This window comes from Hibiscus syriacus, unplaced genomic scaffold, assembly GCF_006381635.1.
Source record: "Hibiscus syriacus cultivar Baekdansim isolate YM2019G1 unplaced genomic scaffold, ASM638163v2 tig00110584_pilon, whole genome shotgun sequence".
NCBI lineage: Eukaryota > Viridiplantae > Streptophyta > Magnoliopsida > Malvales > Malvaceae > Hibiscus > Hibiscus syriacus.
Window position 1 is genome coordinate 2733110 of NW_024062792.1, and position 144179 is coordinate 2877288.

Genomic DNA, 144179 nt, shown 5'->3' on the forward strand with positions numbered 1-144179 from the left:
AATTTGACAAAACGGACTTCGGAAACGGATTCGGGACGTCGAAAACTATCAGAATAGGTATACTCGGAAAAGATTTACGGTCGTTTAAGGGTGGGTCAAAGCCATTTTAAGTTTTGGTCAAAGGAAGTCAACGATCAACGGTCACGGTCAACGGTCAACAGTCGGGTCGGGACAGTAGGGTCGGGTCAGACCGGTTAAATCGGTTCAGACCGATCAAACCGGTCGAAACCGGTCAAACCGGTCAGAACCGGTTGAAAACTGGTCAAACCGGTTTCCAACCCTCCACTCTCCCTGTGGCGGCGCATGCGGCGCGTGAGGCCTCCTCCGGGGGTCTAAAAATTTTGGAAAAATTTCTAAAAATTATTTTAAGCGATTTCGAGATACTTACAAAGATCGGTTCAAATTTTTGAACGGCGGAGAGCTCGATTTCAACTCAGCCGAATCTTTAACTGCTCCACCTCCTCACGCGCCGCCGTCAACGGCGAACAAGGTTGACACCGGAAGACTCGAAACGACACAAGGAACACGATGGTGCAGGAGGTTTCGAAAACTGATCAACGATCGGAGATGAATTTAAGATTTTCCCAGCGGTGGTGCTAAAAAATCGTCGATACTTTAACTCGACATTCACAGCGTTTGGCAGCGTTTCACTAAAATTGGTTTATTGGGCTTTGTTCACGAGTCAAATATGAACACGATGGTGGTTTCAATTTGACGATCGGATGTCAAACGGCGTCGGGATCAGACTTGCAAGAAGGGGTAGAGGAGGAATTTTGTTTACAAAAGTTTTTTTTTTTAAAGAAATGCAGTGAATGTATAAACCACATATCCTGCCTACACTCTTTGGCTAAATTCAGGGTTAGTCCCTTAATTTCCTTACTTCTAAATGGCCTAAAATTTTGTTCCGATTAAATCCTCAATTTTGCCAATTACTTAATTACTAATTTTTTTTCCAAAATTACATCCAATGAAATCACTCTATGATGTAATGACTGTGATAGGGAAGCGGTGGCAAATTGATGAACGTTGCTCTTGTTGAAGAATCAAACCTAGAAAAGATCTAAGACTCGATGAAGAATAATAAGGGATGAAGGGGAAGGTGGTGGCAATAGGGTTCTTTAGGGTTTCTTTTTGGTGCTGGAAACAAGATAAGAAATAAGATAAAACAAGATAAAGAAAAGATAAAGGAATTGCAAATAAAATAAGATAACCAAGAAATCAAAAGACCTCCCTTATGAAGGTGAACGATAAAGATGATTGATGACGTGGATGGATATGTGGAAAATCGATGGATAATGTCCTATCGGCCCTCCTAGTCGCAATGAAAAGGTAAACACGCTAATATGGCTCTAACCAACCCTCCTAGTCGCGATGAAAAGGCAAATTGGAGTGTGAAGATTAATCTCCCTCACAAGAACTTGAAAGAACTCAAGGAGAAGAAGCTTCGAACGCACAAGGCAATCAACACTTGCAAAAGCGAACTCTCGTTGTATTATTAATCAAAGAAATCTTCTTTTCCAATGCTTGGAAGAGTGGATCATTTGGAAGAGTTATTACTTCTTCCTTTGATGTGAGCCTTGTGATGCATGTATCATCCTCCATTTCTTCAAAAAGATTCAACCTCCAATCTGAACATTAAAGGGAAACATTAGAATCGTTTAAGATTCATTCACATTATACTTACCGAATAGATATGCTTTGAATCTTCGAGACTTTATTCTTCTAATAGGTTCGAGTAGAAACATTAGTCCAAAGAAGCATGTATTATGGAATCTGGTGCATGTATCATTCCCCCACTCCTCAAAAGGATTCATCCTCGAATCTGAAAATCCAAGAGAAAGAGACTTAGATGTGTGAAGGAAAACTGTGAAACATTACCAGGATCAATGTGATGGTCTTTATGTGTTTAGTAGAGGTTTCTTCTTTTAGGAACTGATTTCTTGTAGTCTTGAAATCTTCTTTTGCATACAAGTCTGTAATATGATGTTTAGGTTGAAATTCAACGTGGTGTCGACCACTGTTTGCTTTCTCTGATTCTCCAGATATTTTCTCCATGCTTTATGTGTTTTAGTAGAGGTTTCTTCTTTGTAGGAACTGATTTCTTGTAGTCTTGAAATCTTCTTTTGCATACAAGTCTTGTAATATGATGTTTAGGTTGAAATTCAACGTGGTGTCGACCACTGTTTGCTTTCTCTATGATTTCTCCAGATAATTTCTCCATGGTTTTATTCGTGTGTGGTGAGAATGAGTGTTTAAAAACCATGTAAACTGGTTTGTTAAAGTAATCCATTAAGTCTCCTAAGTGTGGTTTATGAATTAATAATTCTCGGCAGGAGATTTGTGGATTGTAGAACCTGTTTAATTGGCAAGAAAACTCATATACAAGATAAAGCTCATTAAAAGCACTTTTAAAAGTATGGTAGAAATATCATAAATATTCGAGTTATCGTGATATAAATCTTTGATATGTTCAATTCCCGTAATAGTAGTATGAGTTTGATAGGTAAGAGTATACCTTCATGGTAGTGTATCGTCTACTATGTTTTACTTACCTCGGTATGTTACGCACTTAAAGGAGTTGTGTTTAGTATGGATGACAACTTCACGGGCCTTACCTTGTAAGAAGGAGAAGAAGTATGTTACAATGTCATTAAAATGAGTAATAAAATACTTACCTTTGGACTCCCATAAATCATGAATCTTCATTGATATGGTATAGTGATTAGGGCTTTCAGGTGGTAACCCGTCAGGAGGGTCACCTAATATTATTCGACAACTCTTGGCTATGGAAGATGGTGTGGGCAAGTCTCGTGTTGCTTTTACTATTTCATCATTTACATGGATTTTCTGTGCACGAACTATAAAGCTTGTAGAGTTGTTCAAATCATGTTTCATCATTAAGATGGCGTCACGACTAAGGCTTTCCTGGATGTAGCCTTTTTGTAATAAATCCAACTCTTTGGTTTCTTCGAGATTGTATGTTTGACGAGGTATGATGGGACCTTGAATTAGATTGGTTTGGTGTTGTTTTCCTCTTTTCAGTGGTAGTTCGTTAGGTAGATCACCTAACACTTCTCGAAAATCCTGTAAAAGAGATGAAAACACACTAGGAAAATCCTTGTTAATGTTAGAAATCGAAACAATTGATTCCCTAAAGTGAACAAGGATGCAAGGCTATTTGTAAAGAAGGTTCTCTCTTAATTCTTTTGTGCTCACACATAGATTTTGAGTCACTCTTTTCTTCTCACATTTAGGTTCACTCACCTCCCATGGTCATTATTTTTGGCTTTTATAACTAGTGACCTTTTGCTTTTGCCTCTTTCTCAACTTTTTCTTTTTTTGCTTTCCGTACTTCCTCACAAATTATCATTTGTTCTTTAGGGACTGAAAGTGTGTCATTCTTTGCTGGTCGTTCTTTCTCCTTGTCAGGTTTGTCATCTCTTGGATTTTTTAGCGAAGATGGAGTAGAAGATGAGGAAGGATTTGAGGGATTACCTTGGTAAGAGGATGAAGTACCTTGGTAATGTTCACTGAATCAAGATCTCCTTTAGATTTGTGCTTCGATTGTCATTGCTTTCTTTAGTGCGTCTTCAAGGTTTTTGTACCCTTGTAGATAAAAAAGATCAATGATGTTTGAGTTTAAGCTGATGATGAATCTTGACACGGTGATGTGTCGGTAGGAATAGCTTTCTCATGGTTTATTTGAGGTCGGTCCAAGAAGTGATTGATGGAATTCAGAAGTTCTGGATCTTTTTCCTTGTTTGCATCCACCAAGTTCGAGCATATCCTTCGAATTGTGTGGTGATGAGGTGAACTTGTTGACTTGGGGGCAGTCATGGTAGGCAACATGAGATCAACTTTTCCTTCCCATTCGATGTACCTGTCTGGATCATTGTCTCCTTTGAAAGACGGGATCGTGAACTTTGGTTTTGCAAAGAGTTTGGGTGCTTGAAAACGTGGTTGTTCTCGCCAGGGTACCAAAATTTCAACATTGTTTGGTCTTGGATTCTGGTTTGGTAGATCCAGTTGTGGTTTTTGTCGTTCTCTCACAATTTCATCAAATCTTTCAACTTGATTTGTGAGTCGGGTAAGTGTGGCTAAGATAGCCGTAAGTGTCTTGTTGTTATTGTTGCCCATCCTGAAATCATAACTCAAAAGAAAATTTTAAAGTAAAATAAAAATAAAAGGAAGAAAATTCAACAAAGCAAGAAACCTCACAAGTCACTCCAAGAAAGTAACACAACGAGAGGCAAGTAAGTCGATCTTGTACTCTTTAAAACTCACTTTACCAAGTAGTCTTCCAAAGTTCATATCGGAGTTTGATTACTAGCAAAGGCGATAAGAAAAAACTTAAAAGTTCTAAGAGGCCAAACAAGGGTTAGACTCCAAGAGAACAAGAATGCAAAGAAGGAAGAATTATGCAAACTCTTTAGTCCTACTAACACAAGAAAGATAATGTGTTAGATAATGCACAAGAACAATAAAAAGAAAAAACAAAAGAACTTAAAGCACTAAGAGTCAAAGGAAAAAAAAAGAACCAACCCAGAAACCTGGAAAACGCTGGATCAACTTGAGCAACGTTTTTGAGGGGGTTACAGGTGTCCAACAATTTTGGGAAACTTCTTGAATGTCTTTCGATACGTCAAGAAACCACCTGTAAAATTTCAGAACCAAATACTTTCAGTAGTATCCATTGGACTCTGTTGAACGGTGAGTCCTCAAACAATCTGTTTTTCTTGATCACTTTGTTCGAAGGTGTTATTGATCTCCAAATATTCTGATTTTTTGTGTAAATGATATTCAATATATAAAGTTTCAATATGGAAATTTTCACCACAAAATTATTCCTGTAGAATTTTCAAGAAATTTGACAATATCCTAGACCGAATCTACCGATGAAACTTGAAGAACGTATTTGAAGGCTCTAATAAACTCCGATTTGGGTGAATTTCGGACTGGAGATTTATATTAAGATGACTATGATATATGGAGAAAATCATCCCTAAATACCTTCATTTGCATTTTTTTTTGAAATTTTGACTTTTTTATTTTTTTTTGCCTTTTTTTGTTTTTTTTTTGAAAAAAATAGCAAACTAACAAGAAGGATTTGAATCTAAATTAAAATTAAATATAAAGAACCTGAAATGATGAATCTTTTGTGAACTACCTCCATTGGGGTACCTTGACGGTTTTGTGTGCAAGAACAAACAAGATTGCTTGCTTCTTTCCAAGAGTCGGCCCAAATCTTATACCAATTGATAGGGAAGCGGTGGCGGATTGATGAACGTTGCTCTTGTTGAAGAATCAAACCTAGAAAAGATCTAAGACTCGATGAAGAACAATAAGGGATGAATGGGGAAGGTGGCGGCAATAGATAGGGTTCTTTAGGGTTTCTTTTTGGTGCTGGAAACAAGATAAGAAATAAGATTAAAACAAGATAAAGAAAATATAAAGGAATTGCAAATAAAATAAGATAACCAAGAAATCAAAAGATCTCCCTTATGAAGGTGAACGGTAAATATGATTGATGACGTGGATGGATATGTGGAAAATCGATGGATAATGTCCTATCGAGCCCTCCTAGTCGCAATGAAAAGGCAAACACGATAATATGGCTCTAACCAACCCTCCTAGTCGCGATGAAAAGGCAAATTGGAGTGTGAAGATTAATCTCCCTCACAAGAACTTGAAAGAACTCAAGGAGAAGAAGCTTCGAAGGCACAAGGCAATCAGCACTTGCAAAAGCGAACTCTCGTTATATTATTAATCAAAGAAATCTTCTTTTCCAATGCTTGGACGAGTGGATCATTTGGAAGAGTTATTACTTCTTCCTTTGATGTGAGCCTTGTGATGCATGTATCATCCTCCCTTTCTTCAAAAAGATTCGACCTCCAATCTGAAACATTAAAGGGAGCAACATTAGAATCGTTTAATGATTCATTCACATTATACTTACCGAATAGATATGCTTTAAATCTTCGAGACTTTGTTCTTCTAATAGGTTCGAGTAGAAACATTAGTCCAAAGAAGCATGTATTATGGAATCTGGTGCATGTATCAGACTGGCTATTTATGTTTGCAATATTACAGTGCCAGTGGCAACATTTTTCATGGGTGTCATGTGTATATATTGTATGCAAATGGATTGCTTATATAGAATATGATATATATATTTAGTATTATGAGGCATTAAATGTAATTTAGTTTGATTATTTGTCAATCTACAATATATATATATATATATATGTGTGTGTGTATATATATAATTTACGAAATACAATCACAACAAACGAATGTATGTCATCTTCATTTACGACGGGGGCTTCAATGACACGCAATGTAAGCCATACATGTGTGTCATTAATTAATGACACACAAATATGTGTCATCTTTATTTATGACAGGGGCTTCAATGACGTTCAATGCGTGTCATAAATGAGCGTCATAAATGTGTGTCATAGATACGCGTCATATATTCATGACACACACTTTTGCGTGTCATCTAAGATTAATGTCGGTGGCTTCAACGATAGGCATTTGTGTGTCATCCGCGCCCATAGATGACGCACAATACACGTCATTAAAGGGGTTTTTTTCTAGTAGTGTCTCCATGGTACATAAACTCTGATCCAGCTAGTCCATATGTTGCTGGGACAAACTGACGTGCCTCATATTGTCTAAGTGCCAGAAGCAGAGAATATCCAACTCCACCCCATAGTCCAAGTAAGGTCATAATATTAGAATCCCCACACCAGAAAAGAATGTCACTAAGGAATAACCAGAGGCTCTCTAAGGAAATATCCCGGTCCTAAAGATGCGTGAAGACCTTCATCCATTTTTCCTTCGAGGTGCCTTCATGCCATTTCAAAGTGATGAATTCACATAAAGGTGAATAAGTGGTAATGAATCGGCGATAGGTAACCCCGTTAGTTTTCCAAAAATAGATGTGAATCTAGACTTGAAGAAGCTGAGCACACCCAATGAACCTTCCTCCGCCAGTTTTTCTGCAGTGGTTGAGAAAGCGGAAGGTCTCAGATAGGATTGCAGGTACTGGATTTACTCTCCTTGGGAGTTGTTAAAATAGCTCTACCACAGCTGCATCGATGTATCACAAAGTCTTTGGGAATATAATCAAGCCATACAGACCCAGGGTGAAGAGATCTATTGTATTCCACTCATCGGGATGGTTCTTCATCAGTTACTTGATATGAAGCCAAGAAATTCCTTCCCCGCTGCCTTTACATCGAGCCTGGTCATTTACCTATTTTTCGTCAACCCCACCAGTGCATTCTTGAAAGGCTGGCTTTTGATGTGTTTAATGTAAGCTCGCTCCAATCTGATATTTTCATAGTGCAACAGTATAGTGTACTCTTCAATGGTGGGCACCATGTCTTCCTGGTTAAAAGTGAAGCAGCTGTATTTTGGGTTCCATAATTGAACCAAGGCTCTGATTAAGGGCTCATCAGTCTTGACATGAAGTAAAAGTGCAATGTCACTGTACCGCTGGATGAACTTCTATTTCTAGTCACTCTTCCACCTGTCCCAGATTTCTGAAGCTCTTGCACATCGTTCTACTTTAGGCTGATAGAGGCGTAGCTAACCAGCTCTGACACATAGCTTCCTTGAAGACTATCTCCCTTTTCCTTCTGAGTCTTCTCGGACCATAGTCGTACCTCGGCGTTTTTATCTCTTGTATTACAATACCTTTGTCTATTAATTCAGATTATTTTGTGTGTAACAAACACCTTTTTAGGGATTAATAGCCTCTTGTTATGATGTAAATGCTAAAAAAACAAACACAAAGGCAAAAAGTTAGTAAAATGAAATTAAAAAAATAAATAAATGATGAAAGAAAGAACGAAAGGTAAAGGACAAACAAACATCATGGTTAGGGTAAAAATATCCTAGGTTTTGAAATGGGGTTTTGGGGTAGGCTCTAATTCTCCATAGTCTCACAGTTTAGGTTCTAAAAAGTGTACCCGAGTTCTCCTTGTCGGTGCCCCTTTGGGCTTGCCAGACCCTTAGTCCTAAACCCATCACAGGCTTGTGTGGACCAAGTTAAACTCAAGAGGACACATTCCCTTATGTCTGTGTGGTGAATAAATTCACACAAAGACATAAGGTATATGAATCCCGAATGATACTTTCTAGGCCTGTGTGGTGAATAAATTCATACGAAGGCATCATTTTCATCCCCACCTAAATAGGGTTTGGAGTTCGAGTTTAGAGACTTAAATGAAAAACAAGTTTGGAAGGATGAAATCATTAGAAAACAGTTAGTACAACTATTTACTCGAAAATATAATCAAAAGTAAGCAATAAGGATCGAAATGTTACCTTAAAATTTAAATTTACCCTTTTCGTTAAAAAAAAATTGAAAATTACCTTAGCCTGACTCACTTACCACTCCCCAGCAGAGTCACCAAGCTGTCGTAACCGCCTTTCGGGTGGGCCCAGAATTAGGCTTCGACTTGGATTAAATGGATTAGAGTCGCCACCGATCATTTATTTTAAGAATAAAATGGATTGATCGGATACCTTATTTCTTACCTGATCTGCGTATTACCAAAGATGTGTCGGATCCGAGAGTCATTTACAGTCAACGAAGGGTTAGCACCCTTGAACTGCCCTTTCGGTACCACGTAATTTCCAATTGTCTTTAATTAAGAAAGTTGTAAATTTAAATTAAAAGGTAAAATAACGATCCAAAACTTATCACTGTTTGATTTAAAAAGGAACGCTTAAGAAATCAAGAAATGTGTTAAATAAAAAGGAAATAAAAACAAACAAAATACAAAAATAATTGAAATAATGAAGATAAAATGAAAGAGTAAGAAAGATAAAGGAAAAACGTAAAGATAACAGGTAAATAAAACAAACAAAATGAAAAAAAGAAATAAATATAAAAAAATAAGTAAATAAAATAAATAAATAAATAAAATAAACAAAACGAAACGAAACGAAAATAAAAGAATAAAAAAATGAAGACAATAAAAAAATGAAATAAAACATAGGAAATCCTAGTAAAAAAGAATATGTACATAATAAATAAAAACAATAAGAAAAAAAAGATGAATAAATAAAATATACAAAATAATAAAAGTAATACATGTACATATATAAAAATGATATAAACGAAATATATATAATAAAGTAAAATAATAAAAACAATTAGTAATATAAATAAATAAGTAAATAGGGAGAAAAAATGTGTAAAATAAATAAATGAAAAAAAGATATAATTATGTATATATAATAATGGATTAAATCGAATAAAATAAAAGTTGGATGGCTAAATTAAGGAGAATTCGGGGTAAAAAATAGAATTTAAGGTCAAAATTCAAGGATTGAAATGACGAGGGGCCAAAAATGGGATTACTCCCTTTTAAATCGAAAACACACAGGTCTAGGGGATCCATCGATTCGTCGCGCAGGTCATAATCGGGTTGGCGGGTCGACTATTTAGGTTAATTTTTTAAAAACAAATTCTCATATTCTCATTTTACAAACTGAAGTCCCCATCTCTCTTTCAAATGCTTTCGCCTGTTCTTCAAAAAATGAAGAACACGACCGGATTCTTCAAGAACCCAGAACTCGACCACCATGAGCCGCCTCGCCGCCGCCGTTCATCGGCGGGAAAAAAATTTATTTAAAAAAAACAATTTTTGAAAGCTTTTCAAAACCCCCTTTGTAAAAATCAAAAACTTTTTAAAAACATAATGGGCCTCGAGGTAGATCTAGGTTCGAAGATCTCGACCAATACCCCCTGTTCATCGGTGTTACCCTCGTCTTCGGTTATTCGAGCCAAATATCAAAAAAGAACAACATGCACATGTGAGAAACGAACGAATCAAGGTAAAAAAATGCTACCATTTTTTTCCTTTTTGAATCGTTTATAATGGCCTTGGATGCTTTTGCAATACTCTTGCGTTTTTTGTGCCTAATATTCTCTCTGAAAATCGTGTGTGTTGATTTATTTATAGTACAAATAATGCTATTTTTAGACCCATTTCGAGTCCTAATAGAACTCTAATATTGATTTGTTGCTTTGGTTGTTGTTGTCCCATACATGCACGCCGGTTGGAGGCCGAGAAAGGTGTGATTGTTGCGTGAGAAGTGGTCGTGCAAAGTGAGGACTAGCGAGGAGTCCTCGGCTGGAAGCAAGGGATGCAGCGCTAGGGTTTCAACAACCCTAACTGATGCAGGTCAGCAAATTCGGGTCACGGGTAGCAGCTCCAATGGACCACGTGGGGTTTGGGTCTGGTGTGTTGGGCCACGCATGTGAACTTGCTTGTATTTGGGACACCACTTGGGCCTGAAAAATAGAATGTAAATAAATAATAATAAATATAGATGAATATATTATGTAATATGATTTATAATATAAATATATATTATATAATATAATATAATAACATTGAAGTACGAAATTGAGTGTCTTCAAATATTATCCTTTAATAAGAGCTCAATATTCATTAGATTCCAGCAGCAATACGAGACTGTGTGCATTCAGCAATAGAAACGGACACAAATGTCACTTTAGAAGCATTGAAACAACAATTTTAATTCACATGATAAGTAAAAAGATAAAAATGGGAACCACAGATCGCACATGCATCCTCCGATGATTCAACAGTTTCTAAACTCAAAGTTCATCGACTTATAAAAACTAAATACTAGTAATCTATCAATGTTATACTTGAATCCTCAATTAAAAAAATCTCTGCTAAAAACTGAAGCAACCAACAACAGTTTCTTATTCAAACAACAAGTACCATCAGGAATACCTTTTCAGCAATTTGTATTTTAATAAAGTAAAAAAATATGAACAATAAACCATCATGGCAGACTCATATTTCCAGGTATAATTATTTGATTATTTTATTAATTAAAAAGGTAGTCCTCTCAAGATGTATAGATAAATTGAAGAAATATTTTTTGTTAATTTGAATAAAAGTCATCAATACACGTGGCATTAAGTCATTGGCAATTTGGCAACATATAAAGGGCAGTTTATTTATACATCTTTAGAAATCAATAAAATCATGTACTAATTATCGAAATGTGGATATTTTAGCTGGAAATATGAGTTTTTCATGATGATTCATTGCTCATTTATATAGTTATATATATTTACTTTATTGACATACAAATTGCAGAAAAGATATTCCTAATGATATTTGTTGTTTGAATGAGAGACTACTATTGCCTCAGTTCCTAATAATGATTTTTTTTTTAATTGAGGATTCAAGTATATTGTTGGCAGGTTACTGGTATTTAGTTTTTTTTTTTTTTGGTATTAAGTCATAAACTTGTCTAGAAATCGTTGAGTCATTAGATGATGTATGTGTAATATGTAGTTCAGATTTTTATCATTTGCTTATCATGTGTGTGACATCTATGTCAGCCTCTACTGTCAATGATGTTATTGTCTAATGCACACAATCTCGCATTGCTGCTGAAATCTAATGAATATTGAGCTCTTATTAAAAGATAATATTGTGTTTCATTTCTTCATTAATTGTTTGTTTCTCTCGTTAAATATACCTAGATCTTGATGCTTAACACCATGAGGTTAAAGATTTTAATAGCCTTGCTCTCAATTAACTTGATAAATACATTTTCTTAATAAAAATTTCAGATTGCACCGAGAAGCTTATGATTAAACTATCGTACTTCTAACAGATAAGTGAAGAAGAAGAACAAAGAAGATGAAGCAAAAATATAGAATAATGTTCAATAAAAAGAAAACATATATGAATGATAAACGAAAATATTTTTCTTTTTCGGGAACCAACAAGCTTGTGAACCAGCTCACTATTATTAGAACAATTCGCTGTTAGTAGCTCATGGAATCACTTCATTGAAGAAGTTAAGAAGATTGATAAGAATGCAGATGAAGCAAAAATCTTGATAAGAATGTAGCTAAGCTTTCATTCCACAAAATTAGTACCAACAATTAAAAATTGACGGTTGAATAACAAAGCCAAATTACTCTAATGGATGTCTACCCATTTTTTCTCCGTTAAAACATCTCTGCCTTATCCTTTTTCGTCGACAATAAACTAAAGGCAAAAATCCCTAGAGAAGGGTGAAAGAGGTGATTAGTCGGCAGGTAGAAAAGTAAAAGTTGGGGCATACAAAGGGACACAAAAAGGGGTAGGAGATTCTTATTTGATTAACATCAAGACCATTTAAAACTTTATAGAATCATATTCTAACATATATTGACTTATTTTATTCACATGGAAACATTTGTAAACATATTTAAGCATACCAAACATAATTAACACTCATTTAAACACCATACCATCAATTTAAGAGATTTCATCATGTTCTTAATGCAACTCTTATCCAAATCCATTTTAATGAACGATAAATCATGCGATCATATCTCAATGATTATAGTAGGCTATATGAAACATGTCTCTTATTTAAACAAGTATATATGCAAAATATTGCGTATAAAGAGAAATTTAAAAAGAATTAGAATGCTCGAACTTTTCTTATATTAACCGTATGATCATTTCTCATTTTTAGGTTATTCTTATCAATTAAACTTAACTGCATTGGAGGTGTTTTAAGAAACATGAGGGTTTGTGATTTGCTTGATACATCGACATTGTTGTGCTATATGATTTGTTGAGGTTATGTATGAGCTATCCATAGGTGGTGAAAAGTTTGTTAGGTTGTTTCATGAGTTGGTAATTTGTTGTAAAGGAACTTTGTACAGCTGTTCCATCTAGTAGCTCCTATAAAAGGATATTACTGTGCAAATGCTGAATAAATGAGAGATACTTCATTATTGGGTTTTTCCTCAGTCTATAAGTTTTTCAGAACATGGTATCAGCCGCTCTTGCTCCAGGCCTGTGTGCCATTTCCTTGTTAGTTGTTATCATTTCTCTTCGTGGGGTTCTCTTCCGTTGTATTCATGACCAGACGAGGAGATCCTTCTCCAGATTCTAGTGTCAACGGGTCTGAATATTTTTTCTTTGGAGGAAAAGTCTTCACCAACCAAAAAATCATCATTGTCCTTGATGATTATAACTACCTTTTGTGGAAGCAACAGGTCTTGCTTGTTGTTCGGAGTCATTGCCTGGAGAAACTCCTAACCGATGCAGTTAAACTGTCGCCTAAAATGGTGGAAGGAGAAGATGGGCCCTTGAGGGAGAACAAATAATTTGAGGTCTTCATGGAACATGATGGTGCGTTGGCCTCTTGGTTACTCTCCACTATAAGTCTGTCGCTTCTTCCTCAGTTGGTTGACGTTGAGATTGCTTTTGAGATCTGAAAAATTGTAATCGTGTTCGTTGCCAGCAAGTCTACAACTACTCCTATGAATCTCCACTACCCGTTGAAGACAATCACGAAGGGAGACCTTGGGATTCGGTCAGATATTTCTCAAGTGAAAAAAAATATGCAATGCCCTTGTTGCTTGTGGGTGCCCTATTTCAGAGTTTAAACGTATTGCTACCATTCTCAATAGCTTGCCTATTGAATATTGTCAATTCATTGCTGTCATTACAGTAATTTGTGAGCCATTTACAATTGAATGTGTAGTCTCAATGCTGGTTGATACCGAGATACAACAAAAAAAAAAAACATTGAGCAGTTCGTTAATCTACACATAAGTGCTATTGTTGCCCAAGTTTCTACTATCTATCAGAGTTTTGGTTCTTCTGGTGGACGATCAGGAAAGTCTCAGATGTCTTCAGGTGGTCAGGGCCGCTGTCATAATAGGGTACAATGTCAACTTTATGGTAAAACTGAGCATTGGGTAGATCAGTGTTGGTACCGTTTGATCAAACTTTCCATGATGTCTCAGCTTCAGTAGATAAATCGAAGCCTGATTCTGCTAATGTTAGCCACATCAATAACAACAATAGTCATGGATGTGGTTGTTGTGGTTCTAATATGACTCAGGGTCATGGTCATTATAGTTCCAATGATGTTGGTGCTTTTACTACATGATGTATAGACTCTGGGGCTATTTATCACGTCACAGATGATGAAGGTGAACTTGCTGATAGTTCCGAGTATGTTGGACTTGGTAAGTTGATAGTCGGTAATGGTAAAACATTATCCATTACTAGAGTCGGTCATACCTGTTTAAATACTACCTTTCGGTCGTTGAAATTGTCGAATATGCTTTATGTTCATTGTATTACCAAGAATCTTGTATCCGTTTCTAAGCTTGCTCGTGATAACCATGTTTTCCTGGAATTTCATGCTCATAGCTTCTTTGTTCGATATAAAGACACGAGGAATGTTTTTGCTGCGTGGGAAGGAAGTTGATGGTTTATACGAGTTCAATACATGCATGAACAATGAAGACTCAAAATTAAATGTATATGGCTAGTGGAGGTGCTGTTGATTATGGTGCATGGCATGACCACCTGGGTCATCCTGTTGGATCATAAACTTGATCCATTATGGGAGCCTAAACCCACACCCAAACTAATTTTATGTCATTGCTTACATCAATTAGTTGAAGATGTCATTGCTTACATCAATTCAGTTAGGTGAGAGTTAGGTATGTCTCATCTTTTGAATGGTTTAAATTAGTTTATTTGTTTGGTGTAGGAATATTATTAAGTAGTATAAATACCCCTCCCCATTTTCGTTTAGGCATCAAGAAAAATTAAGAGCTTCTAAGTGAGTGAAGAAGCAAAGTCTTATGAGAGTGAGTTGTAGTATCTTGCTTTTGAGTGAGAGTGTTCTTGTAATATTTGTTTGTGTTTCAATAAAAAATGTTTGTGTGAGTGTTTCATTTCCAACAAAGTGGTATCAAAGCGAGTTGGAAAGATCGAAGGTCTGGACAAGAGGAATCCGCCGCCGCCAGAATTTTCCCAATCTAAGTTCTGATGCCACGCACCGCCGGAAGACTGCTGCCAGAAAATCGAGTTGACTCACCGAGTTGAGCCGAGTCAGCTGAGTTGGAGCCCCTTGACTTAGTTGTCGAAGTCCTTCCCAAGGTTTTTCGGCATTCCATATTCATCCATGCAATCAGATTTTGCAAATTCTCATAATATTGAGAGATATGACAAATTGTATGAAACCATTCCAAGTTCCGACACTCAACAACAACAACTACGAAAACTGGAGTATAAAAATGAAGGCACTTCTTGGATCACAAGATATGTGGGATATCATAGAGAAAGACTATAACGAGCTTGCGAATGATGCTTTTGCTACTCTTACACCAGATCAAAAGACAACTTTAAAGGATTCAAGAAAGAGAGACAAGAAGGCTCTCTACCTCATCTATCAAGCATTAGATGATGATGACTTTGAAAAGATTTCGAGTGCAAGCTCTAGTAAGGAAGCATGGGAGAAGCTGTAAACCTCTTATAAAGGATCCGAGAAAGTGAAGAATGTTTGTCTTCAAACATTAAGAGGCGAATTTGAAACCTTACACATGAAAGCATCTGAGTCTATTTTAGATTATTTCTCAAGAGTAGTAGCTATTTCTAATCAAATAAAAAAATGGTGAAAAGTTAGAAGATGTGAGGATAATATAGAAGATACTCCATTCGTTGGATCCCAAATTTGAGCACATCATCGTAACGATTGAAAAAACTAAAGACTTGGAAGAAATGACGATTGACCAACTCAAATGATCATTATAAGCATACGAAGAGAAGTATAAAAAGAAGCATGGGTTTACTGAGCAACTCCTCAAGCTTCAACTCAAGTATATGCATGAAAGCCAACACAATGATAGAAAACAAGGTGGCCTAGGCAGAGGTAAAGGGCATGGACGTGGTGGAAGTCGTGGTTGGACGAGGTGGAAGTCGCGGTCGTGGACGAGGCAGGAATTACAACAATAACAATAACTATGAGAAAGGAGAAAACTCAACACGAGGTCATGGATGAATTAATCCGAACTCAAAGTATGACAAATCTTAAGTCCAATGTTATAATTGTCAGAAGTTTGGGCATTATGCTTCAGAATATAGAGCTCTCAGCAACAAAATTGAGGAAAAGGCCAACTATGTGGAGGAAAAGACAGATGGCAAAAAAACTCTTCTTCTAGCACGAAAGGAAACTGATGGTGGCCAAGCAAAATCCTGGTATCTTGACAGTGGTGCAAGCAATCATATGTGTGGAAGGAAAGACATGTTCGTGGAGCTATACGAGTCAGTAAGCGAAAATGTTTCGTTTGGAGATGATTCCACAATAGCAGTGAAAGGGAGAGGTAACATCCTTATCCGTTTGAAAGATGGGAGACATCAATTTATTTCAAATGTCTACTATGTGCCCACTATGAAAAGTAACATCTTAAGTTTAGGGAAACTGGTAGAGAAAGGTTATGATATTCATATGAAGAATTATAATCTTTCTATAAAAGATGATAATAATAACTTCATTGCTAAAGTGATGATGTCAAAGAATAGAATGTTCTTGATCAATATACAAAATGATGTTGCAAAGTGCCCGAAAGCTTGCTACAAAGATGCATCATGTCTTTGGCATCTTCGATTTAGGCATCTCAATTTTGGAGGTCTAGAGTTGTTATCTAAGAAGGAGATGGTGAAGGGACTACCTCGCATCAACCATTCTGACCAGCTTTGTGAATGGTGTCTAGTCGTGAAACAATTCAGGAAAAGCTTTCCAAAGGAGTCAGAGACAAGAGCCAAAAAGCCACTTGAGCTCATCCATACCGATGTGTGTGGACCGATCAAGCCAAACTCTCTCGGTAACAGTAACTATTTTCTTCTCTTCATTGACAATTTTTCAAGAAAAACCTGGGTATATTTCTTGAAACAGAAGTATAAAGTTTTCGAAGTCTTCAAGAAGTTCAAAGCAGTAGTGGTTAGAGAAAGCGGTAGAAAGATCAAAGCCATGAGATCCGACTGAGGTAGAGAATTTACTTCCAGGGAGTTTCAAGATTTATGTGAAGCAAATGGAATTCGTCGACCAATGATTGTTCCTAGATCCCCCTAGCAAAATGGCGTGGTAAAAAAATAGAACAATCCTCGACATGGCACGAAACATGCTCAAAAGCAAGAAATTATCCAAGGAATTTTGGGCAGAAGCAGTAGCTTGTGCAGTCTACTTGTCAAACCGATCTCCAATAATAAGTGTATGGGAAAAACACCACAAGAGGCATGGAGTGGAAGAAAGCCTGTAATTTTCCACTTGAGAATCTTTGGAAGTATAGCCCATGTTCACATACCAGACGAGAGAAGAACGAAGCTTGATGATAAAAGAGAGTTTTATCTTCATCGTCTATGATGCTAATTTGAAAGGTTATAAGTTGTACAATCCAAACAACAAAAATATTGTGATTAGTCGATATGTGGTCTTCAATAAAGAAGGAGAATGGGATTTTAACTCTCATGCATATGACCTAAATTTCTTTCCTCAGTTTGAAGAAGATTAACAGACAATGAGGGAATAACTAGGTGAACCTCAACAAGAGCTTGAAACTCCACCCACTTCACCAACATCAACCACTCAAGTGGGAGTCAAAGTGAAAGAGTTGTACAACATACAAGAAGCCTTAAAGATCTATATAAAGTAGCTGAATGACAAGATAATATTACATTATTTTGTCTGTTTGTCGATTGTGAACCAGTGAGCTTTCAATAAGCAGTACAAGAAAAGCAATGGAGAGATGCGATGGACGAAGAAATCAAGGCCATCGAGAAGAATGCCACATGGGAAATTACCTCACTTCCCAAGGGACATAAGGCGATAGGTATCAAATGGGTGTACAAAACAAAGCAAAATGCCAAATGAGAGATTAAAAGGCACAAGGCGAGGCTAGTTGCTAAAGGCTATAGTCAAAAGGATGAAATTGACTATGATGAGGTATTTGCTCATGTTGCTCAATTAGAGACTATCAGATTAATCATTTCTTTGGCAGCTCAAAATAAGTGGAAGATACAATAGATGGATGTAAAGTCTGCCTTTCTAAATGGAGTTGTTAAAGAGGAAGTCTACATTCAGCAACCATCAGGCTACGAATTCAAAGGGCACGAAGACAAGGTGTTGAAGTTAAAGAAGGATCTTTACAGGCTAAAACAAGTAACAAGGGCATGAAATAGCTGAATCGATAAGTATTTCCAAGATAATGGCTTCAACAAATATCCCTACGAGCACGCTCTATATATCAAGATCAAATATTGAGATATTTTGATTGTGTGCCTCTACGTGGACAATTTGATCTTCAACGGAAGCACCCCAATCATGTTTAATGAATTCAAGGATGTAATGATGAAAGAATTCGAGATGACAGACATGGGGCTCATGGCGTACTACCTTGGTATTGAAGTTAAGCAATAAAAGGATGAAATTTTCATTTCACAGGAAAATTTTGCAAAGAAGATCCTGAAGAAGTTCAAGATGGAGAACTGTAAGACAATAAGCACACCAAAAGAATATGGGATTAAGATGTCCAAACATGAAGAAGGCGAAAGTGTAGATCCAACATTCTTCAAACGTTTTGTGGGAAGTCTACACTATCTAACTTACACGAGGCCTAATATTCTTCACACGGTTAGATTGGTTAGTCGCTACATGAAATCTCCAACAACCACCCATTTTAAAGCCGCAAAGAGAATTCTTCACTATCTGAAAGGTACAATTGACTTTGGCTTCTTCTATTTAGTTTCTAATGATTACAAGCTTGTTGGATATAGCGACAGTGATTGGGGTGGAGACATAGATAATCGAATGAGCACTACTGGATTTGTAATTTTCATGGGAGATACTGCTTTCACATGGATGTGAAAGAAACAACCGATTGTCACATTGTCCATTTGTGAAGTGGAATATGTTGCTGCTACATCATGCGTTTGTCATGCAATTTGGCTTATAAATCTATTGAAGGAGATAAGTTTGATACAAGAAGAGCCTACCAAGGTTTGTGTCGACAACAAGTCAGCCATTGCCTTAGCAAAGAATCCAGTATTCCATGATCGAAGAAAGCACATCGATATTCGCTGCCACCATACAAGTGAGTGAGTTGCAAGAAATGATGTGAAAGTTGAATACATGAAGTCACAAGATCAAGTTGTCGAAATTTTTACCAAGCCACTAAGAAGTAAAGACTTCATAAGATTAAGGAACTTACTTGGGGTCACAAGATCAAGTTTAAGGGGGTGTTGGATCATAAACTTGATCCATTATGAGAGCATAAACCCACACCTAAACTAATTTGATGACATTGCTTACATCAATTAGGTGAAGATGTTATTGCTTACATCAATTTAGTTAGGTGAGAGTTAGGTATGTCTCATCTTTTTAATGGTTTAGATTAGTTTATTTGTGTGATATAGGATTGTTCTTAAGTAGTATAAATACTCCTCCCCATTTTAGTTTAAGCATCAAGAAAAATTAACAGTTTCTAAATGAGTGAAGAAGCAAAGTCTTATAAGAGTGAGTTGTAGTATCTTGTTTTTGAGTGAGGGTGTTCTTGTAATATTTGTTTGAGTTTCAATAAAAGTTGTTTGTGATTGTTTCATTTCCAATATATCCTTCATATTCTATTTTACATAAATTAAATGCTAATTGTACTGATCTTCATTTGAAGAATCTTAATAAACCGAGTCTTCATTATATTGTGCATGTTAATTGGGAAAAAGCCATTCCTTGCCCTTCCCTCGCTCCAATACGGTCTATACAATACTTTTCCAGTTAGTGTACACTTATTTATGGGGCTCTGCGCATATCTTTTCCAAGGGTTTGAAATATTATTTGTCTTTTGTAGATGCCTTCTCACAGTATATTATCTCCTAAAGAACAAAAACAAGGTTCTTGGTGTATTTCATTTATATAAACAAATGATCTATAAACAGTTTGATGTGAACATTTTGGTTATTTAAAGTGACTGGGGTGGAGAGTTTTTTCCTTTGACTAAGGTCTTTTCACAAGCAGACATACAACATCGAGTGACTTGCCCCTACACATCTCAGCATAACAGTTTTGTTCAGCGAAAACACCGACACATTATTGAAATGACTCTCACCTTACTTGCTCAAGCATCTTTACCCTATAGGTTCTGGTCCTATGTTGTTGAAATAGTTGTGTACCTCATTAATCGCCTTCCAACTGATGTGCTACAAGGATGTTCACCCTTTGAAAAACTTTTTGCCAAGAATCCAACCTATCATCATCTTCGAGTATTTGGTTGCTTGTGTTTTTCTCATACTTGACCTTTCGAGTCTCATAAACTTCATTTTCGATTAAAGCCTTATGTTTTTCTCGGTTACAACTTGCAACATCGAGGTTACCTTTACTTAGCCTCAGGTGGCATGATTTATATTTCTTGTCACATTGTCTTTGATGAGTGTGTTTCCTTATACCAATAAAGACATGAATCCTGTAGACGTGCGTGTGACAGAAAATGTGAGCTCTTCCTTACAAATGATAGCTTGAGCATTGCTAGTTTTTAGGGGTTGTTCTGTCCCTCAGAGTTTAGACCAAGCTGGTAATTATGCTTAAACCTAGTCGTCTTCTACTCTATATCAACCTCTCATGTGAACAAAAATCATCTTAGTGTCGATTATGGTTTTGGGTCCATATTTTCCACATATATGGGTGCCACATACTCAGCACTAGTTCATTTGGGCATTCATATGAATGACTTACAAGCAGAAGGTCAAGTTCCTTCACCCTTATAAGTGACCCATGTGGGTGACACATCACCCCATGATGTTATAGGAGATGATGTCAGTCAACCCTCTAATATTGTTATAAATCAACACCCCATGATGACCAGAGGAAAAATGAGAGTGCTTAAACCCAAGGTTTTTTCATCATACACCTTTTTGTTTGTTGATGAAGTTGAACCCATGACACTCTCACAAGCCCTTCAAGGTTCTAAATGGAGGCAAGTTGTGTTTAATGAATACAATGGCCTGCTAAAAAACGAAACCTGACAGGTTGTACCTCTCCCACCTAATCGTGTGCCCATCGAATGCAAATGGTTATTCAAACTTAAACGCAATGTTGACGTATCTGTGGCAAGTCTTTATATTCTTGCTTATTTTTTCTTGTCTTGAGCGTGTCTAACTTAACATATATATTCTAGAATTTGCTTGTGGATACATATTGAGAAAAAAATTAGGATTTGATGCTTTAAAATGATAGGGGCAATTAGGATTAACCCATTTCTCATACATTAAAAATTTGCCTACCCATTTATTTTACATTAGTTAGCCACTTTGAGCCATTTTACTTTTCTTTGTTTTACTATACATTAAACTAGAAACCTTTGATTTTATCTCTCTTTTGCTACATTTTTCGAGACAATAGAACAAATTTTCCACGAAAAAGAATGTTCGAGAAAAAAAAATTCTCAAGAAAGAAAAAAGAAAAATGTGATCGAAAAGAAAAGAACTGAAAAAGGGAAAATGTGAAGAAAAAGAAAAAAAGGTTGAAGTATAGATGTTGAAATTCTTTTGATTGATTGAGTTTTATTTGATATTATTTTGTGGATCTGATCTTATGATCATCTCTTGCTTTACTATTAAGCCTATATTTTTGTCTTTTATCATACTCTTACCTAAGCCCCGTTACAACCCTTAAAAGACTCTTTGATTTTATAATCAGATTCATATATAATGGTTGAGATTTGATTCACTTACAAGCCTATGGTAATATTGTGTTATGTTCTAACTTTGAGGGTTGATTATACCCTAAACACCTTGAGAGTATTGAGTGAATCCATGCGAGAGTGTTAAATCTTGTTGCATTTGAAATTGATGAATTAATGAAATATTCTGATTTTCCATAAATTTATCATATTCATGCTATTATACTTTATTGTAATTTTGATTCATATATTTAATGTGATTTGACTTTGTTGGTATTCTGAGATCTGAAACGAGATGATGGAAGGTAAATAGAAAAGTTAGTATGTTGAACTGAGGTATGCTTGAGGACAAGCATTGAATAAGTGATGGATAGTTTGATAAGTGTTTAATATTGCATATATTTGTTGTTATTTACTCTTTATTTTCGATTGAATATTACTGATTTATCTTTATTTTGGGTTTATTTTGTATAGGAGCTTCATTGTATTAATTAGCTAAAAATTTATTGATTTTGACGGACCAATCAACATCTTCTAGAAGACGAGCGAAATTATCTTAAATATTTAATTTGAAATTTATATGGGACGAGGTTATCCATAAGATGAAGTAGAATTCAACCAGAACTACAAGCTTAAATATTTATTTTTATTTTTTGTGATAAATCTTGTTGATTTAGTATTTTTAGTTTGATTATTTTATTATTATTTTAATTAAGAATTAGTTATTTTATATATTTAGAACTTCTAGTAGGATTTTTAGTTTGCTTATTTTATTTACAAATAATTATTTTATTTACATAAAACTCTTAGGTTATAAATACCCATAGGTTTAGCAGATGAAAGACAAATTGAAATTTATTTTTCTTCGTTAATTATTAAAGTTCTAATTTTCTTTCATCTCCACTTTTATTTCTTTATTTTCTTTCATTATTTTCTTTTCATAATGCTAAGCATGATCCAATCCATGCTTAGATAAACTTCACTTAGTTAAAGGTTTTGCGAAACTCAATTTTAACTGTGAGAATTAAGTCTTGATCTTCATACCTTCAAATATTCTTTGATTCTATAGAAACTAGGTGTGACAATCGACCATTCCCTTAAAATTTATTACATCTTAAACTCAAAAGGTGAACGTTGATTTGAAGACAATTTTGCTTGAAGTTTGGAAGTTGGATCGATTAGTCGTAATTCGACTTCCTCTTAATAAACTTAGTCGCGGCCCGTTAAGGCGGTGAGACACTATAATTCGAGTAGGAATTTTCCAAAACTTAAAACTATTTTAGATCTAATGGCGGTAGACGTGGCTAGACAAACAAAGACCGAATTTCGGAGATAGACTTAAAATTTTTGTTAAATGGAGAGAAGACTTAGATGCAGGGTTGGGCCGTGTTGACTATATTCGACATACATCATGAAGGGAAAATTTTATTTTGATGATCAATCGAAATTGAGGCTAAGCAAAACCTAAGACTGTATCATCTCCATTAATTCTTCTACTTTATTTATTTTATTTATTTTTTCATTATTTTCATTTATTATTTAGTTTTATTATTTTATTACCTTCATTATTTCAAAACCTCATTTTATTTTTACTGTTAAAATCGAATGATCGAAATAAGAAAATTATTTAGACTTCCTTAGTCTATGTAGATCAACCTCTACTTCTCTATACTATTTTATTTATTTATTTATTTGAGATTATAGTATTTATTTATTTGACAATTTCGATGCTCGTCAGCTATCTAAGTGGTACATTGCATTATGGTCTTATATTTTGTGCTGATAACTCGCCATGCAAGGTGGTTTACTTCACTTATGCTGATTGTGCAAGCAATGCTGATAGCCGTCGCTCTATCTTTGGTTCCTGTGTATTCCTTGACAATGATATGATCTTGTGGAGCTTCAAGAAACAGAAAATTATTGCTCGTTCAATCACCGAGGCTGAGTTTCGCAGCATAGCCGATGTGGTCTTTGAAGTAGTGTGGCTCAAGACACTATTAAATGATTTAGGTGAACTTATGGGGGAGGCACATGTGACTTGGTGTGAGAACACCAACGCCGTGACAGTGAGCGTCAATCATGTATTCCATGCCCGAACAAAGCATGTTGAACTTGACATGTGCTTTGTTTGGGAGAAGGTGGTGAATAAGGAACCATCTATTAATCATGTACCAGCTCACCAGATTGCAGATGACATGACCAAACCATTAATCAAGTCTTTCTTTATTTTGTTTCGTCAAAGGGTTCGTGTTGTGAGCAGTGAAGACCTGGAAGAGTAGGAAGAATGCTGAGGCTGTGTGAATTGTTCATAGGCGGTGAAAAATTATTAGGTTGTTTCATGAGTTGGTAATTTGTTATAAAGGAATGTAGTACAGTTGTCTCATCTAATAACTCCTATAAAAGGATATTATTGTGCTGAATAAATGAGAGGCACTTTCTTATCGGATTTTTCCTCAATTTATAAGTTTTTCATAACATGATGGTATGCAGCTGGGACTACTTAAATAGTATCAGTTCGTATTTTTGAATTTTGAGTAGTGATATTTTGTTAAGATCTTCAAGGCATAGAATGTAATTTGTATCGTGGGGATGTTGGAATCTCAACATACTTTAATAAAATTAACATGAATGAGCGAAACAAATTTGAGCAGAATGCCATGTTTCTCTCTAATATAATAAAGGATAACAATAAAAGACCTTTTTTTCTTTCAAAAAAAGTATGTTTTTATATATTTGGCCGACTCATTCGTACTACGTATTACTTTTGAGATATAAAAAATGAAATTTCAATATAATATTTTCTTGTTGTGTGTGGTATTAATGGTTTAGCCTCTTTCTTTTTGGTGGTCAATGCATTGAGGATTCTCAAAACGTGCAACCCTCTATTCTTATCTTACACGTAGTGCTTTCTTTCAATTTCAGAAAATCTAGAAGGTGATTGTGATCTTCAAATAAAATATGTTTGATTTTTCCATAAAATTCGCTAAGGAGGATAAAAACAATACAAGTTAGCATTTTTTTTTTGGGATTAAACCTCTTTATATAGATTGAATATTATGTCGGTCTTTTAAGTATTTATAATTTTGTCTCTCATCAAAATATAAATACAACTTATGATATCTACACTTTATTTTCATGCCACTTTAATATCTATGACTAGGGTTGTAAATGAGACGAGACAGATCGTGAGCTAATCTAGCTTGACTCGGTCATAGCTCGATAATACTCGACTCAAATGGATTCAAACACGACTTGAGTTTTTAACGAGCCGAGACAAGTTACTTGATAATCAACTTAAAAAGCTTGCTAGCAACTCAAAAAATAATATATTAATATTATATTTTAAAAAATAAATTATTAGTAATAATATTTTTGTGTTGATTTTTTATTTATAAAAATACAGTATAATGTTTTCATGTATTTAAGGTTCAACTTCAAGCTTGTGTTTGAGCTTCAACCAAGTTAAGTTTGAGAAAAAAAATCGATTTCAACCTTTTTCGAGCTTCAATTCATGGTTTCGAGTTTGAGTCGAGTTTGAAAATTTTAGGCTCGTGAGCTTTCGGGTCGAGTCAAGCTCTATTTTAAAATTTTCGAGTCGAATCGAACTCAACAATACTCAAATTTGACTCGGCTTGTTTACAACCTACCTATGACACATATACTATAATTTTTCATTTAATTTTATGTCATAAAGTACGATAATATTATACATATGTGCCCAAAAATATTGATTTTAGTGCATCATTTTTTTCATATTTATATGTGCTCACAATCACTCCAAATAAGTTGCGTTTGAGTTATGATAAATTTAGTTTATCAATGTATCGTCATCGTTATATCTATTTCTATGATAGTGTTGATGGTGTTTATTGAAAATAATTGTGTTTGTTTGTATCTATGAATTTATTATTCATAGATGGTTTATGCTCTTTGATGGTTTTAATGGAAATAATTGGTTGATGTGATTGGTTTATTCTAATTTTATAGATTGTTTTTTTAAGATATATTTTTATTTTATTTATTTTTATTCTATTGAATAAAATTAATTATTATTAGTTAGAAAACTACTCTCTTTACCAACTATTAGTTGGTTTAGTAAACGAGAAATTATATTTTTAAGCAATGTTAGAAGTTTGAATCTTGGTGATTGTAAATGGACAGAACCATCTTAGACATTTTTTGGGCCCTGAGCGAAAACTCAAAAATTTTCCTTTATAAGATGAAAGTATATTCCAAATTTAATATTACATAAATAAATCATAGAAAAATAATTAAATTTTATGAAAAAAACATTATTTTTATTGTTTTATTAAGAAAATACCTTAAATACAACTAAGAGAGAAGAAATATAAAAAATTGAATGTGTGTATGATACATAGCTTGATTGTGAATGATAAATAAATAAAAATAATTTTATATTATTTTATTATTAGATTGAGATTGAAGAAGACTAAAAATTAAGGAATATTTGATAAATGGAAGATTAAAATTAAAAGAGAGAAAAATATGATTAAATTTAATTCAAAATTGAATGAACTAATAAGAGAATGGAAAATAGGGTAAAAACTAAAAATTTATGAAATTATAAAAATTATGGGTCCTAATTATAAATATAAAAAATAGGGGTATGAATTATAAATAAAAAATGGGGGGGGGGGTTGAGCGGTTGCTCAGGGTGATCCCCTTAGAATCAGTCTATAAATGAAGCAAATTGAGTTGATAGCGACACTCCCATGATGAGTCTCTACAAAATCTGATCTAGATTAATCAATCCATACATTATATCGATCATAGTTAATTAATTTATATTTTGATGAGTAAATTTGATATAAAATAAAGTAGTAATAATTTTACAAAAGAAATTATACCAAACGTAATATCCTAAAGTATGAAATATGAATGTTGACATCTAAATTCTTCCACTATTTTCAAATTACAATTTTTTTTATATAAAAATTATTTTTCTCTTAATATTTTTTGGTCAAGTCATTAACTATCTATAATTGGGTTGCACTAATTTAACAGTAAGATTACCCAAGTTCCATACTTGAAGCTTTGAGCTTTGCACGTTTCTAACTTGAAACACACTTTTGAGGCCAACCACTATCCATTGATCTACCCAACTATCTATATAATAATGCATATTCTCAAATGTGTTCTTCTTCATATCCCAAACAACATGAGATTGAAGGTTACATTTCTGCTTTTGCTTTTGGTTGTTCCACTTGCCTTTGCAAAGCTAAGGGTTGGTTTTTACGGGCCAACTTGTCCAAATGCCGAATCCATTGTTCAAGCAGCTGTTCGACGACGTTTCAATCTAGATAAATCCATCACCGCTGCCTTGCTTCGCATGCATTTCCATGACTGTTTCGTTAGGGTAAGCTTTCTTCTTTTTAAAAACATTTAATTTAATTGTGTAAATGAACTGGGCTTCATCGATTAAAGTTGTATTTATGTTCGTTTGTTTAATTTTAAAGGTGTAAAAAGAAATAAAAGGAGATGGAAAACTGAAAAACACTTTATAAATGAGTCATAAACCAGTCAATAAACAAGGTTTTTCGTAATTATCAACGAACTGAACTTACCTATGTTCGTGTTCATTTATTTATTAAATAAACACACATCTTTCTATAATTAAATTTTCTTTATACTCATTTATTTAGCTTAATAATTTAACATAAACAAACTTTAAATAAATATCTTATTGATAACTATGTTCCTCTAAAAACAATTCCTAGCTCAGAGGTTATAAATTATAATTCTTTTGATATTTTATAACGATTACGATACTCTACTTTTATGTAGGGTTGTGATGCCTCGATTCTCATAGACTCAACCAGAAAAAAGCCATCGGAGAAAGACGCTGGGCCAAACTTGACGGTACGAGGATTCGAGCTCATAGACGATGCAAAGAGAGCTGTTGAAGCCACTTTCCCTTCAAGAGTCTCTTGTGCAGATATCATAGCATTAGCAACCCGAGACGCCGTACTCCTCTAGGGAGGACCATTTTATCTCGTCCCAACGGGACGACGAGATGGGTCTCGTCTCAAATCCCGACGAAGTAAACTTACCGATCCCAACACTCTCGGTTTCTCAGGCTTTCCAAAGTTTCAGGGCTAAAAACTTGACAATGGATGACATGGTCACACTATTGGGAGCACACACAGTTGGTGTCGCTCATTGTTCCTTCTTCTTAGATCGGATTATAAGATCCGATCCCACAATGGATCCTAATCTGCGTAAGAAGCTAAATGATATATGTGGTGCGGCCAATGGTTCGAATCCTGACCCCACGGCATTTCTCGACCAGGGGACACCTTTAACGGTTGACAACGAGTTCTTCAAGCAGATTGGTTCGAGGAGAGGGGTGATGCAGATCGATCAAGCGTTGGCCAACGATCCATTATCGAGAGGTATCGTTTCGGGTTTCACGGCGAATACGAGTCTATTTAGAACCAGGTTCGCTGAGGCAATGGTGAAGATGGGAGAAATTCAGGTTCTTGAAGGAGCAGCTGGGGAAATTAGAAGAAATTGCAGAGTTTTTAATCCCACACGACGGGGCAGAGCCAGAGGCTTCTAAATTGCTTGGATTTTGCTTGAAAGTCGTCCCCGTTTGACATGATTACTTCGTTTTGAATCTATTGATGGTACTTTTAAACTAAATAAACCAAATCCATATTTAAGTGTTCTTACAAGAGAAATATATAACTTGGAAATATTTTGTTTGAGTTTCACTGTGTTTTTTAAGGGTTTTGTTTTGTAACCTTGCATGCCAATACGATATTTGTAACACGCCTAAGTAATGAAATTGATTGTTCCAGTCAAAGTGTTAGTAAGATTATTTTTTGATAGGATTGATTTTAGGGTAAAGTTAAAAAATATTATTAAATTATCTCTTAATGATATTTTTGGATGCTAGAATTTTTAAAAATTATAAAATTAATTTTGTTTTAAAATGAATACTGCATTACACTCGGTAATCACATTTGATTAATTGGTCAAACTGCTCATCTTTGTTCCATCATATTTCTTTAAATCATGGGTTTTAGACCCACTACGAATTTTATTTTAATACTTTTTCAATATTTTTAAGTAATGATTTTAATAATAAAATATAAAATTTGTAAAAGCTCATAATTTATCTTTAAATTATATTTTTAGTTGTTATTTTAATTTTTCTATATATTAAGGTGATTCAAACCAACCAATCTAACAAATAGGTATGAGACCTTTTTATGTTTCAAAATATAATGCGTACACAATCATGTTTTTCTCTTGCAGAGATGATGTATTTCAGCTAATGCTCAGCTGAGGCAAGGCTCTCAGGAAATATCCTTCAGCTTCTAAGATAAGTCAGCCATGGACTAAGGTATGAAATTTTCAAATTATTATATATTTTATATATTTTTTATTTTTGTATTTATAATTTATAATTTATTTTTTTCTTCCTTAAAATTGTATAAATTCATTTTCTTTTAAAATTTTAGAAATTCGTTTGTCTTAATATGATCCTGCGTCTGTCCCTAGGCAAACTTTAATCACAAAGCTTCATTTGAATATAGAGTTGCTCATTTTCAAACCACATTTTCATGTGACCCTGGAAAGGATTGCTTTAGTATCAATGCTTGAGGTTACAACTCATTTTTTTCTCTCTTAAATTGAACAAAACAAAAATGAACAAAGAGAGTGAATACAAATTTATACCCACAGCAGCTGAAATTTATTCAAATTTATACCCACTGCAGCTGAAATTTATTCAAATTTACACCTTAATCTCATGAAAATCTGTGTGATAGAGTGAAGGGCCATCTCCACCGATAATTTCAGGGAAGAATATATGTTATTAAAACCTTCTACTTCAAGAATTTTAGGACGTTCAGAGTAGTAAGCTTCTTCTTCCAATTTGGTACCGAAAACGGATATGGAAGTTTCACAAAAAATATCAAAGGGAATGTTCCTTTATAAACTAAACTCATACATGCACACTTTGATCTTTGATTTCCAAGAGGAGCAGTGCCAACTTCTGAAGCATTCTTAAGACATGGGTTTTTAATACAAGGAGGTTGCAAAACTGTTAGCCTTCTCTACTCCGAATTAAAGCAATGATTGTTATCTTTAGAAGTTTTAGATTCGAGCATGATTTTTGTAAAACTATTTGAGCGTTCATTGTCAAATGATAGAAAATTATTTGAACACATTGTAATTGCCTCATACTAATAAAAAATAATATTTTTTTGGATAAACTATATTGTTGGTCACTTTTATTTTTGACATGTCTTATTTCGGTCACTAATTTTGAAAAAATTAACGTTTTAGTCACTTACATTATCAGTTCAAAGCATTTTGGTCACTAAAATATTTACTTTCGTCATATTGATGAAGTGGAACTCTAGTAAAAAGAGCTAACTTTTAACTTAGCTTCCTGGATTTTAGATAAAATATTAATTTAACCATAAAATTTAAATAAAATAATAATTTAACCCTTAAACTTTAAATAAAATATTAATTTGACCCTTGAATATGTTAAAGTTGTAGCTATTTAAATAGTTAGTTCTTTTCTGTTTAGAGTTTGTTATAGGAGGTTAGCAAGTTATCTTGGTTGTATATATATGAATGTTTGCTATAAGGTTTATATGATGAAATACATAAAATATTTTTTCAACATGGTATCATTGAGAGGGTTCTTTCCTGTGAAGTTTCTTTGGTTTTGTGGCTTGTAGTTTTTCCCAAGCTTTTTTGGGCTTCATTATGTGTTACTCAGTGGCCAAATATTGTTTGGCATTCAGCCTAGTTGGTTAGTGTCGTAACCGGCTTTCGTCCGGGCACGAAATATTAAAATTTGGCGGGGAAATTAATATTAATAAATAATTTTGAAAATAATTTGTGAGTCGCCATCGGCCTTTTTGGATCAGGTAGGTCGAATACCTAAAAATTATTTTTTAAAAGAGTTTTAAGAAAACATCAATTAAAAAATTGAACTGATCTGCGTTTTATAACCAAAAATTCATCCTTTTTAATAATAAAAAGGGATTCGTGGTCGGTTACGTTTAGGGAAGGATTAGCACCCCTACAACGCCCAAAATTGGTACTTTTTAATTATAAATTGTCTCTATTATTAAAAATTTAAAAATTCAAAAATATATTTAATTTATAATCTTATAATTTCAAAATTGTAAAAAAAATATTTATTTAAAAATATCCGAAAAGAACTTCTAGGTGCCTTAAGACAGTTCTTTTTCTTTGATATTGATAAATATTAGTTTTAAATAATATTATTTAATTTTTAATTTTAAAATATCAGAATAGGACATCCAGTTGTATTAAGACTGTCCTTTTCTTCGATATTAAAAATAAATATTTAAAAATAATATTTATTATATATTTAAAAAATATTTAACAATAAAAATACAAATACTGCTAAAATAATATATTTAAAAATAATAAGATAAATGAAGACATATAAAATAATTGATTAAATTACAATAAAAATAATATTAAAAATCTAATTCATAATTAATCAAAACTATAGGGATTAAATATGTTATTTCTTTATTTTATTTATTTAGTGACTAAAATAAAATCATCTAAAATTCGGATATTAGACTTAAATAAATTAAAAATATAAACTAGGGATTAAAATATTATTTATTGAAATTAATGGTTCAAATCTGTAATTTATCCTAAATTTATTTTAATAAAAAGGACTAAAATGAATAAAATTAAAATTCAAAGACTGAATTAAAATTATTATAAATTCAGTTTAGTGACCAAAATGTAAAGTTTACAAATATGAAGGACTGCGGAAGGGATTTAACTATTTTGTAATTACGCGAATAGCCCTTCCCGAAACGACGTCGTTCGGGAAGGACTATATAAGTCCAAATCGGCTGGCCCTTCGGGCCAGCCATTTCATTTTTTCTTTCTTTTTTTTTTTCTTTCTCTCAAACAGAGAGAAGAACTCTCTGTCTTCTCTCTAAACTGAGAGAAGTTCAGTCGGCCGGCAGCCGTTAGCCGGCGTTCATCCGCCGTCAACCACCGCCGCCGGCCACCGTATTCGGTGGCCGGAAAAATTTTTTTTATATCTAAATGTAGATCGGACCGTCCTAATGACGGTCCCGATACTTTTTTCCGTTAAATGACTCCCAATCGGAGCAGATCTACAAATATACCTTCGGTTTTTTCGGTTCTCCGGCGATGTTCAGCGTTTCCGGCGACGGTCAAGGTTTCCTTGGTAAGCTTCTCCCCTCTCTTCTTCTTTTGTTTTGCTCTGTTGGGATCGTTGGTAGTTTTATATCTCTCTATTTTCCTTTTTTTTTTTTTTTTTGGTTCAGTCTCTGTCTCTTCTTGCTGTCTCTCTCCCTTTTTTTTTCAGGTGGGTGGTGGCTTTTATAGCCACCACCGGTGTTTGTCTTGGACCGGTCCGAAGAGGGGGCTTCGGTGAGTCACCGGACTACCAGTGGTGACTCACCCCGTAGCCTTGGCGTGGACGGCCGGTGTTCTAGCTTCTGGAGTCTTCGGCTGGGACGTTGCAGCGGCGGAGGCGGTGAGGGTTTCTGGAAGCAGCAGCAGCGGCGGCCGCGTGGCCCTAGGGTATCATACCCTAGGGTTTGTGCTGTATGAGTGTGGACCGTTGGATCGTGCCAGATCCAACGGCTGTGATGAGGCGGCTGAGGATGATTAGGGTTAGGAAACCCTAACTGGAAACCTAAACATTTAGGGTTTCTAGTTAGTTTTGGACCGGTTCTGGTTGGTTTGTAACTGGACCGGTCCAGTTGTAATTGGGCCTGTAAATATTATTATGTATTTAATATATTATAAATTAATAATAATAATAATAATAATAATAATAATATTAATAATAATAATAATAATAATAATAATAATATTAATAATAATAATATGGATAAAAAATTAATATCTTCAGCTGCCCCTCTTTGCTCATTATTGTGTTAACAAGAATAGGGCAAAGATGAAAAGATAATAAAATTTTTTATCCATTTGACTTTACTTTGATCATAATGGAGATATTGAGTAAATTCTTCTCTCTCTCCAAATAAGTTCTTCTTATTATGAACTTTCTGCTGGGGATGATGATGACCTCCTTTCTGTGATAGAGTCATTCAAAAGGTTGAATAAGCTCTTGATGAGTTCTTCTCATTATGAACTTCTTCTTCCTTCTTCAGATGACGAGTTCTTCTCATTATGAACTCTTCCTCTGGAAAAGAATGATCCATCAAGTGATGAATTCAAGCAAAAGGTTGAACAAGTTCTTCTCATTATGAACTTCTTCTTCCTTCTTCAGATGAGTTCTTCTCATTATGAACTTTCTCTGGAAAAGAATGATCCATCAAGTGATGAATTCAAGCAAAAGGTTGAACAAGTTCTTCTCATTATGAACTTCTTCTTCCTTCTTCAGATGAGTTCTTCTCATTATGAACTTTCTCTGGAAAAGAATGATCCATCAAGTGATGAATTCAAGCAACATGTTGAACAAGTTCTTCTCATTATGAACTTCTTCTTCCTTCTTCAGATGAGTTCTTCTCATTATGAACTTTCTCTGGAAAAGAATGATCCATCAAGTGATGAATTCAAGCAACAGGTTGAACAAGTTCTTCTCATTATGAACTTCTTCTTCCTTCTTCAGATGAGTTCTTCTTATTATGAACTCTACCTTGCAATGTTAATCTTTCAAATGATAGATTTGAATCTTTGCTAAAATCTTTGAAATTCCTGTTAAAAATTCAACAAGAATAAAAATGAATGAAAATGCATCTATTTTTGTAAACACCTAAAATATGATGCATGAATGTTAAGTTATTTGATTTCAGATTGGTGAACTGAATATTTCTTCAGTTGTAGAAACCCAATAAATCTTTCTTCTTCGAATCAAAGAATCTATCATCTTTGACAAATGTAGATGTAGATATAATGTCACAGAACCTCTCGAGAATAAAACTCAATAGTATAGGCTCTTGAAAAGCTTGTATTCAGGCAACATGTTAATCCTGATAGCAAATCATCTGATTATGAAGTAATCTTTCAGGATGATTTCACAGATATCGATAGTTCTTCTAATACCGAGAAATCTTGAATTCTGATTCTGATGAGGAGAATAAACTGTTATACTTGACAAAAATGGGATTCTCAAAGGCTGAAACTTCAAATAGCTTTCTTTCGGTAAAAGATGGGAAGCCATTACGTGATGATCCCAGTTACAAGCAAAGGCGAAACTTGTGCTATGATTTTTGGGAAAGGAATAAGCAAAAGAAGCTTGAAAAGAAACTTCTTAATGAAGAAGATCATGCAGTTCATCTTTTAATTCTAATGATTGGTTCTGTAGTTCTTACCAAAACAGATCAGATAACTCAAAGAACACTTCCAGAAGATGCTATTTTGTCTAATCAGATCAGATAACTCAAAGAACACTTCCAGAAGATGCTATTCTGTCTAATCAGATCAGATAACTCAAAGAACACTTCCAGAAGATGCTATTGGCAAATTCATCTTCTAAATTCACTGATTGGTTCTGTTAAACCAGATCAGATAACTCAAAGAACACTTCCAGAAGATGCTATTCTGTCTAATCAGATCAGATAACTCAAAGAACACTTCCAGAAGATGCTATTTTGTCTAATCAGATCAGATAACTCAAAGAACACTTCCAGAAGATGCTATTGGCAAATTCATCTTCTAAATTCATTGATTGGTTCTGTTAAACCAGATCAGATAACTCAAAGAACACTTCCAGAAGATGCTATTCTGTCTAATCAGATCAGATAACTCAAAGAACACTTCCAGAAGATGCTATTGGCAAATTCATCTTTCATTTAATGTTTGGACTGGGATATCACAGTACTTATTCGATATAAAGCCAGAATTTGTAGATTCGAAGCATTTCCATGCTGCTACACTAAAAAAGGTTATATTCATAATCTGCCAACAGAGTTTCTCTTATCATGCTTCATTCATGTGCTGATGCTTTTTCATTGACAAAGAATGATGGCTTTCATGGGATCCAAAAACAAAGTTGAACTGTTTATAAACATGTACAGGAAGTTCCAAATTGACAAAAAGGATCTGTAAGGCTTTTGAAGCTTATGACAATGAGCCACCTTCGAGTGTCCAGAAGTATGTTCTTGATGAGTGCTGAAAATGGAATCTAGTATGGGTTGGAAAGAATAAAGTTACTCCACTTGAACCTGATGAGGTGGAAATGCTTCTAGGTTTCCTTAAAAATCATATACAAGGATCTGTATAGAAACATGTTTCCTAGTGATATCAATGTCTTGTTTCTTTTTGCTGGAATCAGTAATGCAAAGATCATCTTCTACTGTTTTGAAAACAGATGTGCAAGAACTGAATGGTGATCGGTTGGAGCAATTGATGAGTAGATTTGACGGATTCGACCTTGTTGTCGGTTATATCTAGCATAACACCCTTATTGTTCAAAATGGTGATGATTTGCTTATTTTGTATTCCATGTATTTAAAAGTATTAACATAAAGTGATATTCAGAAATCTTTAATTTATTTCAAAATTATGTTAATTCAATAGAAAAGAATAAATTGAATTTCCAAAAATAAATTAAATCTCAAATAAATTGAACTTGAAATAGATATAATTGTATTCAAAGTTATGGCAAGCATAAGAATAATAAAAATTCAAATGTCTCAACAAATTATAAGCATAAGTATTTCTAAATTAATCAAGTTGACACAACTTAGAGTAATGATGTAAGCCTTTGTCTGGAAGATCTCAATCGTTGTCAAAATGCTTGTAGATGTGAAGCTTCTTCCAAACCATCAAAATCTTAAGAGAGTTCAATTGCCAGATGCCTAATATCAACCTACATTTGAGCCGCCTTTTCAGGTTTTCAACTCAAATCCTTCCTTTGGTTACAAGATGCCCTTTGTGGGTTTTCACCTTGACCCCTCTTTTTTCTTTTTTTTTTTTTTTTTTTTCTTTTCTTTTTTTTTTTCTTTTTCTTTTCTTTTTTTTTTTTTTTTCTTCAAGCATAATATTTCTTGACAGAATCTGAGTTTATTGGATTTTTCAGAATTTTTCCATCCATTTCTGCCAAGATCAATGCTCCTCCGGAAAAGGCCTTTTTCACAACGTATGGCCCTTCCCAATTAGGCATCCATTTCCCACGGAAATCTTTATGTATAGGCAAGATCTTTTTTAGTACTAGATCACCCTCTTGGAATTCTCTTGGATGTACTTTCTTATCATGAGACTTCATCATCCGTTTTTGATACATCTGTCCATGGCAAATAGCTTTCAATCTTTTCTCCTCAATAAGGTTCAATTGATCAACCCTAGCTTGGATCCATTCAGATTCATCCAGTTTTATTTCTCTCAATATTCGGAGCGATGGAATCTCAACTTCAATTGGTAAGACTGCTTCCATCCCGTAGACTAAAGAAAACGGTGTTGCCCCAGTAGATGTTCGAACAGTAGTTCGGTATGCATATAGAGCAAAAGGTAACTTCTCGTGCCAATCTTTGTAGGTTTCAGTAGTCTTTGTAATGATTTTCTTGATATTCTTATTTGCTGCTTCAACTGCCCCATTCATCTTTGGACGATATGCCACTGAATTTGCATGTTTGATCTTGAACTGTGTACAAAGTTCGGTCATCATTTTGTTGTTCAGGTTCAGAGCATTATCTGTAATGATCCTCTCTGGTAGGCCATATCGGCAAACTATCTCTTTCTTTATGAATTTGCAGACTGTGGACCTCTTAATATTGGAATATGAAGCAGCTTCAACCCATTTGGTAAAATAATCAATTGCCACAAGAATGAAGCAATGTCCATTCGATGCTTTTGGTGTGATTGCCCCAATGACATCTATTCCCCACATAGAAAATGGCCAGGGTGCTGTCATTACATGTAAAGGAGATGGGGGTACATGAATCTTGTCTGCATATATCTGGCATTTATGACATTTCCTTGCATAATCAATGCAATCTGTGTACATGGTAGCCCAATAGTATCCATATCTCATTATTTTTCTGGCCATAGAAAGACCATTTGCATGTGTTCCACATATTCCACTGTGTACTTCTTCAATGACATTTCGAGCTTCGCTGGTATTTAAACATCTCAACAGCATTTGATCACTGCTTCTTCTATACATAATCTCTCCATCAAGAAAATATCCAGCAGCCATTCTTCTCAAGGTTCTTTTATCAATTTCCGATGAATTTGGTGGATAACTTTGATTTTTGATATATTGCAGGATATCATGATACCATGGTTTACCATCTACCTCTTCTTCCACACTATAACAATGTGCAGGAATTTCATATACTTGCATTTTGATTGGCATCATATCAACTTTCTTAGTTGCCTGAAACATAGCAGCTAATGTAGCCAAAGCATCTGCCATTTGATTTTCTTCTCGAGGGAGATAATTGAATGTAACTTTCTCAAATTCTTTCACTAATTCGAGGGTAAAATTTCGGTATTCCAACAATTTAGGATCTTTTGTTTCCCATTCTCCTCGCAATTGATACACTACTAACGATGAATCTCCATATATCTTGAGACATTTGATTTTTCTTTCTATAGCTGCTTTTAATCCCATGACACAAGCTTCATATTCCGCCATGTTATTGGTGCAAAAGAACTCCAGTCTACTTGTAAATGGATAATAAACATTATCAGGAGAAATTAACACTGCCCCGATTCCTCGTCCCAAAGCATTAGATGCTCCGTCAAAGTAAAGCTTCCAAGTTGCGAATGCATCATTTGTTTTGACTTCTTCATTCATGGATATGCATAACAGATCTTCATCGGGAAAATTAAAGTTCAAAGGCTGATAATCATTTGATGCACGACTGGCCAGGAAATCAGCTATGATACTTCCTTTTATCGCTTTTTGGTTGACATATACAATATCAAACTCAGATAATAACATCTGCCATCTAGCCATTCTGCCTGTCAAAGCTGGTGATTCCATTAAGAACTTCAAAGGATCAAGTTTTGATATCAACCAAGTAGTATGGTATAACATATATTGTCTGAGTCTTCGAGTAGTCCACACCAAAGCACAACATAATTTTTGTATTGGTGGATATCGAACTTCACAATCAGTAAATTTCTTGCTCAGATAATAAATAGCTTTTTCTTTCCTTCCTGATTCATCATGCTGTCCTAGTACACATCCCATCGAATTTTCGAAGACCGTCAAATAGAGAATTAATGGTCTATCAGGCATTGGTGATACTAAAATTGGGGCATTGGATAAATATTTCTTAATAATATCCAAAGTTTCTTGACATTCTTCATTCCAGACTTCAGGATTATTCTTTCGAAGTAATTTGAACACTGGATCACATTTGTCAGTCAATTGAGAAATGAACCGAGATATATAATTTAATCTCCCCAAAAAGCCTCTAACTTCTTTTTTTGTATTGGGTGGTGGAAGATCTTGAATTGCTTTGACTTTATCTGGATCAATCTCGATTCCTTTTTTGCTGACTACAAATCCCAAAAGCTTCCCGGAAGTTACCCCAAAAGTGCATTTTGCGGGGTTGAGCTTTAATTGATACTTCCTCAATCTCTGGAAAAGCTTCCTCAGATTTTGAATATGTTCTTCTTCCGTTCTGGATTTGGCAATCATGTCATCTACATATACTTCAATCTCTTTGTGCATCATGTCATGAAACAAAGTTACCATGGCTCTTTGATATGTTGCCCCTGCATTTTTCAATCCAAATGGCATCACTTTATAACAGAATGTGCCCCACATGGTTATAAATGTCGTCTTTTCCATGTCTTCAGGATTCATTTTTATCTGATTATATCCTGAAAAGCCATCCATAAATGAAAACCATGCATGTCCTGCAGTATTGTCCACCAATGTGTCTATGTGGGGTAAGGGAAAGCTATCTTTCGGGCTAGCTTTGTTGAGATCTCTGTAATCCACGCACATTCGAACTTTCCCATTCTTTTTTGGTACGGGAACAATGTTGGCTACCCATTCTGGGTATTTAGCTGCCTGTAGGAAACCTGCATTGATCTGTTTCATCACTTCTTCTTTGATTTGCAACAACATTTCTGGCCTCATTCGTCTGAGCTTTTGTTGGATTGGTTTATATTCCGGATTGATTGGAAGCTTGTGTATCACTATATCTGTGCTCAAACCGGGCATATCTTGATAAGACCATGCAAAGATATCTTTGAACTCTTGAAGGAGATTTATCAATTCTTGCTTTATCTGGATTGTCAGAGTAGTGCCAATTTTCACCTCTTTTATTTCTTTATCTGTTCCCAAATTCACAGTCTTAACCTCTTCTTTGTGGGGTAGAATTTGTTTGTCTTCTTTTTCTACCAATCTTAATAGTTCAGTAGGAACATCACATTCTAGTTCATCTTCACAACCATTGATTTCTTCCAGACATATAGGCTGCTCTAAATTTATCACTGGATTAAATCTAGGAATAAACATGCTATTAACACGGTGACACCTGCAAATTTAAGTCGGAACATTTCCGAAAGAATATAGTAAATTTATGAAATGTAAAAATGTAATAAAATGTAAAGAATGATTGCCATCTGAAAATTTTAAAGAAAGTTCCTTATATTTAACATAATTTCTTTTACAAGATAATAAAAAGTTTTCATATTTTTGAGCTAAACATAAAGATTAGTTCTGAATATTACTCTGCATTAATATTAAAGACTATAGGAAGATCTTCAGTGGTCCAATTGGTGAGTGTTTCTCCAGGAAGACATGGTCGAATCATATCCAAGTACTTGCCAGTCTTGTTGTTATTCGTGATCATGTTGATAAATAATCCATTCATAGCTTCTTCAACTATATCTTGATCTTTCGTCAACTTTTCTTCTTTAAAGGCTTCAACAAGCTGCTGTTCCACATTAATTGTTCCCCCTGATCTGAATGTTGTCCTCAACTGTGGGAAAGACATGTATTTCCAAAAGATTTCTCCTCCTTTCAATTTTGCCTTTCTGTCTTCACATCTTCTTTTCATCTCTTTGTTCTTTTGCTGAAGATTGGGCTTAAACCCCAGCCCAAAACGGTCTTTTTTCATCTTTATACTGATAGGAACTGAAATCCCTTGAAGATTCTTTCCTAGACCTCTCCCAGTTTTAGCTCCGATGCCTAAAGTTTGTTGTATTGTCATCTTGGTGCAATCAGACAATCTGGGATATGGAACTTTCCTTCCTTCTGCAACAAAGGTTGTATTTACAAATTCAAGAGCTCGAAAAGAGCATTCAAGAGCTTCATCATTGGTGTCGATATATGGAACATTGCTTGTTATAGACGCAATGATTTCTTCTTCAGCATTAACGCATATTAGTTGTCCATCAACAACAAATTTCAATTTCTGATGTAATGAAGAAGGAACGGCTCCTGCTGAGTGAATCCATGGCCTCCCTAATAGACAATTATATGTGGGGTGGATGTCCATCACCACAAAGTCAATATTGTACACGACTGGGCCAATTAATAACGGTATTTCCATTTTCCCAAGCACTTCTTTTTTAGTACCATCAAATGCTCGTACCACATTCTGATAACTCTTCATGTGTGATTGATCCAGAAGCATTCTTTGAAGTGTAACTAGAGGCATCAAATTGAGGGCAGACCCATTGTCAATCAATACTCCTGGCAACACATGACCATGACAATGTGTCGTGATGTTTAAAGCTTTTACTGACCCCATTCCGCCTTCTGGTATTTCATCATCTGTGAAGGTTATGTAATTGTCGGCGGCTATATGTCCCACAATTCTGTCAAGTTTATTGAGGGATATATCTTCGGGGATAAATGTCTGATTGAGGATTTTCATCAAAGCATTCCTATGCGCTTCTGAATTCATCAAAAGATCAAGAATAGAAATTCTCGCCTGTTGTTTGTGTAGTTGTTCAACCACACTATACTCACTATGTTTCAAGAACTTCAAAAATTCTTGAGCTTGCTTTTCTGTAACAGGTTCATTGAATGCTGGAAGGGATTCATCTTCAAATACCTTCTGAGGTATTGCCACAGCTTTTCCTTTTGCTTTCACTAGTTCTGAAGCATTGGATGTCTCGGGAGAGTAACATCTCCCACTTCTTGTAAAGAAACCGACCTCGCTCACTGCTTCAGACGTCGATGTGGTACTCAGACTTTGTATTTTCTCTTCTGTTTTTTCTAAAGAAACAGGTCCTCCTACCATTGAAACATTAGTAGTATAATTCCAAGGTACCCTGCGGGTATCTTTATATGGAAATGGTAGAGGAGTGGTGATAACTACTTTCGGCTTTATTGTTGCATGAATCGCCGTAGATGATTTCACATTAATGATCACAGGATCATTTATTCTTTGACTTGGTTTAGAATCCTCTGATGAGCAAACAACATCTTCTTTTTTTTCGGGTTCTTCTTCAAAGAATTCTATTTCTCTATTGTTCATCAATTTCTGCACCAAATCCCTAAACTCAGGACATAGTTGAATTTTATGCCCTTTCTCCTGATGATATTCACAATAATTCTTGCCTTCATTCTGCTTTGGCCTGAATTTTTGTGGAATTATACTGGCTAAAGAAAGCTGTTGGAATATCCAAACAAACGGAGATTTAATTTCAGAAATGTCAGTCTTTGCTTTCTTTCTGTTCTCTTCCTGAATTGCATTCACGTTTTTATCTCCATGATTTGGCAATGGATGACTTGATGCGGATGGTGTATTAAATTCCAACTTCCCAGTGTTGATCAAATTTTGAACCACCCTTTTGAAAGCTAGACAGTTTTCAATAGAATGTCCTGTAATTCCTTCATGGTAAATACAGTGTGCCTTTGTATCATACCAAGGAGGGAATGGTGGTTGCATGGGAACCAAAGGGTAGGGCCGTATAACATCTGCTTTTAACAGCGAATCATAGATCTCTGCATATGATACTGGTAAAGGTGTAAAAGATAACCTTTCATTTTCTTTTCGAGATCCTCTGGACTCTGCTCGATTAGTGTTTGTTTCCTCTTTCTTAACCCTTGGCTGGGTTATTGTAACACTTTTCGATGAATCTTTGTTGTAAGAATTGGCATTGTTGACCTCATTCTCCTTTTTCCGGTATGTAGGTCTTTTGGAACTAGACCCATCATTCGATTCAATCTTGCCACTTTTCAAAACATTTTCAATTAATTCTCCAGAAATGACCAAATCTGCAAAATTTCTGGTTGCATTCCCCATTAGATGATTTAAATAAGGGGCCTTCAATGTATGGACAAACATTACTGTGGCCTCTTTTTCTGACAAAGGTGGTTGAACTTGGGCTGCAGTGTCACGCCATCTCTGGGCATACTGTCTGAATGTTTCATTATTCTTTTTCTCCAAATTCTGGAGAGTCCATCTATCAGGGACCATGTCTGTCACATGGCGGTACTGCTCTAGAAATGCTTTAGCCAAATCTTTCCAAGATCTAATATTGGCTTTGGTCAATTGAGTATACCATTTTAAAGCCGGTCCTGTCAAACTATCCTGAAAGCAGTGAATTAACAATTTCTCGTCCTTTACATATCCTGCCATTCGTCGACAAAACATAGTGATGTGAGATGAAGGGCATGTAGTACCGTTATATTTATCAAATTCGGGAGCTTTGAACTTGATAGGGAGGATTAGGTCTGGAACTAAACTCAACTCACTAGCATCAAATCCATAGAATGATTCAGTTATTTCCACGGATTTCATTCGTTCTTCTAAGCTCTTGATCTGTCTGGTCAGCTCTTCATTTACTTTTTGTTTCTCATTCAGTTCATTTAAATCTGGGATCAACTGATCAGTATTAAGATCCCCTACTTTCACATCTGATATAAGCGGATTTTTGCTTGAAGATGCTGGATCCACTTGTTGATCTTCATGTGGTTTAGCTTCTTGTAATGCAGATGTACGAGCATTGATTTGTATAGGGGTAATACCAGAGTGATAAATTGGTTCTGGTGAAAAACCTAGAGGATATATGGGTTCTTGGTCGAAAGATACAGGATTTTCATGCATTTTTCCACTGATAGCCTGCCTTTTAAACATGTCCTCTATCTTCTTCATCATACTGTCTTGTGAATTTGCAATGCTGGCTTCAATTTTTTCCAACTTCATTCTCATTTCTTCTTGTTCTTTATGATGCTGTTCTTCAATACGCTGTATTTTATCCTCCATAATTCTCTTAGTAGCTTGTCTAGTACCGTAGTGATGTAGTATTTCTCTTTTGGCCAGAGTAACTGCGATTGAAAAATCTCTTAATATTATTTTTTCAAATTTTAATTAATGAATTTTAACTTAATAAATAAAATAATTCATAGCGAAAATTATGAAATGAATGATGAATGTATGCAAAATGTATGTATGCAAAAAGATATTGATCCCAAAAAGTTAACTGTCATAGAACAACTTTCATCGGCATACAAAAGTTTCTTTATAATAGTTCAGAACTACAGATAAGGCGTAGCTTTCCTATTAAGCTCTATAATTTCTTTCATTAACCATGACACCTTCTTTCCACACTTAGAAACTGGATCAACGTGATGCTCAATTATTTCGGCTTCAACAGCTAGTTCCCCAACATATCTGGCAACCTCGCTCATTTGTACCATGGCCTCGAACACCATATTGCTTCTTTCTTCACTTCTTTCGACATAGAACTCAGTTGACTTTTGCCATTGTTCATTCGTTCCTTCAAGAGTTTGCTCTAACTCAGTGATTCTGACTTGGCAATTGTGCAGAATTTTTTCAAGATCTCTAATGCGTCTTCGCAATGAAGCATTTTCCTCATTACTTTCCTTGAGATCATTAGGTCCTAGACGAACCTTTTCTTGAAACAATGATTCTTCCAGTTGCAAAATGTAAGCATTAAACTCTGAGTTTTTGTTTCTAGACTGATCCAAATCCTCTTCAAGTTTTGTTCGTGCTTCTTGCGTTCTTTGATTAAGCTTCTGGATTTGAACATCTTTGTTTCTGCATCTTTGCATCCAATTGCTAGCCACCTCTTGCTCTACCTCAAGTCTGGTATTGAAATTTTTTCTTTCTAACTCCCATTTTTCTTTTTCAACATTGGATTCTTCCATCTTTTGGCCTCTGACTTCAAGTTCAGCAATCAATTGGTTTATCTCAGATTCAAATCCCTTGAACATGCTATTTTTCTCGCCTTCAAATTTAACAAAGATGTCATTCTTCATCTCTTCTAAATCTTTGGCTCGATCTCTTTCTCTTTGTATTTCATTCATGATCTCGCGGTGCTCAGCCTTGTGCTTTATAATTCGCTCTCGTCTGTCGACCTCAAAATCTTCCATTTTTTGCTTTCCTTTTTCCAGGCTTTTGAGTAAACGGCTATTCTTTCCTTTCAAATCTTCGACTCGTCTTTTCTCGATATTCAATTCTCTGGTCATCTGTACCGTCGATTGGCTGGGTCCTGATGCTTTTCGGGATTTATATAACTCCTGATAATCTTTCTGTAAGGCTCTGTACTCATCCTCACCTTTTTCTTTATCTTTTCTCAACATTGCACATTGTGATGAATGAAAGTCAATGTCAACCCCCAACATAGCTTTATCTTGTCTCATTTGCTCTAACTCTTTCGACCAGCCATCTCTTTCTGCTTCAAACTCAGCTCTCAGGATTTCAATTTCTGATGGAACCACCTTGATGCGATCTTCCATAGAGATATCCTCATTTTGATCTGGTAGAGGAATATTTTCGTTTTTTCTGACAGATCTCCAATCTTCATAATCAGGAGTTAGCATTTCTTTTTGCTGCTTTAGCTCGAATACAAAAAGTTGTTTTCCAAGCTGTAACGGCTTCCATGATATTTCTTTTATAATTTTTGCTGTGAAATGCGAACTCAGATGACTGTAATCCAGCAGTGACAGGTACAAATTGACGACCTTCATACTGTCTTATAACCAGAAGTGGTGCATATCCAATTCCTCCCCATAATCCGAGCAACATTATCCAGTTGTAATCACCACATTTGTAAATGAATTCCCTTTGTATTTGCCACGGGGCTCGCCAAACAACGTCATTGCTTTGCAGATTTCGAAAGGCATTAATCCACATATCTTTCTTAATTTCTTTCGACCATTCCTGCTCCAGAAATTCTTTTAATGGTGAGTAATCCGTATTAAAGCGTCGGTATGAAACCTTTTCTGTCTTCCAGAAATGACTACGGATCCAAACATATAACAACTAAGTACACCCTGAGAATCGTCCACCTCCTATCCTTCGGCAAGCATTTAACGATCTGAAGGTCTCTGCTAGGATTGCAGAAACAGGATTAATCTTCTTCGGTAGCTGTTCAAACAAGTCTACCACTGCAGCTTCAATATATCCCAATACTTTTGGGAATATGACCATACCATATATACCCAGAGCAAATAAATCGAATCGTACTTTAATATCTGGATGGCTCTGAATAAGTTCTCTGATGTTGGTCCAAGCAATGCCTTCGCTTTCGCCTTTTTGTTTGGTACGGGATGCTACCCATTCTTCTCGTACCCCGGCAATTTTTTGCTAATTTAACTCGGAAGGGTTGAGTTTTAATTGACTTTGAATAGATTCGATTTTCCAAAGTCCCATCTATATGTAGCAAAGTTGTGTACTCTTCAATAGTAGGGACCAAGTCCTCTTTATTGAAAGTGAAGCAATTGTACCCTGGATTCCAGAATTGAACTAGGGCTCGGAGTAATTCATCATCAACTTCTACATAGAGCAGATATGGGATGTCTCCGTAAGTCTGATAAAACTGCAATTTTTTGTTTGAATCCCAACTTTCCCAAATGCTTCGCAAATCTTGCATATCATTTCTTTTTAGTGAAACTGAAGCATAACTGGCCAAGTCAGATACATAATCATCCTGCAGACTATCTCCTTCTTGTCTTTGTAAATCTTCAGCCCACTGTCTTACTTCTGAGTTTAGAATTACTTGACTTGAACCCTTTTTATCCATAGATGAAGGTTTTCCAATGAGACTATTAACACAAGGATCAATGTCTTTTATCCTGTATGATGCTATGCAAACAGAAAAATAAAGAACACACAAAAAGAAAATAAGTTAGTTTAAAGGATAATAACATTTATTTAATTTAAACATGCTTTTCTAAATAATTTAAATAAACATGTAAAATAAATTAACAGGAAAGACATAATTCATTTCTCCTGTGTGTACACCTATTTTGGACAAAATTTCGGCATGACTTCTGATTGGAAGAGTTTCTAAGGTTTTTTTATATGCAGGGTTTCAGAACTAGGAGTAAAGGTACCCGAATTGTCCTTGTTAGTGCCCCCTTGGGTTGCTAACCCTCAATCCTAGTCCATTACAGACTAAAGTGAATCGAGTTCAATTCGAGGGGATACATTTCTCTATGCCTGACACGGAGAATAAATTCTCACGAAGACAGAGAGCATATGAACCCCGAAAGTTACTTGCTAGGTCTGACACGGAGAATAAATTCTCACGAAGACGTTGCTTTCACTTTCACTTAAAAGGGACAACTCAATTATAGAGCTTTATGTTATGCAATGCAAGTGTTGTGTGTGAGGAGAAAAAATAAAAATAAATACTGAAATAAAATACTTGCAAATAAAACATATAAATATTATAAAAATAATAAATAAAAAAAATTTGAAAAGAAAGAATTAAAAATTAAATATATAAATTTTTAATTTTTAACTAATAGAGACAATTTATAATTAATTTTTAAAAGTTTGACCATTCCCCAGCGGAGTCGCCAAGCTGTCGTAACCGGCTTTCGTCCGGGCACGAAATATTAAAATTTGGCGGGGAAATTAATATTAATAAATAATTTTGAAAATAATTTGTGAGTCGCCATCGGCCTTTTTGGATCAGGTAGGTCGAATACCTAAAAATTATTTTTTAAAAGAGTTTTAAGAAAACATCAATTAAAAAATTGAACTGATCTGCGTTTTATAACCAAAAATTCATCCTTTTTAATAATAAAAAGGGATTCGTGGTCGGTTACGTTTAGGGAAGGATTAGCACCCCTACAACGCCCAAAATTGGTACTTTTTAATTATAAATTGTCTCTATTATTAAAAATTTAAAAATTCAAAAATATATTTAATTTATAATCTTATAATTTCAAAATTGTAAAAAAAATATTTATTTAAAAATATCCGAAAAGAACTTCTAGGTGCCTTAAGACAGTTCTTTTTCTTTGATATTGATAAATATTAGTTTTAAATAATATTATTTAATTTTTAATTTTAAAATATCAGAATAGGACATCCAGTTGTATTAAGACTGTCCTTTTCTTCGATATTAAAAATAAATATTTAAAAATAATATTTATTATATATTTAAAAAATATTTAACAATAAAAATACAAATACTACTAAAATAATATATTTAAAAATAATAAGATAAATGAAGACATATAAAATAATTGATTAAATTAAAATAAAAATAATATTAAAAATCTAATTCATAATTAATCAAAACTATAGGGATTAAATATGTTATTTCTTTATTTTATTTATTTAGTGACTAAAATAAAATCATCTAAAATTCGGATATTAGACTTAAATAAATTAAAAATATAAACTAGGGATTAAAATATTATTTATTGAAATTAATGGTTCAAATCTGTAATTTATCCTAAATTTATTTTAATAAAAAGGACTAAAATGAATAAAATTAAAATTCAAAGACTGAATTAAAATTATTATAAATTCAGTTTAGTGACCAAAATGTAAAGTTTACAAATATGAAGGACTGCGGAAGGGATTTAACTATTTTGTAATTACGCGAATAGCCCTTCCCGAAACGACGTCGTTCGGGAAGGACTATATAAGTCCAAATCGGCTGGCCCTTCGGGCCAGCCATTTCATTTTTTCTTTCTTTTTTTTTTTTCTTTCTCTCAAACAGAGAGAAGAACTCTCTGTCTTCTCTCTAAACTGAGAGAAGTTCAGTCGGCCGGCAGCCGTTAGCCGGCGTTCATCCGCCGTCAACCACCGCCGCCGGCCACCGTATTCGGTGGCCGGAAAAAATTTTTTTATATCTAAATGTAGATCGGACCGTCCTAATGACGGTCCCGATACTTTTTTCCGTTAAATGACTCCCAATCGGAGCAGATCTACAAATATACCTTCGGTTTTTTCGGTTCTCCGGCGATGTTCAGCGTTTCCGGCGACGGTCAAGGTTTCCTTGGTAAGCTTCTCCCCTCTCTTCTTCTTTTTGTTTTTGCTCTGTTGGGATCGTTGGTAGTTTTATATCTCTCTATTTTCCCTTTTTTTTTTTTTTTTTGGTTCAGTCTCTGTCTCTTCTTGCTGTCTCTCTCCCTTTTTTTTTCAGGTGGGTGGTGGCTTTTATAGCCACCACCGGTGTTCGTCTTGGACCGGTCCGAAGAGGGGGCTTCGGTGAGTCACCGGACTACCAGTGGTGACTCACCCCGTAGCCTTGGCGTGGACGGCCGGTGTTCTAGCTTCTGGAGTCTTCGGCTGGGACGTGGCAGCGGCGGAGGCGGTGAGGGTTTCTGGAAGCAGCAGCAGCGGCGGCCGCGTGGCCCTAGGGTATCATACCCTAGGGTTTGTGCTGGATGAGTGTGGACCGTTGGATCGTGCCAGATCCAACGGCTGTGATGAGGCGGCTGAGGATGATTAGGGTTAGGAAACCCTAACTGGAAACCTAAACATTTAGGGTTTCTAGTTAGTTTTGGACCGGTTCTGGTTGGTTTGTAACTGGACCGGTCCAGTTGTAATTGGGCCTGTAAATATTATTATGTATTTAATATATTTAATATAAATTAATAATAATAATAATAATAATAATAATAATAATAATATTAATAATAATAATAATAATAATAATAATAATATTAATAATAATAATATGGATAAAAAATTAATATCTTCAGCTAGTTTGCCCAATTTTGTTTTTCATTTATTCCTTTATCCTGTTCATCGCTTTTCTTTCTAGCGATGGTGAATTCACCACTCAATTTCAATCATCCTTTATTTCTACATCCTTCAGATGCCCCAGGAGGTCTTCTGATTTGTCATCAACTTAGTGTAATAAAAAATTATTGCATTTGGAGTTGTTCAATGCGAATAATGTTATTGGCTAAGAACAAGTCGGGATTTGTCAATGGCAGTTTTTGCCAAGACGATTATGAGTTGGAATTGCGTTGCAGTGGGAGTGTTGCAATGTGATTGTCTTATCTTGGATTCTAAACTCAGTTAGTAAAGAACTCTCTGCTGGGATAGTATTCGAGTCTCTGGCTCCATTTTCTGCTTGCGAATGTGTGGTGTCTCAGTAGAACTTGAAGCATCTTGTTTAACATAAGCTATTTCAGTTCTTGATGGGACTGAATGTGATGTATTGGACTATTTGAAGCCAGGGAGCGTCGAAGGTTTTTGTAGCCAAGAGGAGCATCGAGTATGCCGATTGAAAAAATCATTATAAAACCTAAAACAAGTATCGAGAGAGTGGAACTTGAAGTTGACTGAAACGCTTGTGACTACTGGATATGAACAAAGTATGTATGATTACTCTTTGTTTACCAAAAAGAAAGGCAAAGAGGTAGTGATAATGCTTGTGTATGTTGATGACCTCTTCATTACTGGAAATAATGGTGATATGATTGAGGAATTGAAACTATTTTTGCACCAACACTTTAAGATGATGGACTTGGGAGATTTAAAGTTCTTTCTTGGGTTGGAAATTTTAAGGTTAAAGGAAAGGATTTTAATCAACCAACGTAAGTCTGCACTAGAGCTAATCGAAAGTCTTGGATTAAGTGGAGCTAAGCTAGCATCTACTCCCCTGGATCAAAACTGCAAAATTACTACAACAGAGTATGATGAAGGAACAAGGTAGAACAGTGATGATGAGTTGATTCATAATAAAACAGTTTTTCAAAGACTTATTGGATGCCTTATATACTTGACGCGCCTGATATAACTTACTCAGCTCATCACCCGAGTCAGTTTATGTAGTGGTCGAAGAGGTCTCATCTCGAAGCAGCCCTCAGAGTTGTGAGGTAAATTAAGAGGAAACCAGAGTAAGGCATCTTGATGGATAGTACAAGTTGTAAATTGCGCGTTTATTGCGATTTAGACTGGGCATCCTGTCCAAAAAGAAGGAATTCTGTAACAGGTTTTTGTATTAAAATTGGAAACTCTTTGATTTTTTTGAAGTCAGAAAAATAGAATATTGTTGCAAGATCGTCTGCAGAAGAAAAGTCTCGAAGCATGACAATCACTACTACAGAAATCATTTGGTTGGAAGGTCACTTAGCTGAATTGGGCTTTGTCAGTAGGGAGCCTCTGCAATTGTCTTGCGACAACAAAGTTGTCTTACAAATTGCAGCTAACCTTGTTTTTCATGAGCACACTAAACACATAGAAATCGATTACCACTTCATCAGGGAGAAGATTCAAGCTGGTCTCATTAAAACCACACATGTTTCTTCTGCAAATCAATTAACAGATATTATGACCAAGCCTTTGAATATTGGTTAGCATGATTATTTGGTGTCCAAGATAGGGGTTCGTGATATTTTCCACCCTCCAATTTGAGGGGGAGTGTTAAATTTGTAGCTCTTTAGTTAGTTCTTTTCTGTTTAGAGTTTGTTATAAGAGGTTAGCTAGTTATCTTGGTTGTACATATGTGAATGTTTGCTGTAAGGTTTTATGATGAAATATATGAAATATATTTTCAACAGAAACTAGTTGAAGTCCCTGTCATTGGCTGTCATTCATCATCACCGTCAATCATCATCGATTTCATCATCAGTCTACGTTGCCCATTAAATTGAAAAATTTCCAATTCAATCCTTTAGAGTCGCAAATTAAACGATGTACTGTTGTGGTGCCATTCAAATTCCCACACGAATTCGACCAAGAAGACTTGACATCCAATCATAACCTACAATTGGAAGACGTGGAAACCAATGTTTATCAATTGCATGTGCTGCTTTGGTACTGTTGTCGTTGTGGTTATTAACTTACTGTTAGTTTTACGATGTAGATAGAAAATTTTGTATTGTAAACCGATTTTATCAATATTCCCCCCTAAGTATTGATATTTTCAAATTTTAAAAGAGAAGGAAAACTTTAAAAGTATCAAACTTTTTCACATATTTCGATACATAGGGAAAAGTATAGAGTATTTATAAATAACATAACCAGTTTAGGGAAAGTAAAGGCCAGAATCAGAGAAGAGAAGAAAGTAAAAATTGAAGAACAAAATTGGAATTGCAATTTGAAGAATAGAGAGTTACGTTCGTGAAACCCTAGTTTGCATTTTTTTCAATTAATGAATTTGGATTTAGGGATTAGGGTTTAATTTATAGGGAAAATATGTAATATAGTGGATCGATTATTGTTATAGGTTAAATGAATGGAAAATAATTGAGATTATTAAAACAAGTAGAATGCAACATTACAAGTTGAATGGAAATGATGTAAGGCTCTTCTGATGCCTTAACAATTGATTGTGGATCTAGGAAGGAAGCAAACAACCTGCACAAGTGAATGGCTCAAAAAGAGATGGTTAAGGGTGGTAAACGTATGGCTGATTAGGTGGGTTGTTTAAATGAGAGATGGAAGCGGAAGATGATTGAAATGGCTAGGGTTACGGTTATGAAACAAAGGGATGGAAGTGAGGATAGTATCTTGAAGAAGTCTCAAAGAAGAACCAGTGCTATAGAGAGCAAAGACCCGAACTTTATATTGCTTCTTCAAGGGGTGGTATTAAGTACTTTGACCCACTAGTTATATGAACTAGGAACCAGAAGTATCAAGGTGAAAAGAAAGGGGTTGACGCCACAAGTAATAAATACTTGATAAGTCGATAAAAGTCACCAGGACTTAAGGAAGAGAATAATCTCACTTATATTAATAAAAAAGGTATGCTTACAAATGAAATAGGAAAGCCTATTTATAGTTTTTGAAGGGACTTGGCCGAATAGGTACATGTTGGTTCGGCCAGCCCTTGTACCTTCCTAAAATGACATGATTTAAACGCTAAAAGAGATGATGGTTCGGCCCTTGATGGAGGGAAATGATCCTTGGCCGAATAACACTTGTATCCCTTCACTTTGGTGCCAAATGGGAGAGAAGATGATGCTTGGCCGAATTGTTAAATGGCTCTTCATCTTGGCGCCTAAATGAACCACATGCAAGGCACATGGGGCTGATCATATGCAAAGCACATGGGTATTCTAGGGAGCCTTGTGGTGCAGCCCTTTGCATGGGATGATGGCTGGTCATGTGTTCCCTTCTTAGGCGTGTATGTGTCTCCTCCAAGCTAGCTTGAGTGTGGAGCTAGCTAGCAAGCATGGGTTGTTTTGTGAACAAGTTTCCTAGCCAAATCCTTATGAGCTTCATAACAGCACATTCAGCTATATTCAGCTACCATTGATATCATTTTTGACAACTCAGCTCCAAATAGTTCAACTAACTGAGTTCAACTAGCCTTGAGCTCCTCTAGCTGAATTGAGCTTTCCTTAATGTTCCATGAGCTGCCTTGTCCTTTGTGAGCTGTTTGTGAGCTTTATAGGATGTCCAAATCATCCACCAAGCTACCTCAACGTTCATCACACTCCATTGTACCTATATGTGCAAGGAAATAAGCTAAGTTCGTGATATTGAGCTAAGACGAGCTAAATACCTTGCTGCCATGTAAGAATATGGTAATGTGAGCTATGATTGAAGGTCATGAGCTAAATATATCATCTCATAATATGTGTAAGATAATGCATGAAGCTTAAGAGTTAATATGAATGCATATGATCTATTAAAATGAATTATAATGATGCTGCCTTGATGTATATAATGTAATCATGCTTAATATGATTATAAAACTATCCTAATATGCTTAAATATCAATGTGCATGTTGTGTTCATACTAAGTTATTCTTTAACTATTAAAACATTATATAACATAACATAGGAGGGTCTTAAGTTATTAAATGAATCAAAAGCTTCAAGACACTTAGTTAGGAGAACTTCCCTGAATTGTTTGGCCCTTGACCTAGTAATGGGACCTTGTGGCATGACTTCCGGATCTGGGGTAGGCACGACCATATCAAGAAAATATTAGGTTGTAGATAATATTGTAGGTCGTACATAATTGGTGACTATAATGATCAGTTATTGCTTTAATCGGTTATGAAAAACAATTACATTTATAATTACATAACTGTTTATTACTACATATATTACTCAAATCTATATTTTAATTAATGAAAAGAAAGAAGAAGAAAATGACGTCAAGGGTACAAAAAACGTGGGAAGAGAAAACGAATGACATGTCAATTTTTGTTTGTGAAGAAGATGACTTCGAAGATCAAGAGACTACTAAGACAGAAGGAAGGCCGAAGCAATCAATGCCTTCATATATGTACTTTTAGTAAGTAACCATGTATTTGTCTAAAACTTGTTTGAATGGTGTTTATTGATTAAAAGTATTTTAGATGTTTATATTGATGACAAATTTGAAATGTTTACAGTGTGAGTAAATATCGATGATTGAAGGGAATTTTAGATAGAAAGGTTTGTTATGTCTGTAAGTATATAGAGAATGGGATTGTAAACATTATCGATAAGGAAACGTTGATTGCAGGTGAGGAAAAAAGCATCTGTAAAATGGAAGTTGATGACCGAAGAGGAGAAAGAACCTTATGTTAAATTGTCGAAGAAACAAAAAGAAGTATATAATACATGGAGTAGTACACATGAAAAGAAGGTATTTCTTGTGCTTTCATGATTAAATAAAATTGTAACTTTTTTATAAAGGTTGTGTAGAACATAACATAACATTTTTATTTTTTAATAAATGTAGGAAGTCTCAAACAAGATGTAGCTCGATAAGATTGCATGAATTGATGGAAGAGTTGAAAGGAAAGAAAAACTAAATGTTGTTAAAGAAATAGAATTTGAGACTTTGATTGAAATAACAGAACGACCAATTCGTAGAGAGTTGTTTCAGGAGTTGATAGAGAATTTTGATATATGAAACTGTAGAATTAGGTTCAGTGGATATTCATTTCCTCTAGGATTTAGGAATTTGTAGCGGTGTTGGGGCTAAAAATGAAGGGACTTGTGCCGAAGAAGTAATTGGGAGGGAGGATTGGAAAAACTTAACATGATATATAACATAAAGACTAAGGTTACATTTGCTGATCCCGAGGGAGAGATAAAAAGCGATTATTATGGTGGGATTAACTAAAGGTGAGAGTGTTTTTGTACATAGCTAGAATATTTCTTTTTCCAACGGGTGATACATGTCCAAGCAAGGACATTTTGAAGTTGTTGTGTGATGAAAGGATGAACGGTAAACTAAATTGGATGAAATTTGTTGCGGACAAATTGATAGATGTAATAGTTAACTTTCAGAAGCTCGAAAAGAACACATACCTAAAAGGTTGCATTGCAATATTAAAGGTAAATGAGTATTAAAGATGTATTATGTTATAATACTTATTTAAACAAACTAAATTGTAGTGAAAAAAATGACTAAGTTCATTTTGAATGTAGGTTGTATTGTTTGATTTTTGGTCGAATTCTTTAAGTGTGCCGACTGCAAAAAAAAAAAAAAGGGGGATGCCATGCATTCTTGCAAGGAAGATATGGTTTGATTTATGACAAAGTTGAAATTAGAAAGACCCAAAAGGAAAGAAAATGTAATAAAAGTCAGATTATGTTATTAAGCATTGAACAACTTCGTTTAATATTGTAATTTAATTTTGAAGGTTCCTCTCGTGCAGAAAGATTCTGATAAAGGGACTTGTACGAATGAAACGGTGATGGAGAAACTTGAATTATTTATGTTTGAGTTGATGCAAATTAAACGAATTGTTTTTGAGGTTTGTGAAAGACAAATCAGAATCGATGAAGCGATTGATACCCTCAAGTTTGATGGAAATGAGTTAGAGGGAAAAAAACTAATGCATAATTGGATAGAGTGGTGTATGAAGTTGATAAAATGAGGGGTGAAATAAAAGAGATGAAGTGTTGTGTTGGTGAACTTGAAAAAAATTTATTCAATGGGGTTGATTAACTGAGAAAGGGTTTAGTGGTGAATGAAATAGTGAATTGAGGGTAGAAATGAATGAGATTAAGAGTTTTTTTTGGATCATTTGAAAAAAAAATTATGATATGGAAAAAACAGTAAATGAACCATCAAAAGGCCATCAGATTGTTGAGGTGTCTGCTTCTGAATTTAGGACACATAATATATGCATTGATAATGAATTTGGTTTTGATTGTGCTACACCGCTGAAAAAACAAAAGATAAGATGAATAGTAATACATGCAATTGCTATTGTTTCTTTTATTGTTGTGACTAATATAAATTAAACTTTGTAGGTTGTAGGATCTGTGAGAAAGGTTAGTGGCAAGTAATTGTTATTAGAGTGGAAAAATGAAAAAATCGTTAGAAACTAAAATGATCCGTAAAAAGGTTATGTTGAAACATGAATTGTTAGTGGCAAGCAATTATGGATTAATATTTTTTTGCTACATAAATGGAAATAATATTCGTGCACTTAATTATTTTTATTGTTGATGAATATTTGTATTCATAATTTTAATTTCTAATGTCACAGGTTAAAGTACCAATAGGGATTTAGAATACATAATAAGCATATTGTGATTACATTTGGAATAATGACTTGTCAAAGAGGTAAGTATTATATACTGGATTCAAGTTGAATTAAGTTATGATTTGTCTAAATATAACTAAACATACTTTTGACTCGGCAACGTCATTGTCCAATTTGGCATGCAACACATAACTGTACAGGACAGGAACACATTAAAACTGAATGAATGAGTTGTCGTAGGGGTTAATTGAGAACAATATGTTATAAATTTTGAATTTTGTGTAAATTGATATTGATATGCAAATTAGTAATAATTTTTTAATTAACTCTGTTAAGTTACTGATATGGTCGAGTGGACTGTGGTGTGGGTATCTCATAAAAGTTCATGGTCATAAAAAATTGCATTATTTCCTTCCAACATATCGGTAAGTTTAATTGGTAAATTTATATATAAAATGAAGTGTTATGGATGGTAAATTAGTAATGATTTGGAAAAGGAATTGCAGCTCATGCTTTTAAGTAAGAAAGTAGTTTATAAGCATATTGCATAAGTTTATGGTCCCATGTTAAATGGCTATACAAAAGTTACTGAATGTGATATGGTAAGAATAATTAGTTTTTATTTGTTAAATTTCATGTATTAAAAAGAAAATTCTTTTTTCTTAAATAATGTATGACATGTAATTGTGCAGATCATGTGTCTAATGAATGACAGTGCAAGCCATTAATATTTGTTGGTGTTGGATTTGATTTTGGAGGAAGCAAAGGTACATGACACTTTTACTACGTCAAAGGAAAAAAAAAGAGTCAAGGACGCGAGAAAATTGGAGATTAACTTGTTGAAAAATGTTATTTATTTTGCATATTCTATTTAAGTTAAAGGTGGTGATCTAAGTTTAAAAATTTTATTGCAACTAAAATCATTAGAAAAAGGTTTTACTCTTTCAGTTTTTAAGGAGACATTTGGGATGCCTAAGATACCATTAAAATAATTGAAATTGATGGTGGAGAGACCAAAAGCGCAATCAAATGAATATTAATTTGACAATTTTAATCTTTATTTGTCTAATACTTGTGACAGTGGTATGAATCATATTTGACAACATAGTAGTGGTAGTGGTATTGTGTGGTGCGGGGCTTGTGAGCTCAGCGTTCATAATATGTTTTTGTTCGTAGGTTACAGGTCACATGAAGTACGATGGAACAATGATATCATCGAAGAAGTCTCAGCAAAGTACCATAATACAATGATGATGACTTAGTGGACATGTAGAGGTCATGATTTAAAATAAGCCGACTTGTAATATTTTAATTATTTATTGTTTATCAAGTTTTTAAATTGGGGTCCCACTTTTGTAAATAGTTGTGGTTTTATACCTTGTGCTAATATTTGACTAGTTCTTATTTTGTGCTATAATTTGTGTTTAAATACTCTTTGATTGTTCATTATTATTGCTTATTTGGGCATTTCTACTTGTTTTCAATGCAGGACCCTGAATTCTAGAAATTACGCTTAAAAGACGAAGTTCTGCACCTATTTCATTTTTCCATAATCAAGAGCAACCTAGTGGGCATGAAACTGGGCATGACAGCGCTGACATGGAATCCAGTCAACATCTTCTAGAAGGTCTAGTCAACATTTCCATGGCGGCAACAGACTTAGCCACAAATTCAGACATTCAATTTGGAATTATCTTTATTTTTTTAATTTTATTTGGATAATTTTAGGATTTATCTTGAATTATTTCAAATGTAATTTTCTAGAGGTTTAGAGACTATAAATACCCCCTTGGGTTAAGCCTTAGAGAGCATCCCAGTTATTCCAAACATTTCTAGTTACTTGTTCTTTTTCTTTTTATAGTTTTATAAAATTCTTCTTCTTCTTTTTATTTCGCTCTTATTTTATTTTCAAGTTATTTTCTTTTAAAAATGCTGAGTATGATTTCTATCATGCTTAGCTATGTTTTTCATAGCCAAAGGTTGAAGCGATGTGTAACACCCCAAAATTAAATTAAAAGAGAGTTGAGGACCAAATTCCAATTTTTTAAAAGTTTACAACTCGATTTTGGAACCTATGAGAAGTTCATGGACTTAACCCTAAATTATCCCATTTTTTGGTTCGTGAAAAATAAAAGTTTCAGAAATCCCCTCGTGTTCGTGTTTCATCTCCAAAACCCTAAACCAAACAAACCCATCCTCAAGCCTTCGATCGTCGATTCACCCATCTCCAACTAGTTGTAAACAACACCAACGCCACTAGCAGCTCTGGTATCCTCTCGTAACCCAACCATGTCCATTTGCTCATTGAAATCGACCATCGTTTGGCATGTTTCAAGATATCAGTCGTTAGAAACCCATCATCGCTACTCTGTCTCTGCTCGTCGGTGAGCAACACCAACCCCTAGGTGAAGCACCATCAAAGCCCGATCAAAACCCACCCACTAGATCTCGATTTTTCATGAATTTCGGTCACCTCGGACATTGGTTCACTTCACCGCCACTTCAGCTAATCTCCCTGCATCTTCTCGGTCAAGACCTAATCGATGGGTCGAGTTATCGCAATCGATTTCCCTCCATCGCCGGCGTGGGTAAGTCTCAGATGTTTCCATTTATTTTGGCTTGGTTTGGTTGAAGTTTGGTTGGAAAGGATGTGTAACTACTCGTGGAGTAATTGGCCGACCGCCTTGAGGTCGTCGTCGCTGTCACGCGTAGCCGTTCGAGAGTGGGGCTCGTCTCCCAACTATGATTTTTTCTGATAGGACCAGCCCAAACCGGCCAACCCGGTCTGAACCGGGTCTGTTTGACCTGACCTATTAACTTTGACCCGACCCGTTGACTTTGAACCACCCCGTTGACTGTTGATCGGTCTGACCATTGACTTTGACCAAAAATATCAAATTTTCAGAAAAGTCATATTTTATGTTTTTCGACATCCTGAGTCCGAATCCGAAGTCCGTTTTGCCAAATTCGTATTCGGTAACAATGTACCATCATCAAATAAGCTCATACTAGTTAACATCGCCTTCAAATTAGTAGTCGCTCTACGACTCAAAGCATCAACAACAATATTAGCTTTTCCAGGATGATACTTAATATTGAAATCATAGTCTTTCAAAAAATCCAACCATCGACACTATATCTAATTCAGATCCTTTTGAGTCAACATATATTTCTGACTTTTATTATTTGTAAAAATATAACCCTTCTCCTCGTAAAGATAGTGCCTCTAGATTTCTAGAGAAAAGCCCATTGCGACGAACTCGAGATCATGTGTAGGGTAATTACACTCATGTGGTTTCAACTGATGAGACACATAGGCTACTACTATACAATCCTGCATCATAACATAGCCCAAACTAGTATATGAAGCATAATTATAAATCATATAATCTTTCCAAGACTCGGGTTGGGTCAAAATTGGTGCCTAAGTTAGAACAAATTTTAACTGTTAGAAACTAAACTATTGAGCTTCACCTCAGAAAAAAGACACATTTTCCTCAAAAGTTTCATCAAAAGAGTTGCAATCAAAGAAAACCCCTCAACAAGCATCCAACAATAACCCACCAAACCTAGAAAACTACGAACCTTAGCCACATTCTTAGGTTGTTTCTAGTTCATAATAATGTCAATATTTTTCGGATACACAAAAATAACCTTAGCATAAATAATGTGACCCAAGAACATCACTTCTCTAAGCCATAATTCACACTTACTGAACTTCGCATAAAGTTGTTTTTCCTTCAAAGTATATAAAACAACCATCAAATGGTCATCCTGCTCTATCTCAAATTTTGAGTAAATCATGATATCATCGATAAATACAACAATGAACTAATATAAATACAGTTGGAATACCTAATTTATCATATCAATGAAAGCAACAGGGGCATTAGTCAACCTGAATTGCATCACTAAGAACTTATAATGCTCATATTGAGTACGAAAGGTTATCTTTAGAACATTAGAATCTTTCAACTTAAGCTGATAATAATTGGACTGAAGATCAATCTTAGAGAAAACAATTTTACCACAGAACTAATCAAATAGACCATCGATGCATGGCAATGGGTATTTGCTCTTAATTGTCAGCTTATTTAGGTTTTAGTAATCGATGCACAAATGCAAGGTACCATATTTGTTTTTAATAAAGAGCATGGGATCTCCCAAAGGGGAGGTACAAGGCTGAATAATTCCACGATCCAATAACTCCTGTAACTGAACCTTGAGATCCCTCAATTCCTTAGGTATCAAGCGATAAGGACCATGGACACCGGTGCAATACTTGGATAGAGTTCAATTCCAAACTCTACTTATCTCTCAGGTGGTACACATGGTAACTCTTCCAGAAATACCTCTAGAAAGTCTCTCACGATACTGATCTATTCAATTCCAGAAGTAGACTACCTTGAATCAATAATATAAGCAAGGTACGCTATGACACCCTTCCGGATCACACTATCATCTGCCAAGGCTAATATAACATTAGACATATAACCCTTATGCTTATCGATCAAGAAAATCTCCCTATTATCAGAAATCTTCAAAATTTCTTTCTTGGTTCATAGTTCAAATTGACCCGATGTTCTTTCAACCAATTAGTACCAAAAATAATATCAAAATCATCTAGAGAAAGTTCCATAAGGTTTGTATGAAAAGTCTCTCCACAGAGCTCAAGAGGAAAATTACGGTAGATTTCATCATCCACTACGAATTGACCGATAGGAGACTGAACAGTAATAGGATAGCTAGTCGGCTTGATAAGAATGTAAAGGTTATGAGCTACAACACTCGTAATATATGAATGGTAGACCCTCCATCAAGCAACGTAAAATAATGAACATAATGAATGATAAAAGTACCTGATATGATGTCTGGATCATCTCATTCCTTATGACGTCTCGTAGTACAAACAATAGTAGGTTATATAGACTAATACCTCACAGAACCTCTAACTGGGGCTAATCGCCCATACCTGAAGAACTAGTACATGACCAATTGAGACAATCAACTCTGACTATGAACCCTCGGAGTCTGAGATGATCCCTGAGAACGAGCAGGAGTTTTGATAAGTCATAGTAAGCTATGAATAATCTCTCAGAAAGTGCTTAATGGATCCACACCTGAAACATGCTCCTAACTTCTTGAGGCACTCCCCATCATGCTGCATACTACAAAAAGTACAAGTAGGAATAACCAGTTGTACAAAAGAAATAGCCTTACTCCCAAACTGACCAGAAGAAGCAACATGTATAGACCCAGAATCAAACCTCAATGTATCATCTTTCAAGTGTTTTCAAAGACGAGCAAAAGAACCAAAAGGACCCTTAAAACCTGATTGCTTTATTTTTCGATTGTAATGCTCTATATTAAGATCTTCAATATCCTCAACATTCTTAGCTCGATCCACGAGCTTAACAAATTCCCTCTCATGAAGGGTAGCAATCTGGCTACGAATTTCAACATGCATACCTTTTTCAAACAGTAGACACTTCTTCCTCGGTAGTGATAAATCTAGTAGAATACCTACTGAAACACAAAAACTCTAACTTATAATCTTGAATTGAAATATCACTCTGTTTCAGATCCATAAACTCTTTCTTTCACTCTTTCAGATATCGATTTCCCACAAATCGACTATGAAAAGTACTTTAAAAAAACTTGTAATTCAATTGATCCCTTGGAGTAGTCATCTTCATTGAATTCTACCAATTTAGGCCATTATCTTTTAGTAGTGAAACAACATATTGAAGTCTCCATTCAATTGGATAATCCATCTTATCCAGAACACGTTCAGTATCCTAAATCCAGTACTCCCCAACAGACGGGGATGCTTGAGAAAACCCTCTAAAATACTCTGCTCTGTTACGCAACATCGTCGATGAGATAGTAGTGGCAGTGTCCTTTGGCTAAACTCCAACAAATTTTTAAAGTAAACGAAATACTACTTGACCCAGAACAATATCCTCTAAATCATCCGCAGATATGCGTCCAGTGATAGGTGTATGCTTAGTACGCTCAGTATGCTTCGTCTTATTAAAAAGAATCAGATGCTCGAGTGCATCCAATCGACTTAGAAGAATCACATGCTCGAGTATGTTCATCAGATGACTCGACTCAAGAACTGGAAGACCTTTATCAAAATCAATCACTCGGCTACCATGGCCTAAAGCGCTAGCATATCTACTACATGGTACATGACGATGTACTCCTATAGGGTGGCATGCCAGTTATAAATTCTGAAATAAAAGAGTATAAATAAGATAAAGTCATATATGGTAATTAAGTCTCAAAACAGAATACTCAAATTTGAAAAGAAACAAATTTTAAATAATTTAGTAAAAATTTACAGTCATAGTAGATTCTAGAAAATATTTTCCATACCCAAAATTTTTAATAAATGTAAAAATTATTTTACAAAATAGTACAAAATTTTGACAAATAACAGCTCGAGAATTAAACCTAGGCTCTGATACCACTAAATGTAACCCCCTAGACACGACCTGGACGTTACGATCGAATCTTGGAGACCACATTCATATTCAAATTTACAGAAACAATGAAACTTTCAAATTCAAGACATTCATCATCAAAAATCCAGTATAATTCCAAGTTCAAAAGCATTGATTCATAACAAAGTCAAATAAACAATTTCTAACGTCAAAAACAAATAAAACACAAAATCCCATAAAAATATCTATATATAATCAATAAAAAATAAATAAAATAAAGTCTAAAAAAGTCCATATAATGTTCGAAAATAAACGGCTACTAACGATCCTCCAAATACTAGACGTAATCCTAAGTTTCTGAGTAATCTGAAAAGAAAGAAACTAGAAAGTGAGATATGAAGCCTAGTGTGTCCTCTACAGTAAAACATGTATCAAAGTATTTCTAAAATAGTACAAATAAAGTGTAACAATAAATCAGAATTTAATAAATAGAATGCAGCACCAATAGCACATTACTTTACCTTTTGCCATGGATAAATAGAATGGGGATGTTCCCTCTGAAAAGGATCTCAGTTATAAACAAAAATTAGAATGGGGATTTAGCCATCAGATGAGGATCCTAAATAGTAGCTAAATAACACCAGCTAAGCCTTACGCTTCCCATGGTCGGTCGTACCAGATCATACGGAGTGTGGACCTAAAATTAATACTACTATATGAGTACGAAAACCATAATCCTAAACAGAAATAAACTATAATGTCATTGAATAATACTTATACGTATCTTGAGACGAGCGAGCGAAATTGAACTGAGCTGAACGAGGATGGTCAGGATCTATTAGAGAAAGATACGGTGAACCTTGATCACCTTCAGAAAATAACATCAAAAAAATAAGTCCAAAACCTCAACATCTACCTAATATAATTATGACTTTAAGTGATAAACGACGTAAAATAGGGCTTTTGGCTCAAAATTTGGTAAAACGGACTGCGAAAATAGACTCAAGACGATGAAAAACATAGAGATAGAGGTCTCCACAAAAAAATCAACGATCAAAGTCAACGGACAAAATTAACAATCAATAGTCAATGGGTCGGGTCAATTAATGGGCCAATTCAATCAACAGGTCGGTTCAGTCAACGAGTCGGGTCAGTCAATGAGTTAGGTCAATCAATGGGTCTAGTTGGTTCGGTCCAGAAATGATTGATTCAGCCGATTTTAAGCTACCAAGACACTTTCACATGGGCAGGATGGCGCGTGAGACGTCATCTGGTAGCCGTAAAATTATAGAAAAATTCATAAAACTATTTTAAACAATGGGGAGCCACTTACTTGGGTCAGACTGTGAAAAAGATTGACGGAGATGGGGTTTTTAAAGAAACCTAAAATTTTGTCCTTCTAATAAGGCCAACGTCGGCGATGATGGAAACATCGAAGCCACTGGACGAACGATAATGATGAAAGGAACACAATAGTGTCGAAGATGAGATACATGATGGTCTGAGGGGTGACAAATCAAAGAATATGAACAATAATAGTTAGGAGAAAACTTGGGGAGATGAAAAGAACGGTTGGAGGGAAAAGGAGAAAAGAAAGCAGGAGTGGGTACTTCAAATACCTAAAATTTGGGTAATTTACAAACTAAACTACTATTCTTTTGAGAACTTTTAAACCGATACCAGAATTTTAAAGTATTTAAAATAAACCCCCAAAATTGGAATGTGATTTAAGTTCCCTCGGCTGAGATGTGTGAGCTTCTGGAATGTATGGAGTCTCTCGAGCTTTTATATCATCCATTTAGTGGTCTTTTGTTTACATGGTGCAATCGTCAAACTAATGCTTTTTTTGCTAGAATAATTAGATCAGGTGATCGCTAATAACCACTGGTTTACGAAGCTTCGTAGTTCGTGTGTGGAATTTCTTGCTCCAGGTGTGTCAGATCATTACCTTGTGGTTTTATGGCTGGAAAAGTCCTTAAATGTTCAAAAGTCGAAAATGTTTAAATTTTTCAATTTTTGCTCTCGTAATCGTGAGTTCTTGGATATTGTTAAGCGCTCTTGGACAATGCCTGCTCAAGGTGACCTCATGCTTATCCTGAAAAGGAATTAAAGTGCTTAAAAGGGGACCTTAAAGCTCTTAACAAGCAATGTTATAGTGATATCTCAAAAAGAGTTGCTTTAAAGAGAGATTAAATTGAGAGGCAACAATTGTTTAATCTGTCTGCGGGTAATTTTGAGGGGTGGAAATGGAAAGGGCCCTAAAAAATCTTTTTACAAGCAAAAGTAAAAATCCAATAGTTGCAATAGGGAGACCTTATTACAAAGTTTTTTTTTTTTCATTTCTCGGATACGATTAAACAGTGTCATGACACCATCCGAACGCTTCCTAATGATTTGAGGCAACAACCTAATACGTTTGATGAAATATCGGGGGAAGCCGTAAATTTCATTAAGCAACTTGTGGGTACTGTAGATCAGAATGTTAAGGGATGTGGGGTGACACTTTGAGTGATATTATTGCATTCCGAGTCCCAACGAATGCTAGTATTGATCTAATTAAGAGGGTTTTAATTACGAGATCAAGAAAGCCTTCTTCCATCAAGGGGATGATAAGGTGCCGGACCTGGACTGTTATTCTCCCAAATTCTTCAAGGCAGCATAGGGGATTGTAGGTGATGACATTATTTCAGCAGTGCGGTTTTTCTTTAAAGAATCATTTTTGTTCCTAGCTTTTAATGCCACGACACTAGTCTTTATTCCAAAAGTGATTAATGTAAGCACCATGAAGGAATATATGCCCATTGCTTATTATTCGATTGTTTATAAAACCGCCACTCTGGTGGGTAGGATGATTGTCTTGTTCTCGAAAATGATTGCTTCGATTTAATCTATTTTTGTAAAGAGGGGGACAAAGTAGACAATACATTGTTGACTCATGAGATTGTCCGAGGCTATGCTCGGAAAACGTTGAGTCCAAAGTGTGCAATTAAAATTGGCTTGCACAAAGCATTCGACAGTTTGGATTGAGAGTTCATTCTTGATGTACTTGAAGCCATTGGGCCCCTGAAAAAGTCTAAGGAATGAATTCGAATTTGTATAACCTCTCATTGCTTTTCTGTTGCGTTTAATGGAAATTTGGTAGGCTATTTCGAGGGGCGAGGGGGGGGGGTTAGGCATGGAAATCCATTCTAGCCATATTGTTTGGTTTGGTGATGAATGTGTTGTTCAGAATACTCGATTTGGCAGTGTGTAATGAAAATTTTCGATTCGACCCTACATGTAAAAAAGATATCTTGACCCACTTGTGCTTTGCGGATCACCTTCTTATTTTTTTCTAAAGGCTCTTCGATTTTGTTGGGAATTCAAAGTGTCTTGGAGAAGTTCTGTGAGATGTCAGGATTAAAAATTAATGCGACCAAGTGGGAGTTGTTTGCTTCGGGCGTTGCTGAAACTGAATCAGACCACATAAGGCAAATCTTGGGTTACAAGATTGAGAAAATCTCGGTTCGATATTTGGGACTTCCATTGGTGACCAGAAAATTATCTGATAAATATTGCCATAGTCTAGTAGAGCCTATTTCGAGGAAGGGCTGTAGGCTTCAGTTGATACAATCTGTGATCATAGCACTACCAATATTTGGTCTCAACTGTCGAAAAGATTTTTAAAAAAGATCTTGTTTTTGAATAATTTGATGACCTGTTAATAATAAAACGTGATTTGAAGAGTCGCTACCAATCTTTGATTAGTATTTGACATTATAAAAAATATTCATTTTAATTAAAAGAACAAATTTGCAATCTGTGTTACCAAAAAGTTGAGTTTGGGAGTCGATTAAAGTGGGGAAGGATTAGCACCCTCACAGTGCCCTAAATCGGTACGTAGTCGATTAATTAGTTATCTTTGCAATGAAATTTAAGGTTTCGAGTCTAATTTAATTTAAGATTCCATGCAAGTAATATTCTTTGAATTTTTGGATGACACACAATAATATTTAATTATTTCCTATCGAGAAGAATCGACATCTCATGTCTTAATGCACTCAATTCTTACCCCAATCGAAATAAATGAATATTACAATTTCATCCCCAAATTCGTTATTAATTCCAAGTTTAAATGCACAAATAAAAATAAATTTAAGATAACAATAAAACACTCTTTGAATTTTAGGAGGAAAAAAAGGAAATATTTAATTATATTCTATCGAGAAGAAACGACCTCTCATGCCTTAAAGTAGTCATTCCTTACTCAATCAAAATAAAGAAATATTACTATTCCCTTCTAAAATTAAATATTAATCCGAGAGAAAATGATAATATCTAATTATTTCCAATCGAGAATAAATAGCCTCTCATGCCTTAAAGAAGTCATTTATTACTCCAATCGAATCGAAACGAAAAGATATTACTATTTCATCCTAAAATTAAATATTAATTCGGATGTTATTATTTTGAAATCCCAATGAAAAATACAAGCAAAAATAAAACAGATTAAAAGCATACATCAAGCAAGTACAATTAATTATTTATTTTATCGACCTTTAATGAGAATAAGGATGTTCAATTATTTAAATACATCGAGACGAGACCTTGGATTCGATCTAACAATCTTTTCTCATTAAATTGAAATAAAAGAACATGATCTTTTTCTCGTTCCCCAAATTTTAAATGGGTTCAATTTAATTCGTATCACTTAATGAGATAGACTTTTATTTTAAAATTATCAAAAGTAACTTTCTTATACGTTATGACAATCACTTTACGACAATATTAAAATGAACGAATATTATCGTTAGCCAAATTATTTGATCGAATCAGGAAATGCTTGTGAGGTTTAATATGCAATTTAACATATAACAAAACTAATTATTGACTAAAATGAAATAACATAAAAGCAACATGCAAAAATTAAGATAAAACAAAATGCAAATAGGACTAAAAATATAAACAAATAAATCATTATGTCAAAAATTAAAACAAAATAAAGTGCAAAAGTAACTAAAATGAAGATTTTTAATATTAACTGCTAAAATTATAATAAATAAAAACAAATAAGGTACAGGGACCAAAATGTAATCAGATAAAAAAACATAGCCAAATAAAAAATAGAAAGTGACTAAAATGCAAAAAATAAAGGAACAATAGCTAAATAAGAAATAACTAGTGGCTAAAATGCATAAATTAAAAATAAAGCACAAAATTCATGTCTAAATAATAAAACAGAATACATCAAGTGACTAAAACAAAACAAAACAAGAATTAGTAACCAATTTCGAACAAATGTAAAAAACAAAATAGTGACTAAATTAAAATAAAATAAAATAATAATGATAAAAGTGTAATAAATTACGAAATGGAGGTTCAATGACCAAAAAATAAAAACACTGCAAACATAGGGGGACCTGAAAGAAAATAAACCAAAAAGTTAATACTTAAAAATAAAAATGGAAAATAGCAAAATAAGGACATTAAATTTAAAATAAAAACGAAAATGACACAACATGGTGACCAAAATGAACCCGGGTAAACTAGCAAGGAACACGCGCGTGATTATACCATGAAAGCCAAAACGAACAGGTATAACCCCAAAATGACGCCGTTTCCGGGCGCCTATAAATTCCCCCCTTTCCTCATTTTTTCATTTTTTCTCATTTTCTTTTTTTCAATTAATAAATAGAAAAGCTCTCTGTTCTCTCTAGATTTCGGCCCCTTGTCGGTCGTTTTGGCCCTCGTTGGCCGCCGCTGATGGTCGTTGGCAACCAAATTTCACCAAGAGATCGCCTCAACCCTTCATCCTAGATTTGGGATATGTTTCTCGTGAAATGGGCCCCAACATTGTGAAAATAGCCGAGACCCTTCCGCTTTCAAAGGCTCGATCGCCACCGTCCACCGTTGGATTGGGTCGATCTAGAGGTATGACACTTCCTTTCTCCTGACGCTTTTCTTCACCGTTCAGATTTGTCGATAGAGCCTTCGAACACCCGATGAAGTGCTCGGCCTAAGGTAACCTCTTCTCTCTTCTTCTCTTCCATTTTTTTTTACTTTGTTATTGCTAAAATAAGTGTTGAACTATGTTTTGATATAACAATTTATGGAAAAATATTTTTGGATTTGAATTGAATTTATTAAAAGTTTTCAAAGTTTTCAAAATTTTCAAAAATAATTCAAATTCCATTTAACTTGGAATTGAGCCCAAAATATTTTTCTAGACAAGAAGTACCGATACTGTAAGAACAGTATCGATACCTCATGAACAATATCGATACTCTTCATATGGTATCGATACCAAATGTAAGGCAAGTTTCGATACTCACAAGGTAGTATCGATACTACTAGCATTGCTCAAACTCTAGAATGCAAAAATGATACCAATACACAATGAGGTACCGATACCATAGGCTTAGTATCGATACCGTCAGGCCCAATGGCTAGTAATGGCTAGTTTTATTTAAAAATAACAAAGGTAGTACTGACACTCCCTAAAGGAGCATCGATGCCTTCTGTATTGGCAGTTTTATTTTATAGAAAAAAAACATCCCCAACGCTCCAAATCACTCCCAACTGCTAGAAACGACCATAACTTCATTCCAACATATAAATACAAGTTGAAGACACTTGAAGAATGGTTAGAACACCCATCCAAGAAATCAAACACAAGAAAAGAGTTTTCATTCCTATTTTACTTTCTCTTGTAAATATTTTGTTCTTGTGAACTAAATTCTTGTAAACACCCTATCTTTCTAGAGGTTTTCTTTGTTTACATTTCTTTTCCTTGAAAAAAGGATTGGTTCTAGTTTAGCCAAGTGACAAACTAGGGAGAGTAAAGGTTATCTCTTAATCATGTAAAAAGAAAGAACAAATTAGTGAATTTATTATAAAATCCTTGGTGAGGAGCTAAGGTAGTGGAGGCAGACTTAGTTTAGAAGTCGAACCACTATAAATCCTTGGGTCAATTGTCTTTTTCTTTAATCTCCTTACTCCCTAACCATAAAAACCAATTCAACACCTCTTGACAAATATTTTCGGTTGTTAAAGTGAGCTTTGAAAATCCCAACAATTGGTATCAGAGCTTGACTCATTAGAAGGTCTAACAACCTTGAGGCGATCCTAAAAGAAGCTCTATGTATTCCCAAAGCAACCGACAAGAAGATGGCTTCGACCTCCAGCTCTTACTACCTTGAAGATTCTCAACCGGTCAACAAGCCATCATATTTCAGTGGAGCTAATTATGCCTATTGTAAGGATATGATAATGCTCTTCATTAAAGCAAATGATCTAGGAGCTTGAAACTCAATCATGAAGGGTTACACCACTCCACCCGGTGAGATGGATGATTGGAGTGATGGAGAGAATAAGAAGTTTTAACTCAATGCTAAGGCTATGCACATCTTCTTTTGTGCATTAGGCCCGAATGAATATGGAAGAGTCTCTTCTTATTTCAATGCCAAGGAGATATGGGATAAGCTCCAAGTCACTTGTGAAGGAACCAATGAAGTGAGGGAAACCAAGATAAGTCTTTTTAACCATAACTACGAGAATTTCAAGATGAAACCAGATAAAGATATCAAAGCTATGACAGATAGATTTTTTATGATTGTTAACGGTCTAAAAGGATTTAGAGAAGTAATCCCTTACGAGAAGCTTGTGAGGAATATAATCTACTCTCTTTCAAAGTATTGGCAATAAAAGAAAACAGAGATCATTGAGGCTAAGAATTTAAAGTCTCTCACTCTCGATGAGTTGATTGGTTCTCTTCTCACTCATGAGTTAATGGTGAAGGAAGATGAAGAAGATGAAGAGAAGCAAACCAAGAAGAAGAAGGAGGTAGACATTACCTTCAAATCCACTAATGAGAGCAATAAAGATTTAATTGAAGAGGTGGATGAAGACGATGATGAAGAAGAAGAGATAACCAAGCCCTTCAAAAGGTTCAAAAGATTCATGACTTCCGAGGAAGTGAAGCATGAATCGAGCAAGAAGAAGAGTCCCCCGGTGTGCTTCAATTGTCAAATAATAGGGCATGTCAAGTATGATTGTCCCCTCCTACAGAAGAAGGGATCAAGCAAGAAAAAAAAGGCATTTGTGGCAGCTTGGAGTGATTAATATGACTCAAATAAAGAAGATGAAGTAGCCAAACTATGCCTCATGGCCATCGAAGAAGATTAAATGGTATCTTCTAACTCAAATGAATTATATTCACATTCTTTTGATGAGTTACAAGATGCTTATAATGATTTGTATTTGGAATTTGAGATCATGAATTCCAAATATAAGAAATTTATTTCAAAACTTAAAGTTGAAAATGATTTGGTTTCGAAAGTAAAAGTTGATTTTGAAACTCAACATGAAATTTTGAAAAATGATTTAGAGCTTTCAAAAGTCAAAATCAATGATATAGAAAAAGAAATTTTTTTTTTGAAAGTTAAGCTTGAGAGCTTAACAAAAGAAAAAGAATTAATTTCTAAAAACAACTCATTATGTTTAAAAATAAAAAAAGCTCACATTGTCATTTTCATGGTCATTTGGAACATACTTGTCCTTTAAAGAAAGGAAAACATTTTAAAATTAGACAAGTATGTGTTCCTAAGGGAACAAGGGGCATTGAAACTAACGTTCAGTGATCCAAAGCAATTTGGATACCAAAATCAACTTAAATGTATCTTGTAGCTTTGTGGAGCAATGATAATGAAAGTGAAGAAATTCAAATGCTCTAGCCACACTTGAAAAGGAATGGGTAACCTCTAAGCCTAATGATTTTTGTTTTTAATTATTTGGTTGCTCATTTAGGTTTAATCATGCATGAGTTTTGATTTTAATAATTTTATGTTTTCTATCTCATGTATGTTAAAAAGGTGTTATGATGAACACTTTAAAGATTTAATGATTTTTCATAATTTTTTTCATCACAATGAATTTTGGTCAAAATTGATTTTAAATGCAAATGATATCTCTCTAACAATTGATATCATTTTTCAAAATGTTTTGATTTTTTTAATTTTTTTAAAGTTTTTAACCTAAATTTAAATGTTTATGGATGCAATTTAAAATGCAATTGATATATCTCTAACAATTGATATCAAAATTTTCAAATGCATAACATTTTTGGATATCTTTATGCATATGCACTTAATTTCAACAATTGATATTGCATAAAGTATTTTAGACTTGGATATATTGAATTTCATGTGCTACTAACATGTTTGTTATTCTTTGTTGAAATTCAATTTTGTTTAATTGTCAAGCTTTTAAAGTCAAATTTTTGTTTGGAATGAACTTTTTGAGGAGGAACTCTGATTTTTCAATTGTTTTTAATGTCAAGTTTATCATTTACTCTCCAATGTTATTTTAGAACTTTAAAGTTGAATTATTTTTTATATAAAAAAAGAGAGAGAAGTATGGTTTGAAAAAAATCAATTTCTTAATGAAACGGGGGAGCTGAACATTTTCATATTTTTTCCAACAATTGGTATCATTTTTCTTTCAATATTTTATTAAGGGGGAGTTTTGTAAAAACAATTTTTCAAAGGTTTTGTTATATCAAAAAGGGTGAGATTGTTGAACTATGTTTTGATATAACAATTAATGGCAAAATGTTTTTGTACTTGAATTGAATTTATTCAAAGTTTTCAAAAATAATTCAAAGTCCATTTAACTTGGAATTCAGCACAAAATGTTTTTATGGACTATAAGTACCGATATTGTTCTCACAATATCGATACCTCATGAACAATACCGATACTCTTCATATGGTACCGATACCAAAGGTAAGGCAAGTTTATACTCATTAGGTAGTATCGATACTACCAGTATTGCTCAAATTCCAGAATGCAAAAAATGGTACCAATGTCAAATGGGGTACCGATACTACTTTACATAGTAGTATCAATACCATAGGTGTAGTATCGATACCGTCAGGCCCAACGGCTAGTAACAACTAGTTTTATTTAAAAATAACAAAGGTAGTACAAATACTCCATATAGGAGTACCGATACCCTCTGTACTGAGAGTTTTATTTTGTAGAAAAAAACATTCCCAATGGCTCCAAATCACTCCCAATAGCTAGAAACAACCACAACTTCATTCCAACATATAATTATAAGTTGAGGACACTTGAAGAAGGGTTAGAACACCTATCCAATCAATCAAACACAAGAGAAGAGATTTTCATTCCTATTTTACTTTCTCTTGTAAATATTTTGTTCTTGTGAGCTAAATTCTGGTAAACACCCTACCTTTCTAGAGGTTTTCTTTGTTTACATTTCTTTTCCTAAAGGGGATTGGTTCTAGTTTAGCCAAGTGAAAAACTAGGGAGTGTAAAGGTTATCTCTTGATCATGTAAAAAGAAAGAACAAATTAGTGATTTTGTTAGAAAATCCTTGGTGGTGAGCTAAGGTAGTGGAGGTAGACTTAGTTGAGAAGTCGAACCACTATAAATCATTGGGTCAATTGTGTATTTCTTTAATCTCCTTACTCCCTAACCACAAAAACCAATTCAACCCCTCTTGACAAATATTTTCGGTTGTCAAATTGAGCTTCGATAATCCCAACAAAAAGTATTATATTTTAAATAAAAAAGAAAGTTGTTCCCTTTAAAATGTTTTTTTATTGCCTTCCTTTTTTTTCGAGGAAAGAGGAACCCTTTTTCTTTACAACCACTCGAGTTTTATAACCCCTAATGTTTACATACTTTTCCTTTTCTTTTTCAATAAATGAAATCATTACATTGTATTGGTATTTGGTTGCTTGCTGATTTGGGTGAACTGACATTGCAGGGTTGCCTTGCACGGCTGGCGGAGATGGCAGTGGTAGGGGACTGGTGCAACAAGGCGACGTCAGATGATTGGTGGAAATAAAAGTCGCAAAGGACTGGTAGTGCAAGGCTGCGGTGGCAAAATAAGGTTAGGGTTTGAAAACCCTAATTTCTTTGGGTACTGGACCAGTTGTTGTTGTATCAGGCTTAGGTGTAATGGGTTCTAGGTCGATTCTAAATTTTTTATTGGCTTGATTGGGCCTTTTATAATGGCATGCACAAATTAATAATAATAATAATAATAATAATAATAATAATGGTAATAATAATAATGGTGTCGGGACAAAAACAGGTGTCAACATCAGCAACCTGTCATATCCAAGGCTATTGTGAGGAGAATTGATCAGATTTGTGTGAGTTTCTATTGGATGGGAGCAGATTTTCCTGCTTTGAGTGCTAATGTAAGTTGGAGCCATGTGTGCTCTCTTAAGTCGAAAGGTGGGCTAAGTCTAAAGGACCTAATAAGATAGAATTGTGTTTGCCTTTTTCAATTGCTCAGGAAGCTCCGTGGCTTGAGTGAGATCGTATGTCACCAAATGGGTTGATTTATGGAGTTTCTAACCTAGGAGTTGGATCAACTAGAGCTTAAGGAAGGTTTTCTCCCTTTGAGAGGTAGTTGGAACCTTGCTCGTTTCCTCTGGTTTGAATAGCACCGCGACAAGGAAGATTTGGTTTGATTTGCAAGTTAAAAAATCCAAAGTTCCATGGAGAAACCTGATATGGTTTCCTTTGCATATGCCAGGCATACTTTTATTTCTTGGTTAGCCATGTTAGATCTCCTAGCTACCAAGGGTAGGTCGTTGCACTTTGGGGCTATGGTGGTTGGGCTATGCATGCTTTGCACGGTGGAGGAGAAATCAAGAAACCATATCTTCTTTGAGTGTACCTTCTCGATTGGTCTTTAGAAGGTGGTTCTCTCCATTTGTAGTGATCGACATATTGTAGAGGGTTATGATAGAGAGGTGCGGTGGGTTGTTATTGGTTTTATGGAATACGGTTATCGAATAGAGCAAAATCACAACTGATAATTTGAGAAAATAAAAATAAAGATAAAGAAGACACAAATTTTACGTGGAAATCCCTAAATAATATAGGATAAAAAACACGGGCAACGGTAGAAGAATTTCACTATGAGAAGATAGGAATTACAATTTCTCTCGATCTAACAAGGGGAAAACAATGAGAATTCTCTCTTGATAAAAAGGAGAAAACAACTCTCAAGAAAACTCTCTAAATTCTCTAGTATTATGAGAAAGCTAGAATGATTTGGGATAATTTTAAAGCTAAATGGATTAGGGTATTTATAGTTGAAGATTAAGGACTAATATTATAAATACCCTAAAGTAAAGGGACTAAATTTACAATTTTCCCATTAACATATTTTCAATAAAATCAAGATGCAACTCTCGGTGCCCCTATTGTTGGCTAATACTATTTTTTCAATAATATCTGCCATGCACTTTCGGTGCATGTGCAAAACCAATTTTTAACAATCTCCCACTTGAAGATTTGATTGGAACAATCATATCTTCACACCATTCTTTCTACCTTGTTCCTCTTTGTTGTATTCCAATGCTCTTTGTCTGGATTCTCTATGTACCGACTAACCATTCCCACTGATTGTGCAATATCTGGTCTTGTGTATATCATAGTGAACATTAAACTTCCCAGTGCCGATGCATACGGCATTCGAGACATCTATATCCTCTTTTTTCACTGCTAAGACTCATACTGGAGGATAATTTGAAGTTTATAGGAAGAGGGGTAGAAATTGGCTTACAATCTTGCATGTTGAATCTTGACAAGATCTTCTTCAAGTATTTCTTTTGTGAAAGCCAAATCTTCCTATTACTTCTGTCTCGGTGAATTTGCATCCCTAGAATCTTGTTTGTTGATCCCAAGTCCTTTATTTCAAATTCCCTAGCCAGTTATGCCTTTAATTCTTCAATATAATCTTTGTTCGGTCCTGCAACCAACATGTCATCCACATACAACAGTAATATAACAAAATCATTATCACCAAACCTCTTGAAATAAGCACAAGGGTCTGCGTTAAGTTTGTTGTATCCACGGCGCATATTGAAGAAATCAAATCTCTTATACCAACACCTCGACGCCTGCTTTAGACCGTACAGAGATTTTTTCAACCTGTGAACCAAGCTCTTCTTTTCTTTTTCTTCAAAACCTTTAGGGTGGAACATGTAAATCTCTTCTTCAATATTTCCATGAAGAAAAGTTGTTCTAACATCTAGTTACTCTAGATGTAAATTCAATGTAGCACAAATTGCCAAGACTACTCGAACTGTTGTTAGTCTAACCACAAGAGAAAAGATTTCATTGAAATCAATACCTTCTTTTTGAGGATATCCTTTGACCACCAGTCTTGCACGATACCTCTCAACTTGATCGTCACCATTTTACTTGATTTTGAAGACCCAATTGTTACCAATTGGCTTCCTTCCTTGTGGTAGTGGCACAAGGTCCCATTTATTATTTTTATGAAGGGCTTCAATTTCTTCTTGCATCACCATCATCCAAAGTGAAGCATCTGAGCTATTTATAGCCTTTTGGAATGTTGATGGCTCACCGTCCTCTGTTAAAAGGTAGTATGCAATATTTCCTTCTATAACATAATCTGAGTGCCAATTGGGACGTCTTCTCACACGATCTGATTGACGAGCTGTTGAAGCTTCAAAACTCTCTACTTCTTGTTCATCATGTACTGATTCTGCTTCAGAAGAATCTAATTGTTCAAAATCCTTTTCCATATGTATCTGTGTAGTCTCTGAGTTTTCAACGCTATCATCGTCTTCTTTTCTTTGTAGTTTATCTTCTACAAAGATAACATACATGTTGATGATCACTTTTCGGGCAGTGGGATCCCACAAGTGATACCCCTTTACTCCATCAGCATACCCCAAGAATTTATATTTCCTAGATTTTGGATCCAACTTTGAAATTTCTTGGGAGTTGTACATCACGTACACTATACTTCCAAATATATGGAAGTTTGAATAGTCAGTTGGTTTACCAGTCCACATCTCCATTGGTGTCTTCAGCTCTATTACAGTTGATGGAGCTCGATTCACCAAATAACAGGCAGTATTGACTGCTTCTGCCCCAAATGATTTTTCTAGGCCTGTAGCCCTCAACATTGCTGTTGTTCTTTCTAACAATGTTATGTTCATCTGCTCTGCCACTACATTTTATTAACGAGTGTTCGCCACTTTGAAATGTCTTTTGATGCCTTCATTCATGCAAAAGTCATCAAATTCTTCACTTGTGTATTCTCCTCCATTATCTGTTATGAAACACTTTATCTTATTTCCAGAATCAAGTTCCACTCGCGCTTTGAAGTTTTGGAAAGTTGAAAACACATCTGACTTCTTCTTAGTAGGGTACACCCAACATCTCATAAAGTAGTCATCAATAAATGAGACAAATTATTTTGCTCCTCCTAGGGATGTAACTGGTACTTGCCATGTGTCAGAATGAACCAATTCTAGAACACTTTTGCCTCTAGAATTTGACGTGTTGAATTTCATCCGGCGCTACTTACTTGTTATTTAATGCTCACATAAAGTAAGTGATACCTTTGTTAGGCTTGGAAGTAGCTTTTGCTCCATAAGGACTTTCATTCCTTGTTCTGACATGTGTCCAAGTTTCTTATGCCATAGCATTGCAGAATCTGAACTACACGAGACAACAAAGGCTTATGCTTCTAGCAAAGTCTCTCCCTTCAGTATGTACAAGTTTACTGGTATCTTTTTCCCTTTCATCACCACAAGATCTCCACATAACACCTTCATGATTTCTTTCCGTGTTTCAATCTTGCTTGTATTATTATCCAACAATCTGTAGGATAATAAAATTTTCTTCAGGCCTTTCACATGCCGCACATCTCAAACAACTTTAATTGTTCCATTATACATCTTCAATTTGATGGTTCCCACGCCAATGATCTCTAAGGCATGATCATTACAACTATACACAGATCCTCCTGAGACAGGTTCATAATGATGGAATCATTCTGTTCTTGAGGTCATGTGATATATTGCGCCCGAATCAATGAGCCATATATCTGTAAATCTCTTTCTTCCTTCCACGGTGGTTGACTCTTCACAACATAGAGCATCTCCATCATCTGAAGTGTTTGCGGTATTACCTTGTGGATTTGAGTTTTTATTTAGACTCCAACAATCCTTCTTTAAGTTGTAGCACTTTAAATTGTTTTTGTTTCTCGACTTTGATCTACCAAGTTTGTGACTGTTGTTTTGGCCATATTCTGTTGATCTCCCTCTCATCATTGTCAACACTTCTGCTTGTTGCAGATTTACTTGTCTATCTTCTTTGTTCTTGCGCCGATTCTCTTCTTGTAGAACAGCAACTGCAACATCATTGAAGACTAGACTTGTGACATTATTGTTTGTCAGGTTGATGATGAGTTGATCATACGAATCAGATAGACTTTGAAGTAGAAGCTCAGCACGTTCTTGTTCTCCTATTGTACATCTTAAGGATGTAAGCTGAGAAAATAAAGTGTTCAACGTGTTTAAGTGCTCCGTCACTGAAGTAGATTCTGGCATCCGAAGAGTGTACAATTTCGTCTTAAGGAAAATATTTATTGTGCAACGATATGGCCTCGTACAGTTTGGTGAGATGATCACATATCTCCACAGCTGTCTTATTCTCCTCGATGCTTGATAATACTTTATCTGCTAATGCTAGATGAAAGTTTTTCATTTCATTCCCATCAATTTCGATCCATTTGTTGTCATCTGTGAAATCTACCGACTTTTCACTGATAGCTGCTAGACAACCGTCTTTCCTCATGATGGCCTTCATCATCAATTTCCACAATGAGAAATTTCTCCCATTAAACTTTTCAATACGAAATTTCGTTGTCATAGCTTCTATTACGGATAGCTCTCACTATTTCACTATCGTGAATAGTTCTCTGAAACCTTCAAAGAATGGGTAATACCTTCTTACTTTCTTATGTTGGAGGATCCACATTTTGCTGGAAACCACAAAGACAATAAGTAGATATTACACACTCTAATTTGGCTCTTGATACTAATTGTTGCGGAATACGGCTATCGGATAGAGCAAAATCGCAACTGATAATTTGAGAAAATAAAAATGAAGATAAAGAAGACACAAATTTTACGTGGAAATTCCCTAAATAATATAGGGTAAAAACCACAGGCAACTGTAGAAGAATTTCACTATCAGAAAATAGGAATTACAACTTTTCTCGATCTAACAAGGAGAAAACAATAACAATTTTCTCTTAATAAAAATGAGAAAACAACTCTCAAGAAAACTCTCTAAATTCTCTAGTAATGGGAGAAAGCTAGAATGATTTGTGATGATTTTGAAGCTAAATGAGTTAGGATATTTATAGTTGAAGCTTAAAGACTAATATTATAAATATCTTAAAGTGTAGGGACTAAATTTGTAATTTTCCCATTACCATATTTTCAACAAAATCAAGCTACAACTTTCGGTGCCCCTATTGTTGACTAATGCTATTCTTTTTTCAGCAATATCAGCCATGCACTTTCGGTGCATGTGCAGAACCAATTTTCAACAATTGGAAGGGTAATTCCTCATCTATGTTTATTATTAAAATAGTGTGGAATGCTTTCATGTATCTTATTTGGGAAAAAAGGAACAAAAGATGTTCTAGGAATGTTTTAAGGATTCAAGGGAGCTCCTTGAGTGTATTAAGGAAATCATGCATGTGAAAATTGTTAGTAGAGGAATAGGCAGGAGGAAGATAGATTCTTAGTTTTGTATAGCATGGGGAATTAAGGATCGAATTCATTCATTTGTAGAGGGATTCTTTGTTTATTAGTAGCAGCTGATGCTTTTCTTTTGAGTATAATACATACATAAACAATCTTATAATGTTAGTAAAAATGGTGCCTCGAATCATACTAACTTGTAAAATCAATGACTTTTAGTTTTTCTTTGCGTCTTCTCCCGAGATCAAAATACCAAGGATTGTCCAATTCAAATAATGCACAATAAAATTAAATTAAAATAAATGAGCCTAAACTTCTATAAAGTATAATATCCATGAAAAAATAATTAAAAAAGGCCATATATATCCTTGAATCCAAACATCTAGATAGAAAGTGTCCATACCCAAAATAATATGCATAGCCTGATGGTAGATTTAAATCCAAGTGTAGCCCTAAGTACAGACCATATTTTTAATAAAACATGGACGTTATCCACAAATTTTCATGTTCGACCCATCAATAATGTCGAAACGGTTTTTTTCGAAGAGGGAAAAGGGGTCTCGTTTTGAAATAATTATTTGGTAACCAGTTAATGATAAAACATGGTTCGATGAGCCGCCACCAATATATGATTTGGGTGTGATTGAGCACCCAAAAAATGTATTTGTCATTTTAATAAAATATTAACTTTAATTAAAACGACAAACTTGCGGTCTACGTTATCAAAATTCGAGTCCGGGAGTCAGTTACGTGTGGGGAAGGATTAACACCCCTACAGCGCCCTAAATCGGTACCTAGTCGATTAATTAATTGTCTTTACAATGAAATTTACAAGTTCGAGCCTAATTTATTTTAAGATCCCCTAAAAACAATGTTCTTGTAATTTTTGGACGAAAAATAATAAATATTTAATTATTTCTTATCGAGAAAAATCAACATTTCATACCTTAAAGCAATCGGTTCTTACTCCAATCGAAATAAAGAAATATTAAAATTTCATTCTAAAGTTCACTATTAATTCAAAAAAACCAACACCCAAAATAATTTTAAGAGTGAAAACAATAATATTTAGTTATTTCCAAACGAAAATAAATTACCTTTTGTGCATTAAAACAATAATTTATTACTCCAAATGAAATAAAGAGATATTACTATTTCGTCTTAAAGTTCAATATCGATTCGATTGAAAACAATAATATATGATGATTTCCAATCGAGAATAAATGACCTCTCATACCTTAAAGCAGTCATTTATCACTCAGACAGAAATCAAAAGATATTACTATTCTCAATATCGATTCAAATGTTATTATTTTGAAAATCTATTGGAAAACTCATGCAAAAATAAAACAAATTAAAAGCATATCAAGCAAGTAATTAATTATTTGTTTTACCAATATTTAATGAGAATAAGGATGTTCAATTATTTAAATATCTCAAGACGATACCTTAGATTCGATCTAACAGTCTTTTCTCGATGAATTTAATTAAAAGAACATAATATTTTTCCCAATCCCCAAATTATAAAATGATTTCGATTTAATTTGTGTCACTAACTGGGATAGACTTTCATTTTAAAATCATAGAAAGTAACTTTCTTATACGTTAAGGCAGTCACTTTACGACAATATTAAAATGATTGAATATTACCCTTAGTCAATTTATTTCGATTGAATCAAGTGATACTTATGAGGGTATCATAAAAAATTAATTAGGACTAAAATGAAATAATATGCAAGCAACATGTAAAAATTAAAATAAAAATAAAAGTAGGACTAAAACATAAACCATCAAACCATCATGCCAAAATTTAAAAAAAAATAAAGTATACAAGTGACAAAAATGAGCATTTTCAATATTAAGTACTAAAATTACAAATAATAAAAATAAATTAAAAATACATTGACAAATTAACATAATTAAAACACATATTCAGGTTCGAAATACAAACATGCAAAAACCACATGGGCTATTTCCTAAATATTCCATTTTTTCTAGCCTAAAATATACATTCGAAATAAAAAGGGGAAATTACTAAATAAGTTCCTAATTCTTTTTAAAAAAAAAATTAAAAAGCCACTACACATGACCAAAATTCAAAACACGCATAAATATATAGGGACCAAACTGAAAATAACCCTAACAATATATAACATGCATAAAAATGGGTAAATCACAAAAAACAGTCTCTACAAGTGACTAACATGAAAAAAAACGGCTAAACTAGGGGGACTAAACAATAATTAAACCAAAAATTACAAAGCATAAACATAAATGTGTAAATTATCAATCAGGTCCCTACATATGACCTTTTTGTAAAAACAAGTTTAAGTTAGAGGACATGAGCGTAATTTCCCTAAACTTACTCTATAAATACAAACTTATTTTTTCACTCATTTTAACTGGCTTCTTAAATAAAACCCTTTCTCCATTTTTTCCTCTCAAAATCCCTCGGTCGGCCAACTGTCGGACGCCTCACTCGCCCTCGGCTGCCACTCCGATCGTTGCACACGGTTACCAAAAATCCCAAAACAAACCAAAATAACCCTCGAGTCTAGATCTACAACTATAGACCCCTACCTTAGGCTAAAACTACCCTAAACATCCCTAAACACCTCTCGATTCTTTGGTTCTTTCGTGTTTTGACCGTCGCTAAGATGAATCGACGACCCTCACATTTCGATTTTACATGCAAAGTTTTTCTTTTTCCTATGCTATTTCAAAAAATAAAAGAAAAATAAAAATATACCTTGAACGTTTTATTTTTATTGCTTTATGGAAACTGAAAGGGGGAGAACCCTCATTACATTTTTTGTTTAGGGCTTCATAAGCAGTAAAACCCTAGCCGGGTTTTAGGTTTATTTGGACCTCGGGTCTTCAACTAGAATTTGTATTTAGGGTTTAGGTCAGATGACCCTTTGTAAGTGGGGCTCGATTGGGCCTACTGTATAACCTGAAAGAAATAAAAACAAAATTTAATAATAATAATAATAATAATAATGGGACAAAAAACAAGTGTCGACAACTACCCCTCTTTGCCCATTCTTGTGTCAACAATAATAGGGCAAAGACGAAAAGACATTGAGTTTTTGTCCGATCAACTTCATGCTTTGGAATATGATGAGGGATTTATTCCGCTTCTTCTTGGGGGAAAATCATATCTGGGGGCGTTGATTCATTCCACTATTGCTCAGGGAAGATTGAATCGAGCCAGACTTGTTCCTTTGTTACTCAGGGAATGTCAAATCTTGAGAAAGAGGGATCTGTTCCGCTTCTTCTTGAGGGAAAATCAGATCTGGGACGTTAATTCATTTCATTGTTGTTCTGGGAAGATTGAATTGAGGAAGACTTGTTCCACTGTTACACAGGGAATATCAAATCTTGAAAGAGAGGGACATGTTCCACTTCTTCTTGAGGGAAAATCAGATATGGGGATGTTAATTCATTTCACTGTCACTGATGAAAGATTGAATCGAGGAAGACTTGTTCCACTATTACTTAGGGAATATCAAATCTTGAAAAAGAGGGTTATGTTCCACTTATTCTTGAGGGAAAATCAAATCTCAGGACATTGATTCATTCCATTATCACTCAATGAAGATTGAATTAAGGCAGACTTGTTCCACTTTTACTCAGGGAATATCAAATCTTGAAAAAGAGGGATATGTTCTCCTTCTTCTTGAGGGAAAATCAAATATGGGGGATGTTGATTCATTCCACTGTCACTCAAGGAAGATTGAATCGGGTTCGACTTGTTTCACTATTACTCAGGGAATATCAAATCTTGAAAGAGATGGATTTGTTCCGCTTCTTGAGGGAAAATCAGATCTGGGGATATTGATTCATTTATTGTCACTCAAAGAAGATTGAATCGAATTCGACTTGTTCCATTGTTACTTAAAGAATATCAAATCTTGGAATAAGTGGATCTGTTCCATTTTTTCTTGAGGGAAAATCAGATATGGGGACGTTGATTCATTCCACTGTCACTCAGGAAAGATTGAATCGAGTTCATTCGCTTCTTTTGTCTTCGAAAATATCAAATCTTCAAATTAAACATTACCACTTGTTAGTATATGTTTGAAAAATTGAGAAATCATACTTGAAGATTTGGATTTCAAGATAATCTTTGAAAATTGATTTTTCTTGTGAAAACTTGTCTCATAGCCACTGAATATGGGAGTTTGCCTCCCTAAACATGAAACTTTGTTAGTACATGTTTGAGGATTCGAAAACATCATACCTGAAAGACTTGGGAGGATAATCTTTGGAAAATGATTTCTCACATGAGAGTTTGTCTAGCAGGCACCGAATATTGGAGTCTGTCTCCCTAAATATAATTCTCTGCATTTGAGGTTTAAACTCTAGCCTTCACTTGTTGGGATTTGGACATCATGAATCTTCTATTTTCATTGGAAGATCTTTAAAAACCATACTTTTATGTGTAAAATGTGAATGCAATGTAATGCATTTTCTTTTATGCAAATGATGTTCTTATGCATGAACAAATGTTGATTTAATTTTCATCTGACTCCAAAATAGAGAACCATGTCTTCTTCCTCTTGATCACTCTACTCTAAGGTTTACTTAGATATCGGTGTAGCAACTCATAATTTTAAGCTTACAACTTCTGATGATATGCCCAATCATCTTGTGGTCTTTTTATCTTCCTTGCCTCTTATATGTGTTCAAGTCTCGTAAGAGATGCTTCTTGAATTCTAATATGACCTTGATGCCCCTTTTGTCCTTGACTCAAATGCACTATCAGAGTTATTTTTCGAGACTCTGCCATTAGTTGATGTTTGACTGATATGCTTTATAAGGTAAGCTCTACTCATATTCAGGGTTCGCCCTGAAACTTCAAGTTGTGAGACTCATTCTCAATATCGTTTCGGTCTGAACCTTGTTATCTCCACATGATCTGGATTTCTGGTAATGCCCTAAACTGAGTATTTTCATGACCCAACCCCATTTGGGTGCTAAAATTTCATCCTTGACTGCTCTCACTCTTGCCTTCTGCCATGAGTTGGGATATGTGCCCCTTTTAAATAAGGCAATCATCTTCTTCTCGATGGGTTATCGAGGGTTATAGACAATGTCACGAGGAAGCGTTACAAGTTATATCCTCCAGTCATTATGATCTTTCGAACCATTTGCTTTCAAGATTTTGGAATGTTTATTTATTCTGCATTACTTATTCTTTTTCTCTAATAGAGGCAGAATGTGCCTCACCTGCTTCAAGAACCTTTCGCATTTGAGACTGTCCTGTTTGAAATATTTTTCTCCTTTCTTTTATTTCAGAAATGAAATAATGAAAGAACTTTGTAAAGTATTTCCCCTTAATTCAGGATCACAATTGAAGCAAACCATAAACATTAGTTCATAAAATATCGAAAGAATCAACAACTCTTTAATATTTTCAAAGTTATAGCTCTTTGACAAATGTCAAAATTCATAGGTTGGTTTCAGGTTGGCTTCCTATTTTCTAAGGTTTCAGACATCAATTTCTTCTTCTTGTCCATGCTATTTGGAGTGTTACACATGCCCCTTATTTTTGGCTTGGCATTTAATTGGGTTCAAACAAAATGTCGCAACTAGCATAATCAATTGCTAAATCTTTTATAACACTTCTATTTCAGTTCTCTGAAATCTTCCATTTGTTCAAGCTTTGTAAACTCCTCTAACAAAGGAAATGCAGAAATATTGGTCTAAAAATGAAATTCTTGAGTGCTCGTGTGAAATTGGCTATAACAGGTGTTCCTTAACTCCCTTAGTTCATCGTTACCGAAACTCCTTATTTAGTAAATTCGATCTAATTGGAGATTGTTAGGCTAGTTGAATTCAGCTTTATTGTGTGTGTGTGTGTGTAAAAATATATATTATAATCTCCTTTATCGGGCTAGCTGAATCTATCCATAAAACCAGGGTGTTTAACCAAATTGCTCTAGAGGAATAACTCAAGATTTATTTTATACATATATAATTACATTCTGGGTATACATATTCCATTTCTTAAGATTGTCATGAAGAACCTGCTATAGTTCAGGTGTTGTTGAAAGTCATAAAATCTCGTCATTAGAGTTCACTTTCAAAGCAACTGACGTAAACTAGATTTACCTACTCGACTATTCCATCTGTGAAGATCATGATCATCATTGAACATCATCAACAAAAGTAGAAACCAATCAACTTTGCAATATTATGTGCAAGATGTCTCACCACATCCTTACATACCTGAATGCCAAGCCCTTAATTGTTTCTTTATGCAGAGAGAAAGCTAGTTTGGTCCCTGCAAGAGAAGGGTATGGTGTTCGAGTGTATCTTCTAGGGTAAGGTCAAGGGTCATTGTTTTATCAGTTTTCAATCTTGTTTGTCAAAGATACATAACTCTAATTATTTAAGGAGTTTTTAATTCAATTTATATTCAAAGAACTTTAAGATGGAAAATTTAATTCAATGCTCGCCATATTTAAATTAACATAAATTCATTTAAATATCCTTACAAAAAAAGAAAGCTGAGAAAATATAAAAAAACAAGTTCAAATAAGATGTTACAAACATAAGGTGCGACTGTGGTGGATAACGACCTGCACTTGTTTAGCTATAATGCCCTATTTCTCCTAGAATGGTGGGTGTCCAATTGGATTAGAGTCTTTACCTTCACTGGCTCCCCTTCTCTCGATCATTTCTCTTTTCATGACTATTTTTTCAATGAGCTTTTCTATCTCTTCCATCAATGGTATGTACTTGTCAGTGTGATGGCCCAATGCCCCTAGATGAAAATCGCAAGCACTATTTGAGTTATAGCCATAAGTAAATGGGCTAGTCTTCATGCTCAAAGGCCTTGGAGTGAGGTATTGACTCTTGATTAAAGGGGTTGACAAGTCATAAATAGGCACTTGAAAAACCTTGAGGGTCGTATTTTTCCAAGACATCTTTTACGACCAGTCTCACATTACCTCTCCTTTAACTATTTCTCATCATTTCCCATTTTTTATCCTTTTTTAGCATTAGAGAGTTCTCGAGAGTTGAATCCTTTATCTATGCCTCACATACCTCACATTCCTTGATTTTGCTCTTTTCCTTTTTACGCTCTCTTTTGTATGCACTTCACTCGTTTCGACCCCATCAACTCTATTCTGAGCACTAACTCCCAATTGTCTGACCAAAATAGACTGATTGTTAACATCCACCTCTATAACCCCATGAGCCAAAATATCTTGGACTTGTCGCTTGAAGTTGTTGCAATTATCGATAGAGTGTCCTCGGGCTCCGACGTAATATTCACAAGAAACTTTTTCATTATACTAACTCAGATAAGGAGGTAGTAGAGGCTTAGCCAGATGTGGCATATTCAATTAGGCTTGGAGTAACTTGGGATATAACTTGCTGTACGAAAATGAAGGAAAAATAAGTAGAAGCTCTTTTGACCTCACTTTCTCCATGTCATTATTATGACCATCTTGAAGACCTTGTGAATGATCATCGAGATGTTCATTTTGATGGTTTAACTTTTGACTAACGTCTTGGAAGAGACATTGGTTTGCAGATCTCCCTTCAACAACAAGTTTTGAGCTTCTTGGGAGCTTAGTTTTTCTATCTTCAAAGATAACAACCTTTCTGTGATGAGGTTTTGAACTTTTATTCTCATGATTGCACAACATTCCGTAGATTGGAAAAATTCTCCATAATGATAACTGTATGAATTTTTTATGCCTTGCCAATCTGGATGCAAATAAGTGTAAGGCCTTGGAGGAATAGGCGTTAAGAGCTGACTTTTGAAGAAAAAGGGTAACAAGTATGAATATGACCTTGGAATCGGAACAAGAGGTACCCTCTTCTTTTTCTTTATATTATTTTTAGTCTTCTTTAATGGCATTTGAACTTCCTCTTTGCCTCTCTTCTTTGAGTCAGACTCCTTTCGTGTAAGAAGTTCCAGCCTCAATTTTTGCTTTCCCAACATGATCCCTGTCACATTTTCTGGAATCATACACGATTCTTGGAGTTGACTTGGATTACCACATTCCCCAACAAGTTCTTGATCATTTGTTATTACCGCATTGGTTGTGCTACTAATATTGAGATTTTCACTCGAAGCCTTCATATTTTCTTGCATAATATGGTCCTCTAACGATTTCTCCCCATATATTATTGTAATCATCATGCTCATCAACTTGGACATTTGTTCCTTGGATTCAACTTGGAACTTTCTTGCTTCATCAATCATTTCTTGTTTGGTCTCTATGAGTTGCTCTTGGATTCTTTTGATCCTTCTAACACGAACTAATATTTCATTCATCACTTTTAATCTTTCCAGAAACACGCTCCGAGTAACTCTCAGATGGCTCTAAAAAATTCTACCACAACATCCTTTTATTAATATTTTATTTTAGTAATGAATGTGAAAAATATAACTATTAATGAATAAAATGCAATGCGAAAAGTAAATGCAATGAAGATTCAATGCAAGGTGTCGATTCTGGAACGATTTCTCAGAACAACTTTTTATATTAGAAACGAAGTTTGGTTACAAGGCTTAAACATATCACAGATAAATCTGAGCTATCTCTCCTAATTTTTTGTTGTGCCCTAGTAAATCTAAAATCCTCTAAGCTTCTTTAGTTTCGGGCTCCAACCCTTCACTTACAACATCAGCTTCATATCATAAGTCAACCAAGTGCTGAGTCACTCCTTGAGCATATTGCAGGTAGCTTGCGATGAGGTTATCCCTTTGCTTAACTCTCCACTGAACATGTTCCCAACGATGGAGCCACTATATAACTCCTTCATATGGGACTATTGGCATTTCATTTTCCCTTATCTGAAAATCTTGAACCATAGCTTCGAGTTGATTCACACGTTTCTTCAAGTTTTTGACTTCCACACGGTTTGAACTGTTTTTTCAACTCTGATACCATCTCAAAGCTATCTCTAAACTCAAGATTCTATCTTTCAATTTCTCATTTTGGGCCCGACTCTCTTGTAGCTGTTGCTCTAGCGCACTATTTTCTCTTGAAAGTAGCTTTGGCTAATGTCAACTCTGCTTAAGCTCTTTGCTGCTTTATCCAACTTCTCATTTTAAACCTGCTACTTCTTGTCTCCTTTCAGCATGAAACTTAATTTAGCTAGTGATCATATAAGCCTTGACCATTCGCTGGTAAGATAAATAGAGATCAACGAAGTCCAATATGAGTTGTTTGTCTAATTTTTTGATCTAGTTAGCTCGACCCTTTTGGATATCGATTTCTAAACTTCTCTGGTGCGAATCATCCATCAATCTCTGTAACGTCTCCTTCCACTATTTCCTTTTTGCCTCAAAATCAAGCCTGGCTTGTTCTAGCGGAGATGATACCACTCTGAGATGTTCTTCTATAGGCTAAGTATTTTCAGGATTGACCATCGGGATATGATCATTAATTCTATTGCTCCTCTACTCCTCGTAATCTTGTGACAACCTTAAGTTGAAGGCAAATATATTTACTCTACGAGTGTGCCTCCATGCATCAGCAACCCCTTTGACTTTATTATTATACTGCTCTCCTCTGAATGCAAACTCAGACCCGGATAAATACCAAATTATTAGAATGAACTGCCTCGACCCATATTGCTTAGAAACCATTAATGGAGCATACCGTACAGAACTCCCTATGCCTGGCAACAGAACCCAATCTCTTTCTCCATACCTATACAGTATGTCTGAGGAGATATTCTACGAAGCAAACCACAAAATATCATTTTCTCGGATATATTTGAAAATAACCATCCACTTATCCTGAGTGAACCCCCCAGACCACTCTCAAGAAAGGAAATCATTAAAAGGCAAAAATTCTTCTAAGAAGACTCGACCGGGTGCCCTCTTGACGTGTTTAAAGTGGCTGAAGATCTATACTAGCAACAGTGGTATGCACCCTATGAAGTGTCCTTCTCTTTCTCGTTTGTAAGAGTTCAGGGAGTGGAAGGTTTCTGCCAAGATAGCTAGAACATGATCCACATGTCGATCCAGTCTCTCGAACAGGTCTACCACTGATACATCTACGTGGCCCAGAACCTTCGGGAATATGACTAGCCCATAAATACCTAGAGCAAACATGTCAGTTTTCTTTCTTCTGTTGGGATAATGGTGAATCACTTCTGTTAGAGCGATCCAATTAATGCACTCACTATTCCCCTTATTATTTATGCCTCTTATTAACCACTCTTCACTCATACCAGTCATCAGAAGAAATTTCTTCTTGAAGGAATGAGTATTTGGCAGCTTGGTGTACACATTTTCTGCTTAGAATCTTGGACATCAAATCAAGGTATGATATTCCTTTATAGTAGGTGTCATGTCGACTCAGCCAAAAGTGAAACAACTATAGGCAGGGTTCCAAAATTGTACCAGATCTCTAAACAAATATCGGTCAATCGGAGCACCTATGAGATACGAGATGTCACCATAGAGTTGATAAAATACTTCTTATCGGATGCTTCCCACTTTCCCCAAATCTCTTTCAGCTAGTACAAATCATTTTGATGGACATTGATGTGAGAGTACCTAATCAGATCGGACCATCTCAGAAAGTCTACATTATCCTCTACCTCTTTTTGAATACTTCGTTCCATATTACTAGCCTTCTATATGAACATCGGTCACGAATCAACACCAATACGATGAATAGTGCAATGCAAAATGATAACAAAATAAAACAAAAGGACAAGAGAAAATTAGTCAGTAATCATAAATGAATTAATCAGATATAATATAATTTATCGATAAAACCTACCCCACGTGCTAGCTACCCAATCATGCTTTAGTAGATCCTACCCAAACTGGATTTCTGCTTCGTTTATAGAAAATCCTAACCTTATGCCATCTAGTTCACATGTTTATTCAAAAAATAAATAAACCTAACCGCATGATCTTTAGTTCGCATACATTTATTCGGGAATTAAAATTACACTGCAAAAATTAAAAGACTCAAACATGTTTTTCCTTGTGTACTCTCCTCACAGGATTCTTATGATTTTGCTAAGGCTCTATCTAGGTTTTAAGTTTACTACATGCTGGGTTTAGTTCTAAAGTAAGAGGTCCTCAAATTATCCTTGTCGATGCTCCCTTGGGCTATCAAACCCTCAATCCTGGCCCATCACAGGCTTTCAGATCGAGTTCAATTCTAGGGGACACACCTCCTTATGTACATACGGAGGTGAAAACCATCACGAGGACCATAAGGTGTGAGCCCCATGAGCGATCCATTGTCCCTTACGGAGGTGAAAACCACACGAGGGAGTAGCTTCTCACTTCTACTTAAATAGGACGGAGAAGGGTTTTAGCTAATGTTATACAAATGCAGTTGTGTAATGTGTGAGGAAAAGCGAAAACAAAGCAAACAACATCAAACAGAAAACTCAAAACCTTGAACAATTATTTACTCTAAAAACATTAGCAAACAAATTAGTACAATTATTTAGTGGCTAATTAAATTACTAGTGAAAAATTTATTTAAACCACACAAGGGATCAAAAATCAAATTAGAGCGAACTCGTAATTTTTATTGCAAAGACAATTAATTAATTGACTAATTGTCTGACTCTCTAAAAAAAGTCCCCAACGCAGTCTCAAAGCTGTCAAAACGGTTTTTTCCGAATGGGGAAAGGGGGCATCGTTTCGAAATAATTATTTGGCTATCGGTTAATGATAAAATGTGGTTCGAGGAGTCGCTACCAATCTTTGATTAGGGTGTGATTAGGCACCCAAAAACGTATTTGTCATTTTAATAAAATATTAACTTTAATTAAAACAAAAAACTTGCGGTCTTCGTTACCAAAATTCGAGTATTGGAGTCAGTTACGTGCGGGGAAGGATTAGCACCCCCACAACGCCCTAAATCGGTACCTAGTCGATTAATTAATTTTCTTTGCAATTAAATTTACAAGTTCGAGTCTAATTTATTTTAAGATCCCCTAAAAACAATATTCTTTGAATTTTTGGACAAAACATAATAATATTTAATTATTTCCTAACGAGAAGAATCGCTCTCTCATACCTTAAAGCAATCAGTTCTTACTCCAATCGAAATAAAGAAATATTAAAATTACATTCTAAAGTTCACTATTAATTCAAAATAACAACACCCAAAATAATTTTAAGAGTGAAAATGATAATATTTAATTATTTCCAATTGAGAATAAATTACCTTTTGTGCATTAAAACTGTCATTTATTATTCCAATTGAAATAAAGAGATATTACTATTTCATCTTAAAGTTTAATATTGATTCGAGTGAAAACGATAATATATAATGATTTTCAATCGAGAATAAATGACCTCTCATACCTTAAAGCAGTCATTTATCACTCAGACCAAAATAAAAAGGTATTACTATTCTTGATATCGATTTGTTATTATTTTGAAAATCTATTGGAAAACACATGCAAAAATAAAACAAATTAAAATCGTATTAAGCAAGTAATTATTTATTTATTTTACCAATATTTAATGAGAATAAGGATGTTCAATTATTTAAATATCTCGAGACGAAACCTTAGATTCGATAGAACAGTCTTTTCTCGATGAATATAATTAAAAGAACATGATCTTTTTCCTAATCCCCAAAATTTAAAATAAATTTGATTTAATTTGTGTCACTAAATGAGATAGACTTTAATTTTAAAATCATCGAAAGTAACTTTATACGTTAAGACAGTCACTTTACGACAATATTAAAATGATCGAATATTACCCTTACGTAATTTATTTCGATTGAATTATGTGATGCTTATGAGGGTATCATACAAAATTAATTAGGACTAAAATGAACTAATATGCAAGCAAATTGCAAAAATTAAAATTAAAATAAAAGTATGACTAAAACATAAACCAGCATACCAACATACCAAATTAAAACAAAATAAAGTATATAAGTGACTAAAATGAGCATTTTCAATATTAAGTGCTAAAATTACAAATAATAAAAATAAATAAAACATGGGGACTAAATTAAGTAAATTAAAACTACATGGACAAATTAAAATAAATAAAAATTTGAAATGGCTCTTGCGTGTGGTCTTTGTTGCCTTGCTGATGTGGGTAATCTTACATGGTAGGGGACTCGGCGCATGGTTGGTGGTAGTGTTAGTGGTCGGGGTTGGTGCAGCAAGGAGGTGGCCTGAGATTGGGCATCTGTGACCGTAGCGGCAGAACCTCATCGGGATCGTTGGATATCTCCCATATCCAAAAGATGGGATTTGGTGGCGGCGACTGATATAATTTTTTTAGGGTTGAAACCCTAAGCTGTAGGCGATCTGGGTCGTTGGATGGATCCATATCCAACAGCTGATGTTGGAGGTGGTTGGGGAGATAGGGTAAAACCCTAATCGAGATTTGGGTTCGATATAGGCCTCGGGTCTTGGGCTATAATTTGTATTTGGGGCCTGGGGTTTGGGTCAGATGACCCTTTGTAATTCGGGTCCGATTGGGCCTGTTGTACAGCCTGAAAGGAATAAAAATAAAATTTAATAATAATAATAATAACAACAACAATAACAAAAATGGGACGAAAAACGAGTGTTGACAAATAATTTTCAGAACTTAAATATATAAGATAGGAATGAGACTCAACTTCAAAACATTTCGAATGAAGTTTGAATGATAAAATGATACTCTTAAACTAGACTAACTAAATCTTTTTACATTCGACCTGATCGAATATTCACCTTATTTATGAAGATCGATTTAATGGATCAAAGTTTTTTAGAAAGTAAGTCAAGAACATTCGTTACATTTAAATTGTGATTTGAATCAAGACGAAAATTAATGTCTATAATTAGATTATTTTCAAATTTAAAGATCAATTTAGAATTCAATTGATAATGTTGGGACATATAACGTGAATAACCTAACAGTTAAAATGTTTTTGAAACCATGGCGATGCCTCCACGTGATTCTTTATTAACATAAAATTTCACATCAAATTATTTAAGCATACGATTGGTGTACTCAACCTACTACAATAACCATGGAATTTTGAAAGTTCATCCTTTATATGTGATTGCCAGTGTGTGTATATACATATATCCACAACTACCTCAAAGCAAATAGATTTATATAAATTTTAATATGTAAATATTTTATTTTATATAAATTATGAAATATTCAAAATGTAATATTGAGTCAATCTCTATTCTCTACTTGGATCTTAAAAAATATATTACATAGCGTCTTTAAAATATTTTGTATTTATATAGATTCTATTAATAATTTATAATATTAGACTTGAAATAATTATATACTCATTTCATAAAAGTATTATTATTTATTATTATTATTATCACATTATAATTATTTTTCTCATTTATGTAATCTCAAAGTTAAATCAATTTTTAATGCCAGCCCTATTTTATTAACTACCGTGGATTTTATTTTATAAATGTGTTTCAATAATTAGTCAAAACGTTAAACAAAAAAAATAAACTATTAATACATTTAACGTTGTTTGTAACGTGTAAGCTTATCTAAATTAAATCAAGATTAGTACGTTCTTTTTCAGTTTAACTTGTAATTACTTTGTACGAACTAAGTGACTTTCATGACAAAGGAATTGTAGTTATTCTTGAGGACTCGGGTTCGAGCACAATAAATGCCAGGGGTATGAGACTTCAATGTCAAAAAGTTAAGGTTATCTTTGAACATATATTGCCTTATACTTACTTTAAATTAATTAAAAAACATGTAATTACTTTAGATTAAAAAATTCAGTTTATTCATCAAGTGGTTTTAGTCGTTAAAATTTAAAAGGAGTGTTATCTTTCTTATAGGACCTGAATTCGAACAATTGCATTTGTAGGATATTCATGCTTTGTTAATGGTTAAAAAAGATTCTGAACATATATTACATTGTGATCACCTTATACTGTTATTTTTTTTAAAAAAAAATTAAGTTTATAGGATAGGGTAATTAAGACATATTGATAATCAAAGAAGAAAAATTAAAATGAAATTTAATATATTTATTTGGATTTAATAAAATTACCTTGGTTTTGAGGGTCCTAAGAATAAAATAAATCCACCTCTAATATGAGAATGATTAAAATTATTCATTATTGATTGTTATAAATAATATATTATTAATTTAAAAATAACCTAGAAAACAAATTAGTACAGCAAAAAATGTCATCAAAAATCGTTTTTAACTCTCAACTTTATTTAATTATTTGAATGATTAAAATTTTATTAATTTAATCTAATTTATTTATGTAGTTATATGTAATAACCCTTTATATAACAAAATACTCATATTTTTAAAGTTTAATTACTAATATTTTTGTTATTTCAATTAACCTACTTCATAAGTATTAATTTCATTAAAATTCTTTCTGGAGAAAAAAATTCTTTCATTAAAGCATTTGATGGTACATAATAAAAAGAATTAAATTTTTAATTAAACTTGTATTTATACCGGAAATTAAACTAGTTTTAAAATTCATTAATATTGAAATTAAATGAATTTCTTTCATAAAAAATATAATGTTAAATATATATATATATATATATATATATATATATATATATATTCGTAAATTATAATTTTATTTTAAAATAAAAGCACTTTACAAAATTTACAATTAATATAATTAATTATTTATAAAATAAACAAGTAATTCTAAAATAAAAAGAAAGCCCGGTTCTTCAGAAAGGCCTATTCCCACGTTTCAATCTCCCCTCTGCTCTTTTGATTTAACCTCTTCCCTGAGAATGTGAGACAAAGCCGAAACAAAAAATCACAACTTTCAAAGCGTTACATATACTTCCACTTAACCTTTTTCAATTTTTTTTCGATATTGTTTCTTCATTTTCTTGATCATCAATCCACCCCCACAACAATTCTCACAAGGATTGGTGTTTTTTTAACTCTGGGGTAGCTTTGTTTTCTACATTGGTTGTGTTCTTGTTTCGAAACAAAGTGTCTTAATGGTCATAGTAATTTGAATCACTTTTGGTTCCTGGTTTACTGTATTTATACATTACCATGGCCGAGAAGCAGAGCTCTTCCATGGCAAGAAAATCTTTCTTCGGCTTGTTTTTGGTGATCATAATGTTGTTTGTATTGTCCTGGTTGTTTCTGTTGCGTTCCACAGGCCTTCCTCCTCGATCATTCGATCCTAAATCGTTGCCGATTCCTAAGCTTCCTACCGTCTTTCGATCTTCGAACGGATTAAGTCGAACGATTCTTGTGAACAACGAGAAACAACGCGATGGAGGAGGAAGAGAAGGACTTCCAAAGACAGAACAAGGGTTCCAAGATAAAGATGGGGCAGTGACTTGCATTGGCATTGTTAAAGAACCGCTCAAGATTTTCATGTATGATTTAGACCCCGAGTTTCATTTCGGACTCTTGAATTGGAAGCCCCAAGGTGGTCGTGTTTGGCCCGATATTCTAACCGAAATCCCGCCTTATCCCGGCGGATTGAACTTGCAACATAGTATAGAATATTGGCTCACATTGGACCTCTTAGCATCAGAAATTTCTGACAATCCAAACAACAGAGTTGTAATCAGAGTGCAGAATTCCAGTGAAGCTGATCTTATATTTGTACCCTTCTTTTCGTCCTTGAGTTACAATCGGTTTTCGAAGGTGAATCCGCACCAGACAAAGAGTTGGAACAAGGTATTGCAGGCCAAGTTGGTGAAGTGGCTGACCGCACAAAAGGAATGGAAGATGTCAGGTGGAAGAGACCATGTTATTTTGTCTCACCATCCCAATAGTATGATAGATGCTAGGATGCAACTTTGGCCTGCAATTTTCGTACTCGCAGATTTCGGTAGGTATCCGTTGAACATTGCGAATGTCGATAAAGACGTGATCGCACCATACCGACATATGGTCAAAAGCTATGCCAATGATACTTCCGATTTCGATAGCCGTAAAACTTTGCTGTTCTTCCAAGGATCCATTTACAGGAAAGATGTAAGTATCCCCATCTTAGTCCATTGTGTGATGCTTACCTGTTTGTCTCCTATAGCTGGGTTGGTTTTTGTAGGGTGGATTTGCTCGACAAGAATTATTTTATCTTCTAAAAGATGAAGAAGATGTACATTTCTCATTCGGAAGTCTAAAAAACGATGGAGTCAACAAAGCCAGCCAAGGAATGCACTCATCCAAGTTTTGCCTAAACATAGCAGGGGACACTCCATCGTCGAGCCGCCTTTTCGACGCCATTGCCAGCCATTGTGTTCCCGTTATTATCAGCGACGACATCGAGCTCCCCTACGAAGACGTTCTCGACTACTCGGAATTCTGCGTTTTTGTTCGTACTTCGGATGCTGTCAAAGAAAAATACCTTATAGAACTCATTAGGAGCATAAGCAAGGAAGAATGGACTCAAATGTGGGAGAAGCTGAAAGAGGTTGAGCCATTGTTCGAATACCATTATCCGGCGAGAAACGGGGACGCGGTGCAGATGATATGGCAGTCATTGGCACGCAAGGTTCCCAGTGTTAAGATGAAGATCAACAAGTCTAGGAGATTCTCTAATACAGTTGTCCCTCATCAGAAAGATGGAGGGTTAAGAAGTATACCAGCACCAAAGAACTTCTGGTGAAAAAACAAATGATTCTGAATTAGTTATGGATATGAAGCATTTTAGTGTGTATAACGCAGGTATCTTCAACTTTTTATATTATATTTATAGGAAAAGACACTTGTTTCTTTCAATCACATTTCAAATGGACTTAAAAGGTATTTAGATTTTGCGATTGAAGTTAGAATAATTCATAAAATCTATCTAATTTAAACATAAAATAAATTCCAATGCTCATCATTTCGATTAACCAAAGCTTAGGCCTTTCAAAATACCCAAAATTCCGGACTGAGCAGATTCCAATGTTTTTTTTTATCAACTTTCAGTTTTTTTTCAAAATCATATCGATGTTTATTTTTTGTTTCATTTTAGTATCCGTCGTTAAAAGTTTAACAAAATTGATGTATATTTAGTATTTTTTATGATTAAATTACATCATTCATTATTCAATTTTATTCACTCCTATTTTGGTATATGAAGTTTACAAATTTTTAATTTAACTAAACTTTCAAATTGCTATTGTTTTAAAAATTCTAATTTATTTTATTAATATTTTTTGTGACATGAAATTTATTATTTTTAAATAAATATATAATTTAAATAAAAAATTAAATTTAAAATTATACCACAAATCTTAAATCACAAATTGTTCACCTCGCCCTCACGATCTCTAGGGATGGGCATGGGGCTGGACGGGCTGGTTTTATGGTTACCCTGTCCCAAAAATATAAATCTTAAACATGATGCGAATATACTAAAACCCCGACTCAGACCCTAACGATCTCACTCTTATCGCCTCTCCAACTTATTCCTTTCTTTTTTTTACTTTAATCATATATTAATAAAATAATACTTAAAAGATGTCATATTTTATAAAATATTGATAAAATAAGTTAGAGTGATTAAAATATAAATAAATATTAATAAAATAAATTAGAGTGATTAAAATATAAATAATTTAAAAGTTAAGTCATTAAATTCAAACAAATTAAACCCTTTTAAGATACTTTTTTTGATAAATAAAAAAGTTTAGACAGAGAAAAAAATAAAGTCTAGGAACTTTTGTAGAATTAAACCCTTTATTTTTTCCCCTTTCTGAATTTTGAAATTTGACAGGGCGTTCGTTCATTGGCTTCAAGTATCATCCGTACAAAAGAAAGTTGCATATTAAAAACCCTCAACAGTTATCTTCTTCTCCATCTCTTCCCACGTCTATTCAACTAAGAAACACAGCCTCTCGAGTATTACGGTAGAAAGATCAAAAAGCTTGAAGAATCAACAATGAATGAAATGACCCAAGAACCAGAGCTTGAAAGTTAACGCCATGAAGAAGATGATGATGATCATAAATTCCTCCACCTCGACAACTTCAAGAACACCACCACCCACCAAAACCGTCATTCATGCACCGCCTGTACATGCAACCCAATGAAACGCCCTTCTCCCGAACCCAAATCCAAAACGCCGTACTCCCTCTCTGGCTTCTCCAAGATCCCACTCCCACAGCTTCACCGCTTTGTCTCTGAACCCTTGACGCCTACAAAACTAGCCAAGGTCTTGGAAGATTCCTCATTGTCTAAAGGAAGTGTTTCTTCTTCATTGCCTCATAAACCCCCTGCTTTAATAAGGTCGATATGCGATCCCATTTTCTCTCCCACTAAGCCTTGTCGAGGACTTCAAGCCCACAAGAATCGGGTGTGGAATTGATCGAGGAAGAGAGTTCCATTGCCAAGGTGTATGTTTTATATGTTTTCTTCTTCTTGGAACTCTTTTCACGTGTTTCTTTAAAAGAATAATCTTGAGGATTTGTTGGCAGATATTGAAAAAAAATGGAGGAGAGGGTGAAAGAAATGAACAATTGGTGGGGTGAAACTATAAAAGATGTTGAAGATGTACTCTCAGGGCCAAAGGTTACTTTCTGTTTGGTTTCCAAGAAAATGGTATATATATAAAAAAGAAGTTCTGATTTCATGGTGTTAATATGTTAAGGCTGTTGTTGTAGGAAAAGGGTGATGAAGATTGTGAAGAAGCAGTGAGACTGGAGAAGATAGGGGAATGCTTGGACCTTCATTTCAAGCGCCCCTGCGGCAAAGGCTACAAAATTCTTCTCTCTGGAAACAACTGCTATTACAAGCTCATTTAGGTTTTGGTTTACCAATGGCTTCAACTACTTGCTTAGGCTGATTCTTTAGATCACATCATTTGTTCTTTTTGGCGGCATTGAATAAGGAATGTAATGTGTTGTATTTCTCTTAGAGATTCTTTAATGGAATATATTATTTCTGTTCATTGAACAATTTGCAACTTTATGTTACACTTTCTGAAAGAATTTGAATTCAAAATTTTTGCTGTATCATCAGAATTTGGATTGCAGGCTTTCCACCATTTTTTCTGTCCAATTTAAAGGCCTTGGAAAGAACATATGTGTTAATGGATGTGTTTGACCCAAACATTGCATTTGCTATTGTAATAACACCTGGATTCTGGCCGCTCACAGCAGCAATGGCAACAACCTTGCTTTTTCCCACATTGAACTGGAAGTGGACTAGACCAACCGGGAACACAAACACATCCCCTTGTTCAACACTTTGGTAATTAGAAGATTATCCGGGTTGGATGAAACGAAACTGACATAGAGTGTGCCTTCAAAAACCATGAGAATCTCAGTGGCACGAGCCATGTTAGGTCCATAATCAATTCGAACCAATGATATCCCAAGAGTGTTAAGTCCTGGTATCTGCACATTGTTGACAGGAGCGAAGGTTGATCAATGGTGTCTGGATGTTGACATAGAAGGGCAATAATGCTCAATAGCTCAAAAACAAGTATGCCATCACTCATATTCTGTATGATTAGCTTCACTGCTCCTAATTCAGTAAACTTATCTTTGCTCTCAAATACTTCACAAAGGCTGAATATTGCTGAGGCAGCTTCCTTGACTGCCAAGGGATACCATTAAAGGCACAAGAGCACCGGAATTTCTGATTCTGATCTTTTTCGAATTGAGTGTCAATAATGTGAAGAGAGCAGCTGCAGCGTTTCTCTTTGAGCAAGTAAAGGGATTACAACAGGATGTTCCACAATGAGTTTCTTATCGTTGTCTTCAGTCTAAATGTTTACAACCGTTGCGATCAGATCTTCCTGGAGCTCAGGATCGGAATCAGAATCGGCCATGGTTAATGATAGGGATTACAAAAGATTGCAGGAGTGGCTGCTGGAGTTGCTTCTGGTGTTCGGCACTGTGGAATTTCGAGCCTGCCACTGGACTCATCAAAGATGTGTCATCCCAAACCATCCCGGCTACCCAAGGTTTGGTTACCAAGTTGAAGCATGGTGGAGGTCTGAGCATTGCCTCATGATTTCTTTTATTTCCACTTCCTTTCCCATGGTTAAGTTATAGTGTAAAACTTTCTTAGTTGATCTTTTTTCTTCTTATTCTAATTGCTTTTTAGTCAATCGGAATTTGATGGTTGAAGAAGAAACAAAGAAGCTGAAATACTCGGCGATTGTGCAAGTAGTCATGTCCATTTGGTTTTGTTGTTCACCAACCTCTACACTAACCTAAATCAAAAGTCGGGGCTCTTGAAGCCTGTTCTTGAGATAGTTCAAAGAATAGTTAAAACTGTGCTCAGAACGGTTTTCGATAAGCTCTTTAATACCCTTTACAAGCAACTCAAATTGGTTGAAGACAAGGTAAAGCCATTTTCATTCAATTTGTTGATGATGTATGAGAAATGAGAGGAGATTCAAGAATTATTGTTTGTTTTTATTGCAGGTCGGTGAACTTGTGACTAAAATTGATAGGCTTGTACCTTCAATCATCAAGCATGTAACACACACAGACCGGTACGGGTAACCCAATCCGATCAGAGATGTCACATTAGGGCCATTGGAACGACCCACAATAAAAATCTCGAAAAAATTATAACTTATGTTAAGGCGTGTAAAATCATAAAATAATTTATATTTGAAACACACATTCAATTAATCATTATATATTAAAAGTATAATTCAACAATATCCATTAATAAAACAGGTTTCAGACCCTGATAAAAAAACAGAATACAAACTACATGTCCCTTAATCACTTGCACCGTACTCTGCAAGCAACACCGGTGGAACTCCTTTACTGATGTCGATAACTGCACTGGTTCGATTCTTTTAACCTGAAATGGTGAGTAAAGAGTGAGTTTTGGGAAGCTCAGTAATACAAAACTACCAAGTGAAGCTGAAGGACATGCAGATAATAACAAGCATAAAAATATTCCCTAATGATATAGACTTCTATAGATTTTTGTGATGAGCTGAGGATTCCACTGATATTTCTTTAAGTTCAAGACATGAAGCTTACAGTTCAGAAGAAACGTTCAGACGACCCGGTTCAGGAGATCAGAATAAGGTGTCTAGTGTGTTCCCAACTAGTTACAAGGTACAGATCTTTTTAAAACAATAACAATTTAAAACATATTTTTAAAACCATAATAAAACCCTCCAACCGAACACCAAAATACAGTTCCCCATAACTGCATCTATAAGGACTTACCCTAAGCACACAGCAAAGGAGCCACCCTAAGGGAATACCTTGGGGCCTATGGGCCTACCTAAGGGTCTCCTTAGGTCTGTAAGGAATTACCAACTTGATCAAAGTTGAACCTCCATACTCCAAAATCCTACCCATATAATATCCAGTAGAAATCAGATTTAATAGTAACAATAAATATCAAGATCGTGATCCAATAAAATCTCGTAAGAGTGACCACGAAATAAACCACATAACTGCCCTCCACCCGTACACCATATGCAGTACCATGATTTACCCAAGGGAGTGCCTTGGGGCCTTAAAGCCGACCCAAGGTCTTCTTAGGTCCGTAAGGAATTACCAGTTTTGTCAGAGCTGAACCTCCATACTTCAGCATACCCAGATAATGTCCCAATAAAATAGTTCAAGTAGTAACCAATAGATCCTATGATCCATAAATCAAGAACGATTATATTTTCCAGTGAAAACGGTAGTAAGAGAGCACATACCATGTAGCCATCATAAGCCAATAAATCAGTAACTCATAAATTTCGGTGAAACACATTTTAAAACAGATAAAACAATCATGTAGTACATAGGGAACACACTAGAGGATCCAATTATTTTCCAGAGGTACTTAGCAATTATCAAGTGGGGGAAACACGAAACGTCTGCAAACTGCTTAAATTCAGAAATGAGATCCCTATATAAAATGGGTTTGATAGCTGACGAATTCATTAGTCATTCTGGAAGTAGTTTATCAATATCATATAGTATTTGGGTATTTTCGGAGGCACTAAGTAATCAAAAAGATATTCAGAATCGTTTGCATCAGAGGTACATTGAGATTTCAAGTATGACAGGAGTGATTCCATTATTTAGGAAATCTGGGGTATTTTTGACATTTGGTTCTTATAGAATTCTTAGTAATTTGATCTAATAAGGGTGAAACGATGATTCATGGTATTTAAGATTCGTGTTGATTTATCAGGATATTGAGTTAACTCGAAATGAACAAATCCAAGCATTCTGATGCCTGTCAATTGTTCAAATCAATGTACTTCAAGGGTATTCACACTTTAATACTGACAACTCTTGTAAACTAATCATCATCAGAATCATCGTTGAATGGATCTTAGGGATACGAACTGGTATTCCAATGGTATTTATTTCATTTCTGTATTGCAACGGTATCTAGAAATGTCGGCGTGCTTGATTCTTGGTTCAAAACCCTTATGAACGGTACAACATATAGGTTCACCAGCGTTTACCGACTTATCTATGTCATTCATTTAATTCTAGGTCTTTGAGGGTACCTAAGTCATTTATTAGGTAAGTTTATCCCTGTCACTTTAGAGTTTCCAGAGTAATTCATTCATTCCCACAATTTGGATACATACAATACTTCCACTTAGTTCAACTTGGTCATATAATATAGTCATTTGAATATAAGAGTTTATTTTAGTTATTTCACAACTCGATGACATTTTGATAATTCTTTTCAATCCAAACATATGCACTTTTACTGATAATTGGTCAGATATGTCATTTCTGGATTATTTTTCACTTTCAAAGGCAATCTTGGTCTTTTTACTGTAAAATGACATTTTTGTAATTTTACTCCGTAAAGTTATTTTTGTAATTTCTTAATCAAGTATTCCCCTCATTTAACCTTGGAAGAAATTAATCATAATTTTGGATTCTGATATCAATTTATTACTACATAATCCATGAACTTAGAATTATTTCTGGTCGGTTTACTTATTTCTTTTACGAGTTGTCTGAGTCTTTTACAATGTTCTGCCTTTATTCTATATTCAGTTTGAGTCCAATGATAATTAAATACACCTAATTGACCAATCATTTCCATTCATGCATTTACCCATTATCAATGTGTTCCGAAAAGCATACAAAAGATAGTAGAGTATTAACTCAATTTACAAGCCATATCGATCGACGATTTAAACTCCATTTGATCGCTTTCAAACTTTAATTCCACATCCCATATTCTCTCATATACATAGAAAATGAATTTACATCAGAATTTGAACTTAATTGAAAAACCAAATTTGATTCTGAAGATAAAATACTGAAAAATGGCTCACCGAGTGCGAATTTGGCAAAACAAACTTCGGATTTAGACTCAAGACGTTGAAAAACATAAAATATGACTTTTCAGAAAATTTACTTTTTTTGGTCAAAGTCAACGGTCAAATGTCAGACCGAAAACACGACGATGGGAAACACCTTGGGTCGGGTTTTGTGTGGAACAAGCTGGGGAACAAGTTATTGATGGCAGTGAGGCGAGATGGTTGTTGAATAGGCCGAAATCGATGAAAATAACAGCGACGTGGTTAGGTTATTTTGTCGAAGCTTTGCGATTAAAATCACGATGTTACACATCGTTTCATGATGTTACACATCGTTTCACGACGGGATGATGGAGGGATTTTGGTCACCGTTCAACGAAGAATTAAACGGGGGTAGTAGTGGACCGAACGGTGGCCGAACGATGAAGATTTGGGGAGACCAGCGAGGTTTTGGTTGAGGGATTTAGGAATTTGATTTCACAAATTTAGGGTATTTTCCTTTTTATTTTTCACGGATAAGAAAAAATGGAATAATTCTAAGTAGTCCCTAAACTCCCTAAAAGTTCAAATATAGGCTGCAAAGTTCCGGAACTTTCAATTTAGTCCCTAATTTCATTAAATTTGAGTGTTACAAAGTAGATTTTATCCAAAGTCATCTGTTCCGCCCGAAATGCTTTAGGAATGACTGTGGATGTGCATACCTCCTACGGATTCCTCGAGCAGATCTCCTCCGGCTCCGTCCCGGCTGTTGAAGGTGTGTCTAGTAATGTCCAGCATTCTGAATTGGTGAGTTGAGTTCTGCCTCAAGAAATTTTCCATTTTGGGTAATTGAAGTTTTCTTTTCTGAAATTGCTTAACTTATATTTCCTTTTTGTTGATCCTGAAGAACTACAAAAGCTGATGCATTTGATACTTGATATAACTTTGTAATCATCTGCTCTTCGTTTACTCAAATTATACATTCTAGTTAAGAAAATGTTAGGACCATTGAAGCCTGTTATCGTTATCATCGAGCGAGTTGTTGTTAGCTTGTATCGAAAGTTTTTTGCAGAAATGGTTAAGAGCTTGGTTAAATGGGTTCTCGTAAAGTTCTTTGGTATCACGTCGGTTGCAGAAAATCTTCGAAGAGTGACCGGTTTGGCTACAGAGGTTCCGGGTGCCAAAGTGCTCATCACAGACTTGGGATTCTTCAAACAAGCCCCATCAAATGCCATCAAAGGGTTCCAAGTTATGGCTGATGTAAAGCATGCCGAAGCCGCAGCAAAGATTGATAGTCGCATCAGTGGCCACCTCGGTTGCTTAAAACGCTTCCGGAATGACCGGGGGCCGCCCTACTGGGTCCAGCGTACTGCTGATGTAGGCAACACAGCCTCTAGATTCATCGAACAGCTTGCATCCCGACTTATTGCAGTCACACAAAGGTCTCCGGAGGTCCAACATCCCACAGTGGTGATTGCATTGGCAAAAATCATTTTTCACATAATCGAGCCAATAGTAAAAAAATGTGCTGTTTCGGTTTGGCATAAGCTGGATCAAATCGCTCTCATCCCACGGTGGCTACCGGTGCCGAAAAGGGTTACAAGGTTGCATCATTTTTGCCATTGGTTTCTAGTAGGAATATTGCCAAGGTGAGAAGATTTTCAAGGTGAGAAGTGTAAAGGGAAATCTGATTAATTTACATAGAGTGATTATATGTAATATGTATCTCTTGTGGCAGATGTAAAACTATGGATTCGAGTTTTCAAGTATCTATAAATTTTCCTCTGTTTATTTTTTTTTTTGACAAATAAAATATTAAATGATCCCTCATTAAGGTTGTTGCTTTGTTCACCGTGATTATTAATAATTGCAAAGTGATCTTTTAATTATAAGATATTGGGTTTTTTTAATCTTTGATTACTAAAATTTATAAAATGGTTACCCGACTATGGATATGTTTCAAAACTCATCATTTTCCGTTAAAAGACTGACAATAGTCTTAGCAAGATGTTAATATGCTAATTGGGATATGATACAATTTGATCTCAAAATCTCAAACGACTATACAACTCAAATGATTATGAGATTAGATTTTATCATATCTTAGTCAATAGATTAATATTTAGTTCAAAAGACCATTAATTTTTTAACAAAAAAAGTGAGTTTGGAAAATATGAATAGTTTGGTGACCATATTGTAACTTTTAATGGTCAAGGGACTCAACAAAATAATACCCTATAGTCAAGGGAGCATTTTATAACTTTTGGTAGTCGATGGATTCAACAAAGTAATACCCTATTAGTCGAGGGACCATTTGTGTATTTCATCCAATTTAGTTTAAGTTTTAAATATGTTTTATGTCGATTTAAATTGCGTTCATTGGTTATTCAGTTGTGTTCAGGGATTTAAATTACGGTTGTAGTCATATTTTTAGTTGTGTTGCATTTATCTGAATTGCAACAATAATGAATGGTAGTGCAATTATTATATATATCACAATTTTACGATAATATTTTCAAACGATACCTTTATCATTGTATATCGATTGCTATTCTAATAAAAAGATTTGGTTTGGTCCCCTCTATTGGATATAATGCTAACAGTTTTTTAATAACAATATTCTGCCTCCCAGTGACAACAGTCGCACAATTGTTGAGGCTCAAAAGGAAAGATTCAACTGAAAACCAACGTTACAATGAGTTATTGTTGGTTCATTGTACATCTGCAAAACGGATATTGTTAATGTCACGCCCTCAGAACCTGTTCACGGCCCGTGACACTAGCAATAACTGTAACAATAATTAAAGAAAATAATCAAGCTTATCTTGACGTGATAAAAAATTATTATCTTAGAAATGATTTTCATTTTGGTGGGTGTAATTAGAGTTGCATGCAAACTTTTAGATTCTTTGAAAGAAAAGATCTATAGAAAGAAAATAGGACCCAAAAGATAGAGAAGCGAATAAAAGAAGAAAGAAAATGTGCTTGCTCAACAGACAAGGGGGAGAAAATTTTACTCAGGGTACTTTGTTTTACGGGAAAAATTAGAAAATAAATTTAGTAAAATGAATTATATATTTTATAAAATAATTTTTAGAAATCATTTTATGGTGTTTAAATGATTTTATATAATTCATTTTATATTGGTTGATAATTTTTTAGAAATTTTTATTACAAACATCATATACAATAAATAATATTATTTATTAACAAAATAATAATATTACTTTAAAACAATAGAATAATTTATTTAATATTATTTATGTCAATGTTGTTATTAAAATATTATATCTAAAATTTGAAAATATTAAGATTAAAATAATTTTTTTTTATAAATTATATTAATTATTTATTAAAATATTAAAAATTATAATAGTAAAATAAGAATATTACATTATATTTTAAGGAGTATAATTTAAATATTCAATAATTTAATAGCACTATTTTATAAAGTTAATAAATAATATTAACTTTATTATCAATTTATTGTATATTATTAAAATAAAGTATAATATTGCATATTATAATAATATGATTATAATAATAAAAAATATTATATTATATTATTTAAAGAATCAAAAAAATATAATTTAATAATTAATATTTTTATTAAAAAGATACGAAATAATATATTAATATTAAATATTTAAAATAATAATGTTTTGAGTGTTTATGTTTTGAAGTAAAAAGTTCATAAAATGACTTACGGGAAAATAAGGATGTAAGTTATTTTTCAAAAAAAAAAATTAAAGAAAATTCAGTTGATCAAGAAAATGAATTGCATTGTTCATCTATTTTCCACTAACCAAACACTAAAAAAAATGAGAAAATTATTTTTTGAAAAATCAATTTAGGGAAACAAATATGACATAATACAATAAAATAACCCTAACGTTTGATAACAATGTCAAATTTAGCTGTATTATTTTTTGTGGAACATTTTTTCACTAAATGTTTAATTTTGGGTCAGAAATAACCTACGGTGGATGAAAATCATCAATCAACTGACGATCAACGTCGGGTGCTGACGAAGCGCGCTTGCGTGGAGGGGAAAGTTGACGTGGACGTCCAGGTCATCGAGATCGCTATCGTGGCACTGCCATGTCATTTTTTAAAAATTATTATTTATATTTTTATGTTATTAATTTGAACCAATCAGAGAATGACATGTGTCATTGTGGTTTTGGGGAACAATGAAAATTGGTGAAATGCATAAAAGGAGAGACTCAAACTTAGGTCCAAGAGGTGAAATGCAAGTCATTTTACCACCAAATTAAGTTACTCGCTTGAGTAATGAATGAAACAAAACGTATATAATAGATGCTTCCGTCTGGATTTCATTGAAAAAAATTTAAAACACTATTGTTACTGGATATCATGATCCCACACTCTTAATGTTCGTAGTTAATAAACTCGTTAGATTAGAAAAGTGTCGTCACCAATTTTCAAATGAAAAGTCAAAAAACAGCTTACCACCATTACCTACACACCAGCTCCCACTGCCACTACATAGGATAAGATGCAAAAACTAAAAGGAAATCATCACATAGCAACCTGCCTTTTTTTTTAATGAAAATCAATCTAAGAATGGGTTATAAAAACCCGAATGATATTGTAAGGAAGGGGGTTCGATTCATCAATAAAAAGCAGAGAAAAAATTTCAAAGATTTTTTGGTATTTTTATTTTATTTTATTTATTAGCTTTCAAAACAAAAAATAACAAAAAAGGGGAAAAAAGGGTGTTTTACCGTTCTGTCGGAGCCTGGCCAGTGTTTGGAGGTTCGGTTCGACGATCCGAATGGTTAGAAGGAGTGTCTCGAGGAGGGGATGAGCATACTAAAATTTGGGCCCGATTCAACTACGGACGACATATATCGGAGCCCGGGAAAGCCAAGCGATATTTGGCCATTTCACGACGATCGGAGCGTCCTCTGACAAAATGGAGCACAGATCCGTGACCCCCGCGACGAGACGAACAAACCTCAATTTTTAGAAGGATTTTAGGGGTAAATTTCATTTTAAATCCCTCAGATTTGTGCATGTTTTGCATTCTGGTCACCTTTAGGGACCATAATTGGTATTTTACCTTTCTGCTAGGCATGTTTTATATTTTTGGTTTAGTCCCCTAAACTTTGCCGTATTTTTTACATTCTGGTCACTGGACCTTTTATTTCTAGTTTGTTACAATTTTATTATTCTGTTTTGTTTTATTTTCATTTAGACAATGTTAGTTTCTGATTTAGCTACTGTTATTATAATTTTCGCATTTTGGTCACTGTTTATTTCTGATTTAGTTACTGACTTTTATTTTCTTTTATTTTTGTCATTTTTATTTTATTTTATTTTGAATTAAGCTTCAATTTTTATTTTATTTTAATTTAGCCCCTTTGCATGTTTAATTTTAGTTTACTGATTTAAAATTTATGCAATTAGGTCATTGTACTTATTTTATTTTTTTTAGTTTTTATTCTATATTGTTTTTTACTATTTTTGTTTTTATCATTATTTGTTTTTTCATTATTTTATTTAAGTTTATTATTTGTTTTGATATGTTATAGCTTTATTTCTTAGATTTAGTTTTAAATTAAATTAATATTCGAATCAAGCTTAGTAACTAGGATTTCACACTAGTTTTAATTAGGGAGCAATTTGAGTCGAGTTTTCGCAATAGATGCCCGATTACTCGAATTGATTGTTCTAATTTTAAAATTAATTAATAATTAATATCTTCTAAAAAACTTTAAGTTTAATAACTTAGATTAATTAGATTTTTAATTAGTCCTATAACTTTAGAAGTTGTCGTTTTAGGTCCTTATTCTTTTAAAGCTTTTGGAACTCAATTCTTTAGACCTTGATCCTTTTAGTCCCTCGCCTTCGATTACATTTTTAATATTTACATAATTAAATAGGTTAAATAGAGCCTCCATTTTAGCTTAGATTTTAAACTAGTGTTTAATTTAGTGGATAATTCGAGTCGGCCATCGCGTAAACGTTCGAGGGACCATCTTGGTTATTCGATTCAATAATTAATTAAAATTAAATAGGATTAATATTAGAGCCTACGTTTTTAGATTTAAGCCCCTATGTTCTTTAATTTTCAAAAAATTTCACCGTAAGTTAGAAAAAGCCTTAATTTAATTTTAGTATAATTATGATTAAATAAAATTTTGCTTGATTGCATTGGTTTTAAAACTTAAGGGACTGTTCACTTATTAAGGAGTTAATAGTATATCCTCTGTGATCGTGCTCAGGGGGTGAGTACTGGTAATTCCCTAAATAAGTCGACATCTTTTTCAAAATCGCATCATGTTTTCTAAAAATAAGGCAATGTTCGGTTATTAGACATAATAGTTGATCTCCCGCATTTATGCTCAGGGGCGAATGCTATCGGTTTCAATAAACGAATACCCTTTTCAACTTTGCATCCTCAATAATTTTTTTAAATTAAATAAAGATCGAACTCAAAATTTATGATTTTAAATATAGGGTAATCAACTAGGTACTAATTCTTGGGCGCTTGTGAGGGTGCTAATCCTTCCCCACGCGTAATCGACTCCCGGACATGATTTTTGGATTTTTCGCATACCCCAAAACTCGATATTTTATTAAAATAAAATATTTTATTAAAATCACCCGGTTTTATGGTGTTCCAATCGCACCTTAAATAATTGGTGGCGACTCTTCACATTTTTGAAACAATTTTCAATCAGAAAAACCCCGAGTCGGTATCGGTCTTTCCTTGCCCGGTTGAAAAACGGTGTCGACAGCTTGGCCACTCCGCTGGGGAATTTTGTTTTTAAAACAAATTGAGAGTCAAGCCACGAGTTGGTTACCCTATATTTATTATTTTGGAAATTATGAGTTCGATCTTATTTAATTTATGGTTCATTATGTTATTTAAAAACACATTTCTTTCTAGTTAATGCTTACATTTCTGTGAATATTTAGGATTGTTGCATATCATAGCTCTAAATCCGAGCTCTAACCCGGTTTACTTACGTAGAGAGAAACGTTATACGTCACGAGGAACATTGGGCTTTCTTGTGTGGGTATGATAAAGTACCTCTGGAAAGCACCCTAAGTTGCCTATCCGGATATCAGATTCGAGGTACATTTTTAGTGGTGTGATCCCCTCAACTGAATCTGATTAGCAAGTCTTTAATGGGCCAAAATCGGGGGGGGGGCAACCTTAGCAGGTTGTAAAGATGGCTTGGGAACTTTTGTTAGAACCCAGCCTCATATAGAGAATTTAGTAAGCCTACCCCACTAAAGCCATTGGGATAGCCTAGGAGAACTAGAACACATGCGGTTAGGATTATTAATTTTCTTTGTATGTTTTTTTTTTCAATTTAAACTTTGAGTCACATTTATTTATTTTTGCTAAGATTACATTTTTGGACTAATCATTTCAACTAACTTGATTCTTTCTGTTTTGTTTCTACTAACATTGGTTTCATTTTTTCTGCTCTTATTGCATTTTTTCATGAACATGACATATCATTCTAAGGTATTGATCCCTAAATAACTGGTCATTTAGAAGATTCTTGAAAAATAATGCCTTTCGCTGAGATCGGTAGGATTTCGAAGATGCTCTACGTAGATTGAGTAGCGTCATTAGTGAGTCTACCTACCAAAGAGAAGAGCCTGACATTTTCCTACTGAGGTAACAAGTTGGACTCGAGACGATTCGACGCTGAAGCCAACAATTGAAGATCACGAAACAGCTCGAAAGATTTTTGGAAGTAGTAGATCAAGTAACGTCAGGGGAGAGTTTACCTAATGAGAAGTCAAACGTATACCTGCTGAGGTAACAAGTTAGACTCGAGATGGTTCGATGCTGAAGTTAGCAGTTGAAGATCAAGAACCAGCTCGAAAGATTTCTGAAAGTAGGAGATGAAATAGAAGCTTTGAAGACGATGCAGTACCCAGATGTTCATAGTAGTTGGATAACGTGAAGATGAACCAGATCTGCACTTCCCTAGTGTACCGAGACATTGTCAGTTTTTCATGAATTGTTCTAGGAATAGTTATTTTAGGATCAATTCCTTGTTGCGTTTGCATTTCACATTTTGCATTCTCATTTTTGCATTTGCATGCGCATCTTTGCATTAACACATATACATTATGCATTACATGGTATATATTGTATCGCAACATTTGCATTAATCACGGATCCCGAGAGTAATTCGTAATGAATCTTGCGATAAAAGTTTTGAGGTAAGATGAAGTCGCCCTACATGTAACAAGAAAGAATTGAAAGCTATGGACATGATGTTAGCATCATCTAAAGATCAAGGCACCTCACTTAGAATTATGGGGCATTGAAGCACAAGGTTCAAAATTTAATCAATTCAGGGGCATGGACATTTGATGAATAATGGGGCATTCTGATGTAAACTGAGAAAAATCATTGCAACCACTAGAAACTTTTGATGCACTCGCATATTGTTTTGTTTGAATTTCTTTTCTTTCTCTTTTTGTTAAAAAGTTTGTAAATCACTTGATAATCGAACATTTTAAGTAAAATTCTACATTTTGAGGTTATGAGCAATGAATAATTTTCAGACTTGAATTTTTTTTAAATATCCACTGAATTAAAAGCTCTTTTAAGAATCAGTTATAGATCTTTGACAAAATGACAAAATTAAAAACTGATAAAACAAGGACCCTTGACCTTACCATCGATGATATATTCAAACCCCATACCCTTCTCTTACAGTGACCACTTTAGCCTTCTCCTCTCATGAGGAAATGATCAAAAGGTTTGGCATTCAGGTATGAATAGGAGCGAACAACATGGGGCATCTCTTGTGTATGACATTGTAAAACTGCATAGACTACACTTCTATTGAATACGTTCAGTGATGATACTAATATTCGCAAATGGAATGGTGGAGTATATGAATTTAGTTTAGGTCAGTTGTTTGGGAACTGAGCTCTAAATGTGAAATTTCCTGACTATCAAAGACACCTAGACTATAACAGGTTCTTCTCGATGAGCTTAAGAAATTTTAAATCTGAATGCTAAAAAAGCTAATAAATTATTACTATAGATTATACAATAAAGCTGAGCTATTCCGCTAAAGCAATTGGTTATAGAGGCAACTAAAAAGCCCTGGCTTTATGAATAGATTGCATTCGAACCATGACATCATTCGGATACTCGGCAGTCCGGTGTTTGCTCCACTGTAATTGTCAAGTCAAAGATCTTGTGATGAGACGAACCCTTCAGCTAGCCCAATGAGGGTGATTATAAGGTATATACAATAAGGTTGAATTTAGCTAGCCGACAATGGCAAATTAAATCAAATTGATCTAATAATGAGTTTCGATGAAAATTTACTAAGGGAATCGGGGAACACTTGTTATAGTCAACCTCACATAAACACGCAAGAATTTTATGTTTAAACTGATGTCCCTGTACTACCTTTGTTAAAGGAAGTCTATGAAGCTTGAACAAATGAAAGATTTCAGAGAACCGAAACAGAAGTGTTCTAGAAAGTCTAGTAATTAACTATGCTGGTTGCGTCATTTTTTCCGCATCCGATTAAAATGCCAAGCCAAAGAAGAGGGGCATGTCATAAGGTTCACAAGGATCGAAGAAAAGATGACATTTTGATGACTAAAACCTTAAAAACTTAAAGGAGCTAACCTGAAACCAACCCATCAATTTTGACACTTATCGAAGAGGTATAACTTTTAAAGATTAAAAGAGTTATTGATTCTCTTGATATTTACCGAATTCATGTTCTTTGATTTGCTTCAATTGTGAACCTAAACGAATGATGTTTTGCTTAAACAAACTTTCCATATTTTTTAAAATAAAAAGAAAGAATTTTCAAACAGGACAATCTCTCTAGAGAGTTTAGCCTGGAGATTGATAGAGGTCCCTCAGACCTAGAAGCTTAGAATCAGAAATTGGGGCAAAGAATTTGAATGTTAGGAAGCTAGGAAAGTAGATGTTTGCAAAGAAATGCGATGGTACACCCTAGTGTGAGAGAAAAATAAAGATGAACACGTCAAGAAGAAAACCAAGATTGCTTGAGCATATTTTCACTGCTATTAATCAAGAAGAACATGCATTATACATACATGAATTTGCATCTTTGCATCAAACATCCATCACCAGGATAGTTACATCCAGATACATTTTACAGATCTTTCAGGAGAAGATGAGATTAAAAGACAACAAGACGTCCTCAACAAGAGGGAATAATCATCTTCAGATTCAACATTTCCAAACAAATTTTGTCTCGATTGAGACAGTCCCATCGAAACAAAAGATTTTATCTCGCTTGAGATAGTTTCCCTTGAAACAAATTTTGTCTCCCTTGAGGCAGTTTCTCTTGAAACATAATCTTTGAAAACGTTTCCCTTGAAACAAATTTTGTCTCTCTTGAGACAGTTTCCCTTGAAAAAAGTTGTCTCCCATGAGATAGTTTCACTTGAAACAAATTTAGTCTCTCTTGAGACAATTTCCCTTGAAACAAAGTTTTGTCTCTCTTGAGATAGTTTCCCTTGAAACAAAGTTTTATCTCCCTTGAAACAGTTTCCCTTGAAACAAAGTTTTGTCTCCCTTGAGCTAGTTTCCCTTGAAATAAATTTCGTCTCTTTTGAGACAGTTCTCTTGAAACATAAAATATTTGAATATGTTTCCCTTGAAACAAATTTCGTCTCTCTTGAGACAGTTTCTCTTGAAACACAAAATCTTTGAATTTGTTTCCCTTGAAACAAATTTCGTCTCTCTTGAGACAATTTCTCTTGAAACAAAGTTTTGTCTCTCTAGAGACAGTTTCTCTCAAAACAAATTTTATCTCACTTGAGATAGTCTTTCTTTAAACAAATTTCTTTTTATTCATTTATTTCCCTCACAATTCCATGTTGAAGAAAAAGATTTCAGCAAGAAATTAGACCACTTTTCAATCTTTGAGAATGTGGATCTCAATGATGATTCGAGGACCTTTAGGGTTAATACCTTTAGGTACTTCAAACATAATTATTACTGACACATGATAATCTTTTGCAGGTTTGAAAATCTTCAAAGAGAAGATAAACCGATCAACATTTCCAATGGAGAGTTCATAATGAGAAGAACTCATCCAACGAGAGAGAAGTTCATAATGAGAAGAACTTGTTCAACCTTGGATCAACATTTCCAGTGGAGAGATCATAATGAGAAGAACTTATCCAACGAGGGAGAAGAAGTTCATAATGAGAAGAACTTGTTCAACGTTGGTTCAACATTTCCATTGGAGAGTTCATAATGAGAATAACTCATCTAATGAGGGAGAAGAAGTTCATAATGAGAAGAACTTGCTCAACCTTGGATCAACATTTCGAGTGGAGAGTTCATAATGAGCAGAACTTGTTCGACCTTGGCTCAACATTTCCAGTAGAGAGTTCATAATGAGAAGAACTCATCCAACAAGGGATAAGAAGTTTATAATGAGAAGAACTTGTTCAACCTTGGATCTACATTTCCAGTGAAGAGTCCATAATGAGAAGAACTAGTCTAACGAGGGAGGGGAAGTTCATGATGAGAATAACTTGTTCGACCTTGCACCGACATCTTGTTATATTCCATCACAAAAGGAGGTGGATCGACATTTTCATTTAACTCAAATCCATCACAGAAGGAGTTGGATCAACATAAAATTTTTGCTCGATTCTATCATAGAAGGAGGTAGATCAGCCCCAATATCGTTCGATTCCATCATAGAATGAGGTTGATCGACATTTTCATTTCACTCCAATCTATCACATAAGGAGAACGAGGTAGATCAGCACTGACTTCTCGTTCGATTCAATCGCAGAAGGAGGTGGATCGACATTTTTATTTTGCTCAAATCCATTGTAGAAGTAGTTGGATCAACATCAAATTTTTTTTCGACTCCATCGCAGAAAGAGGTGGATCGACATTTTTATTTTACTCAAATCCATTGCAGAAGGAGTTGGATCAGCATCAATATTTTTCTTGATTCTATCACAGAAGGAGGTCGATCAGCATCAACATCTCCTTCGATTCCATCGCAGAATGAGGTGAATCAACATTTTTATTTTGTTCAAATCCATCGTGTTGAGTTAATCGATCGACGATATAGTCAAGAGGGGGTGAATTGGCAATAAAAATTTTGGTGGAAGCTTTTGCATAAAATAGAAAATAATTGCACAACAATTTAGAGTGGTTCGACTTTTTCAACCACAGTCTACGTCCACTACCTTGGCTATCCACACTAAGGATTTTCCAACAAATTCACTAATTTGTTCTTTCTTTTGAGGACAAAGAGTAACCTTACAACTCCCTTAAGAATTATACCCCAAATTCTTGAGAACACTCTCTCCCAAAGAGAAATTCACAAATTTGCAAACTTACAGAAAAACCCCACTATGCAATATGTTTGCACAATTCTAGAACAAAGAAATAACACTAAAAAATAATACAATTGAGTACAAGTAGTGTTCTTGAAAGAAAAAAATGAATATTGAATGAAAATTAGCTTAAAAATGCTCAAACGATAAGTTCAAGGCTTTCTCTTTGATTCTCTCACAATTGTTGTTGATCAATGGCTCCTAAGCTTGTTTAAATACACTTTGAATTGATTATGAACGTTGGGGATCATTGGTGAAGTCAATAGATCCGTTATTGTGTAATTATCATTTAAAAATCAGGTTGGCAGCGTGGGTGCATCCGTACACCATCAAGGTGCGTCGGTACACTTGTGTAAAATTCAAATATTTTGACCGTTATAAGACTTAGTGCATCGGTACATTAATTACATTCGATGTTTCAAAAGAACCAAGAGTGCATCGATGCATGGTCAGTGCATTGATGCATGATCAGTGCATCGATGCATGATTAGTGCATCAATGCATGGTTTGTGCATCAGTACACAAAATGCATTCGATGTTTCAACAAATTCAAGAGTGCATCGATGCATAGTTGTCTATCGGTACACAAAATGCATTCGAAATAGGGTGTGCATCGATACATCAAATAGTGCATCGGTACATCCCTTTGAAAATTTAATTTTTGGCTCGATTTTGGTTTAAAATACTTTGTAAAATTGTTTCAAAAATAATTTAAGTTTAAAACACAATTTTGCACTTTAGTAAGGATTGAAATTGATATTTGAAAAAACTTGGAGTAATATTTTGAAATTCGAATAATTGAATCGAATATACTTTGAAAAAAGATTGTAAAATCTTAAAATTCATTTATACTTAATTTGTTATATCGAAACATCAAAATATTTTTCAACAATCTCCCCTTTTTTAATATAATAAAGCACTCGAGTAATTTTAAGATTTTCTTTGAATAATTTTTGAAATCAATTTTGAAAATTAATCCCCTTACTATTGAAAATTACTCCCCCTATATTCTCCCCCTATATTCTCCCCCTTTTTGTTAAATCAAAAAGACTCTATAAACGTTTTTAAACATGATTTTATAAATTTAGAGAATTAATTTTAAATTTAAATATATCTTAAGCTGCTAAGATCACAATCAAGAGAAAGGTTAGCCATTAGTTTCATAATTCAATATTCATAAACAATGTGTAATGGTAAATTGGTCATATTTATCTAAAATGTAAATGATGCAAAATTTAATAAACCAAACCAAATATATAAATATAAGCATTCAAGTTTAAACATCCAAAAACATCCATAACAAATTCAAACGTCTAAAATAAAACAATCCAAAAACATCCAAAATGTTTTAACAATGAATCCTAAGTTCGATCCAAGAAAACAAAACAAGGCAAGGTCTAATCATCCATAGGAGGATCGGGAGGAGAAGGATAATGTGCTCTCATCTCGAGTGTAATCGCATTTATGCGTTCGTTTATAGCTTCATCATTTGCGCACATGTCCCATTGAATTTCCAATTGTTGAGCCCCCATAGCAGTTAGATGGGACTATATGGATGCAAACCTTAGATCAAATGACTCCACAAACGATCGAAAGTATAGAGGCATTTGTTCTTCTTGCTGTGCAGGCTCGTGTTTGAGTACATGATCGTTGATATCTTGAAATAGCTCTTGAAGTTCTGGATCATCATCCACTACCGGTGCCGGTGGAGGTGGAGCTCGTGAAGAACTAGCTCCTGGTGTTTTCTCAGTGGTTCGAACCCATTGATCACCATCATTTTTCCATCATGATTTCTTTAAGGATGTGAGATTGATTTGGTTTTAGAGAGGGATGAGAATATCAAGCAAAACCTGAAGCCCGAGTTTGATAAACAGGTTACTAAGGAGACAACCGTAAACTAAAGTTTTGATATTTTTGGATGGGACAACGTTTACGGTATCTACTAACTCACTGAAAATGATATGTGGCAAATTATTTTCTTTTTATGTTGGATACAATGTATCCACCATAAATCTATAACTCTTAGAGATGAGTACCTACCTCCGGATGGTCTAAACCACCAAGAGATGATCAAGTGAAGGAATCGCTCGTGATGAGTTCGTAAGGTACTTACACTACCCTTAGATTGATAGGGTATAGCCATAATTTCTTTTTCATTATCTAGACCCACGTTATCTAAACCAAAGGCATTAACGATAGTGTCCGAGTCGATATAAATGAATTCACCTAAGAGATAGGATCGAATTCCTATGGTTGCGGTTTGACGCTCATTTTGGATACATACTACATTGGAGTAGAAAATGCGAACTAATTGGTGATAAACGATGGGCTTAATGTGAAACAGTTTATCAAACTTCCAGGAATGAAGGATAAGAAGATATTCGAAGTTCATATCGACTATTGCTTGAATTGATGAGATACGTTCTTCCTGAATTTTGTATGATTGGAAAGAATTAATGAACCTATGATAGAGTTCTCCTCGACGACAACCAAGTTGATTGAAACAAGAATTAAGAATGGTAATTTCAGGTTCGTTTGGATTTGGATTTTGAGGTAGAGGAGGAATAAGAGGTCGGTTTTGACTCGAACAACTAGAGGATGACCTAGGGCGTTTAGGATTAGACATGGTTCAAGAAATTGGGATAGAATAGATACCTGCAATTTTAAAAACATATGTATCAATATAATCAATCCCAAAACTCAATAAGAGTCTGCAATATTCAAAGTTCTCTAAACCGGATCCTAATGGGCAATTTTGAAAACTATGTTTGAAATCATTATTTAGTTTTCAAAACAATATAATTAAATTAAAAACATCAATTTTTTTTTTAAAAATAATTTGCAATTTTTTTTTATTTCGAAAATTCTAATTTGTTTTTGAAAAATTGTGTGTTTTTGATAAAATTAGTTGTAAAATCTAATTTCTAAACATTATACAATCAATGTTTGATATTTAGTTCAACCTAGAACTAATAAAAAACTAGTCCTATGTTCAAAAATCAATAAAACAGGGTTTTTTTTGAAATATTACCTTGAAAATTCGAATTTTGTGAGAATATGATGATTTTTGCATGAGTTTGATGATTCCAACAGGTTTAGAAGTTGACGAACTATTGGATTCTGGCTATAGATCGAAGGTTTTGAAAAAATGGACATTTGGGTTTGAGAGAGAATGGAACGGTGAGTGTTTTTGATAGAGATGGTTTTGGCAAAAATAGGATTTTTAGGGATTTAGTACCCAAAACCTGACGAGTGTATCGATGTACTGCATAGTGTATTGATGCACATTCAAGGAATGCATCGGTGCACATTCATAGTGTATCGATGCACATTCAAGGGATGCATCAGTACACTTTCTAGTGTATCGATGCATTTTGCACAAAATGTCAAAATTTGTTTTAAACACTTAAAATGCTAAATTAATTAGCTCTAGTGGTATTGACAACTCATATATCGAAAACAATGTTCAATCAATCAAATATATTATTTGAACATATAATTAATTTTCACTAAGAATCATAAAATCCCCTTAAATAATAGCAAAGAATGAAATCAAGTGTTATTTTTATGAACATTTTTCAATTTTAATTAAAAGTGCTAAAATTATTTTAAACACTAAGTCAAGGTAGGTTGGTCAAACCTAATTCTCTTCTAAGTGTCCAACATCTTTCTTTATCTAAAGGTTTTGTAAAAATATCAGCTAATTGATGCAAAGTATCAACATATTCTAGAACTATATCTCCTTTAGTGACATGATCTCTAATGAAATGATGTCTAATTTCAATATGCTTAGTTCTAGAGTGTTGGATGAGATTTTTAGTGACACAAATAGCACTAGTATTATCACACTTGATAGGTATGATACTAACTTCAATTCCATAATCTAAAAGTTGTTTTTCATCCATAAAACTTGTGCACTACAACTACCGACTGAAATGTATTCCGCTTCAGTGGTAGATAATGCAACACAATTTTGTTTCTTTGAAAACCATGAAATCAACATATTTCCTAGGAATTGGCAAGTACCGGAGGTGCTTTTCCTATCTATTTTTGCATCCTCCATAATCCGCATCAGAGAAGGCTAAAAAGGCTATTTTTAAGGCCTTTTTCACTTAAGTTATTTTTTGTTTAAAAGCTCATTTTAGGCATTTTAGGATCATGTAGTTGCATATAGTTGCATTTGTGGTGGTAGTGCTATTTTATTTCTTAATGATGCTACTTGAGGGAGAGGTGCAGTTTGTTTGTGGTGTGTAGGGAATAACAAGCAAAAAAGACTAGATGGGAAGTAATGCCGCGGCATCACACGTTGCTGAAGCAGATTGAAATTCCTTGGCATTTCTGGCGCAGAAAATGACAAAAAGATACAGCTGTATGAGGACAGCTGGCTCTGCATGTGAAATGATTGCTGTAACCGCCTGCCAGAGCTGCTATGGGACCACTTCCACCTGGAGGATAAGATTCACGCACTACATGTGATTCTAGGAGTATGAGGGGTATTTTGCACCCAACAATCTCATCATTAACCCTAGATATTTTTATTATATATTACACCTCATGGGAGTGAGGGAGGTGAACACGTGAAGAGGCACACGCATAGAGCAGAAAAAAATTAGGTTTTTATTTCCTTTTCCTTTTCTTCTTCCTTGGGTTTCCTCCATTGATAAAGCTCCAAGGAGTGGCAAGCTAAGTACCGAAAGGAGCTAGCGAGCTAAGGTGGTTCGTGGTGGCCGAGGAGACCTCCGGTGGTGCGTCGAAAGCTACTTCTCACTTCCCTTTTTGCTATTATTTTTCTATTTATTTGTGGGTTGTTAGAACGAATATTTGCATGACTTTGTGTTTGGATATTTCGAACCCCACCATGAACTAACTTATTTGGTGGTGGTTGGTTTAATGGATATTTAAACTTTATTTTAATGGTATGTTTAAGTTTATTTTGGTTCTTTATTTGCTTTGCTTATAAATGCTTCACCATCTAGGCTTGTAAGAGGCATGTAAATGTCCATTTCTTAAATGAAGTTTAGGTATTCGGGAGAAACCTAATCTAAAAATACTTGTAAGTATTCTAGAGAACCGCAAGACAGGATCCTCATAAGTAATGGGTTATAGTATTTTCAAGGGGCTTTGAACTGGCCTAGGGATATTATAACCTAATCCCTTAGATCTCGAAAGAGACTAGAATATGATTTCAATGACTAAAAAGGGTGTCTTTATCAATAGGGTAGGCTGGCTAACATCATTGAGTTAGAGCAGATGCCTTGGCATCCTATTCTGTTAGGTTCCTTTGAGAACATTTTAGGAAAGCCCTGTCGAGCAAGTAAAGATTAGATAGCTTAAATATGCCTGAGAGATAAGTTTAGCATCCTTAAATCAATCACTATCATTCATTCCATTGGAAGCTTGTCACGTGAGGATTATCTTATTTTTATTTTATTTATTTACTGTTTATTTACCATTTTTCATTGCCTCGACATTACACCATTTTCAACGCTAAACATCTTATCTTGCCACTACATTTCCATCTGCTACACCATCAGACCATTCATCTGCATCCATCAGCATACACATTTTCATTTGCTGTGACATTTGTATATATAAAGACTAACTATACATAGATAGAGTAATACTTTGCTTGGGTTAGACTTTTGTAATTTTTCCCAATCCCTATGGAGATGATACTCACTCATCATTATATTACTTGAACGATTGTGTATACTTGCACATTATCTACATATATTTTATAGTACTCACACACGCGGACAAGTTTTTGGCGTCGTTGCTGGGATTGACAGCTTGAAGTTATTTAGTTTTGCCAGAGCATTTTATTTTGTTTTGCATTTTTATTTTTGTATAGTTTACTTTATATTTTTTATTTTATTTTTCAAGTTTATTTAGTGTATGCCTAGAAGAAATTCTGAAGAGCCTTTGGAACCGATAGAACCTAAGATTGAAAGAATCTTTAGACAAAGGAGACGTGCTCAACACGCTAGAGGAATCATGTATCAGATTGGAAACCAAGGCATTGGTCAGGATGACGGAAATTAGAATGCCGCGGCATTAGACAATGTTAATCCTGCTGTTAGGCCGCGTGTTATTCGTGATCACTTAAATCCGATACTGGATGATCTGAATCCTGGAATCATGGCACCCGATATTCAAGTTGCACATTTCGAGCTAAAACCAGTCATGTTCAACATGTTGAATTCTATTTGGCAGTTTGGGGGTATGCCAAATGAAGATGCCAGGCAGCACATTCGAAATTTTCTGGAAGTTTGTGATTCTTTTCGCCAAGAGGAAGTACATGAGAATTTTCTAAAATTAAAGCTATTTCCGTATTCATTGCGTGACCGAGCAAGGGCTTGGTTGAGTGGTGTACCAGCCAGTTCGATAGAATCATGGACTGATCTTTGCAAGATTTTTTTATTGAGGTACAACCCACAAAACATGAATACGCAGGTAAGGAATGAGATATCATCTTTTTGCCAGGGTGACGACGAATCCATGTATTAGTGTTGGGATCGTTACAAGAGTTTGCTTGGAAAGTGTTCAAATCATGGTTTTTACAATTAGACTCAAGTAGTCATGTTCTATAATGGAGTCAATGCACCCACAAGGATGTTACTTGATGTCTCGGCAAATGGGACATTGTTGGATAAATCACCTACTGAGGCATTTGCTATCTTGGACAGAATTGCTAACAATGATTATCAGTTTCCTTCCTCAAGACTTGGGAGTGGGAGGAGGGCACCTGGAGCATTTGAGTTAGATACCAAGGATTCGGTGTCCGCTCAACTCTCAACTATCACCAATATGCTGAAAAAATTAAAACACTCTACTGAGGTGAAGGAAGTGAAAGCAACTAGCTTGGCATGTCTGTTATGCCAAGGCAATCATCATGAGAGCGAATGCCCGAGCAACCATGAGTCCATCAACTTTGTGAGTAATTATAATCGAGGCAAAAACAATCCTTACTCTAACACTTATAATGATGGATGGCGTCAGCACCCCAATTTCTCATGGGGAAATAAAGGAGCCCACAATGCTAATCACTCTACTCAGCAACAGAATCACAATGAGCCTCAAAGTTACCAGAATTCTATGCCATGGCATAATACTAACAAAGGAGCTTCAACTTCAGCAAGCATGAGTTCCTAGGAAGCTACAATTCAAGAGTTCATATCTACTACGAAGACAATGCTGCAAGACCATTCTACTTCAATTAAGAATCAATGAGCTTTACTTCATAGTCAAGGCGCCTTACTTCAAAGCCATATCTTGTCTTTTAGAGCTTTGGAAGGTCAAGTTGGTTAGATTGCTACGGCATTGCAAGAGCGTCATCAAGGATGTTTTCCAAGTGATATTGAAGTCACTAAAAGGCATGGAAAGGAGCATTGCAATATGTTAACTCTTAGGAGTGGAACATAAATCAATCAACAAGTTAAAGCTAGTGGGGCACAACATGATGAATCTACTCCCACTACTGAAAGTGGTGAAGCTGAATTACATGATGATAACATTTCTGAGAAGGACAAGGAGGAGGATTCTACTAAGGCACCAGATTCTGATGCCAAGGCAAAAGCAATTCCAACTACTGCAGTCAAGGAAGATAGACCTCCACCACCCTTCCCGCAAAGATTGAAGAAGCATAATGATAAATTTCAGTTTAAAAAGTTCGTGGACATTCTTGATCAGCTCCATATCAATGTACCTCTCTTGGAAGCTATTGAGCAGATGTCGATGTATGCTAAATGTATGATGGAAATCTGTACCAAGAAGAGGAAAGTAGAGACTATTACCATGACAACAGAAGTTTGTTCTTCATTGAGTAAGTTGCTGCCAAAGAAAAATGATCCGGGCAACTTTATTATTCCTTGTTTGATTGGAGCTAATTTCGTTGGAAAGGCACTGTGTGATCTTGGCTCAAGTGTCGACTTAATGCCAGAGTCAATATTCTTGAAGCATGGCATATGAGATGCAAGACCCACCTCGATTATTTTACAACTTGCCGACAGATCCCATGTGAAACCTGAAGTGGGAGTTGAGGATGTTATAGTGAGGGTGGATAAGTTTGTGTTTCCAGTAAACTTCTTAATTTTGGATTGCGAAGTTGATGCCAAGGCACCGATTATTCTGGGAAGACCTTTCCTAGCCACTGGACGTATATTGATAGACTGTGAAAAAAGTGAACTCACCATGATAGTGGTTGATCAGTGTGTGACTGTCAATGTGCTTCGAACGCTCAAATATATTGATGACACTGAAGAATGCCAAGGCATTTCTGAATTGAACTCAGTAATTGAAGAAGAGACTAAACATCTTTGCTAGAACAATTTCATTCAGCTAGCAGAAAAGGAATATTTGGTGGATGATGAAAGCTTAGTGGAGTTTGACAACTTTTCAATTTTGGTGGAGCAGTCTAGCTTACTACAAACTAGATCATGTATAAATTTTGAACCTATGAATTTTGATGAATTTATTCCTCTTAAGCCTTCATTATTGCATGCACCAACTTTAGAGCTTAAGACTTTGCCAGGGCATCTTAAATATGTTTACTTAGGGAGCGATGAGACTTTACCGGTGATTATTTTCGCTAACCTTACTGCTAATCAAGAGCAAAGTTTGTTAAGTATTTTGATGCAGCATAAGAAAGCAATTGGTTGGACTATGGCCAACTTGAAAGGCATTAGTCCCACTAGCTGCATGCACAATATTATGCTTGAAGATTGCCACGACAATTAAATCGAACCACAAAGAAGACTCAACCCTATTATAAAGCAAGTGGTGATGAAAGAAATTCTGAAATGGCTTGATGCTAGAGTGATTTACCCTATCTCCAATAGTTCATAGGTGAGCCATGTCTAGTGTGTTCCGAAGAAAGGAGGCACGACTCTGGTTACTAATGAGGATAATGAGCTATTACCCACTCGCACTATTACCGGATGGAGGATATGCATGGACTATAGAAAGTTCAATAAAGCTACGAAGAAGAACCATTTTCCTTTACCTTGCATCGACCAAATGTTGGATTGATTGGCTGGCAAAGCATTCTATTATTTTTGGATTGGTAGTCAGGGTACAATCAAATTGCCATCGCACCAGAGAACCAATAAAAGACTACATTCACTTGTCCCTATGGCACTTTTAATTTTAGGGGGATGCCTTTTGGACTCTGTAATGCCCCAACAACATTTCAGCGTTGTATGCAAGCTATATTCTCAGACATGGTTGAGGATTTTCTGGAGATCTTCATGGATGATTTTTCTGTTTGTGGGGACGATTTTAAACGATGCCTCGGCAATCTAGCAAAGGTTCTCAAAAGATGCGAAGAGGTTGAGATAGTCTTAAATTAGGAAAAATGTCACTTCATGGTGACTGAAGGCATTGTATTAGGCCACAAAATTTCACACAAGGGTATCGAGGTGGACAAGGCGAAGATTGAAGTGATTGAAAAGTTGCCACCACCAACTTCGGTCAAGGGGATAAGAAGTTTTCTTGAACATGTCGGATTCTATAGAAGGTTTATCAAAGACTTCTCCAAGATTTCTAAGCCCTTGTTCACATTGCTTCAACAAAATCAGCCCTTTGTGTTTGACGAACTATGCCTCAGTGCATTCACTAAGCTGAAACGACAACTGATCTCGGCACCTATTGTAGTTCCTCCCGATTGGACATCACCATTTGAGCTGATGTGTGATACAAGCGATTATGTCGTAGGAGCTGTTTTGGGGTAACGCCGAGGTAAACTTTTTCATGTTATTTATTACTCTAACCACACTTTAAATGAAGCACAATTGAACTACACCACCACTGAGAAATAATTACTTGCCGTGGTATTTGCTTTTGATAAATTTAGACCTTACCTAATAGGCGTAAAAGTTATTGTTCACACTGATCATTTGGCTATAAAATACTTAGTGAACAAAAAAGATGCCAAGCCTAGACTTATTAGGTGAATCTTACTTTTGCAAGAATTTGATTTAGAGGTGGTAGATAGAAAAGGAACTGAAAATCAATTTGCTGATCACTTATCTAGGCTAGAGAATAATTCTGAATGCCATGACACTGTAGATATCCAAGAGGAATTTCCCAATGAGAAACTTTTATATGCCACGGCAATTCCGTGGTACGCTAACCTTGTTAATTTTCTTGTTAGTGGAATTCTGCGTTTTGATTTAGATAGTCAGGCTAAAAAGAAATTCAAGCACGATGCAAGGAACTATTTTTGGGATGACCCATATTTGTTCAAGCATTGTGCCGATCAGCTTATTAGACAATGTGTACCCGAAGAGGAACAACGTGATATTTTGTACCATTGTCATTCGGCCCCAAGTGAAGGTCATTTTGGTGGAGCAAAGACTGCTGCTAAGGTCCTGCAATCAGGCTTTTACTGGCCAACTCTGTTTAAAGATGCTAAAGAATTTTACAAAGCTTGTGATCGATGCCAACGGACTGGAAACATCTCCAGATGTCATGAAATGCCACTGCAAAATATCTTGGAGATAGAGCTATTTGATGTGTGGGGCATCATTTTCATGGGACCATTCCCATCTTTTGAAGGAAAATTATATATCTTGCTTGCTGTGGATTATGTGTCAAAGTGGGTGGAAGCAATAACGACATCAAGGAATGACTCCAAGACTGTACTCAAGTTTTTGCATAAGTATATTTTCACTCGGTTTGGAGTACCTCGTGCTATTATTAGTGATGAAGGAACTCACTTTGACAACAAGTTGATTGCCAAGGCATTGAAGAGATATGGAGTTTGACACAATATTTCCACGACATATCATCCGCAGAAAAATGACCAAGTAGAGATATCCAATTGAAAGATCAAGCAGATTTTAGAGAAAGTGGTGAACCCAAGGCGTAAAGATTGGTCGCCAAAGTTAGATGAAGCACTTTGGGCGTACAGAACAGCGTTCAAAACTCCCTTGGGAATGTCACCATTCAAGCTAGTGTATGGTAAATCTTGTCATCTCCCGGTTGAACTCGATCATAAGGCATATTGGGCCATCAAGCGATTGAATTTTGATGCTCAACTAGCTGGGGAACAAAGATTACTGGAACTTAATGAAATGAAAGAGTTTAGAGCACAAGCCTATAAGAATGCTCGGATCTACAAGGAGAAACCAAGAAGTGGCATGACCAGAAACTGATGCCACAAAATTTTCATGTGGGACAACAAGTCTTGCTTTACAACTCCAGACTCAAACTCTTTCCTGGGAAGCTCAAATCTCGATGGTCAGGGCCATTTGAGGTGCATTATGTTTACCCCTATGGATCTGTTGACATCAAGAGAATAGACAATGGGACAATCTTCAAGGTCAATGGCCAGTGTCTGAAAGCCTACAATGGAGTTCCACCACCACACAACAAGGACGTGTTACGTCTACACGATGCTAAAATGTGCTAAGAGGAGAACCAAAATTCGATGCCACGGCATGGAATTTGTGTCTGTGCATAAATAAAATTTAAAATTTAAGCTTTTCTTTCATTTTATTTTATTTTGTAATTAATATTTGATATGATTTGTAGGGCCCACGTTACTACAAACCGTGAAGGGAGCGGTTACCCAAATGGAGGAAAGAACATCGCATTAATGGGAGAGATATTCTTTGATTTTGTCTCTTTTTAATTTATTTTATTTCTGACATTTCTTTTCTCTCTCCAGAGTTTTGTCCCATCATCATCATTTCTTTTGGCATATTTTCCTTCCCCACACACGCATAACCCCTCACCCACTAATTTCTCTCTTAACCGTCCTATCACCCCTTTTTCCTCTTAAACTTTTAACTTTTTCTTTTCTCTTTCTTTATTCCTTAACTTTTCAATTTCATTTTTAGCTTTTACTTTTTATCTCTCATATTCTTCATCTTCTTCACTCTTCTCTCCATAGCTGAAACTTCGCAAAGCTTTTGAAAGATACTTCATTTTCCATTTTTCTTACTTTAACAACACTGAAAATGGTGCATTCAAGACTTGCTCCAACCGATGCTTCCACTTGGAAACAGTTTGAGGATGATGAGGCCAAGGCTCGGTTCTAAAACATCAAGAACTGTAAAATCTTCTTCTAGTTGGGTTTCATTTTTATCAAGGAGACTGATGGCGGCTTTGGACCCGACGTAATGGACATTGTGACACCGCTCAAGTGGAAGAAGTTCGCACACCATCCGGGTTCAGTGAATGCCTCGTTGGTTAAGGAATTTTATGCAAATATTTCCAAGCCAAACCAACATGCCATTTTTGTGCGCGGTAAACAAATTCGTTTTACACCCACTACGATTAATAGATATTATCATTTGCAGGATGTGGTGGACCGACATGCCCAGTTCGAGGATGAAGCCGATAGCACCACCTACGATGAAATCCTTGAGGACTTATACTTCAAAAACACTGAGTGGAATGAGCACCAAATAAGTAGTTACTCGGTCAAGAGAGAACGTCTTCAGCCGCATGCGAAGTTATGGAATCACTTCCTTAAGCATAAACTCATGCCTACTTCTCACAATACGACGATATCACTTTCTCGCTTACTGCTTTTACATTAGATCATGGTATCCCGTCCTATTGATGTTGGTCGTATTATTGTTCAGCAAGTTCATGACTGCTTGAGTAAAAAGGCAAGTGCTTTAGTGTTTCCTAACTTAATTATTTCTTTGTGTCGTAAGAAAAAGGTCGAGGAAAATGTTTTTGATGAAATTTTACCTGGATTATCGGGCATTACTAGGGCTAGACTTCCACTGTTATTAGGAATTGAAATCCCAAGTCCAAAGACCCTGTTCATGAGTAATCTATAGAAACTAATACCGAGGCAAAGGTACTTGCTCTCGAGAAAGCTGTGATACAGACTCAGACTCATCTGCATGCTTTACACGGTGACATCCACAATTTCTTTGGATATGTGAAGCATAGAGATGATGTGGTAGAATCGATGTTTCAAGAAATTATTCCACACGGTCAACGGAATTTCCCTGGCTTCCCAGAAGAAATTCTATCGGCATTCAATGTCGAGGTATCTCCAGAGCCCGAACAAGTTGAAGAAGATCCTCCAGTTTATGACCCGACTCCTGATCAACAGTGTTCTGACACCCCTGAATATCCGCTCACTGTCCCTGTCGAAGAAAGACCCAGTCCCGTTCCTGCACCACGTAGTGGTCGAAGCACTAAGACCACGGCTGGACATAAGAATATTGCGCATTATTACTCTACTTCCTCAAAATCCAGCCCAACACCCCTTCGTAAGCGCACCCGACGAGGAGCTGCTAGCACCTCCAAGGCAACACCACCACGTAAACATTGAGGTACCTCACTTGTATTCATTTTCATTTAGTTTTCATTTCATTGCATGGAATTTAGTTTAGTTCTCTTTAAGCACTAAGGATAATTCTTTCCTTAAGTTTGGGGGAGGTAGTGTTCTTGCTAGGACATATGCATGATAGCATTAGCGTAGTATTATGCCATGGCATCAGTAAATGGTAGGATAGTTAAATAGATTATTTTGAGGATACCCGATGATGATGATCTTGTTAGGCTAGAATCTGAATGTAAATGACTGTTGAGAATGATAGAACTCACTCTAGGGCTTGGTACTTTGTGAAAAACTTTTACACTATTTGTATGTTCTCTATACTTAGAAAATTTGGAAAATTCTTATGAAGGAAATCTAGTTAGTTTTGGAATTGAAATATGGTATAGTGCTTAAAATAAAAATAAAAACAACTCCCGTATATATGAAACTGTAAATAAATGCTTAGGCATAGCTGTAGAGGGACACTCCTCTTTGCCGTGGCATTGCCTGGAATTCTCTTTAATAAATGGTAGCCATGTGCATATGAGTGAATGAAAGAAGTCACGGGATGACTCTACTTAACTAGCTCGGGGGTGGAAGGTATGCTCCCTTTCACCTAGAGTGTGGGAGAGTAGGTGTGATGAGTTGGCTCCCTTCGTAACAGCAGTAAAAAAGAAAGGGAGTAAAGAAAATGTTCTTAATGAATAAGTAAATGCCTTGGGAAAAACTAGAGGACTTGAGTAGAAATTGTCTAAGTTTGCTAAGTATAGATTGGATACAATCATGCACACACAATACCACAAAAGGATCTTGACCTAGGGAAAAGTACTTGAATTCTTAATAAGTCTAACATGTTGAAGCCTATTTTTCTGAGGGTTGAAATCCAATTTTGTCATATTGTCTTATTATTGAACATTGCCATGACATTTTGATTATGTAACTGCTATCCATTACTTGAGGACAAAAAATAACTTAAGTTTGGGGGTGTGCTAACTTCCTAAAAAGGCTATTTTTAAAGCCTTTTCACTTAAGTTATTGTTTGTTTAAAAGCTCATTTTAGGCATTTTAGGATCATGTAGTTGCATATAGTTGCATTTGTGGTGGTAGTGCTATTTTATTTCTTAATGATGCTGCTTGAGGGAGAGGTGCAGTTTGTCTGTCGTGTGCAAAGAATAGCAAGCAAAAAGGACTAGATGGGAAGTAATGCCACGACATCACACGTTGCTGAAGCAGATTGAAATACCTTGGCATTTCTGGCGTATAAAACGACAAAAAGATACAGCTTTATGAGGACAGCTGGCTCTGCATGTGAAATGATTGATGTAACCGCCTGCCAGAGCTGCTATGGGAACACTGCTACCTGGAGATAAGATTCATGCACTACATGTGATTCTAGAGGTATGAAGGGTATTTTGCACACAACAACCTCATCATTACCCCTAGATATTTTTATTATATATTACACCTCATGGAAGAGAGGGAGGTGAACACGTGAAGAGGCACACGCATAGAGTAGAAAAAAATCAGGTTTTTATTTCCTTTTTCTTTTCTTCTACCTTAGGTTTTCCTCTATTGATAAAGCTCCAAGGAGTGGCGAGCTAAGTGTCGAAAGGAGCTAGCGAGCTAAGGTGGTTCGTGGTGGCCGAGGAGACCTCTAGTAGCGCGTCGAAGGCTACTTCTCACTTTCCTTTTTGCTACTATTTTTCTATTTATTTGTGGGTTGTTGGAACGAATATTTGCATGACTTTGTGTTTGGATATTTCAAACCTTACCATGAACTAACTTATTTGGTGGTGGTTGGTTTAATGGATATTTAGACTTTATTTTAATGGTATGTTTAAGTTTATTTTGATTTTTTATTTGCTTTGCTTATGAATGCTTCACTATCTAGGCTTGTAAGAGGCATGGAAATATCCATTTCTTAAATGAAGTTTAGGTATTCCAGATAAAACTAAGCTAAAAATACTTGTAAGTATTCGAGAAATCTGCAATACAAGATCCTCATAAGCAATGGATTATAGTATTTTCAAGGGGCTTTGAACCAGCCTAGGGATATTATAACCTAATCCCTTAGATCTCGGAAGAGACTAGGATAGGATTTCAATGACTAAAAAGGGTGTCTTTATTAATAGGGTAGGCTGTCTAACATCGTTGAGTGAGAACAGATGCCTTGGCATCCTATTCTGTTAGGTTCCTTTGAGAACATTTTAAGAAAGCCCTGTCGAGCAAGTAAAGAATAGATAGCTTAAATATGCCTGAGAGATAAGTTTAGCATCCTTAAATCAATCCCTATCATTTATTCCATTGGAAGCTTGTCACGTGAGGATTATATTCTTTTCATTTTATTTATTTACTGTTTATTTACCATTTTTCACTGCCTTGACATTATACCATTTTCAACACTAAACATCTTATCTTGCCACTACATTTCCATCTGCTACACCATCAGACCATTCATCTGCATCCATCAGCATACACATTTTCATTTGTCGTGACATTTGTATATATAAAGACTAACTATACATAGATAGAGTAATACTTAGCTTGGGTTAGACTTTTGTAATTTCGCCCAATCCCTGTGGAGACGATACTCATTCATCATTATATTACTTGAACGATTGTGTATACTTGCACATTATCTGCATATATTTTATAGTACTCACACACGGGGACAAAGGCATGCAAGCTAAAGCTAGAGTCTCTAGGATACCAAAGTCCTAAATTAGGAGTGTCCATAAGGTATCTAAAGATTCTCTTAACGGCTAGTAGATGTGATTCCTTAGGACATGATTGAAACCTAGCACATAAGAAAACAATAAACATAATGTTCGGTCTACTTGCGGTTAGATAAAGCAAAGAACCAAACATTGACCTATATAATTTAACATCCACACATTTACCTCCTTTATCTTTGTCAAGCTTTGTTGATGAGCTCATTGAAGTGGCATGAGGTTTCCCATTTTCCAATCCAAATTTCTTGAGCATATCCTTGACGTATTTTGCTTGATTGATGAAGATGCCATCTTTTATTTTCTTGATTTGGATTCCCAAGAAAAATGAGAGCTCTCCCATCATGTTCGTCTTGAATTCACTCTGCATTAGCTTAGAAAATTCTTGGAAAAGAACATCATTAGTAGAACCAAATATTATATCATCAACAAAAATTTGAACTACTAATAAATATTTACCTTTATGCTTTAAAAACAATGTAGTGCCAACCTTCCCTTTTGAAAATTCTTTTTCAATTAAAAAATTTGACAATCTTTCATACCAAGCTCTAGGAGCTTGTTTTAAACCATAAAGCTCTTTTGTCAATTTAAAAACATGATCTAGAAATTTTGAATCTTCAAAACTAGGAGGTTGTTCCACATACACTTCTTCTTTTATAAAACCATTTAAAAATACACTTTTAACGTCCATTTGATATAATTTAAATTCATGAAAACATTCAAAAGCTAATAACATTCTAATTGCTTCCATCCTAGCTACGGGAGCATATGTTTCATCATAGTCTATGCCCTCTTCTTGAGTATAGCCTTGAGCAACAAGTCTAGCCTTGTTTCTCACTATATTACCACTTTCATCAAGCTTATTCCTAAATATCCATCTAGTACTTACCGTAGATTTATTACTAGACCTTTCAACTAATGTCCGTACTTTACTTCTCTCAAATTGATTTAACTTTACGTGCATAGCCATAATCCAATTTTCATCATCTAATGCTTCTTTGATATTCTTAGGCTCTATGCATGAAATAAATGCAACATAATTACATATATTTCTAAGAGAAGATCGAGTTGTTACCCCTTTGGATGAATCACCTATTATTTCACCATCCTTGACATAGTTGTATTCTCTTGGGTAAGAGACTTCCCTTTTTTCAATGGTTGGATTCTTGAGAACATTATGAATTTCCTCATCTTTCACTTCTTACTTTGATGATCGTTCTCGTCATTTGTGTTTACAATACCTAAATCATCATTCACACAAGAATCCTTCCTAGGAAGGGGATTATCATCGAAAACAACATGTATAGACTCTTCTACAACAAGTTCTTTTATTAAATACTTGATAAGCTTTAGAATTTAAGGAATAACCCAGAAAAATTCCTTCATCACTTTTAGCATCAAATTTGCCAAGATTTTCTTTACCATTGTTTAAAACAAAACATTTAAATCCAAAAGGATGAAAATAACTAATATTAGGCTTTTTATTTTTGAAAAGTTCATATGGAGTTTTATTTAAAATTGGCCTAATCATTACTCGGTTCTAACATAACAAGCGGTATTTGTGGCTTCAGCCCAAAAATATTTTGGCAAATTGTTTTCACAAAGCTTAGTTCTAACCATTTCTTCTAAAGTTCGATTTTTCCTCTCAACAACTCCATTTTATTGAGGGGTTCTAGGTGCTGAAAAATTATGGCTAATACCATTAGAATTACAAAAATCAGTAAATCCAAGATTTTCAAATTCAGTACCATGATCACCCCTAACACTAGTTATGGAGTAACCTTTTTCATTTTGGATTACTTTTGAAAATGTGATGAATTTTTCTAATGCTTCATTTTTAGTACTTAAAAATAGAACCCAAGTATATCTAGAATAGTCATATACCAATACAAAGCAATATTGTTTTCCACCCAAGCTAACAGTACTAATTGGCCCAAAAAGATCTATATGGATCAATTGTAATATTCTATTAGTTGATACATCATTAATGGATTTAAAGGAAGCTCTTATATGTTTTCCTTTAGCACATGCATCACAGATTTTATTATTATCAAATTTTAGCTTTGGCAACCCTCTTACTAAATCTCCTTGAATTAGTCTTTGTAAAACACTCATGCTAGTATGTCTTAGTCTCCTATGACATAACCAACTATCATGTTCATCCTTAGTAACTAGGCATAAATTAGTCATATTAATAGAATCTAAATGCACCATGTATATGTTTTCTATTTTGTGACCAACAAACATAATCTGATTAGATGCAATGTCGATTACTTTATAACCATTAGTTTCAAACATGACATTGTATCCCTTATCGTATAATTGACTAATACTCAATAGATTATGCTTTAATTCATTCACATATAACACATTTTTAATTTGTATGGAAGGGGTATTACCTATAGTACCTATACCTTCAATGTGACTTTTTGAGTTATCACCAAAAGTCACCTCTCCTCCATTTTTATCATTAAGCTCTATGAATCGGCTCTTATCTTCGGTCATATGTATTGAGCATCCACTATCAAGGTACCATGAGTTAGAATTTTTTTCCCGTGCCTTGTAGCAATGCTCCTTTTCCTACATAAATAGATTGATTTTTGATTTTTGGTACCCAATTTCTTTTGGGTCCATATTCATTAGGCTCCAAAATTCTAGTCCCCGTAGGTATCCATTTGTGTAGGATATCCTTATCTTTAGTAGTAATGAGTTCTTTAGGAACCCATATACTTCTAACGATTTTTCCATTAAAGGTTCTTTGGGGACCTCTATGATTGTAGTTTTTAAAACTTTTTCTAACAAAGTTGCATTTTGAACTTTCTCCATTTTCAAAATGTTTTGTTCCAACTTTATCAAAAGAATCTTTAAGATCATCAATTTTCTTTAGATGATCGTCGTTGACTCTTGAAAGTAAGTTATGCAAATCAGTATTTTTTTTCAAATTCATCTAATTTGATTTGCAATTCTTTGATCTTACTTTCAAGATCGTTGTTGGTCTTGGATATGAGATTATTTTCATTTTTCAATTTTGAAATATCATTTTTGTATTTTAAAAATAATTTCTCATAATCTGAGGCCAACTCAATATATTCCTCTAATAGCTCATCAAAAGAATAATCTTCAAAATTAAATGAGCAAGAGGTTACCTGAGAGTTTTCCCCGATGTCCATCAAGCACAAGTTTGCTACTTCTTGTTCCTCTTCATCGAATTATTCGTCATTGCTCCATGTAGCCATATGAGCCTTGTGTTTTTTCTTTGATTGACCCTTCTTCTTCAATTGTGGGCAATCGTATTTGACATTACCCGTCTTTTTGTATTCATAGCAAATGATCGGGTATTTCTCATTCGATTTAATTTTGAAGCCTTTATTTCGTTTGAATTTTCTTCCTCGGCTGGGCTTCATCAATTTTCTGAACCGTTTGGCAAATAATGCCATTTCCTCGTCATCAACATCTTCATCTGAATCACTCTCATCTATTGTAGATTTGAGAGCAACTACTACGTTCTTCTTTTTCTCTGTTTCCTTCTTTGCCTCGTCCATCTTTTCGAGGTCTACCTCATCTTGAAACATCATTTCATGCGTGAGGAGAGAACCAATTAGCTCATCGAGGGTTAAGGATTTTAAGTTTTTAACCTCGATGATCGTCATCTTCTTTGATTGCCAAGCTTTTGGAAGAGATTAAACTAACTTCCTCATAAGCTTCTCGTTTGGAATGATCTCTCCATATGATTTGAGACCATTGACAATCATGGAAAATCTATCCGTCATAGCTTTTATATCTTCATCAGGTTTCATCCTGAAATTTTCATAGCTATGAGTTATAAGACTAATTTTAGATTCTTTTATCTCATTGGTGCCTTCATGAGTGATTTCTAGTTTATCACATATTTCTGTTTTATTTTTGCATGTATTTTTCAATGGGATTTCAAAATAGTAACACTCGAATTAATATTGAAAATAATGACATCTCTTCATTTCAATTGGAGTAATAAATGACTGCTTTAAGGCATGAGAAGTCATTTATTCTCGATTAGAGATAATTAGATATCATCATTTTCTCTCGAATCAATATTTATTTTTAAGACAAAATGGTGATATCTCTTCATTTGAATTGGAGTAATAAATGACTGCTTTAAGGCATGAGAGGTCAGTTATTCTCTATTGAAAATAATTAGATATTATCGTTTTCTCTCGAATCAATATTGAATTTTAATTCGAAATAGTGAATTCTCTTCATTTAAATCGGAGTAATAAATGACTAGTTTAAGGCGTGAGAGGTCATTTATTATCAATTGGAAATAATTAGATCTTATTGTTTTCTCTCTTGGAATTATTTTGTGTTGTTATTTTGAATTAATATTGAACTTTAGGATATAATTATAATATTTTCTTTTTTCGATTGGAGTAAGAATCGTCTGCTTTGAGGCTTGAGAGGTCGATTCTTCTCGATAGGAAATAATTAAATATTATTGTGTTTCGTCCTAAAATTTAAAGAATATTTCTTGTATGAGATCTTATATTAAATTAGACTCGAATTCTTAAATTTCTTTGCAAAGACAACTAATTAATCGACTAGGTACCGATTTAGGGCACTGTGGGGGAACTAATCATTCCCCACAGATAACCGACTCTCGAACTCAACTTTTTGGTAACGCAAGCTACACATTTGTTGTTTAAATTAAAATTAATATTTTTATTAAAATGACAAATACTTTTTGGGTGCCTAATCACACCCTAATCAAAGGTTGGTGTCGACTCCTCGAATCACTTTTTATTATTAATTGGTCATTAAATTATTCGAGACGAGATCTTTTAAAAACCATATTTTAAAAATCAAACTTGTGTTTTTCCTAAAGAAAAAAAATCATTTCGATAGCTTGGCGACTCCGCTGGGGACATTTTTAGAGAGTCATGTCATTAGTCGATTAATTAATTATTTTTACAATGAGAATTATGAATTCGTTCTAATTTAATTTTTGATCCCTTGTTTGGTTTAAATAAAAGTTTTTCTTGCAATATTGATTAACTACTAAATAGTTATACTGATTTGTTTGCTAATGTTTTCAGATTAAATAAATATACAAGATTTTGAGACACTATTTACGTCCTATTTATGTATGAGTGAGAAACTACTCCCTCGTGTGGTTTTCACCTCCGTATGGGATAGTGGATCGCTCCTAGGGCTCACACCTTGTGGTAATCGTGATGGTTTTCACCTCTGTATGGACATAAGAAGGTGTGGCCCCTCGAATTGAACTCGATCCAAAAGTCTGTGATGGGCCAAAATTGAGTGTTTGCTAGCCCAAGGGGGCACCGAAAATGACGATTCGAAAACCTTTAACTTTAGAGCCGAACCCAGCATATAGTGAACTTAGAACCTAGATAGAGCCTTACACAAACCTTAAGAATCTCGTGAGGAGAGTAGACAAGGAAAAACCTTTTTTAGCCTTTTAATTTTATGGTGTAATTTTAATTTTTGAATAAATGTATGTGAACTAGAGATCATACGGTTAGGTTTATTTTTTTTTGAATAATCATGCGAAATAGATGGTATGAGGTTAGGATTTTCTATAAACAAAGCATGTGGGTAGAAATCATGTTTGGTTAGGATATGCTAAAACATGATTGTGTAGCCAATATATGGGGCATGTTTTATCGACAAATTATATTATGTTCGATTAATTTCTTTATGACTACTGACTAATTTTCTCTTGTCATGTTGTTTTATTTTATTTTTATTTTTGCATTACACTATTTATTCCATGGTGTTGATCTGTGACCGATGTCTATATAGAAGCTAGTAATATGGAACGAAGGATTCAAAAAGAGGTAGAAGATAATACAGGCGTTCTGAGATGGTCCAAGCAGTCCCATCTAACAAATGGAGACAACTTACATCCTTGGTACGTGTCAGATATGATTGGGTACACACACATCAATGTTCATCAAAATGACCTGATCGAGCTAAAAGAAATTTGGGGAAAATGGGAAGCATCCGATAAGCAGTTGTTTTATCAACTCTATGGTGACATCTCACATTTCTTAAATGTTCTGATTAACCAAAATTTGTTTAGGGCTCTTGCGCAGTTCTGAATCCCATTTACAGTTGCTTTAATTTTGGTCAAATCGGCATGACACCTACCATATAGGAGTCTCATGCTATGATTCGTTGCCCGAGGTTTCAAGTTGACAATATGTACACTAAGCGGTCAAATACTCTTTCTTTCAAGAATAAACTGCTTTTTGATGACCAACATGAGTGAAGAATGGGTCGTAAAAAGCATCAGGAAGAAGGGAGATAGTGAATGCATTACCTGGATCGCTGTGAGAGAAGTAATTGACCGTCATCTCGATAGGAGAAAGAAGATTGACCTGTTTTCTCTGGGTATTTATAGGTTAGTCATATTCCCGAAGGTTCTGGGGCACGTTGATGTATAAGTGGTTGATTTTTTCAAGAGGTTGAACAAACATGTGGATCCCGTTCTGGCTATTTTGGCAGAAACATTTCGTTACCTAAATTCTTACAGATGAGAAGGAGAAGGACACTTTAGAGGGTGAGAACCAATGCTGCTAGTTTGGATCCTTAATCACGTCAAAAATTTCGAGAGGGCACCCGATCGAGTTTTCTTAGAAGGTTTTTTCTCCCTTGAATGATTTTCTTTCTCGAGCATGGCCTTGGGGTTTCACTGAAGATAAATGGATGGTAATTTTTAAAGATATATGAGAAAGTGATATTTTATGGAACTTGCTTCGTGGAATGTTTCTTCAGACATACTGTATAGGTTTGGAGAACAAGATTGGGTTTTGTTTCCAGGCATATGGGGTTCTGTAGGGTATGCCCCTTTACTGGTTTCAAGACAATATGGGTCGAGACAGTTTATTCCGCAACTTGAGATTTATCTGGGTCAGAGTTTGCATTCAAAGGAGATCAGTATAAGAGTAAAGTTAAAGGGATTGTTGATGCATGGAAACATAGTCATAGAGTAAACCTCTTCACCTTCGACTTGAAGCTGTCACAAGAATACGAGGAGTGGAGAAGCAACATAGTTAATGATAATATCCCGATTGTCAATCCTGAAAATACTCAGCCTATGGAAGAACATCTCAGAGTGATACCATCTCCGCTAGAACTAGCCAGACATAATTTTGAGGCCGAAAGGAAATAGTGGAAGGAGACATTACAGAGAATAGAGGATGAGGTGTACCAAAAAGCTTAGAAATCAATATCCAAAATGGTCGAGCTGACCGGATTGAAAAAATAAAAGGGAAACTCATATTAAATTTTGATGATCTCCAGCTATCATACCAACGAATGGTAAAAGCTCAGATAGCCATTAGTTTAAAGAGAGAAGTTTGGGAAAGCAATAAAGAGCTTAAGCAGAGTAGACATCAGGCAAAACTTCTTTCAAGGGAAAATGGTGCATTAGAGTAACAACTACAAGAGAGTCGGGCCCAAAACGAGAAATTTAATGGTAGGGTCTTGAGTTTAAAGACAACTTTACGACGGTATCGGAGTCGAGAAAGCAGTTCAAACCGCACAAAAGTTGAAAAATTGAAGAAGTATATGAATGAAATTGAGGTTTTCGTTCAAGATTTTCAGAGAAGGGCAAGTGAACTACCGATAGTCCCCTATGAAGGAGTTATACATTGGCGCCGTTGTTGGGAACATACTCAGTGGAGAGTTAAGCAAAGGGATGACCTCATCGCAAGTTACCTGCAACATGCTCAAGGAGTGGCTCAGTACTTGGATGACTTATCACACGAAGTTGATGCTGTAAGCGAAGGATTGGAGCCCGAGACTGAAGAAGCTCAGAGGATTTTTGCATCTACTATAAAAACGTTATTCTAAGTAATCATTCCATAATCAACACCATGCATTTTTGCATCTACATTGCATTTACTTTTCGTATAGCATTTTATTCATTAATAGTCATATTTTTCATTTTCATTAATAAATTATCAATTTAATAAAATGATAGTATGCAAAATACTAGAAACTTCTATGCATCTGTACCATACCCGAAAAAGGCAATGGATGAGATAATTGTCAAATTGAGAATACTCCGCTCGAAATGCAGGAGAGTTTCAGGAAAACTAAAGAGGAGAGGCATGAACAAATGTTGAAAGCTCAAAATGATATGATGGAAAAACTAGCAGGCTTGTTATAGGGAAATAATACAAGTCGTGAAGAGACTCTGATTGTCGGTGCAACTATCGAGGAACCTGTGTATCCCCCGGGCTTCAAACCACAGGCTAATCATTTAAAGGCTCTAACTGTTGGTTCGTCCAAAAAACCCTTATATCCCCTGGCTTCGCACCACCGTATGTTAGAGCATAGCAAGCAGCGACTACTCAGCCAGGAAGAATACACATAAACTTACCTGACATCTTTGTAAACCCGCACCCAGTTGAAGATGTCCCATATTTCGACGAGGATGGCAAAAACGAGCAAAGCAAGAAGTTCGAGGAGAAATGGAAACAACTGGAAAATGAAATCAGAGCCATGAAAGAAGACACTAGCATGTATGTGATCGATGCCAAAGAGTTAAGTCTGGTTCCTGATTTAGTGTTGCCTCCCAAGTTTAAAATTCCATATTTCAAAAAGTTTGATGGCACGAGATGCCCCTCTGCACACATTACTATGTTCTGCAGAAAAATGACCGGTTATGTCGGGGATGATCAACTGTTGATCCACAACTTTCATGAGAGCTTGGCAGGTTCATCCATTTGTTGGTACAATCAGTTGAGGAAGACTCACATTAAATCCTGGAAGGATTTGGATAAAGCTTTTCTAGAGCAATATAAACACGTGAAAAATATATGGCCTAATCGAATCATGTTGCAGAGCATGTAGAAGAAATCTAACGAAAGCTTTAGACAATATACCCAGAGGTGGAGGGATGTGGTTGTGCAAGTTTATCCTCCACTCGAAGAAGAGGAAACCAACATGCTCTTTGTACACTCTGATAGCTCCTTTCATTAGCCACCTCATAGGAAACTCATCCAAGAGCTTTGTTGATTTGGTCACAGCAAGAGAGATGATCGAAATGGCTTAATTGTTAACGGTTAGTGGCTTAAATGACAATAAATAAATAGTTAGGTGTTCTGATTGATAAAATTAAAAGATTGATGACAAAAATAAAAGGGCTAAATGGTTAGGTGGTCAATGATATAATACTCTTTAACAAATGTACGCTTGTAATCGAAAGCTTTCTTACACTGGTGTTTAGGGTATAATAAGAAAGATGATGAAATGTTTTATCTTTCCCTCTTCTATCAAACGTGAGATTTAGGGAAAAATCCTCTTCCATGAGTTTTCCCATTTAAAAATTTGATTCTTAACAAATTTATCATATTAAGAAAATCAAAACATTTAGAAATAAAATAATTCAAATTAATACCAAAGAGTTAGTCGCCAAATCCCACAAAATTGAGTCAAGTGTCTAACTATACACTTGATCCTTCTATTTCTTCTCAGTTTTCACTTATGCACTAGTACTTCCCACTCTCACATTTTAGTCCACAATTAAAAACCAAAGTAACATTAAGAGAGGTTTTGATAAGCAACCCTCTTTAATTTTTATTTTTTCAATAAATGAAATACTAAGTTCAACAGAGAAACAAGTCAAACATTATCCAGAAAAAAATTATTTAGCTAGTACATAAGTTTGATGGAATATAGAAATATTACTCTAGTTGTTATCCCACCAGAAACGAGACTGAAGTTGCTTAACAATATTGTTATCCAGCTGGAAGGCTTTGGAAAGAAGATCGGGATTGATGGGTGGGTGTGAGCCGAACACTGCATTTGCAACGGTGATAACGCCTGGGTTTTGGCTACAGAGAGCAGCAAAGGCAACTGCATTTGTGTGGCCTAGGTTGAACTGGAAGTGAATGAGACCAACAGGGAACACGAAGACATTGTTGGATCATAAACTTGATCCATTATGGGAGCCTAAACCCAAACCCAAACTAAATTGATGTCATTACTTACATCATTTAATTAAAGATGTCATTGCTTACATCATTTAAGTAATGATGTCATTGCTTACATCAATTTAGTTAGGTGAGAGTTAGATATTTGTTGAATTTGTAATGGTTTAAATTAGTTTATTTGTGTGGTGTAGGATTGTTCTTGAGTAGTATAAATACCCCCTTCCCATTTTAGTTTTAAGTATCAAGAAAAATTAAGAGCTTCTAAGTGAGTGAAGAAGCAAAGTCTTATAAGAGTGAGTTGTAGTTCTTGTTTTTGAGTGAGAGTACTCTTGTAATATTTGTTTGAGTTTCAATAAAAGTTGTTTGTGTGAGTGTTTTATTTCCAACAAAGTGGCATCAGAGAGAGTTGGAAAGATCGAAGGTCTCGACGAGAGGAATACGACGCCGCCAGAATTTTCTCAATCTGAGTTCTGACGCACCGCCATGCACCGCCGGAAGACTGCTGCCAGAAAATCGAGTTGACTCACCGAGTTGAGCCGATTCAGCCGAGTTGGAGCCCTTGACCGAGTTGTCCAAGTCCCTCCAAAGTTTTTTTTTCATCGTTCCGGATTCATCCGTATAATCGGATTTTACAAAATCTCATTATATTGAGAGATATGGCAAATGGTATGGCACCATTCCAAGTTCCGACACTCAACAACAACAACTACGACAATTGGAGTATCAAAATGAAGGCACTTCTTGGATCACAAGATGTGTGGGATATCATAGAGAAAGGCTATAATGAGCCTGCGGATGATGATGTTTTTGCTACTCTTACACCAGATCAAAAGACAACTTTGAAGGATTCAAGAAAGAGAGACAAGAAGGCTCTCTACCTCATCTATCAAGCATTAGATGATGATGGTTTTGAAAAGATTTCATGTGCAAGCTCTAGCAAGGAAGCGTGGGAGAAGCTGCAAACCTCTTACAAAGGATCCGAGCAAGTGAAGAAGGTTCGTCTCCAAACATTAAGAGGTGAATTTGAATCCTTAAACATGAAAGCATCTGAGTCTATTTCAGATTATTTCTCAAGAGTAGTAGCTGTTTCTAATCAATTAAAAAGAAATGGTGAAAAGTTAGACGATGTGAGGATAATAGAGAAGATACTCCGTTCGTTGGATCCCAAATTTGAGCACATCGTCGTGACGATTGAAGAAACTAAAGACTTGGAAGAAATGAAGATCGAACAGCTCCAAGGATCATTGCAAGCATACGAAGAGAAGCATAAAAAGAAGCATGAGTTTACTGAGCAACTCCTCAAGCTGCAACTCAAGGATATGCATGAGAGCCAACGCAATGATAGAAACCAACGTGGCCAAGGCAGAGGTAGAGGCCATGGACGAGGTGGAAATCGAGGTCGTGGACGAGGCTGGAATTACAACAATAACAATTCCAACAACAACTATGAGAAAGGAGAAAGCTCAACACAAGGCCGTGGAAGAATTAATCCAAACTCAAAGTATGACAAATCTCAAATTCGATGTTATAATTGTCAAAAATTTGGGCATTATGCTTCAGAATGTAGAGCTCCCAACAACAAAATTGAGGAGAAGGCCAATTACGTGGAGAAAAAGACAGATGGCAAAGAAACTCTTCTTCTAGAACGAAAGGAAACTGATGGTGGCCAAGCAAATTCCTGGTATCTTGACAGTGGTGCAAGCAATCACATGTGTGGAAGGAAAGACATGTTTGTGGAGCTAGACGAGTCAGTAAGTGGAAATGTTTCGTTTGGAGATGATTCCACAATAGCAGTGAAAGGGAGAGGTAACATTCTTATCCATTTGAAAGATGGGAGACATCAATTTATTTCAAATGTCTACTATGTGCCCAATATGAAAAGTAACATTTTAAGTTTAGGGCAACTGGTAGAGAAAGGTTATGATATTCATATGAATAATTATAATCTTTCTATAAAAGATGATAAGAATAACTTCATTGCTAAAGTGCCGATGTCAAAGAATAGAATGTTCTTGATCAACATACAAAATGATGTTGCAAAGTGCCTGAAAGCTTGCTATAAAGATGCATCATGGCTTTGGCATCTTCGATTTGGGCATCTCAATTTTGGAGGTCTAGAGCTGTTATATAAGAAGGAGATGGTGAAGGGACTACCTCGCATCAACCATCCTGATCAGCTTTGTGAAGGATGTCTAGCTGGGAAACAATTCAGGAAAAGCTTTCCAAAGAAGTCAGAGACAAGAGCCAAGAAGCCACTTGAGCTCATCCATACCGATGTGTGTGGACCGATCAAGCCGAGCTCTCTCGGTAACAGTAACTATTTTCTTCTCTTCATTGATGATTTTTCAAGAAAAACCTGGGTATATTTCTTGAAACAGAAGTCAGAAGTTTTCGAAGTCTTCAAGAAGTTCAAAGCAGTAGTGGAAAGAGAAAGCGGTAGAAAGATTAAAGCCATGAGATCCGACCGAGGTGGAGAATTTACTTCCAAGGAGTTTCAAGAGTTTTGTGAAGCAAATGGAATTCGTCGACCAATGACAGTTCCTAGATCCCCCCAAAAAAATGGTGTGGCAGAAAGAAAGAATAGAACAATCCTCGACATGGCACGAAGCATGCTCAAAAGCAAGAAACTACCCAAAGAATTTTGGGCGGAAGCAGTATCGTGTGCAGTCTACTTATCAAATCGATCTCCAACAAGAAGTGTATGGGGAAAGACACCGCAAGAGGCATGGAGTGGAAGAAAGCCTGGAATTTCCCACTTGAGAACCTTTGGAAGTATAGCCCATGTTCACGTACCAGACGAGAGAAGAACGAAGCTTGATGATAAAAGCGAGAGTTTTATCTTCATCGGCTATGATGCTAATTCGAAGGGCTACAAGTTGTACAATCCAGACAATAAGAAGTTCGTGATTAGTCGAGATGTGGTCTTCAACGAAGAAGGAGAATGGGATTTTAACTCTCATACAGATGACTTCAATTTCTTTCCTCAGTTTGAAGAAGATGAGCAGACAATGAGGGAGCAACTAGATGAATCTCAACAAGAGCTTGCAACTCCACCCACTTCACCAACATCAACCACTCAAGGAGACTCATCACCTTCATCATCGTCAAGTGGGAGTCAAAGTAAAAGAGTTGTGCAACGCACAAGAAGCCTTAGAGATCTCTATGAGGTAACTGAACGACAAGATAATCTTACATTATTTTGTCTATTTGCCGATTGTGAACCAGTGAGCTTTCAAGAAGCGGTACAAGAAAAGAAATGGAGAGATGCGATGGACGAAGAAATCAAGGCCATCGAGAAGAATGACACATGGGAACTTACCTCACTTCCCAAGGGACATAAGGCGATAGATGTCAAATGGGTGTACAAAACAAAGCAAAATGCCAAAGGAGAGATTGAAAGGCACAAGGCGAGGCTAGTTGCTAAAGGCTATAGTCAAAAGGCTGGAATTGACTATGATGAGGTATTTGCTCCTGTTGCTCGATTGGAGACTATCAGACTAATCATTTCTTTGGCAGCTCAAAACAAGTGGAAGATACAACAGATGGATGTAAAGTCTGCCTTCCTAAATGGAGTTCTTGAAGAGGAAGTTTACAT

At 35.0% G+C, this 144179-nt stretch overlaps 3 protein-coding genes and 2 pseudogenes across 4 annotated transcripts; 2 read left to right on the top strand and 3 right to left on the bottom strand.

Annotated features, from left to right (window-relative positions):
- The first annotated feature begins 26723 nt into the window (after positions 1-26723).
- LOC120133685 lies at positions 26724-28124 on the top strand (annotated as a pseudogene).
- Positions 28125-35552: 7428 nt separating this feature from the next.
- Positions 35553-86217, bottom strand: LOC120133686. Its single transcript, XM_039150219.1, has 7 exons — positions 85830-86217; positions 85550-85713; positions 85170-85420; positions 49873-49969; positions 41635-42261; positions 39847-40632; positions 35553-38909 (listed from the first exon to the last, which is right to left on the bottom strand). Exons 1-7 carry the CDS (start codon positions 86215-86217, stop codon positions 35553-35555), a joined length of 5670 nt encoding a protein of 1889 aa, XP_039006150.1.
- A 7799-nt stretch (positions 86218-94016) lies between these two features.
- Positions 94017-110592, top strand: LOC120133611 (probable arabinosyltransferase ARAD1). Of its 2 annotated transcripts, XM_039150166.1 has the most exons (3): positions 94017-95062; positions 95136-95718; positions 110573-110592. In XM_039150166.1, exons 1-2 carry the CDS (start codon positions 94124-94126, stop codon positions 95694-95696), a joined length of 1500 nt encoding a protein of 499 aa, XP_039006097.1. In that variant the 5' UTR covers positions 94017-94123; the 3' UTR covers positions 95697-95718; positions 110573-110592. The 2 variants fall into 2 exon arrangements, with proteins under 2 accessions (XP_039006097.1, XP_039006096.1); XM_039150165.1 differs by lacking the exon at positions 110573-110592 and having other exon boundaries at positions 95136-95819.
- On the bottom strand, positions 98012-98849 carry LOC120133688 (putative germin-like protein subfamily 1 member 12). Its single transcript, XM_039150220.1, has 4 exons — positions 98799-98849; positions 98629-98718; positions 98308-98412; positions 98012-98209 (listed from the first exon to the last, which is right to left on the bottom strand). The coding sequence occupies exons 1-4, from the start codon at positions 98847-98849 to the stop codon at positions 98012-98014; spliced, it is 444 nt and encodes a 147-aa protein (XP_039006151.1).
- A 29748-nt stretch (positions 110593-140340) lies between the features above and the next one.
- Positions 140341-144179, bottom strand: part of LOC120133565 — a 5976-nt pseudogene continuing 2137 nt past the window's right edge.

Coding starts and splice junctions, on each gene's coding strand:
- LOC120133686 (XM_039150219.1), bottom strand. CDS start 86,217: ATGAAGGCTTCGAGTGAAAATCTCAATATTAGTAGCACAACCAATGCG. Junction 42,262..49,872: donor GTGTGCTCATGAAAAACAAG/GTTAGCTGCAAT, acceptor CTGACCAGACAG/ATCAAGAGCTTAGAAGAACG. Junction 38,910..39,846: donor GCGTTAATGCTGAAGAAGAA/ATCATTGCGTCT, acceptor GAACTAGAATGT/GATGTTCCTACTGAACTATT.
- LOC120133611 (XM_039150166.1), top strand. CDS start 94,124: ATGGCCGAGAAGCAGAGCTCTTCCATGGCAAGAAAATCTTTCTTCGGC. Junction 95,063..95,135: donor GATCCATTTACAGGAAAGAT/GTAAGTATCCCC, acceptor TGGTTTTTGTAG/GGTGGATTTGCTCGACAAGA.
- LOC120133688 (XM_039150220.1), bottom strand. CDS start 98,849: ATGGCCGATTCTGATTCCGATCCTGAGCTCCAGGAAGATCTGATCGCA. Junction 98,413..98,628: donor GTGCTCTTGTGCCTTTAATG/GTATCCCTTGGC, acceptor AACAATGTGCAG/ATACCAGGACTTAACACTCT. Junction 98,210..98,307: donor TTTTTGAAGGCACACTCTAT/GTCAGTTTCGTT, acceptor GTCCACTTCCAG/TTCAATGTGGGAAAAAGCAA.